We start from the raw sequence: 111,011 nt of genomic DNA, 5'->3' as shown, positions 1-111,011 counted from the left end.
TGTTTCCAGGCAAAGTTCCTTTTCTGCATGAAGCCTATGAAGACGCCACCCGAGAGCCTTACACTTACCTGTTCTTGGACTTGAAGTCCACCACGTTACAAGACCATCGCGTACGCGCCCGCCTGTTTTCGAGATCTGAATTCCCCCTCGTGTATGTGCCGATCCTATGAGATGGAGAGACTTTCATAAAAGCAGGCGAACCCCAAGACATTCCTTCAGTGGAGCCATGGTCATCATGAGACAAAGACGGTCTATGAATGCCATGGCATCCTCCCGAGATGTCCCCGATACCGAGTGGGTGTCTGAAAAGGCGAGAGCAGAAGCGAGAAAAGGCACACTCTTTATTGACGACACACTCTTTATGGATGACACAAGGCGACGCAGTGACATTTTTGAGGGACCTTTTCCTTCTTACACCTTGTGTCATCCTTCTCATCCTAACTATGATTCATTTCATAAACGCCTGAGGTCTTTTCAAACGTGGCCTAAACAGATGACCCAGACCCCTTATGACATGGCCATGGCTAGCTATTTCTATCAAGGACGAGGTGATCGTGTTACCTGTTATTGCTGCGGTGTGACACTCTGCCAATGGGAAGCCACAGACAAACCCTGGAAAGAACATCTGAAGCACGCCAAAGTCCCCTGCGAATACTTGTGTGTGTTTTGTCCTGATGGAGAAGTGTACGAAAAATACAGACGTTTGGTGTCCCAAGAAGCACGGAAGAGAAGAGTCGAGTGTCTTGTTCACCCCAAGTGACAAAATTTCAGAAAGTGTACAGACGTTCATACCCTCGTTGTCACCCTCGTGTTCACCCTCGTGTTCACAAAAATCACAGGGACGCCTCTAATCCTGTGACTTTTGTTTTTGTTGTGTTGGTTCATGTGAGCGGGGGATTAAAAAAAAGTTGAACAAATAGTAGTGTTATGTTGTCTTTTTAGGTTGGAAATCGTCATGCACACCCCAGAGAAAAACAAGAAACAAAACAAAACAAGATCGACATCTGACCGCTTCCTGCATTCCTACACCACATCCATGCCTGTGGATTCACCTTTAGAAATTCAGGCAACACCTTTAGAATACCACACCATGATCGTAGCGCTAAGGTGATCGCTACTCACCCACTTTTAACTTAGACGAAAGTTTACAATCACATCACTATACCCGATGACATGATTTGTGGAATGTTGTTGCAAGATCCTTTGCCGATATGACGTCAACCTAGCAACAAAGTGGCAGAGTCGTCGACTGTGTATGATAAGCTTGTCTCAGTGAGCTATCATCTCCACATGCCATCGCCACCCACCCAACAAAACAAAACAAAACAAAGAACCCGACTCCCCTCCCGCCTTCCTCCCTCCCTGAATCCCTCCTCCTCCTCCTCCTCCCTCTCCCTTCACCGCCACCATCACTTCTATTTTTAGAACAACAATGTCGATCTTGTACACCTTTTACGACCGCTTCTCTGGGTTTTTCCCCTCCCTCCTCCCCGGAAACGGATGCGACGCCCCCTTGGAGGTGCGCACGCCACCGGAAACGGATGCGCCGCCATCTTGGAGGCGGGACTGATTTTTGTTAGAAAGGGGATACTATACCTTTCCAACACATTCGGTCGTTTGTTTGTTGTTTAACGCCGCACTCAGCAATATTCCAGCTATATGACGGCGGTCTGTAAATAATCGAGCCTGGACCAGACAATCCAGTGATTGACATCGTGTGCATCGATCCACGCAATTGGGATCGATGACATGTATCAACCAAGTCAGCGGACCTGACCACCCGACCCCGTCAGTCGCAACGTGTCAAAATTTCAGTTATAGTTTCTTTATTTGACTTTTTGTTGATACAAATATTAATATTGCAATAAATGCCGATTATGATTATTTTTTATATTATTACCCGTTTCTCCAGATATTGACACGTCAATAGTAAACGGGGGGGGGGGGGGGGGGGGGGGGGGGGGGCACGGGTGCAGAGTTGCGTCCCTTGGGCACGCCAGAAACCTATGATTGTGGGTTCGAATCCCGGTTCGCCCCGATTATGTTTCTAGGTTTGTCAGCACCATACCCGTGCTCGTGGGTTTCACCGAAGTGGTAAACGTCTGAGACCTGCATCACTTCGGGCTTTCCTCCCACGCCGTGATATAACTGGAATACTGTTAAAAGCGGCGTTAAACCCAACTTACTCACTCACACAATGGTTAACGTACCCTATTTGGAAAATGCCAGACATGCCTTGTAGGGCGATCGGTTCTCCGTAGAACATTCTCGCACTTGACAAGCGATTTTTCTAGATAAACTTTCCGAATCCACTCTGAGATAAATGAATGAGTGGTCGAATCTATAATATCAACAATATTAACGCTAACCTGCCTTTGACTGAGGGACATGAGTGTGACGCTGCTTGGAACAGCCCCCTTGTTATATCACGGCGTTTCAGCTTAATCTCGGAAAAGAAATCATCCATGATACCGACTTGAAAGCCACCGGGAAGCAGCGGTATAATCTCTATAGAGTCCTGCTTTTCCCGTTGAACTGACACGATGCAGAACCCGTATCTCTCTACTGCTCCATGTAAACGATTTTGACATTGACTTTCGCTACCCAGAGCTACGGACAGAGCCATCGTGTTTACTGATAGATTCCTGATCCAAATCGTCGACCTTTGCTCCAGAAAAGTGCATGCGTCGTGATCAAAGGACAAATGCAACATGATTCACTTCCTACGACACATGCCCTACAGTACGAGTATTCATAGTTTTGATCGCGCCACAATATACAGTAAACTACGGTTGTAACGAACTCAAGGGACCACAAATTTTAGTTCGTTATATCCGTAGTTCGTTATAAGCATATATACAGCATATATACAACAAATAGCCGGGACCAAAAAACAGTTCGTTATATCCGTCAGTTCGTTATAAGCGTGTTCGTTATAAACGTAGTTAACTGTAGTTGAATATATTCTGTTGGATAGTGGGCCCATAAAGACCTATCCACCATTGCGCTCAGCCATGGCGGCCAAAATCCCGCAGCTTCTGGATGATTCCAGCCCAATAAGTACTTAGCAAGTTGCATCATCGAACAAATAACTACACACATTTGAAGGTAAGTGTTTCAGGAAGCGAATCGGGGCAAACCGGGATTCGAACCTACAATCATAGGTTTCTGGTGTACCCAAGGGACGCAACTCTGCACAGCGAATTGCGGCGGCTTCGACGACTGGGCCACGTGCCATCTAGTGCCATGTCATAGTGCATAGGGATGCGTGTTCTAGACTAGGATCTTGTTTCAAATGGCAGTTTCATATATCCACTTAGTACTGCTATACATCAGTCAGGAGTAATTCACTCGGTTGTCTGTCCAAACATGCACGAAGAAGAAGAGCGTGTTGTATATATCACATGGTGTTTTGTTAAACCACAGGAAATTAACAATCAGTCAAGGCTCGATCGCGCCTGTGGTAATGGGGTTTCAGCCCATATCCCCTTGAGTAGAACGAGTTTGCGCATAAATCGAAATAACCACGTGGCTGTGGTCGGCCCGATGATTGAGTCGACATTTAAAGGGGCACTGATCTAACGCAATTCCCCGGACTGGTTGTTGCCTTTGTTATTGTTTTTTCCCCCTTGAGTACCCGGATGATACGCAACGCAACTGAGCGTGACCAGAGACTGGGCTACCGTCTGCAAAGACAGCTAAATAAACTTGGAGGCTGGAGGCAATATTTGCTTTACGAATTTTTGCATAAACACTGATTGGTTAACTGTGATCTATAAAGATTTCGACAAAGGGCGCATGTTGATAAATTTCTTCAGCCTAAACAAACAGACAAAAAGAACGGCGGAGCTCATCGGATGTCGTCATTTGGAAATACCCCAGATGGTCATAGTTTAATACTAAAAAAAGTATCTATGCAGTGAAAGCAATTTCGGATTGCGTCGATAATACGATTACTACTCCCTTGTTGTCATCCACGTTTTCTCGTATAACCCTATACTTGTGTATTTGTCGTCATTCACTTGATGCTCAGTTAATGAATTTATTACAGGTACAATTAGTGGTAGCACCACTTGGATTACCTGACAAAGGTTCCCATTTTGCATTTATTGTGTCTGGGGTAATTATTCAATCTAAATCCAGGTTTGAAGTGAGGTGAAATGTGTCTTATGTAATATGCACGTGGCAGACCAGCAAGAGGTGAATGATCACTTGATTTACTTTTTTTGTAAATAAACGGATCGTTCCTAGTCATCAAAGGATTAACAGAAAATATGTTGATTGATTAATCACTGTTATCTTGCACAGTGGATATGTCAAAAGTGAGTGTTTACATGTCTAGGTTTACTAAAACAAAGGGAATACACTCATGTCATGGCGTGAAGTGCCGATGTAAAAACAACATACTTTGTTCAAAGGGTTAACTGATAATACGTTGATTGATTGATCATTGTTATCTATCACTCAATGGATTTTTTAGGAACCGTGGACGTTATGAAAATAGTTGTCACGTGGGCTTTCTCAGCCGACCCTTGAGACTTGACACCTATGTGAAACACCTGAAACAATCCAAGTGATCAGTTGAGAAACGAACACGGGTTATAATATCCCGAAACGATATAGATCTTTTAAAATATTTGATTGTTACAGAGACACGCGACATCGAATAAGTTTCTTTGTACAGCTGCAGACGAGTGGGATATTGTTCCTTTGTGTGGATATTCACGGATACATTCTTCGAACAAGGAAGCTCCTAAAATTTATACACAGAAATTTGGTAGGTTGCAATTATGGTATTTGCATTTTGATTTCCTTCATTTTAACCGATTCGTTCTTGTTTCTCTACGTCTTGGTTGAGAAATTCTTCAATGCGCGATAGACGTTGTTTTCACAGGTCTTTTCCTTTGTAAGCATGTATATATTACCGTCAATTTGTAAAATGTGATTCTCTCAGGCAATTTATAAAATGTGTAAATATTTCAGTCATATTGACTAAAAAATCTGTCCAGATTGATTAAGGTGATCAAAAGGGCCTACAAACATCACAACAGTTTATTATGTAGGATTAGAAGCCTAACAACATAGACATGTACTTTTCAACGTAACATTTTCAGTCTCTTGGTGATGACATTAAACATCAAAATGTTTGGAATTCGTTATCATAATAATACAGATGGAAATGTTTTTTTCAGTCACTTTGAAAAATAACTGAATATTTAGACTTTTAATAAATTTGAAAAAGTTACACATTTTGACAGTAAACAAATATACACACTTTAAAAAAAAGCAGTGCTCAGGTGAAATATTTACTTTGTGTTTCAAGTCAAAATAGTGTAAACGAAAATCGCAAAATTACCAAGCAAGTGACATATCAAAACTTCGTCACCAGTACCGGTGCTACCCACAAAGATACCTACATTTCCTTATTATCTCGAAAACTGTATTTCATTTTGTTGATCAATGTGACCATACGCCCTTATTACTACCAATAAAAGTGACTGATGCGCTTACGAATTGCGCAGCAGAGGTCGCGAACTAGTTTAGATTTCTGCTATACATCCGGGTACTCACTGGGATAAAACAATAACAAAGGCAACAACCAGTCCCGGGGAATTGCGTTAGATCAGTGCCCCTTTAAAGTAACTCACGCGTCGATAACGCATTGCGTGGTCCAGGAATAGGCATGACGTGAGCAGGATTGTAGGGCGCTTCTCTCAGTAAGGGTGTTCGTTCACACGAAAATATGGAATAGTCACATGTCAGTTTTAGACCAGTCAATTGATGAGAGATTACGTCCCGTTGCGTGAATCCTACCATCACACTGATGAATGTTTGATTTTATTGGTTAAAAAGAGGTTTTCCTTTTGCTACCTAAACCCTTTTTAAATATATTAAGCCTTTTATACCAAAAAGTCAGGTCTCTAATACACGCCGATTCAACGGCACTCCCGAAATTATTGGACCCGTGAAGATCCGGGGTAAAATAGGTCTGCAGCAACCCATGCTTGCCGTAAAAGGCGACTAACGGGATCGGGTAGTCAGATTCACTGACTTGGTTGATGCATGTCATCGTATCCCATTGCGTAAATCGATACTCATGATATCAATCATTGGATTGTCTTTCTCAGACTCGATCATTTACAGACCACTGTCGTATAGCTGGAATAGTGCTGAGTGTGGCCAACCAAACATCTCATGATCAGCACAGCGATCTGAAGATCTTCATTAGGCTTGGGTGCGCTCTCAAGTTCCATAGACGAAAGCTCGCCTTGATGTCTGTTCCCTACAGCCCTGACTTGTCTCTTCTTATCTCGATGGTCTAAAACCGGTGCCTCGAACCTTTCAATCACCTCCACCACTCCCGTCCTGCATCCTCTATCACTGCAGTGAAACTTGAGCTCTGGTGAAACTGACTTGTGTAGCTGATTAAGGGCTATAGCTTCATTTGCCCTGCTATCCAAGTCTATGTATGTCCTTTGGGTCATTTGTCCCAGGGCCTCAGCCAAAGCAGCAACTGACTCTGCATCCTATATCTGTCTGACTTCTCGCCTTAAAAGCCATAGACTCTGTTCTCCCTAACCCCCAAACCGATTATTGAGATTCAAAACGAGTATATGCAGCGATCTTTCCTCGCTCGGGGCTAGTCCTATGTAAAACGTCCTGGGTCACTTTAGTTGGCAGCGAGAACAAAGAGTTGCTGGTCCATAGGCCAGTCACTAAGTTCTGCACAATTCTTGAAGAGTGACCGGTTTTCCTCCAAGTCTGTCGTCCCATCATAGAAATCTGGTCTAATCGTGAAGTTTAAGTGAGTGAGTTTTGGTTTTACGCCGTTTTTAGCAATATTCCAGCAATATCACGGCGGGGGACACCAGAAATGGGCTTCACACATTGTACCCATGTCGGGAATCGAACCCGGGTCTTCGGCGTGACGAACGAACACTTTAACCACTAGGCTACCCTACCGCCCCTAATCGTGAAGAGTATATTTCTAGGTATGGTCATTGACTTCCTAGATGAAACATCATCTCTATGGTGTTCTCTGATGTCACCGTTGGATCTGCTTGGCTCCGCATCAAGTGATTAGCCTCTTCATACATTTAAAGTGTCGCCTCCTTGAACTATATGTCCCCTTGTCCTTCTTCTACCATGGTTTGATGACACTTGTCAAAAGAAACATTTGTGCGTGGAGATGCAATTGCAGCCATCTTGTCACTGGACCTAACTGCAAGCCCCTTGGTTAGTGTCACGGATGTTTAAATTTATAAACGTCCTACTTCTGACACCAGTTTGAAGCGGGCCGGACTCGAACTTCCGATAAACCTTGACGTCTGGGTATGACTGATAGCCAAACACTTCTCTGCAATGAATAAATAACTTTTGTATTCCTGTGTCTATAACAATATATCAACACAACGCCATTTCATAAGTAGATCCCTTTGAGGTTTAAATAGGGAGACTATATCAAGACTGTGTAGACTCGCTGGTTAAGGTTTATTATGCATATACGGCTTATTTATCTATATGATGTGACAGTTACTTAGATAGCTATTTGTTTCTTTTTTCACAAAATGCAGTCTATTTATAGATTCACTGTCAGTCCAAACATTTGATATGGAAAAACTTTGTTGTATCCCAAATAGTATTTGCAAAACCATTGCAAATGGAAATAAAATATAATGGGCTGGATCGCGCCAGTGGCACTGGGGTTCGAACCCCTTATCATCTGATAAAGAGTGTCTCATTGAAACGAAACGAATTAACCACATTGCTGTGGCCAGCCCGTTAGTCAAGAGTACATTCATAGTATGTGTAGTGTCAGCGTTGATAACGCATGCTTGTTGTAATAGGCTTATGAGTCATAGGGTTTGTAGTGAGTGAGTGAGTTGGGTTTAACGCCGCTTTTAACAGTATTCCAGTTATATGGCAGCGTGTCAGCTTAATGTGGGAGGAAAGCCCGAAGTGATGCAGGTCTCAGACGTTAACCATTTCGGTGAAACCCACGAGCACGGGTATGGTGCTGACAAACCTAGAAACATAATCAGGGCGAACCGGGATTCGAACCCACAATCATTGGTTTCTGGCGTGCCCAAGGGACGCAACTCTGCACAGCGAATCGCGGCGCCTTAGACGACTGGGCCACCCGTGCCCCCCAAAGGAATTGTAAGGCGCCTCACTTAGCAGGAGCTAGTGTCACAACACGGGGCAGCCAAACTGTCATATGAGCTTCAGGAAAGATTTGGAGCACATTTTGTTAATTCTAGACATGCAGTCAACATATGCATATAATTTCTCTCTCATTTTCCTTTTGTATGTTATGGGAGCCACATTGAGTGTGTGATAGGGTTGGTGTGTTGTGGATCAGTGGGACAGCGGATGGGCGAGTTGTGTGTGAGTGTGTGAGTGAGTGAGTTGTGTGTGAGTGAGTGAGTTGTGTGTGAGTGAGTTGTGTGTGAGTGAGTGAGTTGTCTGTGAGCGAGTGAGTTGTGTGTGAGTGAGTGAGTTGTGTGTGAGTGAGTGAGTGAGTTGTGTGTGAGTGAGTGAGTGAGTGAGTGAGTTGTGTGTGGGTGAGTTGTGTGTGAGTGAGCGAGTTGTGTGTGAGTGAGTGAGTGAGTTGTCTGTGATTGAGTGAGATGTGTGTGAGTGAGTTGTGTGTGAGTGAGTTGTGTGTGAGTGGATGGGCGAGTTGTGTGTGAGTGAATGAGTGAGTTGTCTGTGAGTAAGTGAGTGAGTTAGTTGTGTGTGAGTGAGTGAGAGAGTTGTGTGTGAGTTGTGTGTGAGTGGATAGGTGAGTTGTGTGTGAGTGGATGGGCGAGTTGTATGTGAGTGGATGGGTGGGTTGTGTGTGAATGAGTGAGTGAGTTGTGGTGAGTGGATGGTTGAGTTGTGTGTGAGTGAGTGAGATGTGGTGAGTGGATGAGTTATGTGGGAGTGGATGGGTGAGTTGTGTGGGAGTGAGTTGTGTGTGGGTGAGTTGTGCGTGAGTGAGTTGTGTGTGAGTCAGTTGTGTGTGGGTGAGTAGTTGATGAGTGGTTGAGTGAGTTATGGGTGGGTGGCTGAAAGGCCAAGTGGGCGGTGAGTTGTGCGTGAGTAGATGGGTGAGTAGTTGATGACTGGTTGAGTGAGTTGTGGGTGGGTGGCTGAAAGGCCAAGTGGGCGGTGAGTTGTGCGTGAGTAGATGGGTGAGTAGTTGATGACTGGTTGAGTGAGTTATGGGTGGGTGGCTGAAAGGCCAAGTGGGCGGTGAGTTGTGCGTGAGTAGATGGGTGAGTAGTTGATGTGTGGTTGAGTTAATTATGGTTGAGTGGCTGAGTGGTCAAGTGGGTGAGTGGGTGGGTGAGTTTTGTTAGTGGATGGGTGAGTTGTGTATTAGTGGGTGAGTGTGTGAGTGAATTGTGGTGAGTGGATGGGTGAGTGGGTGAGTTGTGAGTAAGTGAGTGAGTTGTGTGTGAGTGAGTGAGTGAGTTGTGTGTGAGTGGATGGGTGAGATGTGGGTGAGTGAGTGAGTGAGTTGTCTGTGAGTGAGTGAGTTGTGTGTGGGTGAGTTGTGTGTGAGTGGATGGGTGAGTTGTGTGTGAGTGAGTTGTGTGTGAGTGAGTGAGTTGTGTGTGAGTGAGTTGTGTGTGAGTGAGTTGTGTGTGAGTGGATGGGTGAGTTGTGTGTGAGTGAGTGAGAGAGTTGTGTGTGAGTTGTGTGTGAGTGAGTTGTGCGTGAGTGGATAGGTGAGTTGTGTGTGAGTGGATGGGCGAGTTGTGTGTGAGTGAGTGAGAGAGTTGTGTGTGAGTTGTGTGTGAGTGAGTTGTGCGTGAGTGGATAGGTGAGTTCTGTGTGAGTGGATGGGCGAGTTGTGTGTGAGTGGATGGGTGAGTTGTGTGTTTGAGTGAGTGAGTTGTGGTGAGTGGATGGGTGAGTTGTGTGTCAGTGGATGGGTGAGTTGTGTGTTAGTGAGTTATGTGTGAAAGGATGGGTGAGTTGTGAGTGAGTGAGTGAGTTGTGTGTGAGTGAGTGAGTTTTGTGTGTGTGTGAGTGAGTTGTGTGTGAGTGAGTGAGTTGTCTGTGAGCGAGTGAGTTGTGTGTGAGTGAGTTGTGTGAGTGGATGTGTGAGTTGTGTGTGAGTGAGCGAGTTGTGTGTGAGTGAGTGAGTTGTCTGTGAGTGAGTGAGTTGTGAGTGAGTGAGTTGTGTGTGAGTGAGTTGTGAGTGAGTGGATAGGTGAGTAGGACAAACTGCATACATAGATTTGGATAGCTGGACACAGGAAGCTATCGCCCTAAATCAACTATACAAGACAAGTTTCACCAGAGGATGCAGGACTCCTTAAGGAGCGGTGGATGTGATACAGTAATATCCTCACATGCTGGGAAGTTGCTAAGGCGTGTGTTACATTGATACCGTTCATACAGTAATACTCTCACATGCTGGGAAGTTGCTAAGGCGTGTGTTACATTGATACCGTTCATACAGTAATACTCTCACATGATAGCAAGGTGCTAAGGCGTGTGTTACATTGATACCGTTCATGCAGTAATACTCTCACATGATAGCAAGGTGCTAAGGCGTGTGTTACATTAATACCGTTCATGCAGTAATACTCTCACATGATAGCAAGGTGCTAAGGCGTGTGTTACATTGATACCGTTCATACAGTAATACTCTCTCATGATAGCAAGGTGCTAAGGCGTGTGTTACATTGATACCGTTCATACAGTAATACTCTCACATGCTGGGAAGTTGCTAAGGCGTGTGTTACATTGATACCGTTCATACAGTAATACTCTCACATGATAGCAAGGTGCTAAGGCGTGTGTTACATTGATACCGTTCATGCAGTAATACTCTCTCATGATAGCAAGGTCCTAAGGTGTGTGTTACATTGATACCGTGTGTTACATTGATACCGTTCATGCAGTAATACTCTCACATGATAACAAGGTGCTAAGGTGTGTGTTACATTGATACCGTGTGTTACATTGATACCGTTCATACAGTAATACTCTCACATGATAGCAAGGTGCTAAGACGTGTGTTACATTGATACCGTTCATGCAGTAATACTCTCACATGAAACAAGTTGCTAAGGTGTGTGTTACATTGATACCGTGTGTTACATTGATACCGTTCATGCAGTAATACTCTCACATGAAACAAGTTGCTAAGGTGTGTGTTACATTGATACCGTGTGTTACATTGATACCGTTCATGCAGTAATACTCTCACATGATAGCAAGGTGCTAAGGCGTGTGTTACATTGATACTGTGTGTTACATTGATACCGTTCATGCAGTAATACTCTCACATGATAGCAAGGTGCTAAGGTCGTCTGTTACATTGATACCGTTCATGCAGTAATACTCTCACATGATAGCAAGGTGCTAAGGCGTGTGTTACATTGATACCGTGTGTTACATTGATACCGTTCATGCAGTAATACTCTCACATGATAACAAGTTGCTAAGATGTGTGTTACATTGATACCGTGTGTTACATTGATACCGTTCATGCAGTAATACTCTCACATGATAACAAGTTGCTAAGGTGTGTGTTACATTGATACCGTGTGTTACATTGATACCGTTCATGCAGTAATACTCTCACATGATAACAAGTTGCTAAGGTGTGTGTTACATTGATACCGTGTGTTACATTGATACCGTTCATGCAGTAATACTCTCACATGATAACAAGTTGCTAAGGTGTGTGTTACATTGATACCATTCATGCAGTAATACTCTCACATGATAGTAAGGTGCTAAGACGTGTGTTACATTGATACCATTCATGCAGTTATACTCTCACATGATAGCAAGGTGCTAAGGCGTGTGTTACATTGATACCGTGTGTTACATTGATACCGTTCATGCAGTAATACTCTCACATGATAACAAGGTGCTAAGGCGTGTGTTACATTGATACCGTGTGTTACATTGATACCGTTCATGCAGTTATACTCTCACATGATAACAAGGTGCTAAGGCGTGTGTTACGTTGATACCGTGTGTTACATTGATACCGTTCATAAAGTAATACTCTCACATGATAACAAGGTGCTAAGGCGTGTGTTACATTGATACCGTGTGTTACATTGATACCGTTCATGCAGTAATACTCTCACATGATAACAAGGTGCTAAGGCGTGTGTTACATTGATACCGTGTGTTACATTGATACCGTTCATAAAGTAATACTCTCACATGATAACAAGGTGCTAAGTTGTGTGTTACATTGATACCGTTCATGCAGTAATACTCTCACATGATAGGAGGGTGCTAAGGCGTGTGTTACATTGATACCGTTCATACAGTAATACTCTCTCATGATAGCAAGGTGCTAAGGCGTGTGTTACATTGATACCGTGTGTAACATTGATACCGTTCATGCAGTAATACTCTCACATGAAACAAGTTGCTAAGGTGTGTGTTACATTGATGCCGTGTGTTACATTGATACCGTTCATGCAGTAATACTCTCACATGATAGCAAGGTGCATGATTGCTAAAAGCTGCGTATACCTCACTCGCGCACTCGCTATGACGCTACAACAAATGTGTTGATGTTGGACATTAAGCAATACTTAGACTTGATGTTAGGATACGACGAAAAGTCAGACATTCGTGCAAAAATCATCCATGTTAGTTAGATATAACATAAGACATCACAAGTGTTTATACAGCACTAAGATCATCAACACTACCAGGAATGTGCACACGATAGATTTGATTTGGTTACAGACATACGACGGCGGTCTATTAATAATCGAATCTGGTCCAGACAATCCATTGATTGACATCACGAGCAGTTATATAACCTATACTCTTACCCGGTGCACACCATAAATCTAGCATTGCTCACACATGATAGTGCTAGGGAATAACAACACATACCACCACTTCATGTGCTGACAGACCGCCTCCGTGGTCTAATGGTAGAGCGTCCGCCCGGAGAGCGGAATGTCCGGGGTTAGATCCCCGACCGCGTCATACCAAAAGACGTTAAAAGATGGTACTTGTTGTTACCCCGTCTGGCGCTCGGCATCAAGGGGCTAAAACAAGGACTGGTCGGCTCGGAGTCCGTATACTTTGTCTGAGTGGGGTATTCATGTTAAACTGCGGCATGGCATCCCAGTAAACCTAGCACTATATATCGGCATCAGTCCGGACTAGTCACAAGCAGCCACACACATACATACACGTGCATGCACGTCGCTTTATAAATGCAATAATCTTGGACGCAACGTAAACCCCATTTCACCTCAACACACCTCATGTGCTGACACGGCAGTGTCCGATATAGAGAGACATTATGAGCTTTAGCATAGTATAGCACATGAACGCGATTACGAGATAGGGAATGTTATTGTTCACATTCGGGATGTTTGGGGCCACAAAATAAGAAGTCAGGCACACTTCCACGGAGTTTTCGAATGATTTGTATCAGAACTGTTCACTTTTGGTGATTTGGTAGTGCAGTCGTGTACGTTCATTCATGAACAACACCTCCCGAAACAGCGCCACAAAATACGCTTCGAAGGGGACACTGATGGCACAACCGGATCATCCCAAATAAGTCTAAAAATCTGTACAGATAGTTCAAACATACTTCATTTCGCCACGCTTATCCCTTTACGTTAAATCAAATTGACTGCTTCGAACGAAGGGCAAGGTCACCACCGGAAAAAGAAAAGACAACCGTGATCTCCTCACAGCGTTTTACGCTAGAGATAGGGAATGTAATTTGACTTTTAACTTTTTCTCATAGGTGTCCTGCGTACTAACAAAATTGCGCTTGGATTACCATAAGTTGAAGAAATTCTTTCAAAAGGATCTTAAGCGTCGGTGCTGTTATGTTTGCAAACACAACAGCAAGTGCATGTTGGAAATGCGTATGCAGAGTATGTCAACAATGCCCTTATTTGGGCATATATCAATATGTATGCGCAACCAGATTTTGCAACCGGTTTCAGTTTGTTCTGTCAAACGAAAGTTGTTATGTATTTACACTTTGATATATATTTAACGTGGGTATTAAATAAAACAAATAACCACACTCATTCTCGTTAGATATCATTTTTACGCTTTTGCTCGGCCAGATACCATAGAAAGTCCACTTAGTGAAAATAGTATCTAACGTGAATGAGTGTACGTAGTATTCTCGATAACATACTGGGCGGTCGGGTAGCCTAGTGGTTAAAGCGTTCGCTCGTCACGCCGAAAACCCGGGTTCGATTCCCGACATGGGTACAATGTGTGAAGCCCATTTCTGTCCCCCGCCATGATATTGCTGGAATATTGCTAAAAGCGGCGTAAAACCAAACTCACTCACTCACTCACTCGATAACATACGAGATAACATTGGGCGTGCGTAATTGCTAAGTGTTTATAGACATATGTGATGTGTATCCTCGAAATGTTATTCCCTTTGGTTGTCAATAAAGTCCAAACAAAAGGCAAAGGCTGGAATAAATAGGATACAGTCAGATTCCAGCGTATTTATCTTTTCAAACGTTTCCATCAAAAAGAGGTGAAAGTACAACCACAAGAAGGAACCTATCCAAAAAATATTTGTTCTAACTGGAAGACTTGAGCTACCTGATTGATGATACCAGGTGTTAGGGAAGAAAAGTTAAACGCATCCTGTCCCACCGGTGGCACCCGTCACAAACACATGCAAGGGCAAGTGAATTCTTCAACTAAGAAAACGTACAACTCTATGGATAACAATTTCTGGTTAAAAGGCATTCCACAATTTTCTTAAACGAGCCAAGTATGTGGGGCATTATCTCAAACGAAGTGTTGATTTTGTTGATAGTTCTGTACTGATGGACGGTACAGAAATGAGTGTCAACCAAACGAAATCGGTCCAGACTCAGAATTTTTAAGGAGAGGCTTTCTGAACCACCACTGCATCTAGTATATGTGCAGTGTGTTGAGAAGGTCAGCAACACTTCGCTTCAGAGTCCTTCGCTTGGATAAAGTCGTCTGGCCTGAAAAGTGAAACAGATTTTCTGATTACTGCTCAGGACCAGTCACTTCCCACTTGAAACCTTCAATGTGTGATTTTGCATCAAAATGCAAATATGAAATGTAGATTATGCAATAAATGTACTGAGGCTGTCGAACACATTGTCAGTGGATGCCCAGCTTTAGCACAAATACAGTATCTTAAGCGACATGATGGTGCGTCTCGGTGATTTTACATCCGTCTTCGACATGCTTGTGGTTTTGACACAGAGGTCCATCCATGGTACGATCCAGAATACGTAGTGGGCGTCATGGAAATGATAAATACAAAATTCTTTGGAATAGGCCCGTTTACAGCCTCAGGCCTGTCAAGGCCAACAAATCTGATCTTGTCCTTTTTCATAAATCCAATGAAATCATTTATATTATTGAATTTTCTGTCCCTTTTGTTTGTTTGTTTGTTTGCTGTTTAAAACCGTACTCAGCAATATTCCAGCTATATGACGGCGGTCTGTAAATAATCAAGTCTGCACCAAACAATCCAGTGATTAACATCATGAGCATCGATCCACGTAATTGGGATCGATGGCATGCATCAACAAAGTCAGCGAGCCTGGCCACCCGATCCCGTTAGTCGCCTTTTACGACAAGCATAGTCGCCATTTACGACAAACATGGGTTGCTGAAGACCTATTCTACCCCGGATCTTCACGGGTCTTGGGATGAGTGGATCAGTGTAGTCCCTTTTGAAACTATTGTGATTGACAGGATTCGGGAAAAACATGGCAAATATGAGGACCTCGCTTTTGAAATGTCATCCTTGCATCCCAAAGTACCAAGTAGTCCGACTCCCCATTGTTCTTGGTGCCTTAGGTTTGATAGCTCCCAATCTGTTCACTCACATTGGGAGAGTACCTGGGTTTGCTTCCAGGAATACAGCCCTTCTGAAAATCTGGGTAATGCAGAAGGCTGCTGTGTCAGGGAGTCTTCCAATTCTTCGAAAAGTTCTGGGTGGGTTTGACAAGGCAGCGCTTCCTGGGAGAAGCCCTGAGCTGATGATGAGCCTAACCAGCCTGACTGTGCCAGGATCTCCCAAACCCTCTTTGTTGCATGTTTTTTATATTTTGATCTGTACATAATAATGAATTGGTAAAATTTGACATCATACTCAGGCGCATCATTATTACCCTGATCAATGGGTCAGTTTGCACTCGGTCTATTGTCTCAGCTCCCTTGAGAGTATACAACCCAAGCTGCCAGTGAGGCGTAGGAAAGTTAACATTCACATAACCATCTCCTCCTACCGGATGAACAGAGGCATATTGCCAATAAAGTCACTTGCCACAGGAGACAACACATGTGCCAAATGTGCTTCAGTGTGGGGCATTACCGAAGCTCTGGGCACTCTCAGAATTCAAGCTGCCGAACATGGTCACCCATCCTGATTTGTGACCTGCGCGTTGTGCACTGGCCAATGTTAAAGAATCAGCCCGATGCCTATGGCTGTTAAGCCAGCTTGGATGTGTCGTCTGTGACATGTCATGCAGAACAGGACCATTACATATAAAACGCCAGTCTATTCCATTGGTCATTTCTAAAATAACTTGCAAATTTTAAGGAGATTTATGACACATTTAACATGGTAAGGCAATATGGTAAAACAAAACTGCTTTTCATGATTATTAAATTCACTCACTTTATTAACTAACAGAAAAAAGTTACTCCATATAAAGTTCAATAAAAATGGCTTGGGCTTGCTCGAATGCTTTTGTAAATGTCAAGTCACAATCACTATCAAAGTCTGTTGTTGTGAGAGAGGGGTACTTACCTTTTGTTAGTAAAGGTTTCGTGTCAGCTAATGGTGACAGTTCCATTTGAGGGATACTGGTGCTCTTCAAACTCTGATTTTGGATGGTATTTTGCCATTTTCTGAGGTGAGGTGAAATTGGGTTTAACGTCGCGTCCAAGATTATTGCACTTATATAGCGACGTGCATGCACGTGTGTGTGTGTGGCTGCTTGTACTAGTCCGGACTGATGCCGATTTATAGTGCTAGCTCACTGAGATACCACGCCGCAGTTAACATGAATACCCCACACAGACACAGTATACTGACTCCGAGCCGACCAGTCCTTGTTTTAGCCCCTTAATGCCGAGCGCCAGACGGGGGTAACAACAAGTACATCTTTTAACGTCTTTTGGTATGACGCGGTCGGGGATCGAAACCCGGACATTCCGCTCTCCGGGCGGACGCTCTACCACTAGACCACGGAGGGGGCACCATTTTGTGAGGATTCATCAGCGAACTCTGAGGCTTTGTTAGAGGGTCTATGTGGTTGTACCAGTGCACATCTCGATTTTGTGATTTTGAAGACAGATGTGGTGGCTCGGTTGGTCAAGGTGGGGTAGAAACGCTACCTGTTAAAGGTGTAGACCTCAATGGGAATGGTCTGGCAAGGGGATGGTGTTTGGCTGATCCTGTTGGTTTTTTTTAACTTTGGAAAGTACTAAAAATATTGAAAAAGAAATTCCAGGTATGTTTCCCTCGTGTGTTGTTACTCGTGTTATGGCTAAGAAAGGTTCTTCTGAGAATGATTCAAATTCTCTTGACCCGCTAAACTTTCGAGGGAGAGTACCACAGCTTCTGACAGTTTGGCTGTTGTGGAACCAGCTCTGGGTAGGGAGTAGGTAGTTTATTTTCAAGGGGCAGACCGAGAACTCAAGGTTCTCGCCAACAGGGCACTCTCTTCTAACAAGGTTCAAGTTTGCTTTTATTTCAAAGTTGCGTTTCGATGAGGAAATATAAGCCGCCAAATGTACCTGCTGATAATGTATGGTTTTCCATCGTGAAGTGATTTCCATCAAATTGTTCTTCCAAATTCATATCGGAAGATTATTTTGAGTTTTGAAACACCTTTGGAAGGTCATTTGGGTGTGAACAAAAGTTGTGACAACAATTTGTCCCATTTCTTTTGGCGTAAGTTGCGTCGTGTTTTGGCTGAATGTTGCTAAACATGCCATGTGTATGAAATGGTTGGCAAACCTAATCAGGGAATTAGCCCATGCTTACTTTCATGTGTGCTTCCACAAGGTTTCCAGACGTTATCCCTTACGGAACATTACATCTCAGATTATTATCAAGGCATTGGTAAAGTTATTCACCATGGATGGTTTGCCTAAGACCATACAGTCAGATCAGGGCTCTAATTTCATGTCAGGTGTTTTCCAACAAGCTGTGCACCAGTTAGGCATAACTGAGGTTAAGTCAAATACATAATCATCCTGAATGTCAAGAAACTTTAGAGAGATTTCATCAGACTATATAATGAGGACTTACTGTTTTGAGATTGAGAAGGATTGGATGAAAGTCTTCATTTGTTGTTGCTTACTGTCAGTCTCTAGGTTTTAGTATGTTTTACCTTGTGTTTGGCCATACAGTTCATGGACCTTTAACGTACTTGAAGGAGCATTGGCTAAATGATATATCAGAAATGGGTTTGTTGGAGTATGTCTCATAATTTCGGGCTAGTCTTTCAAAAGCTTGTGAAGCTGCTTGGGATAACTTGATGAAATCCAAGGACAAAATGAAAGTACATTATGACAAAAAGTCGTCAGGAATGTTGTGCTATTTAATGTGATCAGTCGTCAGGAAGTTACTAGATTTAGATGCTAGTGTGCTGTGTAAACGTTATGTGTAAATGATATTACCTGTATCATTACTATTAACTGTATCATCACCATTAACTGTATCATTACTATTAACTGGTATCATTACTATCCCCTGGTGTCATTACTATTCACTGTATCATTTCTATTAACTGTATCATTACTATTACCTGGTATCTTTACTATTCTCTCTATCATTACTATTAACTGTATCATCACCATTAACTGTATCATTACTATTAACTGGTATCATTACTATTACCTGGTATCATTACTATTACCTGTATCATTACTATTCGCTGTATCATTACTATCCCCTGGTATCACTACTATTACCTGTATCATTACTATTAACTGTATCATCACCATTAACTGTATCATTACTATTACCTGATATCAGTACTATTACCTGTATCATTACTATTCCCTGTATCATTACTATTACCTGTATCATTACTATTCCCTGTATCATTACTATTAACTGTATCATCACCATTAACTGTATCATTACTATTAACTGGTATCATTACTATTACCTGGTATCATTACTATTAACTGTATCATTACTATTAACTGTATCATTACTATTGTCTGGTATCATTAATATTCCCTGGTACAATTTCTATTACCTGGTATCATTACTATTGCCTGGTATCATTACTATTCACTGGTATCATTACTATTAACTGGTATCATTACTATTCCCTGGTATCATTACTATTCACTGGTATCATTACTATTAACTGTATCATTACTATTCACTTGTAACATTACTATTAACTGTATCATTACTATTCACTGGTATTATTACTATTCACTGGTATCACTACTACTCCCTGGTATCACTTATATTGTCTGGTATCATTAATATTCCCTGGTACAATTTCTATTACCTGGTATCATTACTATTCTCTGGTATCATTACTATTCACTGTTATCATTACTATTTACTGTATCATTACTATTCACAGGTGTCATTACTATTCACTGGTATCACTATTATTCACTGGTATCATTACTATTCACTGGTATCATTAGTTTTATCTGTATCATTACTATTCACTGGTATCATTACTGTTACCTGGTATCACTACTACTCCCTGGTATCACTACTATTCCCTGGTATCATTACTATTAACTGTATCATTACTATTACCTGTGTCATTACTATTCACTGGTATCATTACTATTCACTTGTATCACTTCTACTCCCTGGTATCACTACTATTCCCTGGTATCATTAATATTGTCTGGTATCATTAATATTCCCTGGTATCATTACTATTCGCTGGTATCACTACTGCTACCCTGTATCACTACTATTACCTGGTATCTCTCCTATTTGACAGTGATTCATAAACACATGCTCATGATAAGTTGCAATCGTGCCGTCGTGTAAGGGTTGTGTCGCTTTATATATCTTATCTTGCAACCGGTTTGACACACAGAACAAAACAACTGTACCTCGGCATATGAGGTACAAAGGACTGCATAACATGTTGAGTGAAACAGCTAGTGTACAAGGATGTAGACCCGTATATCAGCAATGTGAACTATGATTGGCCATCTTTATACACGTGATCAGGGCGTGACTTGCAGCACACATCACAGCGGGTAGATTACCTGAGTCGGACTAACGTTGATCTTGAGGTACGTGGATATTGTATGTCAGATCATCAGCAGCCACATCTGTTAAATATTTTATAACACAGTTATCCTCAAGATTTATCAGCAGTCGTAACATGTGTCATGCGACCTAAAGCTTGTGGAGGGTGTTGTATATCTAACTGCTGGGGAGTAGTGCACTTTACCGGGCGCACTTTTTCAGATCCAATTAGCGCTGTGGGGGCTCGAACGGCTCACCAGGTCTGCGTTAATTAGCCGACGCTCTACCACTGGACCACAGGCGCTATCACATGCAATCAGTGCTCGTTTAACAGGTCATTAGAATCCCCATTGTAATATCTGGCCTCAGACCACAATTAATTTCCTTCTTTGCTATCTACAGTGACATGACAGCCCACCATAATTATTATCAGTCGTAGGCTGTTCTCCTGTTGCATGCTGACCAACCTGCCACTTGTCACTTAACATGCAAAGTTTCGGCCAGCATTCACCATCTCGCTTTCGCAGTAACCACTGTCAACAATGCTCACCGGAAGTTTCGAGCCGAAACACACACAACGGCCTTCAACTTGGGGTCAAATCATGGGAAGCTGGAATCAACACCTTCACAGATTGGGGCTAACAAAAAATTGACAGCAAACTACAATGTCTTATCTTTCATTTAAGCTATCACAAGTCACTCCAAAAAAATTGCCTCAGGCTGAACAGCCCATTTAAACAGGGTACTATATTCTCCTATTTTCCTTCCGGTTCATGGTAAAACTTAGGGGGGATAACTGTGGTCTGAGGCCTATCAGGACAGGAAAAAGTATGCAATTCAAATAAAACTTCATCAATACTAAGCCCATACACTGTTGAAGGCTCACAGAAAATTTGGAATCCCTAACTCATACACAGCTTGACTTATAGTCATTTGAAATCATGCTGCATCCATAGCACTTGAGAGTACATTTTTGGCATGAATTCATTTCAAATGCAATTCTAATTTGTCCATAACTCCATAACCAAAAGGAAATGGACAAAACAAGCAAGTGTTCCTGTCTCGTCATTACATATACTATCAACAGACATCAATTTCAGTCCGGTATATCAATTCCTTTTTTTTTGGCCTATTTTTAGGTACATGCATGCATTTTTTAACAAAAAAATTGAATTAAAGTTCATATTTTTCAAGAAAAATGAAAATTGAAACTGTTAAATTTTTATTCACATGAAAGCCCTGTCTTTACTCATTAAAATGATTGGTGGGACAGGTAGCTGTGTACAGCCAATCAAGTGCAGCGAGTCACCAGGTGTGACCACTCTCAGCTGACACTAGGCCAATACACGACAAGGTGTCAAACTGCGTGTACAGCTCAACTGCAATTTGGACTGCTGGCACAAGACATATGTATGTCTCGAGAGTTTCTAATACATTTACACGCTTGTCATTGCCATTGACATTACACAGTGATGGGGTATATAGGTACATCTTGTGCTCAGAGCACATTAGTTCTGTCCGAGACAATCACGATGAAAGGCGATCGCAAGAGAATCAAGTCACAGTTCAGCAAGGGCCACACTCCCTGGAACAAAGGTCTCACCCTTGAGTCTGAAGAGACAGAAAGTGACTCTACACCCCAGATACCCAGGACTGTCACTAGGATGAGTGCTGAAGACTTCTCACTGGTTACCAAGTCTAGGCTGGATGGCACTGGGCTGTCGACACCTGACTGTGAGGGCATCTCTACCTCTGTGAGGCTGTTGCGGCCTACTGCGGCCAGCATGCAAGACCTGAAACAAGAGTCAAGCAAAGATGACTTGGAGGGTATGCGACTAGTTGACAATGAAAAGGTGGCCGAAGCATGGAACACAGCTCTGCGACTGCATCGTTCGACATCCACTGACTGCGACGACCCTCAGCTGCAGATAGCCAAGGAGAGAAAATGGGGAGCATGCTGGAAAGTGACACTGAAATGTGTTGTATGTGACTTCACAGCACCTGAAATGAAGCTGTATAAAGAAATCAAGACAGGCAAACCTGGACCAAACCCAGCAGCCCCTAACGTAGGACTTGCCTTGGGTCTTCAAGACACCCCTATTGGAAACACAAGAGCCAGGTTACTGATGGCGAACATGGACATTCCGCCCCCATGCAGGAGCAGTATGCAGAGGACCTCTAACAAGGTGGCTATTGCTGTTACTGAACTGAATACACAGGATATGGCTGAAAAAGTTGAATTGGTAAAGGAAGTTAATCGGAAGAGGGGTACTGAGCCATGCGAGATGAATATTGCCATGGATGGCCGATACAACTCAACGACAATAGCAAGCAGGAAGAAGCCAGGGCAGAATGCATCACAAGCAATCGGCATAGCCTGCGAAACTGTTACCGATAAGAAGTTCATCATCGGCGCGTCATTCCAGAATAAGCTGTGCTGGACTGGTTCTTGGCTGAAAGGAAAAGGAATGGATGTGAAGTGTCCAGGGGGGCACCCAGACTGTACAGCAAACATGTCGGCCTTCGCTCCGTTCTCCGAGTTCAATATGGGAGAGGACATTGGAAATCAGCTTGCGCTACAGGGTGTGCTCATTAAGTATGCTACTACCGATGGGGATTCTAAGTCTGCAGAAGGAATAGACCAAGCTCTGAAAGTGTTAGACCCTATGTGGAAGGTGCAGAGGCTAGCTGATCCCACCCACTTGGCTCAAGGACAGTTTCGGCAATGCTACAGAGCTGATTTCAACCCAGATATGTTCCCCGGCACTACTCGAACACAGAAATTGGAGGCTAAGAAGGTGCTAAGTCAGGATGTAAAGGCACGGTGCAGCCTGATACTGAAAGAACTCATGAAGGATCATGCAGGCGACATGAAAGCACTTCGTAGTATCTTACCTAGAGTGCTCGAAGCAACCCTTAAGTGCTACAGCGGCGACTGCTCCAGGTGTGCCCGGTACTCTGTTGTGTGTCGAGGCGGTGTAACAAACAGCTGGTGGCAGCGGTCCATGTTCCTCGGCTGCAACAAAATCACTCATTTCAATATGGATGACAATGATAAACACTTGCTGAATGAAATTCTCAAGATGAAGCTGAGTGTTGAGGTTGTCGAACAAATGAAACTGTACACAGACACACAGAAATGTGAAGCCGTGAACCGATCAATGAGTATTTCTTTGCCAAAGAACGTGAACTTTTCAAGAAATATGATCCGGAGGGCTTCATCGACTATTCATAGGCTCAACAATGGCCCCGGGACATCAGCAATCGACAAGTGCCAAAACTCTGGTGTTGAACTATCAAGTCGAGCAGTGCGGTCACTTGAACAAGTGGACAAGGAAGCTGCCTATCACAAGGAATACCAGAAAAGCCCCAGTGTTGTGAAAAGAAAGCTTGTACAGCATGGGAGCAAAATTAGTGAACATTTAAAGTCAAAACTGAGTGACAAACAGAGGGGGGACTACAAAAAGGGTCAACTTGACCCTGTACCATGTTTTAGCAAACAAGCTGACCATTCATATTCAAAGAAATGAACATGTGCAGTAATACTGTAGCTAATGACTAGCTTATGACTGACTTTGTGTAAAAAATTGAGTTGAAATAGGTAACAGTTGCTGTACAGCTATGTTTTTTGTATATGCAATGCTACAATCAGCTGTCACTGTGATGAACATCAGTTAATGAATAAAATCTTAATCATTTACTTTGCTTGTTGTTGTCTCTTTTCACAGCTTCAAAGCCAAAAGGCAATCTGCATATGGCGCATGGCCTTTGCATGCACCCCTGTTGACACAGGCTACTCTGTCTGCATTAATGCTATGAGGCTCAGCAGAAAGATGTTCGACATAGGTGCATTTGGAATTATGGCACAAATGGCTGATGTCCAAATCACCTATGTCGAAATCTTCCCTATGCACGATGTAGCTGAGTCTATGTGCATTTATGGTGCGCCACTTGTTGGATATGGGGCAATAGTATCTCAAAACCCCATATCCACTGGGCTTACATGCCCTTGACCAGATGTGACATGGGCCGTTTTGACACATGCCATGTTGGTCACTTTTGGCTGAATGCCGAGCAAATATTTCTCTGTATTTCTTAAAAAAGGCTTCGATGTTGGCCATATTAATATTGTCCAAGTGCAAACGAGGCACGACAGGTGTAGTGATACATAATTCTACCATATTGGAACTCATGTGACTTATTATGATGCTAGCATTCACTCATTTCAACAACATGCATAAAATCGCACGTTCGAAAAAGTACACAAAATCGTTAAAAAAAATATAAAAATATTTCAACCTGAAAACACATGTACACAGGTTTCAACACTTACTATGAATATATGTGCCAAGTTTCAAGTCAATTTCTTGCATAATGATAGAGATATAGTGAATCAAACATATGCACTAGCCTCACCATATCAGGCCTCAGACCACAATTAATTTCCTTCTTTGCTATCTACAGTGACATGACAGCCCACCATAATTATTATCAGTCGTAGGCTGTTCTCCTGTTGCATGCTGACCAACCTGCCACTTGTCACTTAACATGCAAAGTTTCGGCCAGCATTCACCATCTCGCTTTCGCAGTAACCACTGTCAACAATGCTCACCGGAAGTTTCGAGCCGAAACACACACAACGGCCTTCAACTTGGGGTCAAATCATGGGAAGCTGGAATCAACACCTTCACAGATTGGGGCTAACAAAAAATTGACAGCAAACTACAATGTCTTATCTTTCATTTAAGCTATCACAAGTCACTCCAAAAAAATTGCCTCAGGCTGAACAGCCCATTTAAACAGGGTACTATATTCTCCTATTTTCCTTCCGGTTCATGGTAAAACTTAGGGGGGATAACTGTGGTCTGAGGCCTATCAGGACAGGAAAAAGTATGCAATTCAAATAAAACTTCATCAATACTAAGCCCATACACTGTTGAAGGCTCACAGAAAATTTGGAATCCCTAACTCATACACAGCTTGACTTATAGTCATTTGAAATCATGCTGCATCCATAGCACTTGAGAGTACATTTTTGGCATGAATTCATTTCAAATGCAATTCTAATTTGTCCATAACTCCATAACCAAAAGGAAATGGACAAAACAAGCAAGTGTTCCTGTCTCGTCATTACATATACTATCAACAGACATCAATTTCAGTCCGGTATATCAATTCCTTTTTTTTTGGCCTATTTTTAGGTACATGCATGCATTTTTTAACAAAAAAATTGAATTAAAGTTCATATTTTTCAAGAAAAATGAAAATTGAAACTGTTAAATTTTTATTCACATGAAAGCCCTGTCTTTACTCATTAAAATGATTGGTGGGACAGGTAGCTGTGTACAGCCAATCAAGTGCAGCGAGTCACCAGGTGTGACCACTCTCAGCTGACACTAGGCCAATACACGACAAGGTGTCAAACTGCGTGTACAGCTCAACTGCAATTTGGACTGCTGGCACAAGACATATGTATGTCTCGAGAGTTTCTAATACATTTACACGCTTGTCATTGCCATTGACATTACACAGTGATGGGGTATATAGGTACATCTTGTGCTCAGAGCACATTAGTTCTGTCCGAGACAATCACGATGAAAGGCGATCGCAAGAGAATCAAGTCACAGTTCAGCAAGGGCCACACTCCCTGGAACAAAGGTCTCACCCTTGAGTCTGAAGAGACAGAAAGTGACTCTACACCCCAGATACCCAGGACTGTCACTAGGATGAGTGCTGAAGACTTCTCACTGGTTACCAAGTCTAGGCTGGATGGCACTGGGCTGTCGACACCTGACTGTGAGGGCATCTCTACCTCTGTGAGGCTGTTGCGGCCTACTGCGGCCAGCATGCAAGACCTGAAACAAGAGTCAAGCAAAGATGACTTGGAGGGTATGCGACTAGTTGACAATGAAAAGGTGGCCGAAGCATGGAACACAGCTCTGCGACTGCATCGTTCGACATCCACTGACTGCGACGACCCTCAGCTGCAGATAGCCAAGGAGAGAAAATGGGGAGCATGCTGGAAAGTGACACTGAAATGTGTTGTATGTGACTTCACAGCACCTGAAATGAAGCTGTATAAAGAAATCAAGACAGGCAAACCTGGACCAAACCCAGCAGCCCCTAACGTAGGACTTGCCTTGGGTCTTCAAGACACCCCTATTGGAAACACAAGAGCCAGGTTACTGATGGCGAACATGGACATTCCGCCCCCATGCAGGAGCAGTATGCAGAGGACCTCTAACAAGGTGGCTATTGCTGTTACTGAACTGAATACACAGGATATGGCTGAAAAAGTTGAATTGGTAAAGGAAGTTAATCGGAAGAGGGGTACTGAGCCATGCGAGATGAATATTGCCATGGATGGCCGATACAACTCAACGACAATAGCAAGCAGGAAGAAGCCAGGGCAGAATGCATCACAAGCAATCGGCATAGCCTGCGAAACTGTTACCGATAAGAAGTTCATCATCGGCGCGTCATTCCAGAATAAGCTGTGCTGGACTGGTTCTTGGCTGAAAGGAAAAGGAATGGATGTGAAGTGTCCAGGGGGGCACCCAGACTGTACAGCAAACATGTCGGCCTTCGCTCCGTTCTCCGAGTTCAATATGGGAGAGGACATTGGAAATCAGCTTGCGCTACAGGGTGTGCTCATTAAGTATGCTACTACCGATGGGGATTCTAAGTCTGCAGAAGGAATAGACCAAGCTCTGAAAGTGTTAGACCCTATGTGGAAGGTGCAGAGGCTAGCTGATCCCACCCACTTGGCTCAAGGACAGTTTCGGCAATGCTACAGAGCTGATTTCAACCCAGATATGTTCCCCGGCACTACTCGAACACAGAAATTGGAGGCTAAGAAGGTGCTAAGTCAGGATGTAAAGGCACGGTGCAGCCTGATACTGAAAGAACTCATGAAGGATCATGCAGGCGACATGAAAGCACTTCGTAGTATCTTACCTAGAGTGCTCGAAGCAACCCTTAAGTGCTACAGCGGCGACTGCTCCAGGTGTGCCCGGTACTCTGTTGTGTGTCGAGGCGGTGTAACAAACAGCTGGTGGCAGCGGTCCATGTTCCTCGGCTGCAACAAAATCACTCATTTCAATATGGATGACAATGATAAACACTTGCTGAATGAAATTCTCAAGATGAAGCTGAGTGTTGAGGTTGTCGAACAAATGAAACTGTACACAGACACACAGAAATGTGAAGCCGTGAACCGATCAATGAGTATTTCTTTGCCAAAGAACGTGAACTTTTCAAGAAATATGATCCGGAGGGCTTCATCGACTATTCATAGGCTCAACAATGGCCCCGGGACATCAGCAATCGACAAGTGCCAAAACTCTGGTGTTGAACTATCAAGTCGAGCAGTGCGGTCACTTGAACAAGTGGACAAGGAAGCTGCCTATCACAAGGAATACCAGAAAAGCCCCAGTGTTGTGAAAAGAAAGCTTGTACAGCATGGGAGCAAAATTAGTGAACATTTAAAGTCAAAACTGAGTGACAAACAGAGGGGGGACTACAAAAAGGGTCAACTTGACCCTGTACCATGTTTTAGCAAACAAGCTGACCATTCATATTCAAAGAAATGAACATGTGCAGTAATACTGTAGCTAATGACTAGCTTATGACTGACTTTGTGTAAAAAATTGAGTTGAAATAGGTAACAGTTGCTGTACAGCTATGTTTTTTGTATATGCAATGCTACAATCAGCTGTCACTGTGATGAACATCAGTTAATGAATAAAATCTTAATCATTTACTTTGCTTGTTGTTGTCTCTTTTCACAGCTTCAAAGCCAAAAGGCAATCTGCATATGGCGCATGGCCTTTGCATGCACCCCTGTTGACACAGGCTACTCTGTCTGCATTAATGCTATGAGGCTCAGCAGAAAGATGTTCGACATAGGTGCATTTGGAATTATGGCACAAATGGCTGATGTCCAAATCACCTATGTCGAAATCTTCCCTATGCACGATGTAGCTGAGTCTATGTGCATTTATGGTGCGCCACTTGTTGGATATGGGGCAATAGTATCTCAAAACCCCATATCCACTGGGCTTACATGCCCTTGACCAGATGTGACATGGGCCGTTTTGACACATGCCATGTTGGTCACTTTTGGCTGAATGCCGAGCAAATATTTCTCTGTATTTCTTAAAAAAGGCTTCGATGTTGGCCATATTAATATTGTCCAAGTGCAAACGAGGCACGACAGGTGTAGTGATACATAATTCTACCATATTGGAACTCATGTGACTTATTATGATGCTAGCATTCACTCATTTCAACAACATGCATAAAATCGCACGTTCGAAAAAGTACACAAAATCGTTAAAAAAAATATAAAAATATTTCAACCTGAAAACACATGTACACAGGTTTCAACACTTACTATGAATATATGTGCCAAGTTTCAAGTCAATTTCTTGCATAATGATAGAGATATAGTGAATCAAACATATGCACTAGCCTCACCATATCAGGCCTCAGACCACAATTAATTTCCTTCTTTGCTATCTACAGTGACATGACAGCCCACCATAATTATTATCAGTCGTAGGCTGTTCTCCTGTTGCATGCTGACCAACCTGCCACTTGTCACTTAACATGCAAAGTTTCGGCCAGCATTCACCATCTCGCTTTCGCAGTAACCACTGTCAACAATGCTCACCGGAAGTTTCGAGCCGAAACACACACAACGGCCTTCAACTTGGGGTCAAATCATGGGAAGCTGGAATCAACACCTTCACAGATTGGGGCTAACAAAAAATTGACAGCAAACTACAATGTCTTATCTTTCATTTAAGCTATCACAAGTCACTCCAAAAAAATTGCCTCAGGCTGAACAGCCCATTTAAACAGGGTACTATATTCTCCTATTTTCCTTCCGGTTCATGGTAAAACTTAGGGGGGATAACTGTGGTCTGAGGCCTATCAGGACAGGAAAAAGTATGCAATTCAAATAAAACTTCATCAATACTAAGCCCATACACTGTTGAAGGCTCACAGAAAATTTGGAATCCCTAACTCATACACAGCTTGACTTATAGTCATTTGAAATCATGCTGCATCCATAGCACTTGAGAGTACATTTTTGGCATGAATTCATTTCAAATGCAATTCTAATTTGTCCATAACTCCATAACCAAAAGGAAATGGACAAAACAAGCAAGTGTTCCTGTCTCGTCATTACATATACTATCAACAGACATCAATTTCAGTCCGGTATATCAATTCCTTTTTTTTTGGCCTATTTTTAGGTACATGCATGCATTTTTTAACAAAAAAATTGAATTAAAGTTCATATTTTTCAAGAAAAATGAAAATTGAAACTGTTAAATTTTTATTCACATGAAAGCCCTGTCTTTACTCATTAAAATGATTGGTGGGACAGGTAGCTGTGTACAGCCAATCAAGTGCAGCGAGTCACCAGGTGTGACCACTCTCAGCTGACACTAGGCCAATACACGACAAGGTGTCAAACTGCGTGTACAGCTCAACTGCAATTTGGACTGCTGGCACAAGACATATGTATGTCTCGAGAGTTTCTAATACATTTACACGCTTGTCATTGCCATTGACATTACACAGTGATGGGGTATATAGGTACATCTTGTGCTCAGAGCACATTAGTTCTGTCCGAGACAATCACGATGAAAGGCGATCGCAAGAGAATCAAGTCACAGTTCAGCAAGGGCCACACTCCCTGGAACAAAGGTCTCACCCTTGAGTCTGAAGAGACAGAAAGTGACTCTACACCCCAGATACCCAGGACTGTCACTAGGATGAGTGCTGAAGACTTCTCACTGGTTACCAAGTCTAGGCTGGATGGCACTGGGCTGTCGACACCTGACTGTGAGGGCATCTCTACCTCTGTGAGGCTGTTGCGGCCTACTGCGGCCAGCATGCAAGACCTGAAACAAGAGTCAAGCAAAGATGACTTGGAGGGTATGCGACTAGTTGACAATGAAAAGGTGGCCGAAGCATGGAACACAGCTCTGCGACTGCATCGTTCGACATCCACTGACTGCGACGACCCTCAGCTGCAGATAGCCAAGGAGAGAAAATGGGGAGCATGCTGGAAAGTGACACTGAAATGTGTTGTATGTGACTTCACAGCACCTGAAATGAAGCTGTATAAAGAAATCAAGACAGGCAAACCTGGACCAAACCCAGCAGCCCCTAACGTAGGACTTGCCTTGGGTCTTCAAGACACCCCTATTGGAAACACAAGAGCCAGGTTACTGATGGCGAACATGGACATTCCGCCCCCATGCAGGAGCAGTATGCAGAGGACCTCTAACAAGGTGGCTATTGCTGTTACTGAACTGAATACACAGGATATGGCTGAAAAAGTTGAATTGGTAAAGGAAGTTAATCGGAAGAGGGGTACTGAGCCATGCGAGATGAATATTGCCATGGATGGCCGATACAACTCAACGACAATAGCAAGCAGGAAGAAGCCAGGGCAGAATGCATCACAAGCAATCGGCATAGCCTGCGAAACTGTTACCGATAAGAAGTTCATCATCGGCGCGTCATTCCAGAATAAGCTGTGCTGGACTGGTTCTTGGCTGAAAGGAAAAGGAATGGATGTGAAGTGTCCAGGGGGGCACCCAGACTGTACAGCAAACATGTCGGCCTTCGCTCCGTTCTCCGAGTTCAATATGGGAGAGGACATTGGAAATCAGCTTGCGCTACAGGGTGTGCTCATTAAGTATGCTACTACCGATGGGGATTCTAAGTCTGCAGAAGGAATAGACCAAGCTCTGAAAGTGTTAGACCCTATGTGGAAGGTGCAGAGGCTAGCTGATCCCACCCACTTGGCTCAAGGACAGTTTCGGCAATGCTACAGAGCTGATTTCAACCCAGATATGTTCCCCGGCACTACTCGAACACAGAAATTGGAGGCTAAGAAGGTGCTAAGTCAGGATGTAAAGGCACGGTGCAGCCTGATACTGAAAGAACTCATGAAGGATCATGCAGGCGACATGAAAGCACTTCGTAGTATCTTACCTAGAGTGCTCGAAGCAACCCTTAAGTGCTACAGCGGCGACTGCTCCAGGTGTGCCCGGTACTCTGTTGTGTGTCGAGGCGGTGTAACAAACAGCTGGTGGCAGCGGTCCATGTTCCTCGGCTGCAACAAAATCACTCATTTCAATATGGATGACAATGATAAACACTTGCTGAATGAAATTCTCAAGATGAAGCTGAGTGTTGAGGTTGTCGAACAAATGAAACTGTACACAGACACACAGAAATGTGAAGCCGTGAACCGATCAATGAGTATTTCTTTGCCAAAGAACGTGAACTTTTCAAGAAATATGATCCGGAGGGCTTCATCGACTATTCATAGGCTCAACAATGGCCCCGGGACATCAGCAATCGACAAGTGCCAAAACTCTGGTGTTGAACTATCAAGTCGAGCAGTGCGGTCACTTGAACAAGTGGACAAGGAAGCTGCCTATCACAAGGAATACCAGAAAAGCCCCAGTGTTGTGAAAAGAAAGCTTGTACAGCATGGGAGCAAAATTAGTGAACATTTAAAGTCAAAACTGAGTGACAAACAGAGGGGGGACTACAAAAAGGGTCAACTTGACCCTGTACCATGTTTTAGCAAACAAGCTGACCATTCATATTCAAAGAAATGAACATGTGCAGTAATACTGTAGCTAATGACTAGCTTATGACTGACTTTGTGTAAAAAATTGAGTTGAAATAGGTAACAGTTGCTGTACAGCTATGTTTTTTGTATATGCAATGCTACAATCAGCTGTCACTGTGATGAACATCAGTTAATGAATAAAATCTTAATCATTTACTTTGCTTGTTGTTGTCTCTTTTCACAGCTTCAAAGCCAAAAGGCAATCTGCATATGGCGCATGGCCTTTGCATGCACCCCTGTTGACACAGGCTACTCTGTCTGCATTAATGCTATGAGGCTCAGCAGAAAGATGTTCGACATAGGTGCATTTGGAATTATGGCACAAATGGCTGATGTCCAAATCACCTATGTCGAAATCTTCCCTATGCACGATGTAGCTGAGTCTATGTGCATTTATGGTGCGCCACTTGTTGGATATGGGGCAATAGTATCTCAAAACCCCATATCCACTGGGCTTACATGCCCTTGACCAGATGTGACATGGGCCGTTTTGACACATGCCATGTTGGTCACTTTTGGCTGAATGCCGAGCAAATATTTCTCTGTATTTCTTAAAAAAGGCTTCGATGTTGGCCATATTAATATTGTCCAAGTGCAAACGAGGCACGACAGGTGTAGTGATACATAATTCTACCATATTGGAACTCATGTGACTTATTATGATGCTAGCATTCACTCATTTCAACAACATGCATAAAATCGCACGTTCGAAAAAGTACACAAAATCGTTAAAAAAAATATAAAAATATTTCAACCTGAAAACACATGTACACAGGTTTCAACACTTACTATGAATATATGTGCCAAGTTTCAAGTCAATTTCTTGCATAATGATAGAGATATAGTGAATCAAACATATGCACTAGCCTCACCATATCAGGCCTCAGACCACAATTAATTTCCTTCTTTGCTATCTACAGTGACATGACAGCCCACCATAATTATTATCAGTCGTAGGCTGTTCTCCTGTTGCATGCTGACCAACCTGCCACTTGTCACTTAACATGCAAAGTTTCGGCCAGCATTCACCATCTCGCTTTCGCAGTAACCACTGTCAACAATGCTCACCGGAAGTTTCGAGCCGAAACACACACAACGGCCTTCAACTTGGGGTCAAATCATGGGAAGCTGGAATCAACACCTTCACAGATTGGGGCTAACAAAAAATTGACAGCAAACTACAATGTCTTATCTTTCATTTAAGCTATCACAAGTCACTCCAAAAAAATTGCCTCAGGCTGAACAGCCCATTTAAACAGGGTACTATATTCTCCTATTTTCCTTCCGGTTCATGGTAAAACTTAGGGGGGATAACTGTGGTCTGAGGCCTATCAGGACAGGAAAAAGTATGCAATTCAAATAAAACTTCATCAATACTAAGCCCATACACTGTTGAAGGCTCACAGAAAATTTGGAATCCCTAACTCATACACAGCTTGACTTATAGTCATTTGAAATCATGCTGCATCCATAGCACTTGAGAGTACATTTTTGGCATGAATTCATTTCAAATGCAATTCTAATTTGTCCATAACTCCATAACCAAAAGGAAATGGACAAAACAAGCAAGTGTTCCTGTCTCGTCATTACATATACTATCAACAGACATCAATTTCAGTCCGGTATATCAATTCCTTTTTTTTTGGCCTATTTTTAGGTACATGCATGCATTTTTTAACAAAAAAATTGAATTAAAGTTCATATTTTTCAAGAAAAATGAAAATTGAAACTGTTAAATTTTTATTCACATGAAAGCCCTGTCTTTACTCATTAAAATGATTGGTGGGACAGGTAGCTGTGTACAGCCAATCAAGTGCAGCGAGTCACCAGGTGTGACCACTCTCAGCTGACACTAGGCCAATACACGACAAGGTGTCAAACTGCGTGTACAGCTCAACTGCAATTTGGACTGCTGGCACAAGACATATGTATGTCTCGAGAGTTTCTAATACATTTACACGCTTGTCATTGCCATTGACATTACACAGTGATGGGGTATATAGGTACATCTTGTGCTCAGAGCACATTAGTTCTGTCCGAGACAATCACGATGAAAGGCGATCGCAAGAGAATCAAGTCACAGTTCAGCAAGGGCCACACTCCCTGGAACAAAGGTCTCACCCTTGAGTCTGAAGAGACAGAAAGTGACTCTACACCCCAGATACCCAGGACTGTCACTAGGATGAGTGCTGAAGACTTCTCACTGGTTACCAAGTCTAGGCTGGATGGCACTGGGCTGTCGACACCTGACTGTGAGGGCATCTCTACCTCTGTGAGGCTGTTGCGGCCTACTGCGGCCAGCATGCAAGACCTGAAACAAGAGTCAAGCAAAGATGACTTGGAGGGTATGCGACTAGTTGACAATGAAAAGGTGGCCGAAGCATGGAACACAGCTCTGCGACTGCATCGTTCGACATCCACTGACTGCGACGACCCTCAGCTGCAGATAGCCAAGGAGAGAAAATGGGGAGCATGCTGGAAAGTGACACTGAAATGTGTTGTATGTGACTTCACAGCACCTGAAATGAAGCTGTATAAAGAAATCAAGACAGGCAAACCTGGACCAAACCCAGCAGCCCCTAACGTAGGACTTGCCTTGGGTCTTCAAGACACCCCTATTGGAAACACAAGAGCCAGGTTACTGATGGCGAACATGGACATTCCGCCCCCATGCAGGAGCAGTATGCAGAGGACCTCTAACAAGGTGGCTATTGCTGTTACTGAACTGAATACACAGGATATGGCTGAAAAAGTTGAATTGGTAAAGGAAGTTAATCGGAAGAGGGGTACTGAGCCATGCGAGATGAATATTGCCATGGATGGCCGATACAACTCAACGACAATAGCAAGCAGGAAGAAGCCAGGGCAGAATGCATCACAAGCAATCGGCATAGCCTGCGAAACTGTTACCGATAAGAAGTTCATCATCGGCGCGTCATTCCAGAATAAGCTGTGCTGGACTGGTTCTTGGCTGAAAGGAAAAGGAATGGATGTGAAGTGTCCAGGGGGGCACCCAGACTGTACAGCAAACATGTCGGCCTTCGCTCCGTTCTCCGAGTTCAATATGGGAGAGGACATTGGAAATCAGCTTGCGCTACAGGGTGTGCTCATTAAGTATGCTACTACCGATGGGGATTCTAAGTCTGCAGAAGGAATAGACCAAGCTCTGAAAGTGTTAGACCCTATGTGGAAGGTGCAGAGGCTAGCTGATCCCACCCACTTGGCTCAAGGACAGTTTCGGCAATGCTACAGAGCTGATTTCAACCCAGATATGTTCCCCGGCACTACTCGAACACAGAAATTGGAGGCTAAGAAGGTGCTAAGTCAGGATGTAAAGGCACGGTGCAGCCTGATACTGAAAGAACTCATGAAGGATCATGCAGGCGACATGAAAGCACTTCGTAGTATCTTACCTAGAGTGCTCGAAGCAACCCTTAAGTGCTACAGCGGCGACTGCTCCAGGTGTGCCCGGTACTCTGTTGTGTGTCGAGGCGGTGTAACAAACAGCTGGTGGCAGCGGTCCATGTTCCTCGGCTGCAACAAAATCACTCATTTCAATATGGATGACAATGATAAACACTTGCTGAATGAAATTCTCAAGATGAAGCTGAGTGTTGAGGTTGTCGAACAAATGAAACTGTACACAGACACACAGAAATGTGAAGCCGTGAACCGATCAATGAGTATTTCTTTGCCAAAGAACGTGAACTTTTCAAGAAATATGATCCGGAGGGCTTCATCGACTATTCATAGGCTCAACAATGGCCCCGGGACATCAGCAATCGACAAGTGCCAAAACTCTGGTGTTGAACTATCAAGTCGAGCAGTGCGGTCACTTGAACAAGTGGACAAGGAAGCTGCCTATCACAAGGAATACCAGAAAAGCCCCAGTGTTGTGAAAAGAAAGCTTGTACAGCATGGGAGCAAAATTAGTGAACATTTAAAGTCAAAACTGAGTGACAAACAGAGGGGGGACTACAAAAAGGGTCAACTTGACCCTGTACCATGTTTTAGCAAACAAGCTGACCATTCATATTCAAAGAAATGAACATGTGCAGTAATACTGTAGCTAATGACTAGCTTATGACTGACTTTGTGTAAAAAATTGAGTTGAAATAGGTAACAGTTGCTGTACAGCTATGTTTTTTGTATATGCAATGCTACAATCAGCTGTCACTGTGATGAACATCAGTTAATGAATAAAATCTTAATCATTTACTTTGCTTGTTGTTGTCTCTTTTCACAGCTTCAAAGCCAAAAGGCAATCTGCATATGGCGCATGGCCTTTGCATGCACCCCTGTTGACACAGGCTACTCTGTCTGCATTAATGCTATGAGGCTCAGCAGAAAGATGTTCGACATAGGTGCATTTGGAATTATGGCACAAATGGCTGATGTCCAAATCACCTATGTCGAAATCTTCCCTATGCACGATGTAGCTGAGTCTATGTGCATTTATGGTGCGCCACTTGTTGGATATGGGGCAATAGTATCTCAAAACCCCATATCCACTGGGCTTACATGCCCTTGACCAGATGTGACATGGGCCGTTTTGACACATGCCATGTTGGTCACTTTTGGCTGAATGCCGAGCAAATATTTCTCTGTATTTCTTAAAAAAGGCTTCGATGTTGGCCATATTAATATTGTCCAAGTGCAAACGAGGCACGACAGGTGTAGTGATACATAATTCTACCATATTGGAACTCATGTGACTTATTATGATGCTAGCATTCACTCATTTCAACAACATGCATAAAATCGCACGTTCGAAAAAGTACACAAAATCGTTAAAAAAAATATAAAAATATTTCAACCTGAAAACACATGTACACAGGTTTCAACACTTACTATGAATATATGTGCCAAGTTTCAAGTCAATTTCTTGCATAATGATAGAGATATAGTGAATCAAACATATGCACTAGCCTCACCATATCAGGCCTCAGACCACAATTAATTTCCTTCTTTGCTATCTACAGTGACATGACAGCCCACCATAATTATTATCAGTCGTAGGCTGTTCTCCTGTTGCATGCTGACCAACCTGCCACTTGTCACTTAACATGCAAAGTTTCGGCCAGCATTCACCATCTCGCTTTCGCAGTAACCACTGTCAACAATGCTCACCGGAAGTTTCGAGCCGAAACACACACAACGGCCTTCAACTTGGGGTCAAATCATGGGAAGCTGGAATCAACACCTTCACAGATTGGGGCTAACAAAAAATTGACAGCAAACTACAATGTCTTATCTTTCATTTAAGCTATCACAAGTCACTCCAAAAAAATTGCCTCAGGCTGAACAGCCCATTTAAACAGGGTACTATATTCTCCTATTTTCCTTCCGGTTCATGGTAAAACTTAGGGGGGATAACTGTGGTCTGAGGCCAATTCAGTAGACAATGAATTGCGCATGCGTGTGACGTCACGGCCCGCTCTCCCATTCATCTTTTTTTGAAACCACACCCGCAATTGTTTATGTCAACATGACCGACCAATGGGATTAACTTGATTAACGTTTGAAAAGGTAAGAATATATGGCTAACCCTTGTCCAAAGCCAGCTAACCCTAATGACCGAAAAAGGGTTTTGGATCGTAAAGACGTGTAAGTTTCCCTAAGACCGAAAACGGGTGTTGGATCGTAAAGACGTGTAAGTTTCCCTAAGACCGAGAACGGGTGTTAGATTGTAAAGATGTGTAGCTCTACCATCCGCTCAATTACCGCGCTATAGTGCCAACGCTGTCTCGTTATACCGTTACCGTGCCTCACGCTCTGGTGACTCTCGCTTCACGACCCAACACCCGTTCTCGGTCTTAGGGAAACTTACACGTTTTTACAATCAAACACCCATTCTAGGTCTTAGGGAAACTTACACATCTTTACAATCAAACACCCGTTCTAGGTCTTAGGGAAACTTACACATCTTTACGATCCAACACCCGTTTTTCGGTCTAAGGGAAACTTACACATCTTTACGATCCAACACCCGTTTTTCGGTCTAAGGGAAACTTACACATCTTTACAATCAAACACCCGTTCTAGGTCTTAGGGAAACTTACACATCTTTACAATCAAACACCCGTTTTGCGGTCTTAGGGAAACTTACACATCTTTACGATCAAACACCCGTTCTCGGTCTTAGGGAAACTTACACATCTTTACAATCAAACACCCGTTTTCGGTCTTAGGGAAACTTACACATCTTTACAATCAAACACACGTTCTCGGTCTTAGGGAAACTTACACATCTTTACAATCAAACACACGTTCTCGGTCTTAGGGAAACTTACACATCTTTACAATCAAACACCCGTTCTTGGTCTTAGGGAAACTTACACATCTTTATAATCAAACACCCGTTTTTCGGTCTTAGGGAAACTTACACATCTTTACGATCAAACACCCGTTCTAGGTCTTAGGGAAACTTACACATCTTTACAATCAAACACCCGTTCTCGGTCTTAGGGAAACTTACACATCTTTACAATCAAACACCCGTTCTAGGTCTTAGGGAAACTTACACATCTTTACAATCAAACACCCGTTCTAGGTCTTAGGGAAACTTACACATCTTTACAATCAAACACCCGTTTTTCGGTCTTAGGGAAACTTACACATCTTTACGATCCAACACCCGTTCTAGGTCTTAGGGAAACTTACACATCTTTACAATCAAACACCCGTTCTCGGTCTTAGGGAAACGTACACATCTTTACGATCCAACACCCGTTTTTCGGTCTTAGGGAAACTTACACGTATTTACGATCCAAAACCCCTTTTCGGTCATTAGGGTTAGCTTGCTTTTGGGCAGAGGTTAGCCATAAATTCTTACCTTTTCAAGCGTTAATCCGGTTAATCCCATTGATCAGTCATGTTGACATAAACAATTGCGGGTGTGGTTTCAAGAAAAGATGAATGGGAGAGCGGACCGTGACGTCACACGCACGCGCAATTCATTGTTTACTGAATTACGCATGCATGTCAATGGGGACTCTAATGACGAGCACTGATTACATGTGATAGCGACTGTTGTCCAGTGGTAGAGCGTCGGCTAATGAGCCGGAGAAGCGCGTTTGAGCCCCCACAGCGCTAATTGTGTCTGAAAAAGTGCGCCCGGTAAAGTGCACTACTCCCTAATTAAAATTCGGCATTAAGACTATTTGGTAGTTTTAAATGACTGACATTTGATACAAAATAAGTCTGGCGTGGAGAAGGAATACACGATAGTGGATTAAGGGGTATTTCACATAATGTGGTTTCACTATTGAGATAAGACAAGATAAAGAATAGTATCCAACAAAACCATTGATAACACGTCATAACAGTCCAAAGGAATATAAGGCACCGACCATTTGATATTCTTTTTTTTATCCATATAAATATAAATAGTCTTCACTTTGTAAATACTGTGAAAGAAATATACTCATAAAAAAACAACCGCAATACGGATATTTTTGACAATAAAAGCATCCAGTGCATTTACAAAAGGGTCGGTATTAATATGCAGGGTTTTTGATTGCCTGGCATCTGCGTCAATCGATCAGAGACAGTTCAACAACATGCCAAGATTAACAGAAGTGCAAAGAAACAACGTCATAGGCCGCTTGCAGGCAGGGGAATCCCGATCAGCTGTAGCCAGGGTTTTCAATGTAGCAATGTGATCGACCAAGGTCGGGACGACCAAGAGTAACCACCTCCGCCCAAGATCACTACATCCGACTGCGCCACCTACGTGAAAGGACGATCACAGCCACCTCAACCGCATCCCAAATACCAGGACTGCGCAGAATCTCCGACCAGACCATGCGAAACCGTTTAAGAGCAGCAGGTCTACGAGCAGGACGTCCTGTTCGACGCGTCATATTGAGTCGACAGCATCGTCAACAAAGACTACATTGGTGTCGTCAACACAGGGTATGGCCTCAACTGCGATGGAGAGATGTCTGGTTCAGCGACGAATCAACATTTCTTCTCCGTCGAGGGGATGGAAGAGCACGGGTCTACATGCGTCAGGGCGAACGTTACGCCGGAAAATGCATACAGAAACTTGACAGGTTTGGTGGGGGTATCATTATGATGTGGGCGGATATCTATCATCATGGCAGGACAGGTTTGGTCCATATCCAGGGCAATCTTACGGCTCAACGCTACATCAACGAAATTCTCCTACCACACGTCCTTCCAATTGCAGCCAACGGCAACAGTGTATTCCACTACCCCAGACGTTGCAGCAGTTGGCGTTTGCGTTACAGGCCTAGTGGGCTACCATTCCCCAGGATATGTTTCGCATACTCGTCTCTTCCATGGGCAAGAGATATCAGGCCGCTATGTATTCCAACGGGGGACATACGCGTTATTGATGGCAGCTGACCTTCACCTTGAACTTGTCCTATGTACCGATAACTGAGATGACTACAATCACCAAGTGTTCTCTCCACAACATTCTGACTCAATACCCTGTACGGTTCCTCGAATAAATGCAGTTTCCTACCTCACACAAATCTGGCATTTCTTTTTTGGAAGAGTATAGTTGTCTTGTCTTTATCAAATATGATCGATTTTGTCTCTTTAATCATTACTTAGAAAGGCTGCATGTTCTTGAATTTGAAATTTGTCAATTCCCTTGGCAAACAAGGGGACATATTCTTTTGCAAACGGATGGACCATAGATATAGATACATATCTATCTTCAGAGGTTCAGGACAATTTTTCAAACATGAAAGCAAATGTCATTGGAAGTTTACCGAGAAAGCAAAATGTAAAATGTTGGACTTCTTCATTGATAACATATATGTAAAACTTGGGATAAACACATGTAGGCAAGAAGTAAACATCCCAATGGGCACCAAATGTGCCTTTGTGGATCTCTTTCTTTATGCATATGAAACGGAATTTCTACTCGGATTGGCAAAATCAAACAAGGTAATTTAGCCAAGAAGATTAACTTAAGGTTGATATATATTGATCTGATATCGTTCAGTAACCATCAAATAGCCAACTTCCTTCCATTGATTTACCAACGTCAACTAGAAATAAAGGAGACCAGTGAGACCGCCTCAACACTTTCTTTATCACTCGTGATTACTGTTACCAGGTCATTAATCTACCCGGTCATTAATTGTCACCGTTTAGTGACGGCTCCGCCCACTCGCTCTTTTACCGACACCGCTCGTCGTACGTCGTCGTGCAGTGTCATTACATTCTGTGTTAGAGAATTAGTGACCCTCATATTTTGCTCTCTTGTGATTAGATGACGCACTCTTTCCGTGTATTGACTCTCCTACATGTTAGCAACCTTATTCATGTGTTGAAACTGTTTCTGTAACTATGATTTTCAAACATTAGGGGAATTTATCCTACAATCAGATATGTCTCATGTATTTATGGTGATTTTTGCTTCTTCAATAATTGTACATAGTTTGTTGTAAATCATCAATGACGCCATTAGAAAGCGTATGTTCAACACTTCATTTTGATACTAATATATTCCGTATGGATACAGTAGTTAGTTCGCTATCAGTGTTTTCCCCAGGTCTAGAAACATACATTGGTTAACCAAATACAGTTTCTTAGCTGAGCCGCTTGTGTTTTTGCGCTGATTTAATTAATCGGTGGTCTTCGTCAGTGCAGATTGGGTTTATTTGGTCCTTTTTCTTCATCTATTGGAACGATGAGTAGTTAATAATAAAGCTGTTCTGTAAAGCCTCATTTCATTTTTCTGATTTTTTTTAGCTTCTCATTCTCTGTAATGTAAACAACAAGGATTCCCCATGAGATGTCACTATGTGGTTACTGTGGTGAAGATCTCCCACCAGGGACTAAAAGTGTAGCGGGAGAAGAGACGTATCATGAGGAATGTATCAAGTAAGTACAACTGCCTGTTCTATCCTACTTCTGCGTAGGCTTTCTATTCAGTTGTGCGTCTGTGTGACGTTCAATATTGAACCCTATTTTTTTAAATGCTTTCATGTATGAATCTTGCTAGAACGAATCTTGGAAAATAACTTAAATTTTGAACATACGAGAATAACAACTGTTAATCTGAAAATACAGGACGGGTGGTTATTGATATTCTTAAAACACAGTGAAACAACCGCCCAGGCACTGTAGCTCACCTGAATCGATTTTTTAACTATAGTTGTATCCAATATTTTCACCAAAAGTAGCTTCTGATGTCTTACAGCAAGGTAACCCGACATGATAACCAACATCTACATCGAGTATCTGAATATTTAAGTCTGCTGTAGCTGATTTAAAAAAAACGAAATGAGAAAAGTGTTGGCATAATATGCTAATAATAGCGACAATATATTTTTCATAATCATAAGACATTGTGGGGATCTGGGGTAGAATGGGTTCCCAACATCCCATTGCTGGTCGTAAGAGGCGACCGAAAAGGGGAACCGATGAAAATCCATGTCAGAATTGATCTTCATCAACCAATGCTTGTCGTAAGAAGGGACGGGATCGGGTTGTCAGCCACGGTGACGTCGTTTATGCATGTCATCGTATCCCTATGATGTCTGGCCCAGAATCGATGATTTACAGACCGCCGACATAAAGCTGAAATATCGCAGAGTGCGACGTTAAACAACAAACAAATATAAGAAATACCTGTACATTGTACAATTCCGACGTTATCATAGGCATGTGTGTATAAAGAATATGTAATGGACACGGGAGGACAATTGTCAATTAAAGTTCTAAGATATGATATGTATGTGATGGAGAAGGTTTTCAAATGAAAATTCAAACATTAACTGTATATCAGTCTGTTGGACCCATTTAAGAGAAAACACGTTGCATTTGCCATAGTCCATTTGTACTGAATGCATTACCCATTTAACGACTGCAGTGTCCTAATCGATACAGGGATCAGTCATAATGAAATGAGAGGGACAAAAACCCTTTTCAAAATCAAATCTTCTGAAACCAGAATCCTTTGTTTGACATTAAACATATAATAATTATGATTTTATGAGTCACAATCAAAAAGTGATGATACCAGGCCCCGGGATCATGAAACTAACTTAAGACCATATTTTGTCTTAAATCGAGGATCACGAAGCTCAATCTATGATAATATCTTAAGTCTAAGACAAAATTTGATCTTAAGTTCTGAGACTGACCCTTAGTAGACTATTGGACAAAACGTCTTGCAAGAAAGATGGCGGAGGTTGTTCGCCTCATGCGTCGCCTAGGGGCTAAAAAATACCAATTCCAAGGACATTTCGAGACCTCTTCAACCCTCTTGATATGTACAACGACGAAGAGCTCTATGAAAGACATAGATTTCGTCGTTCTACCATTGTTTTCATCGTTGGTTTAATCAGTGATGAACTGGCACATCCCACTCAGCATTCCCACAGTCTCCCACCTATTATTCAAGTTTTGATATTCTTCAGTTTGTTGTCACTAGGGCTTTTCACCTTTTAGTTGCTTACTCGTTTTGGGTCAGCCAAATTGGCTAGTGTTTACAAAATCGCGTTATACGTAAACCGGTAATGAGACGCCAGTAACATCACGTATATTTCAAAATCAGCTGCGATACCTACATCCTTGAATTCCCCATACATTTTAGAAGCGAATGACAAATTCAGCCATTCAGCTGTTCGTTGAATACATTGGCTCAACATTTTCAGAATATACATGGGAAGAGAATCGCAGGACGAATTAGGGAATTAAAAATAGATACATTGCAATGATTTGATATTTTCAATAGAAATTGTCGAAGTTTCCGTCCTGTGTGACGTGATGACTGACGCAAGATCATGCACAACGACAACTGTATTTATCGGAATTACTGCCTATTTCCGTTGGTTACAATGAAAAATATAACAACAAATAACAGTGCACAGAGTGTCAGAATGTTTCTGATTACTTACATGTCACATTTTTGTATGTACGAACCCTGAATCAACGAAAGTCCCCTCGTAAAATCCCGCGCACTGTTGACAGTCAACACGGCATTTTGTAAAATTGAGGCGAAGGTCCTTGAATGAAAGTACGGACGATCATTGAACCCTGCAATTTACTGTTTCATGATGTAGATCTTGCATATCTTTCGTACATTTTTTCACACATTGCATTTCAGTTTGGATGTTAATCAATGTTCAATATGATATCATACTTAGATATAGGCCACAACAGATATGAACCTTTGATAATTTCCTGTTTGTTTGAACAATGTTCACATATGAAATAATAAGTTTATAGTGTCGTATACGATATTTCTTTCTTTTGGACAAGTGTTACACGATGAAATGTAAATGTAACTGCAACATGTTTGTATTTCTAGGGCATGTAATAGTCAATATTATAAGTTCATATAAACAGTGTCCATGAATAGCTGTTTCATTTTATTTCTTCTAACTTGAACTGAAGATATAACTATAAACTTAAACTTGGTTTTGGAATTATTTTTTTATGCCGTTTGATATACAGAGCAGTGATATCTAAGGTTTCCCTAGTCACAAACGACTTATGAAATATTCCTCTCGTTTTTCATTATATAATCAATGGGCTTATTCTTTTTTAAATATTGTGACCACAGGATATTAAACTGTTGACTTTATTACTCCAAGAATTGAAAAAAGTTTTAAAATATTACCCTTGCCATGTACCCCGTTGCTGGACGATTGTCCTTATACGATTGATAATTCTATACCAATAGAGCTTTCATCGCACCTTTTATTGTATAATTTTGAGACAAGATGATGAGAAACAATTACATAATAATGAACATAAACATGTCCAATATTGAATATAATTTTGTTTGTTTTGAAATATTCTTTTGAGTACTTGATCACCTGAAATTGATGCCAAACAGGTGCGTGTCTTGTCCAATTAGGATACACTGTAAACTATCGAATTGTTTATCTATTCAAGACATTATTTACATGATAAACATGGTAAAATGGTCTTTTAATCTTGTGTCGAAAAAGTTTCAAATTTCGTTTTACACAACAACTTTTTCCATACCATAAACGAAAATTAGGGAAGATATATATTCATCAAAATATCAGTGTCGTCTTTCTCCGACGTTTCAAAGACATAAAAAAACAGCCATGACGTCAAATAGAATGGTGTCATTTTTTAGTAATTCATTACATTTGATGATACGGCTAGTGCTCCATTAATAATCGTGCAACATTAGTCAAAGTACACTTTCACAATCAGGAGAATGTTGGAATCTCAGGGCTAATTTATGGGTTAGATTTGGCCATCCAATTCGCTATTACTTATTTTTTAAGTACAATTTCATTATTTCTTATTGGTTTTTATGCCTAAACGTATACAGTTTCAATATCGATATTTGTGTTGGAATAGTTTTGTTCCTCGTGAACAAAACAACACGAAAATATATTGTCCTCACTCACAGCTAATTCTCACCAAGAGACCTTCGGCACAATAAATTAGAGCTAAGCACAGCGGAGTTATGCCCCCTTAATAAAAATATCGTCGGACAGTATTTTTATCGGTGTACGCTAAAAAGCGGAGAAATTTCTTGTTTTTCAATGCAGTATAAATTCTCGGACAAAACTTAGGAGTGTCTTTTTTTTAAACCTGTTTAATATTTACCGTTATATTTACACCATCTGATAGGAAGTTTAATATTTTACATCTCTGCCTAATTTTATAGCCGGAGGTAGATCCAGTGCCGAGTAAGCGCAATTCTCGCGAAAACCTTCACTTTTCCGATCTTAGGAAAATGTGCGTCAGAAAAAAAACCTCGGCATCCAATGATAACCGTAGTACGGTATAACGTGTGCGTGTCCCTATGACGACGGTCTTAGACTTAGACTTAGCTAATATTTTGCCAAGACCGTTTAAAGATCCAGTCTTAGACCGAATCTTAGCTAAGCAAAATCTTCAAAATTAAATTTAATTTATTAAAATTCGTGCTTAGCAAACTTTGAGCTAAGACCACTTTCATGATACCGGGGCGTCAAATTTGGAAATATCCTCCACACATCTACCATTTTTCAAAGCTTTACTGAGGCCTTGAATGTTGTAACCTTGATCAAACAACTTCTGAGCAAGGGTCGTATGACGCTCTTTGACATTTTGGTAGAAAGAGCATGCGCGATTGTTTGTATCTCAAAAGGCTGGAACTGCTGGAATATTGCTTGACATGAAGGGGAAGTCTTGGCTTGTCATACAGTCTTGTGGAGAGGGTTCTGTCACTCTGAATCTTTATGCATAGATCTTAATATCAATTATCCTGTATTTCTAATTCAAATGGGCAAATGAGTGGAAGGGAATTGGCAATTCGATGGTTAATGAACGATACCAGATCATCGATATAACTGAAGCTTAAGTTAAACTTTTTGGCCAAATTACCTTGTTTTGACGTTGCCAATCTGAACAGAAAGTCTGATTCATATGGATTAAGAAACAGATCCGCAAGAAGGGGAGCACAATCGGTGCCCCTGGGGATGCCTTCTTCTTGCCCAAATGTCTTGGCCCAAACAAATACGTTTTATAGATGTCATGGAGATGCTGAGGAGACCCTTGACAACTTTGATGGAGGTAGTGTTACGTTGTTGTCTGTTCCAGTTTTTCAATGGGTCAGGAGTGGATTTAAACAAGAGACAGCCGCATATGTCAGAACCGTAGGCTGCTATTGGAACCACCAAGGCATGATAGTCGTAGTTAGACCTCCACGGATGAATGGGTGTTTGTTGCCAAGCTGTACATGTGTTGAACCTTGAACCAGACAAGCACTGAATTTTCTTTCAAAATTGAGACTTAACACTTTAAAGAACCAATGTCATGAAATATAATTCCAGGGTAGGCGTAAGATTCATTTCAAGAGAAACTGTCCCAAAAGTAAAATGAAGTTTCTGGTCACTCTTGGAACAGCCAAATACAATAATTTTGTTTTTTATGTGTTTACTTTTAATTTCCAGTCCCTCTGTTAAACTGCATGAGTTATTAATGCTGGTCTGGATAATTTTTGCTGACTTTGACAGCAGTAGCAGGTCATCGGCAAATGGTATGTGTGTGAAACGAACGTTGTCTAACAATGGGCCAGCAGTATCATTAATTGACAGGTAGTCTATTAAGTCGTTGATGTAGATATTGAAGTGGTTCGGGCTACAAACACAGCCTTGCTTGACACCAATATGTTATTTGACAGGACTAGTGTTAACCTCCCGTGTCTTGATAATATATGAGACGTTTGAATACATGCGGTTTAAAACATTCAGAATTTCTTCTAATGTCATATTTTAACAGCTTACATTGAGCCCCTCTCGCCACTTGCCTTGCTGAAATCCACGAAACAACTATATAATTTCTTCTAAGACTGTTTCTTTGACTTCTGTCTGATTGTTCTAAGTAGAAACATATTGTCAGTTTGTTCTGTGATTGCTCCTGAATCCTGCCTGGCTGGTGTCAAAATATGTGTTCGAGTCCATATGCTTGGTAATCCTTCCACTAATTATTGATAGAAACAATTTGCAAGCTTCTAAAATTGGCGATCTTTTTTTCCAAAGGGCAATAACTGAAGTGATATAGGCGACGGTCCAACCTGTCACTTCCGATCTGGTTTTAGGATCATTGCGCGCTGCTACAACTTGTAACATGTAGAGATGGATGAAAGCTAAAGCGTTACCCTGTTGCACCTTCATTTAAAAACGGCCGATTACAACTGAAACTGTTTAACTAGCACACATTTTGTAATGATTATGAGTTTGTATTATCATCTTTTACTAAAAGACGAGTTGCCACGATGGAAGAAAGCTGGAAAACGACGTGAAAAACGGTAAAGTGCAATGGTAATTTCTACTTCAGAAATCACTGATGCATTCTGTCACTCTAGGCTAACATATCGCAGTAACAAAATAATGCAAACTCATTTTATTTATCAGCCTTTGTGTTATTTCCCAGTCATTCAAGCTTTCAAATCTTAATAAATAGTTCTCGTATAACATGGACTTCAACGTAATAAATTTGGAGATACGCCTTCATTTTCAGCACACAGACGTCTTTGACAGGCATTGAAAACGACTGAGCAATAGTTATTAAATATCCGTGCCTTTACAAATAGTTTAAGAAGAAATAACGTTCATAATTAAGCAATTGATTTACATCTCTTTATTACATTTTTATTCTTACATTATTTTTTTAAATATGCCAAATGAAAATGTATTAAGCACTCGGTTAGTCAGTTGCAATATACATACAAGGCATCCTACTTTGAAATAAGAGAATTACCCATATCATTCTGCCCCTTATAAAATGTGTCCCTCCATCACAGGGGATAATTCATTGATCCATCATTTCTAAAAGAATTCTGATACTCATGCTCTTAAAATTGTAGTAATTTACAGATATCCGAACAAACAACAACTCATACTGACTACCCAACAAATTGTGTATGATACATTATATATGTAAATCATTGTTTTACCTTCACATTTTAGTAACATAATATGTATTATTACATGTATGTTGACAAGTTATTTCCCTTACAAAAAAGACACTATCCTGCTGAATGTATGTGTCCCTATTTTCATTCAACAGTTCTTCAAGACACCTGAAGTATCAAGTCTATTTGATATATAGAGAATCTCACCCGAGTGTCTTTTGATATCAAATATATCAACACGAGTTGATAAAAGTGGAAAAATCCGAGGCTTGCCGAGGATTTTTGCCACTTTTATCAACGAGTGTTGATATATTTGATATCAAAAGACACTCGGGTGAGATTTTATTTATCATCCAACATCATTCTTTCAACTTTTTCAATTTGTAGACAGTAATTAGCAGTGTCTTCAGTGTAAAAAGTACTGCAAACAGCTTCAGTAGCAGAGCCATTAGTGATGTCATTTGATTGTGACGTCATGGTAACCAGTGATGTCACAATGGTCTGCAAAGCATTGTGATGTAATTTCATTGCAGCGATATCTACAGTGTAGATATTGCTTGATCTCATCCAAGCGATATCTCCTGTGGGAGCCAGTTTTGGATGATAAATATTATTATCATATATAGCAAATATGATTTTAGAAAAATATTCTGATGAAGATATAAATGCAAATTGACCCCCACATTCATTCCATATAAATAACTGCATTTATTTATGTTATTTCATTTTGCATATGACAGATTATACTTACATACGTTACGGTCAGAGTCTATAATCAGGCAATATATATATTGACATAAAATTTCAGTCAGTATGCATATTGTCAATGTATATGTTGACTTCAGTTTTCAGTTTCAGTTTCAGTAACAGTTACAGGTTACATACATATTGCGTGAAAAATGAGACTGAATTTTAGATTGATTGACTCCTTAATTTATTCTCCTCATTTTAATTTGGATCTTGGATTTCGATCTAATAACTTATATAAGTAATTAAAAATGTATCTACAATGAATTGATTGGTTCTTCAAACATGAAAGAGTCCTTTTTTGTTACTTACCTTTATTGACATAGCTTGCAGCCCAGTAACAGATAATGTCTGCTAAAAGTCATGCATGTGTAATCTACTACTAGTACACATGCACAAGTATACCAATATATCAAATAAAATAATAACAGTCATTTTGCAATGTAGATATCTGTTGGTGTGAAGAGAAAAAAGAATAACATTGCTATTTTGTTTATGTGGGATTTTGAGACATCAGTCTAGGCCTCATGAAACTAGAAATGACCTTTATCTGTATTGTAATCATCCGATGATTGTCAAAGGCAACTGGGTGAAGACACTGCAATGTTTATACAATGATCATAATAGAGACTGAAAATTATTATGAAAATGCTGTTTTAAGTTATAAGTTGATTAATTGTAGTTGGTATAAGTACTTTATATATAGGGTCTTCTGTGTCTAAAAACATATAATTTTCTAATTTGTAAAATAAAAGATATACTGTCCATACACTAGCGTGACAGTTGCCGATACAAGTGAATGCTACACTGGTTAACTGTCTATAGGTGTGATAGTAACATGTTCCGCTCGTATCGCGCATACCCAATGCCTCGTCAGTTTAAGGTTGGACCGTCCGGGTCAGCGCACCTAGTGGGTTAGTTATGGGCGATAACTTACAAAAGATCGCCCATTGTTAAAATAATTGAGGTCCCCTTTCTTGTGGACTGGTACAATGTTTGACGATCTCCATTGTGAGGGAAATATGCCAGCATCTAAAAATGGTGATACAATAGTCATCTATAAAATGGATTTTTGTGATCCACCCAGGCAGAATGTTCGGACTGTTTTGGCGTAGTACACCTTCAACATTTTATATGAATGTTCCATCATTCCTGGTTGGTCTATTCATGTCTTATATTCAAAAGCAAATTTTATATACTTCACTGAATCATGTATAGATGTACAAACAATCTGTATCATTTTACTACCATCCCAAGAGAAGATGTATTTTTGCAATCATTTACTTGTGGGCTTGCGTTTTGATCTGTTGTGTTTGTTGTGTGCACGGAAACTAATGTCCAAAAGAAAGGATACCAAGAGTTTGAAAGACTGTGAAAGGAACAACAGCATGTATATAATATATTTCATTAGAGTTGTGTTTTAACACATTCTGTAAAACTGTTCATTTTATCCAAACAAAAACTTAACGACTTTCAGAAACCAAAGACACATGGGGGTTTCACAATATCACGGTCACAACGAAGGTTCAACAGGACTTTAAAATTTCTGAAAGCCCATTCAAAACCAACCTTATACCGATTATGTCTACCTTGTGCATTAATGCACGCCGGTAGGATATGACTTGACCTCAAAGTTGGATGATGTTGATGGTAATCCGCTGCCAGTCCTCAAGGAGACATTATTCCAGTTCTTGACAGTTGACTGGTGCTGCTGGTCGTCTTCGGAACTGTCAGTCAAGGAAATCCTGTTTGTGTTCGATGTGGTTCATATTTGGAGAACATGCTTGGAAGGGTGAAACGTGAATGTTCGGGTTGATTGGAAAGTCCTGTGTGAGCCCTGCCATATACGGTATTGCATGGTCTTGCTGGAAGGCAATGCACGTGGCTCTTACTGAATATGAATGGTTGCACAACGGGTCTCAAAACGTTATGGCAATATCTCTGGACATTCAGGTTCCCAGAAATAATAACGAGTCTCGTATTAACATCACCGCAGATACCTCCCCAGACCATGCATCGCCTGAACATGAGGAACACAATTTGGTGCTAAACGTTCACCTACTCATCTATATACTCGCTGCCTTCTGTACAAGTAATATCTACTCTCATCCAACAACATGACGAATCCCCATTCTTGCACTTGCCAACGCCGAACTCGTCTGGCCCATGTCAATTTGTTAGGGTCGGTAGGGTCGACATGCTCTGATTCTCCTATACTCTGTCTGACGACTGACCTTCAGTCCCGTAGCTGCCGTTGCCTTTGCTGTAATGAAGTGGTTTTGGAGATGAAAGGTCCGGATGAGGGGGTCTTCAAAGGGCATGGTCCCCCATGTGGTCTCCCACTTTTACGCCTGTCTGATGTCTGTCCTGCCTGTTGAAAACGTTTCATCAATCTGGTAAATTGTCACACGGATGCATCCGAATGTTCTTGCAATGGCGGCGTGCGTGGCTCCTTGTTGCGCCATACCAACGGCTCTCTCCCTGTGTATAGCGGTTAAACGTGGCATAATTGCTTGGTCGTTTTGGCAAAATGCACACAAACATTTTCACAAACACTGTCAATTTGTCGCTGCTTTTTGTCACCGTTTACATTTGGTTGTATCCGTGCGACATGTTTAAATCTCAATTTCCATTGAGGTTTTAAGTTATCAAAATAGTGGAAAACATTTTAGTTGGTATACTTTCTTATGGATAGTAGTGTATATAGTGTCTGCTGCATATTCGAAACAGAGTGAGTGAGTTGGTTTGGGCGACATATGTAAATGGTCTCTATTTGAAAAGGCTACAGAGCTCCAGTTTCAAAAAGTGTGTTGTGATTAACGCCGCACACAACTCTTTAGTGACTCGGTATTGTACTCTGGTGTTTGAAGTTTGTAGTATTACATTTGTTGTTCGGTGGTTTCGTTGGCTTCATTTCTTATCAAATATACTTCACATGAATTCGTTTTACAAAGTAGGGTGGATAATTTGAGATCGCGAGAACCACAGTGATTCTATTTCTGTATACATTGTTTCAGGCTGAAGTCACACTTACATTGTGCGTAATTTCGAAAATGCACGAACGCAAAAATGTTCCTTGCACTGCATTCGATTTTTAACAAGAATTTATGCGTACATCTAGAAAATAATCAGATTGATACAGGACTAAACAGAAAACACTAAAATTGGTTTATCTGGTTATATGGTGGTAACACAGAATTGTTGCATACTATTAGTTGTGATATGGTTTGAGTTGACAAGAAAACAGTCTGATTTGCGTTGAGTAGATCTGTCATTATTGCTAATAATTGATTACAAAACTGAATGTACATTTAAAAAACAATCATGTAGTTCACGTTCACTCGACTATGAAACATTCACTAACCCTTGTCAAGTTCTACCACACGTTTCCTATTGCGGCCAGACAATGACAGCCTGATGGATATGAGTTCCACTCTGTAATTATTTATGAAGCACTTCACCACCAAATGTCATTGAATATACCAATGATCGAATATACCCGCACTAAAGAAATATTTAACGTCCAAATCGGAATAATCTGAAAAGCAAATTTGCTTAATAATTATAAAACCAAACTAAACATTAGATAATTAAAAACATTTGTAACTGTTACCTCGACAGTGTATGTATTTATTTTGTCATGTATACTATTGCCAATGTACCACAGTTGGTGGGTTTGTTGTATAAGAAATAAGTGCATCTTGAATCTTGAAACGTGTACTTTGTACCTTGTTAGCAAATAAGTTGGCTCTTAAGAGAACCTGAGCATCTAGAATAATGGCTAGTGGTCCAAACAGACATATACAGGCTTCCAAACATTAACTGAACACATGGCATGTAAATTGTATGAAATCATCTCACATGCATTCATAACATTTGTTAATAAGGTATTATTTGAAAATTCTGTTTTTGAATTTTCACTTCTTGTCATCTGTAATCAGTGCCCATTAAAAGACATGATGTTAAATCACACTGTTACACCTCCTGATTTCACAGCTCTTCATTAGAAGGATCATCATTAATGTGAAGGCGATGTGTTCAAATATATGTTCATGTCCAAACGCTCTGACCCATAAGCTAATAGTTGAAGCAATATGAGCAAATCATGCCTACTTGCATCAATTATTAGGTCTTTGAATGTCATTTAGAGGTGATACACATAAGAGAGAGAGTTTATGGATGCCAACTACTTTTTTATGAGGAACGCGACGTCTCCATACTGGAGACTCCGATAAACTGACTCTGAACTGACCAGTCTTTGTTTGAGCCCCTAATGTTACATCTTTTAACGGTTTTTGCTAGGCTCTCACTCATATTCACAAAGAGTGTACACAGTTCTCAACAATATTATTCCTATCATAGTTAAGGGTATATTTTTCAACGGATGAGGCTTAAATTAAGATGATATTTGCTTTATATCTTTTTATTGTTAGGGTATCCATGGTAAAACTTTATTTATCTTGCAGTGAATATATTCCAAGATGTGAACAAGCAGTTAGTAATACCGGGACGTACATCTTGTATTATCCACGCATCGTGTCATTTGGAATCAATGTGAGCTGTCTATAATGTTTGATTTCACCTTATACCCTATATAAATTTCTTTCTTTTTATCTTTCAGTGAATATATACCAAGACGTGAACAAGCAGTTGCTGAGTTCCTGAAATATGCTTCTTATGATGGCCACGCCCTGTCCATGGGAATTCATGTGAGCTACCTATATGGTTCAAAGCAAGAAACAGACACTAAAAAGAAAAGACAGAAGCGTGAACAAAAAGCTAATGAATTGTTAAATAAAGTTTCAGCTTTGCGCAACTCAAACTCTGGGTCGATATTGATTCATCTCGTTGGTTTAGCAAAAGAAGATCAGTTCACTGGTGCATTTGATGAGTTTGCAGATACCAAACTAAATTCCTTGATTCACGATGGAAAATTCTTCCCTGATGTTTATAGAAAACAAAGATTAAGCGATCTTGAAGAATGTTGTGAATTCCATGATTTTCTAGTACTGTTCGTGTCTGCAGCTTCAACTGTGACAACCTCCGACTTTAAAACCAAGGTCGCTCTTGATGACTGCATCCTAGACCCTACTGCTGAATCAGTCCGAACATTTCTGAAGGAAAGAAAAGTGTACAACAAGACATTCCATGCACTTCCTGGAGTTGCCTCTACTTCTGACTTAGCAAACTTACAAGAAAGTAGATCAGTCCAATTCAAAAGTCACTTCTCACAGAAAGTCAAAGAAGATGAAGTAGTTGATTGCATCTCTTACAAAGTCCGCCTCACGGAGTATGTAAGTGCGTTTTCCAAACTTGAAGGAGGGGGTTCTTTTTTGTATGGCATACATGAGAAGAAGGTGACCCATGGTAATTTCGGTTATGATTCTAAGGAACCGATTCCACAGCCAGTAACCATCACTGATGAAAACAATTTCAAGGATACACTAGCACAAAGGATACAGGAGAATACTCTTGTTTGTGACTATGATGGTGGGGCATCAACTGATGCTGATGTAGCACAGGTACGGTTAATCCCTTCAAGAACGAACGTGGACAAGAAAACTCAGAGACTCAATTGTCAGAGAGGAACTGCAGGTGCAAAAGAAGCGGTTGTTCAGGTATCCGTGAGGCCAGTGCCAGGGATAGTGTTCTATGATAAACAGGGACCATTGGCTTACAGGTATGATGCAAATACCGACGATGTCACGAGAATGAATGTCAAGGAATGGTTCCGTGCATTTACTAGAACTAATGCCTAGGATACATCAACACACACATGCACAGGAAACAACAACGAAGGTTAGTACATGTCTATCAATATCTGTATACCAGAAATAGTCAACTTCCTGATAGCTCTATCCCAGCTACGGTTTTAGTTGAATACCCTTAACAATGTATGGACTTAATGCATGAGGCTTCCAACTCAATATTATAATACTCACTGATAAACTAATTTTCGTTCAAAGATCTTTATTGATATGTGACCCGTTTTAATTCTGGAAAGCATTTCGTCCAGAAACTCTTCCCACTGTGACAAGTTTTTTTTATGGATGAACTAAACAAAGATGGACAATTGGTCCTCAATGTCACACACCCAGGATATATGTTGTAAAATTAAACATAGACCATTGGAAATCACAAGAGCTTTGAAATTCAAATAAACAAATAACAAATAACAAATTACAAATCGTAGTATTTGCACAAACAGGGGTATGTAAATTCCAATGGGTTTTTCCCATTTTGCCACTTCCTAATCTTGTGCATGGGGTTATACAACTTCATCAAGTGTCAAGTAGCATGGGCTCAATTTCGGGGTCAATATGTTGATGTCCGATGGGCAAAATGGGTAAACTCTGTGGGAATTATGTTAACATGTAACTCAAAATGAAGTCAAATACATGATTCTATAGCTTTATTTACATCTTTGTGTTAGTGAATTATGAATACATGTCTGAAGAGATAACCTGAATTTGAAATTCCGTGAGCATAATCGACTGATATGTTGTCCTGAAAAACAGCCACAATGTATGATTAACTTCGTACAGAACAACTGACTGATATATCTTTCTTTTAGTCCACAGCATAAACAGTACTGTCACTAAAATGTGGAAGTTGTTGGTATGTATTGCATGTTCTACAAACGTTGGTTAACTGAGAAGGTGGCCAAGTGTTTTAGTTGTTGTAAAACAATCTCATATGATGTCACGCTTATGGTCACTGTACTATGCCGACATGTTTACAGTTTTTGCAAACTTAGTGACAGTAGCCTGCATAAATATTTTAAGTATATATTGTTGATATTTTATGTTTAGAGTATTCTAATTAACAAGTAAAGGATGTTCGCTGGATATGAATTCCTAACTTGGATTCCCAGAATTGTACTGATATGAAAGTGATGTTGACGCTTTCATCCTAATGACCCCACAGTACAGCAGTGAAACTAAATTACTTTAGTTCTAAATCAAGTACCAACCTTGATCTTTTGGGCATGCTGGCACAGTAAGGCACAGTTGTGGAGGTTTACAGCAGACGTTCAATGCATAATTATCATATTGTGTTCTAAACATTCAAACGAGCCACATATCAGCGAATGTAAACATTTGTAACGCACCTCTGCGCCGGTAGCATAAGGTCACGCCCCCAAATGTGTTTGTTTTGGAAGTGGATTACGGAGGGTGTGATTTCAGCACTTCCACGTTGACATTTATACTTTCTATGATTTCAGGAATTTTCTCTCTAGGAAATAGATTATATGTACATGTACATGTAGGAAAAATGATATTCGCAACAGAAATTGAAATATATTTTTTGTTCAGTTTACTTGCCCTTTAAGGAAACATTTATATATGTTATCTATATTTGGGTGGTTACATTAGGCGGGCTTAGACCAGGCAAACAAGGGCCGATATTGTATCCAACAACCAGCATGCCTCTTATTGCTTATTATTTACTCCATTGTCACCATAAAATCTAATAAATTTTTAAGAAATCTACCCTGTAAGTAGAGTTTATGTCTGAATCAGTTTGTTCAAGACACATCTTATCATTTTTTTATTTAAGGTCCATCTAACACATTTAGCCAAATATACACTATGACTAACTCTGATTGGTAAGGGCAATTTGCAAGGTGACTCTCATAACATACCATGATTCCTTCTGTTTTCAAGAAACAAATCGTGAAAGAAGATGAGGGTAACTTCACTTTGGAATCTAATGACTTTTTTCGACCGAGCCTGAAGCAGATTGGAAACAGTGTCTTCGATATAAGGGATTACTACATCCCTCAAGGTATTAATTCAGAGTATCTGTATCAACTCTTTACACAAAGAATTCGTGACATCAGAAATAAATTTGACCATGACCAACAATCAAAGTTGTGTATATGCAGATATCTGCGCCACATTCAAACGTTAATGAAACACACATATACAAGTATTTCTTATCATGACACAACATATTGCAATTTTCTTCTTCCCCTGTATATCACAGAGCCCAAAAGTTTACTCTCCTGCGATAAACCTAGAAACTCTGCCACAGGCTACCGCAGCTTACACAGTCTAATCAACAACTTACAATATGTAAAAGGTCTCCACATTAAGATAAACATATATCATGAAATGATGACCCTTCATTACGAAAATATTCTAAAACAGCAGACATTGAAGCCCTATGGAGAGTTATCTGCCCTTGACTTTCCTTCTCATGGCACAAGAGGATACTCATGAGCTGGCGTTTTGGGAATTATTTCTTTCAACATCGGTCTCATAATGCGTTCTTGGCGAAGGGAACTTCACAATTACCTTCCTAGTAGGTTACTACATGACATACTCGCCACATGTTAAATTTGGCTGCACACAGTTTGTTTTTTTTCCACCAAAATTGTTCTGTCTCTATCTTGTTGTTTCATCACAGCTGCCGCGGTGACGACTAGCTTTATTTTTGTATGATGTTTCTTGGTTGATATAAACATACATTTAATGTTAACAGCACGGCAGATGGTTTGAATTTTCGAGAGGAAGGGAACAGTATCCACGAGGACGTGTGTACTTCTCCTGTGTATGCAGCGATTTGCTTTTCTTGTCGCTCGGGCAAGTCAAGAAGATTTCCCCACTGTCCTTATCGGAGGGAATCTGACTCTGAGTTACATTCCCTATGCACGGAATGTAATATATTGTATTTTACGAGCAAGCCGGATGACTATCTATGGAATATCAGGACTACTCAGCAGGCGTTGATGAGGGAGAAAGGTAGGCGAGAAATAGAATCTAACGTTATGAACTCCACTATTACGACATCTTCTACCTGGACTGCAGTGTCCAGGGTAGAGACAACCATGACGACTACATTGCTGTTTGGCAGCGTTCCATCAAGAAGGGTCGCTTCTCTTAGAACTGGCGTTCTTCTTTGGACTGGCATTTTCTGACACACAGTTAAATCCTGGGAATTCAATGGACGCCAGACTGGGATTAAGCGTCATGTTGTTCTCCAATCACCACAGTTTTTAACCCTGACTATTTGTGGTCATGACGACAACCTCGCTGATAGGCCCTGTTTCCTGCCTGTTGACTTGGCACCATGACCCTCCATGGAAAAAAAGAGCGCTATGTAGTTCACCTGACCAGAAAGAGGCTGAGCAGAAACTTATTTAATCATACATGACTTGTTGACAGTATAGGACAATTGGGGTCTGCAGTCGCCTGTTGTCACAGAAATAGTGTCTCCTGTTGGTCGCAGGCTAATGACTGGGTATCGCTAAGACATAATTCAGCAGCTTTCATTGACTACCTTTAGATCTCGAGATCAGCTCATGCCATTTAGCACTGAGGAGAAGGTGATTGTCTTGTTGCAACTTATCCTGGTTTCTTGAAGTTGATCATTCATCAAGTCAATAATGTTCTGCTTAAGCTGGTTATTTTACAGATGCTTCACTTCCGTGCAAGAGAGATAACAACTGTATGTCTCTCCAATCGTGGCGTGGTCATCATTTAGCGAGGTATACGAGACCCGTTACTGAATATATTACTCATTAGGAATGAGTTCCTAAGGACCTTATACTGCATGTACACACAAGATTGACCGATAAAAGGAGAATGTGAGACCTGGTTTCATTTCAGTCATTTCAGCTCATAGGAGATCTGTTGAACATCAGCCTAATGGTGCCAGTTGTCAGACGACCGAGATACAATCATTCTGCAGGTTCTCAGTCAGGACATATCGGTTCATCATTGTCAGTGAGTGTCTGCTTGGACTCTTGATGTCAGCGCACATTTGGCAGTACATTCCAGGTCTACAGGTTGATAGACAGCCCACCACTGGAGGCCAGGGCTCGCCACATACCAGGCATTACAAATGTCGTCGCTGACGTCCGATCAAGGCGAAACCAGTCCACTCCAACAGAAAATCAACTGCTTCGGTTGATATGTCAACACCTGGACATGCACATCAATCTGGGCGCTGCATGATAAAACCATCAGCTTCCAGTGTTTGTGTCTAAAATTCCAGATCCCAGATACACTAGTACTGGCCTGAGATCACAACGCGCTGGCCATATTTTGGGAAAAGCTCCATGCCTTTTCCACTGCCAGCGCTACTGCCTAGAGTACTGCTGAAGTTGATGGACATGAGATTTAAGAACTTTCGGTTGCGCCTCATTGGCCCAGGAAACTATGATTCCTGGAACTAAACAGATCACAGGAAAACGTCTTCCATGCTCGGAAAAGCAGTCTATGCACAATTCATTAGTGGAGGCAGGCACATTTAGATCAAGATCTTTGATTCACACGGGGAACATCCACAAAAGTGTTAACAGGGTGTGAGATTCTCTATCAGAGAAGCACAGGCCACTGTGTGGGCACAGAGGAATTCCACTTGAATGTCCCATGTCACCAAAGGAAATTCTTTCACTGACTACTGCAAGACAAGAGAGGTTGGGTCCCATGTAGGCGATGCCTAATTTTATGACACACCACTTGCCATTTCTACGAACATGGTGGCACTGTAGCGGCGTAAGCTGCAGCCATCAACCAAGTCCTAGCAGCTCCAAGGTCCAGCACAGTGTCAGTAATAACAGCCATGTTGTCGAGCAAGGTGTAGAAGCGGCACATTTTGGATTCTGTGTTATATGATTGAAGTGAAGAAATAAATTGCAACGTGTTGTGTCAGGATACAAATACTAATATCATGAATATCCAAATTCAGGTAATATTAGTATTTCACATCATTTGATAAAGTGATGATAAATAACATGTCTATATTTAATGTTTCACTTGATGTTCATGTAATACCACGATCTACATATGTTCGTGAACTGCATACATAAAGCATCCTATCAGGATTCCCTCAATAATATGAAATTAGTACATTGTACATGGAATACATGCTGATTACATAGTAAATGTTAATTCAATTAGGAAATCTATATCATGTTACGGGCACTCTTGTGTCGGCTATATGTGTCTTCATGTACATGTTAGCATATGAGGAACAAAATGAATTTCATTTTAAGGTAGCAGCTATTCTCACAAAATTATCAAAATAATTAAAAGCGACAAAACGGTTTCTTCTATCATAAGATGTATATGCTAAAAGCAGAGTACATTGTATGATTCCGTCTATATCTGTATCAATAACTACAACTGCAACGTGACTGTATGGTTTCAGAAGGAGTGAACATATTACCAAGCAACACTGAAACACCCCTGAAAGAAGTAAAGGAAAGACTTTTAGAACTTTTGGACAACCATGCTTTTGATTTTCTTTGCAACGATGAAGTTAACAAACGTACCAATCAAAATGATGCACAGGGAGGTGTTGTGTTCATGTCTCAATCGTTGGCTCCCGTCTTGGATATCCCTACATCGGCCCTGGCAGGTCATGTCATATGTGATGCGTTCATCGCTCTACCTGGACATTCTGTCCTGGTCCTCACCCTGGTTAACGGGAACTCCTTCTCAAAGGAAGTATTGGAGTATAACATGTCTGTGGCTAGAGGAGTGACAGTAACACTCAGTAGATTCATGGACGAATGTGTACACCCAGTACATGGAGTGCTACCTGTCTCGACATTAAACAACATTGTGTCCTTTAAAGTTCACATGGACAGACTTGTAACAAAGTCATCACACTTTGTCACACAGGACTCACTGGTTATGAATCCTACCAGGTATGGCAAAGTCCTGAACGCTTTCTGGGCAGGTGTTGCCCAGACAAAGTCTGTGATGACAGAGCACGGGGAAATAGATGATGACAGTCTGAGATTTCTTACAAGAGAACAATGTATTATATTAGTTGAGAACATCAACAGTAGAGACGTTCAGGTGATGTGTGGACCAGGTACTGGAGCCACGACGCTAATGCTGGAGGTGGCCAGGAGACTGAGCAGGCTGGGGGACACACTACTGGTCTGTAAGTCCCGGGAAGAGAGGGATAGACTCAGGTATATGTACAATTCGAATGAGCACCGCTTAAGTGGAAACATATACCAATTTAAATTGACAAATGAAATGGATAGAAAAGGTAACAAATTCTGACAAACAAAGCTGTTCATTTCACTTAATAATACCATGGTTGCACTAGAATTAAATCAAATTAATTAAATCACTTCTTCAGGAAAGCGTATCAGCCAGCTGTATCAGCCGATGAACTCGGTACGCTGGACATGTCATCATATACAGTCATCGTGGATGAAACCAACGCAACAAGAAACAACCCAGTACGTTCACGCTGGAGATTTACAAACAGTGAGTATATCTTACATGTCTGTAACTTAATATATATTTAAAAACTACCATTTTAGGTATGATTGCTGTCATCATCATTTAATTTCAAGTTCGTTTATCCTTCTCAAACTAAGAGCATACACATACCCACGGTTGCGCACAAATTTGAATCATTCGAATCAGATTATTCATAAAATAAATAGGAACACCATCAGTTTAAAAATGACAGTCCACGGTTAATCTGGCTGTTAAGTTGGCTTGGGCTCAAAAAGTGTTCATGTTTCATTCATATCCCAGTCTCTCTATTTTTAGATACTGTTACAGGGATACATTAATAGACAAAAGACATACTACCACTCTTGCATTTATGAAAGACTCACAGAGCTAGAAATGTAATATGTACCTATAAAACATCAAAACATTCGTTACTTTGATACATGGAAGGGGCCATAAACGAAGTAGGTTAGTAAACTGTACATCACCTTTAAAGATACTCAGCGCGGTCGTTGCCTTCAATGTCTATGGATTTTTTTGTCATCTGCAATCTGGACACTTTGTGAGGTAGAACAGGAAGACATACATTTATACCTAACCCATACCACTTTAGATTGTTTTAAAAAAACCTCCCAAGTATTTGCTTTCTGATACATTTAATAACAATCTTTCTCCATTGTAGTTCAAGAGGAATTGGCTAACCTGAAGATGCGTACTACGGCCGTGAAAAGAGTAAGTATATATACATGTAGATGTTTTGAATATGGTCTCTGGTGGTCTCACATCGATATGAATCTTGCAGCATGTAACTATTATACATTTAAAGATTTTTACCGTGAGGCTTTGGTTAAAATGGACGACAAAAATCATCATGACTTCGTTGATGACTGTCTTACACGTAGTTAGTTATTTACGTCAGACTGTATGTATATGTAGTGTATGAGGGTGTATTTAGGTCAACGAGATGAATAATGGAATAATTCTATTTTTCAGGATGTGGACACCGTGAAAGGACAGATAGATGCATTAGAGAGTGGTGAGTTCATGAAACATAAGATTGAAATATAGGTTTCATGTTAATAATATCGTATGGATCAGATATCAAATTAATTTGAAAATCCTTAGAACATATTCAACACGTTCCTCAAATACCTTCAAGTTTAATATACTTTAACATGAATGAATAATTTACATTATTCAGTACCTTTTGTTATATTTTCCAACATGTAAGGGTATCTATAACATCCATTCATGTTGAGGGATGAGATGGAAGTAACACGTGTATCAGGTTTGGTATGACAAGTATCACAGTATTACAGTTCTCAAAATGCAATAATAGTGTCTCACTTCAAGACATTGACAAGGGTGAGGGGTTTTGCTGCTTTGATCGTGATAGGGCAAAACATGCAGCCGGTGGGATGATGTTAAATTCCTTGGTTTGTTTGTTTCTATGTTGTTCAACGCCGCATTCAGCAACATTCCAGCTATATGACGGCGGTCTGTAAATAATTGAGTCTGGACCAGACAATCCAGTGATTGACATCATGAGCATCGATCCAAACAATTGGGATACTATGACATGCATCAACCAAGTCAGCGAGCCTGACCACCCGATCCCGTCAGTCGCCTCTTACGACAAGCATAGTCGCCTTTTACAGCAAGCATGGGTTGCTGAAGACCTATTCCACCCTGGATCTTCATGGGTCTAAATTCCTTGGTAAACAAAATGGTATTGGGTTGTGGTATGCTTTTGGCTTTATGGGATGTACTGTGTGTCTACACATTTCATTACTTTCCAGATGAATGTCAAAGACAGATAAACTTCCTTTTTGAAGAAATGGATGTGTTGCGGCTGCTTTCCGTGAAAATAAAGCGCTTCATGACTGTGAGTGATGCTGAATAGTTGTATAATATGTATTTATTGGATTGTCAAGGGCAAAGGCTGTATTCATCATCAACTGTGACATTTACGTAAACCCATTCAAAACATATCCCATTGACACTGCATAACTGGACCATTTCTTGCCCAATTACAACAGTGAGAATCCGCTCCATCCCTGGCTCAGTACTGTTTTTCACACTGGCTTCAGTAGGTACTGGTACAATACTGGTTCTTTTCAGACCTGATATCGTTAAGCCTACGGTCCCACATACTCTAACATTAACTTAAACCAAACTTTGTCAATATAGAATACATGATTGTAAAGATGGTATTCCGTTTGCTCAAACATCGACAGTTAATGACAGCAAGAAAATTTCAAATTCACAGATACACTTATTTCAGAATATTCACTGCTCAGTCCTGCTGGGCCTTTTAGAGCCATTTCCGTCACTCGAACTTCAAAAAATGGTTTATTACCAGTGATAACAGATTTCTATTTATAAACAAAACCTATGTCTTTCCTTTTCGGATATTAGCCTGGGTTTGGGGATTTAAAAACGCAAGGTAAACATCAGGCAAAGATCTTTAGTTCATCTGTAAGAATCGTATTCGTGGAGGACATATTATGCCATTAAAACTTAACATAATCAAGTAGTCGTTTTTAAATTATTATCAAACAGATTTTGGTCTGACATGTGTTTTATAGTCGTCAAACAAACAACATCCTCAGTCAAGATTCTCAAAAAATACACTAAAAATATATTACCTCTCTGTACTGGCTAAATACAGACAGGGTAAAGAAGCTATTATTAGGCCTGTATCAATAATGGCCCAGTTGCAGAGATCTGGCTTTGGGCCATCACCGAATCAATGAACTATCTATGGTGATAGTTATCCCTACCGGTGCAAGTGTCGCTAAACCGACATTATCCCGTTGTTGCTCAGCAAGCATTCGGCATGTAATGGTCAAATAGCATGCGGTATTCGGGGCCGGTACAAGTAAATCAGTATCGACACATTGCCATATAAGCTGCAAATGTTTCAGAGCAGTTATAGCTGTCGTTATATCGCTAGGGTTCGCTCGATTATGCCTTGTTAGCTAGTTTGTTGTTTAGAGATAGATTTGCCCCAAAGCACATTCACTGCGTTCATTGGAATGGTCAATCATTTCACTGACATGGATATAAACATCCATTGATATTAATAAGTACACTTTGACATTTGATGAGAAATAGTCTATTATACACATGAGAATTTGGCCATGTTATTCTGAAATGCAATGGTGAGAAGGCTTTGCGTTACTATCAGTTTTGTGCTTGTATTTATTTATTTTTGTTTGTCAATATTGTAGGAACATGATCGAAAGAAAAAGGCACTTCGACACCCTTCAGCTGACGACCTTTCACCAGGTGAGAATGAGGAGGTTAAACATATGGTGAAGCTATATGAACTAGTGTGTCATTCATGGTGAGGTACCAAGGTGTAAGAAGTATATGCTGTGCCTGGCTGCATTGTTCTTTAAGCTTGCTTACCATAAGAAATACCCTTCATTCATCCTTTGGAATACTGTTCTCACAAGTAAACGGGTGTTTTCTGTTACAGTGTGTGACGGTCGGGACCTCCTGGCGATTAGGATGAAACCTCAACTCATGGAGTTTAAACAGAGAATATTGGGACAGGAAGATGTTCTGGACAGCATAAAAGAGGTGAGAATATGAGACAGACAGGGGCATACACGAAAAATAAATATCTGGTAAGAAACAAGATAAAACAAAACAGCATACAAATATGTATTCATGACTGTATGCAACTAATATTGATCTCGTTTCTCTAGTTTCTAGTTGGAGACAAGATCCTCATTGGTTATCTCCAGACTACAATAGGTAAGTACAAAGAATGCCCATGAAAAGATCATTCATGCTTATAGCCACCACTTCAACTCTAGACATTAGACGTAATTTAAGCACCAGTTAATTAGCTGACCTATTAGAAGTCAACCCTTCGTTTATATGTTATGCACTATGAGGTCATCTTCGTGTATGGTTTGCCAGGGACTTTGCAAACGTTATTGAATCAAACTGAAGTCGTCGTGTCGAGCAAAGTTAAGCGAATGACAGAACAGGAAAGCAGTTATAATTCTTACGAAATCTATACTTCTAATACATCTTTGCCATAAATCCTGTATTTTGGCTTCAGTCACACTAACTAAAATTGTCAGATTTTCAACAGACGTCCTCTTCACTGTCAATCACACACACATAGCATCGTAACCATCCAATCGATGACGTATGCAGTGGCGGGAACCTCACTTTTTTCCTGTGTGTGCTTGAGTCAACACCTATTCTAATAGTGTAACAATCTAGCACTTGGTTGTAAGTCATATTAATCTAAGATTATTATAGCGTTCCGTCCGTCCTTCCATCCGAGCTTTTGTACGGCCCATTTTAACCATGCACCCTAGCTTCACCAACCTTTCTACACACATTAACCACAATGAGTACGTGTGCCTTTTGCTAGTTTGAAGATTCTGATTTTTTTAATTTTTGCCGTTTCCATGGAAACATTAGAAACTTAAAAGTTTAGGGTGGGTGTTTTGTACGCCTTTATCATTTTAACCATGCACCCTAGCTTCACCAAACTTTCGACACACATTAACCACAATGAGTACTTGTGCCTTTTGCTAGTTTGAAGATTCTGATTTTTAAAATTTTTGCCGTTTCCATGGAATCATGGTGAAACATTAATTTTGGTTGACCAGCGGGGTCACGCACGTGAGTATTAACTGGTGTGATTGTGAGGTCGTAATGAAGTCTCCTCTACTCCCGGTTGCAAGAAGTGTGGTTGATTCATGATCAAGGGAGATTCTCATGTTAACTGCATGAAGTGCTGAGAAACGTCTTGCACAGAAGAGAACAGATGTGAACAGTGCGCCAATACACCTAAGAAAGCCTTCCTTAAGTTAGCTGAGGCTATTTCTCAGACTAAGAGGCGTGAAGCGGCCAAGAAGAAGGTGGAAGTCATCACAGCCGACACTGTTCAGACACCTGCTTCCACCCCAGCTCCTCCCATTGCAGCTGAACAATCAACTCCTGCGCTCTCCATGAGTCTGTTTCATCAACTTTTCAGCCAACAGCAGGAGATGATGAAGACCATGTTTGAGGCTCGATTCTCAGCCCTAAACGAAGAGATGGGGAATATGGAGACTAATCATATACCTCTGGCTAAGAAAAGTCCCCCGGTAAAGTGCCATCTGTCTCTACAGCACACACAGGTGAAGGGCCTACCCCAGCCGACCGTACCGATCAACCATCCATCCTGACAGCCAGAGTGCCAGCTGTTCAGCCAACTGATAAGCCGTACGGCTCACAAAACAAACTGCACTTCAAGAAACATCCTATCTTGAAGACTCAAGCTGTCGGATTCAGATTTCATCCAGTCGGAGCCAAGCTAGTGGCAGCACATCTGGCCGTCAGGAAGCTCTAATTGACCTAAAGAACCTCAACAAGAAATTCCTCGTACCCCCGCAAAATCTCCAGATGGAATCCAGGAGACAGGAGACTGGTTTATCAGCCTCGATTTAAAAGATGTCTGTCTTCACGTCGCGATACACCAATCGTCATGCAAATATCTATGCTTCGTGATCAATGGTCAACATAACGAGTTCCAGGTCTTGTCATTCAGGATATCAATAGCCCCTTGCCTATTGACCATGATTACAGAGCCAGTCATCAGGTTTGCCCACCTCCACCTGGTTTGAATCCATGGATACCTGGACGATTTCCTGGCTCCAGACCAAAAGGAAGCTTAGTTACACCAGAACATGATATTCTTGGTCCAACTAATGACCTACTTTGTACCTGGAAACTGAACATCCCTGCTGACAGCCTTTCTGCCAGGGGAAAAAAGTAGCAACAGAACAGGGTTTACATCCCCAGATCTTTGCTTAGATAACCACGCTATGGGACACACCACACCTAGATAAACTTGCCACCTGCCAGAACCATCAACTTATGTCAGTCCAGTTCCCGATCCAAGAGCTCACCAGATTGACGCACTATCGATGGACTGGACGGGTCTATTTGTATAAGCATTCCCGCCATGGTCTCTCCTAGACAACGTCATCCACAAGGTGGAGGAGACGGATCGCATAATAATCCTGATAGCACCAATATGGCCCAGCAGAGCGTGGTTATCCAGATTACTAAGACTACTAATGGAAGAACCTATCCAGTTACCTCTCAATCGAGATCTGTTACGACAACCCAAGTCCAGCATTTTCCATGACATCTATAAAAAAATTAACTACATCTAACTGCTTGGAAATTATCACGCAGCAAATGCAGACACCCGGATACTCTGAGCTTGCCTCAGAAGCTGTGGCAAGATAATGGAGACCTTCATTATCCCTTATGAATAACAACTGATGGTACAGTGGAGAAGACGACAGGGGATTATAACTAATGCTATGTCTATACCAGTGGTAGCGGATTTTCTACTACATCTACGTCAGGACAATACATTCCGACATGGAACCTTACGAGCCCCTGGCTTAGGCTACCTTACTAAAAAAATCCAGGAATGCTTCCTTCCTCCTTGCCATGGCGACAGCAGCAAGTGTTTCAGAATTCCATGCTATGGACTTTTCTAGTCTCACCAATGATCAACATTGGACCTCAATAACTCAAAGATCACTCCCAGAGTTTGTAGCCAAGAATCAATCTACCACGATGGGTTCGTTCGGCCATAGACCCTATACCATTCCTGCTTTGGAACCAACAGTGGATCACCCGGACTTTTATGTCCCTTCAGAGCTCCGGCTAAGTTTTCTGGGCTATAGACCCATATAGACGCCATCGAAGGAGACTCTTTATATCATGCAAGACTCATTCCAACAAGGACATAACCAAGGCCACACGCTACCGTTGCAGCAAGTTATACACAGGCTCAGAATTCCACACCAGTCTCGGATCCGGCTCAGCTCATAAAAAGTGACGACATCACGAGAAGTGAGACAATAACCGGAAGTGACGCCAGCACTGGAAATGATAGTGTAAGGTCCATCTAATGAGGAAATGACGTCTTTGGTAGAAATAGACCTGGAGAGACATCATTACCCAATAAAAGGGCTTGAGAGACGTCATTACTCAATAAAAGTGACGTCAGCACCGGAAGTGACGTCCGCAATGGTATTAGTTTTACATCCAAATTTAACAAGACATGACATCATTGAGTAGGAATAGACCAGAAATGACATCAATATTACAAACAAGATCAGCAAATATAACTGTTATTCTAGTGAAGGTATCACATTTTCAGAGACATTATCAGAATTTCTGAGGAAATCATCCATTATGGTTTCCAGGAGAGGATTACTGTCAATTACACAGGGAGTTGCTAAAGGCAGGTCCCACCGGGTCCCTCTGATATATTCTGGCAAAGATGTAATAGAGGTAGAGATTTCGTAAGAATTATCGATCAATAGTTATCATTGTTAATAATTCATAGAAAACTACCTCTATTACATCAGAAGTACTCCAAAACACCTCCCCAATTCACCTACCTCTAGCACCAGTGGTAGTTAGATGTGGGGGAAAAGTGAGGTTCCCGCCATTGCATACGTCATAGCTTGGGTGGTTACGATGCTATTTGGGAACAACTAATTGTGTGTGATTGACAGTGAAGAGGATGTCTGTTGAAAATCTGAAAACTTTAGTTGGTGTGACTGAAGCCAAAATACAGGATTTATGGCAAAGATGTAATAGAGGTAGTATTCTTAGAATTATTAACAATGATAACTATTGTTTGCTTTCGCTGTTTATCTGAAAGAAAAGTAAGAGCTCCGTGTCAATTTGCCATTGTGGTATGATGCTAAATAACACACGTTTTAGTTATCCCTCTTCCTAACGAGAGATTCGTCTAGTTACCACAAGGTTTGACTTGATCTTTGATTGTCAGGTGTATAGTTCTAGTGTGGGTGAAGTAACTGACTTGTATCATGCTTCATGCACTGCACTACACTAACTGTGTACGTAACAGGTTACACCACAGCCTACATTGCACTACACTATACTACACTAGACTATACTACACTACACTAACTGAGTGTGTAACAGGTTACACTACGGTCTACACTGCACTACACTACACTACACTAACTGAGTATGTTACAGGTTACACTACGGTCTACACTGCACTACACTACACTAACTGAGTATGTTACAGGTTACACTACAGTCTACACTACACTACACTACACTACACTAACTGAGTGTGTAACAGGTTACACAACGGTCTACACTGCACTATACTATACTACACTAACTGAGTATGTTACAGGTTACACCACGGTCTACACTACACTACACTATACTACACTAACTGAGTGTGTAACAGGTTACACCACGGTCTACACTATACTACACTACACTACACTAACTGAGTGTGTAACAGATTACACCACGGTCTACACTACACTACACTATACTACACTAACTGAGTATGTTACAGGTTACACCACTGTCTACACTACACTACACTACACTAACTGAGTATGTTACAGGTTACACCACGGTCTACACTACACTACACTACACTAACTGAGTGTGTAACAGGTTACACCACGGTCTACACTACACTACACTAACTGAGTGTGTAACACGTTACACCACAGTCTACACTGCACTATACTATACTACACTACACTAACTGAGTGTGTAACAGGTTACACCAAAATCTACACTGCACTATACTATACTACACTACACTAACTGAGTGTGTAACAGGTTACACCAAAGTCTACACCGCACTATACTATACTACACTACACTAACTGAGTGTGTAACAGGTTACACCAAAGTCTACACTGCACTATACTACACTACACTAACTGAGTGTGTAACAGGTTACACCAAAGTCTACACTGCACTATTCTACACTACACTAACTGAGTGTGTAACACGTTACACTAAAGTCTACACTGCACTATACTACACTACCCTAACTGAGTGTGTAACAGGTTACACCACAGTCTACACTGCACTATACTATACTACACTACACTAACTGAGTGTGTAACAGGTTACACCAAAGTCTACACTGCACTATACTATACTACACTAACTGAGTGTGTAACAGGTTACACCAAAGTCTACACTGCACTATGCTATACTACACTACACTAACTGAGTGTGTAACACGTTACGCCACAGTCTACACTGCACTATACTATACTACACTACACTAACTGAGTGTGTAACAGGTTACACCAAAATCTACACTGCACTATACTATACTACACTACACTAACTGAGTGTGTAACAGGTTACACCAAAGTCTACACCGCACTATACTATACTACACTACACTAACTGAGTGTGTAACAGGTTACACCAAAGTCTACACTGCACTATACTACACTACACTAACTGAGTGTGTAACAGGTTACACCAAAGTCTACACTGCACTATTCTACACTACACTAACTGAGTGTGTAACACGTTACACCAAAGTCTACACTGCACTATACTACACTACCCTAACTGAGTGTGTAACAGGTTACACCACAGTCTACACTGCACTATACTATACTACACTACACTAACTGAGTGTGTAACAGGTTACACCAAAGTCTACACTGCACTATACTATACTACACTAACTGAGTGTGTAACAGGTTACACCAAAGTCTACACTGCACTATACTATACTACACTACACTAACTGAGTGTGTAACAGGTTACACCAAAATCTACACTGCACTATACTATACTACACTACACTAACTGAGTGTGTAACAGGTTACACCAAAGTCTACACCGCACTATACTATACTACACTACACTAACTGAGTGTGTAACAGGTTACACCAAAGTCTACACTGCACTATACTACACTGCACTAACTGAGTGTGTAACAGGTTACACCAAAGTCTACACTGCACTATTCTACACTACACTAACTGAGTGTGTAACACGTTACACCAAAGTCTACACTGCACTATACTACACTACCCTAACTGAGTGTGTAACAGGTTACACCACAGTCTACACTGCACTATACTATACTACACTACACTAACTGAGTGTGTAACAGGTTACACCAAAGTCTACACTGCACTATACTATACTACACTACACTAACTGAGTGTGTAACAGGTTACACCAAAATCTACACTGCACTATACTATACTACACTACACTAACTGAGTGTGTAACAGGTTACACCAAAGTCTACACCGCACTATACTATACTACACTACACTAACTGAGTGTGTAACAGGTTACACCAAAGTCTACACTGCACTATACTACACTACACTAACTGAGTGTGTAACAGGTTACACCAAAGTCTACACTGCACTATTCTACACTACACTAACTGAGTGTGTAACACGTTACACCAAAGTCTACACTGCACTATACTACACTACCCTAACTGAGTGTGTAACAGGTTACACCACAGTCTACACTGCACTATACTATACTACACTACACTAACTGAGTGTGTAACAGGTTACACCAAAGTCTACACTGCACTATACTATACTACACTAACTGAGTGTGTAACAGGTTACACCAAAGTCTACACTGCACTATACTATACTACACTACACTAACTGAGTGTGTAACACGTTACGCCACAGTCTACACTGCACTATACTACACTACACTACACTATACTAACTGAGTGTGTAACAGGTTACACCACGGTATACACTATACTACACTACACTTCACTAACTGAGTGTGTAACAGGTTACACCAAATTCTACACTGCACTATACTACACTACACTAACTGAGTGTGTAACACGTTACGCCACAGTCTACACTGCACTATACTACACTACACTACACTATACTAACATAGTGTGTAACAGGTTACACCACGGTATACACTACACTATACTACACTACACTAACTGAGTGTGTAACAGGTTACACCACGGTATACACTATACTACACTACACTACACTAACTGAGTGTGTAACAGGTTACACCACAGTCTACACTGCACTATACTACACTACACTAACTGAGTGTGTAACAGGTTACACCAAAGTCTACACTGCACTATACTATACTACACTAACTGAGTGTGTAACAGGTTACACCAAAGTCTACACTGCACTATACTATACTACACTACACTAACTGAGTGTGTAACAGGTTACACCAAATTCTACACTGCACTATACTACACTACACTAACTGAGTGTGTAACAGGTTACACAAAAGTCTACACTGCACTATACTACACTACCCTAACTGAGTGTGTAACACGTTACACCAAAGTCTACACTACACTACACTATACTACACTACACTACGCTAACTGTGTATGTAACAGGTTACACCACGGTCTACACTGCACTACACTGCACTACACTACACTACACTACACTACACTACACTACACTACACTACACTACACTACACTACACTACACTACACTACACTACTAAAATAAAGAGCCAAAAGTTGAGCTGTATGAGCTCAAAACCACAAAACGTTTTTTCAAAAGAGTTTTTTTTATCCCCCCGGCATAAAATGTGGGGGGAAATAGCGATCAGCCAGTCTGTCCGTCTGTCCGTCTGTCCGTCCTTAATCATTTCCTTTTCCGGGGCAGAATTCGAAACCATTCAGTGTATTTGATTGAAACTTGGCAAATCTATCAGGCACATACTGAAGTGGTGCCTTTTGATATTTTGGGATTTTTCTAATTTTTAGTTTTTTAAAATTTTTATGGAATGAAGTTGGACATAGACTCAATTGGAGATGGAGTTCGTTTCCGGGGCAGTATTAAAAAAAACATTTAGTGCATTTGATCGAAACTTGGCAAGACCATCAGGCACATACTGAAGTGGTGCCTTTGATATTTTGGGATTTTTCTAATTTATATTTTTTTTAAATTTTTATTGAATGAAGTTGACATAGACTCAGTTGGGGATGGGGTTCGTTTCTGGGGCAGAATTCGAAAACCATTCAGTGTATTTGATTGAAACTTGGCAAATCTATCAGCACATACTGAAGTGGTGCCTTTTGATATTTTGGGATTTTTCTAATTTATGTTTTTTTTAAAATTATTATGGAATGAAGGTGGACATAGACTCAATTGGGGGATGGGGTTTGTTTCCGGGCAGAATTCGAAAACCATTCAGTGTATTTGATCGAAACTTGGTAAATCTATCAGGCGAACACTGAAGTGGTGCCTTTTGATATTTGTTTTTACGAATTTTTATTATTTACAATTTTTATGGAAGTTGGACCTAGACTCCATTGGGGAACGGGTTCATTTCCGGGCCAGAATTCGAAAAACAATGTATTCTTCTTAAAGAACATTCAACTGCTGACTCATTACATGCAGAATTGCATATTTCCTGGTGGTTACTTTACAGACAGCTGCCGGGTGTGTGTGTGTGTGTGGGGGGGGGGGGGGGGGGACTCTTGTTTAGAATCTACTTGTTTTGTTGCATATGTCAACATTTTGTAACACTAAATACAAAGACATCTGATTGACAAGCGTCCAGTTGAATAACTATGAAATCTTTAATATGGTCTCAATGTAATAGTGTCCTTTCACTGGAATAGAGCATGGCATGAATGTAAATTAGTTTAGTAAGGAAGAACATTTAGTAATCATATGATATTGTTTCACTGCATTCTGAAACATCTGGAATGATTGCATAGTTGTGTTGAGCTTAATTCTAAAAATCAAGTCTGTGAAAGTAATAATGATGTTCACTGGGTCGTTGTTTCTACTTGGATAACCAAGCAGAGTATGAATGAAGTTGAGTTTGATTTTGAGTGTTCTAGGTGTTTCCTTGTGTGTACAGAATACATGAACAGTGTTATTGTGTTTCTACAACTACTGCTGTCTATATAGTCTACTTTCGACAAAAACGTGTTGGCTTGAAATGTATGATGTAATAAAGTTAATAAAAATACGTCTGTACAGCACCTTTATTTTTTCAGATTCTTGGATGATGAAACAGCGGCGGCCAGGTAGAGTAATTACCTACCTTCAAATAGTAATCTGGCATGTCAAACGGCGTTCATTTCTGATACTTCGTGAACGTCTTGAAGTCTAGTTCATTTTCAGTTAAATACACGTCCTTCTATTTTAGGGATTTTTGGAGAACATTTTCATAATTCCGCAGCCATAAACCTTGAAAGGGAACTGGAACGCGTCACCAAGCAGGTACGTTGTTATACATACGATGTAGGAATGATCTCATACATTTTAGCACACCTGACTGTTTGTCCGGCGTCCAACTATGTATTCATAAAGCAGGACGAGGTACAGTTGTTGAAACCTGACTATTTATGAGTTGCGGTTAACATTTTTGTTACATTTTTGGGGAAAAGGTTTGGACAATGTGTGCTTAGGATCGTTGATTCTTTTCCATGATAAAATGTTAATAGGCAGTTAACTTCACTCAGTTGCAGGTAAAGATGGAGAGAAACAGTGAAAGAGGTAAGTTTATGTTGTATGGTCAAAACAGGATGTTCTAAAACTGTGGTAAACAGTGGTTAAATAATCATTACAATTATTAAATTGGTATTGACATTTTTCTGTACTTAGAAAACTGAAATAAAGGATTAATTAGCAGATTAATCTACCATAGCAGAGTGACAGGAAAGGGGGTTTGGTTTAACGCCACTTTTTCAATTATTCTCAATCATGTCACGACATGTCAGTATAATTTGTGAGGAAAAGCAGAAGCGAGAATTTACCACATTGATTTGAAAGACCTAGCATTGGTATGGTCGTAACCAACCAAGTATCACAAACAGGGTGAATCGTGTTCGATATTTTGAAGAAGTTTGGTTTTTTGGAATGAACAGGATGTAGCAACACACAAAGTGTTTCTATTAGTTACTTACGATTGTAAGAAACTGATATAATGTACATAAATCCTAAGTAATGTTACACATGTAAGATATTCCTCATTCTGGATGTACGAATCACTGCTACTGAATTGTCGAACGCAGTACCACCCAGAAACAAGGTTATTTTACCTCATGTGACCAACTGTTACTTCGTCCATGAAAGTGCAAAGTGTCACTTTTGTCAGTCTTTGATTTATGTGTCTCTCGTGTGGTACTGACGTCATTAATCATGATAAATTTATAATTATATCGTCAACAATGAAAATCGTAGGTTGGATATTTAGGGATAGGAGACATACAGATGAGTTTTGTATCCCACGAAAAGATGCATATTTAACATCGTTGAAGTTTTGATACAGTTCAGTAAAGTTAACTACATGTTGTTCATATAACGAGGTTATCACGCGAGTGTGTTTAGGGATGGTTAATATCCTGTATTAGGAATAAACATTGTGTTTATCCAGCCTTGGCGAGCTAAATACAAAATGTCTATTCCTAATACATGATATTTACAATTCCCAGACAGACAAGCGTGATACATGTAACCTCTTCATCAAAAATGTCATTCTTTAATTCTGTGCTCGAAAATCTCTTCCATCTCTCACAAACATTACCTATACATCCTGGAATGTGCGCATTAATATATATTACGTCAGAGGGTAAGTGATGTGTCAGTCGGACAGTGACAGTAGCCAATATAGTTCCAACAGAAACCTGTTTCTTACACAGTGGCGTAACCACATATATGCATAAAAAACAATTGCCGACAAAAATTGTTTTTACTTGCCTTTCGCGGCAATACAGTGGTCTGTCCGATACAGTAACTGCCCATTAGATTTCTCGGCAGGATAAATTATCATTATCCCAGTAGTTTCTCCAGATTCCTGATGGTTAATTCTGACTCGATCGCCATGTTTGCTTATAAACAGTGAAAGTAGTCCCTACTTGACCTTTGATATTTGCATCTCTATCCGCATATGACACCAACGGATATCGTTTTTATCCGTTGGCTTTATCCTGCCCACCTATTATATGATAAATTAGTGTATCAAGATATATTAGATATCAATGAATAAACAATAAAATATATTGAAACACATATATTTAGGCTTACGATCAACAAGGCAATACAAGTGGCAACAAAAAACAGAAGCAGATCCTAGAATTAATGTAACAGAATATTTTCACTGTTGAATGTCTTAAAACAAGTCTGTCTGCGTTCTTGAACCCAGAACAGTGTTAGAAGCTCGAAGCTGTTTCCAAATAGGTATCCAATCCTCAATTGGCAAGTAGATTAGAAACAAGTCAGGCCGAGAAGACCTCGAATCGCTCTATTGTCGCTTATATAGGTATAGCCAGCCTTTTAGAAATTGTCCCTTCGGGAAACCTCTCAAACGACCAAGACTGTCATGATCATGTATACAACATCTTATCATATAGCTTTGTATCAATGCGTGTTATGTATGTTATGAAATGACAAAATCGTCTGTATTGATCAGATGACGAGGAGATTCCTGCAAATCTGGTGGACGTGGATAAAGGGGATGACTCAGTGGTAAGGAGGATATAGTTACTGTTCTTCCCAAGGTCGGGGATTTCAGTGGGAGGCAGGGTATGGTAATCATGTGTTTTTCATTAATCTTCATAGAATTAGTGATTCAGTGACACGCACATGCAACAGAAATCTAGAAATGGTCTCACTTTGACCTCATGCTTTCAGTCCTGGTTTGTCTGGTCAAGGCTAAAAAAGTAAATAAAGCAACAGAACCCTTTCTATGTACAATAGAAATCTCTGCATAAAGCAGAGTTGATTGTACGTTTCTGACTATATCATGAACATGTGTTTATGAATCACTGTCAAATAGCAATGACACTAGGTTTACGCCTAAAGGTGAGCATATCCTGCCCCACCTTTGGCACCTGTCACAAACACATGACAAGTAAAGTCAATTGTTCACCTGACAAAAAAACATTAACATATGGTACAGGTCCAAGTACGGAATTGCATAATATTTTCATCTGATGTGTCAAATTTGGAAATGTCCTTCACATGTCTACTATAAAACATTGCTTAACTTACATTGCTGGCTTAGCTGGAGTTTTGCTGATTGCCTCATTCACTTGGAAACATGGAATTTTGTGTTTTGTCCCAAATGTGACAAACCCACTTATGACAAATCCTTGAATATGTTGGTTTATCTTGCATGCAATTACAGATGAAACCACACGTGGACGTCCCACAAGCAGCTCCCAGCGCCCCTACGCCACGAAGTGTGTCACCGCTGCTATCACAACAGGTAGTAACAATGAAGTCACATTCCACCTCTCGCATATAAACTGGCAAATTATAGAAACACAATGTTAACATTCACATTTCATTTATACAAAACGCTTCTTCTGTTTTAGAATATATCTGAAGGCAGGGTGCGATCAATCTTTCCCCAGTCAAACCAATGCAAGGATTCGGGTACGTTACTTACATACAGTGTTTACAATGTAGTATCAAATGTCCCGATTTAGGTATATAGGATTCTCGGATCTTGTCATCGTATCCCAATTGCGTAGCTCGATGCTCATGATGTCAGCCATTGGATTGTTTGGTCCAGACTCGATTATTTACAGTCCGCCGTACAGCTGGAATGCGGCGTTAAACAACAATGAATAACAACAATTAATTAGTAAAGAAATTAATTACAAATTTATTACAATTAATATTTGGTGTTACGAAATATTGTTTTTGGCATAAGGCACATTTCTTTTTCCTGTGAAATATATACATCTAAATATTTTATGAAATTCATCGCTGATATCATCTATGTTACATAATTTCTATGTTTTTTTTAATAAATATAAGGTTGGTCTGGCGAGGAGAAACAGCAAGGCGGACATCTTTGATTGACCTAATCAATTCTTAAATATAAAGAAGTGATATCAAGTGATTATCAACACATCGATAATCGTCATTGATTAGGAGTGTCTGAATTTTAAAAACACAGATATTACTGCTGACAGACAGGCATTGTTTTAAAAAGAACTTTAGACTAAAATATGCAGTATCCTTACAACAAAACACTCCTTCTGACATCTGTATCATGTGTCATTCAAAAGAATATTGACAAAACGTGGCTGATTATAGGTATATGCCATCGTCTTGCCTGATCTGTAAGATGCAGCTGACGTGTAGGGTATACTCGCATGGGCTAGATGGAGTCTGCAGCTGACACCTCAAGGTCATGTACGTCGGCTGAATGTAGGATGCAGATGGGTCCTAGCGGATATTGACATATCAGGGTTAGAGTACAGTGTAGGTATTATTAATGTGGCCTATGTAAGATGTAGCTGCCATGAAGAAGGTATTAGTTTGAGCCAGGTGTGGAATGTAACAGGATTATTGACATGGGTCAGGTGGGTGGTGTAGCTAACGTGTTGGCCATGGGGTTATTGGCCATGGCTGTGCTCAAAAATCTACTATAATTAATCGTATTAAGTTAGAGACGCATTAATTTCAAGATTTACAGTATTAGTTAAAAATCAAATTAACCTTTGCCGCCGTGGTGACACAGGTGACAATTTTAAATCATTTTGCAACTTATAAACATCTATTGATGATAAACCTACAACATTATATAAGCAACTATTATTAAACAAATCAACATATGTTTAACTGAAACTTAATGGACTCAAAACATGAAACTTGGCTCTATTTCTTTAAACATTTTATCTGTGATGATTGCAAATTCTCTTAAAGATTCCGGAGACAAAGAAAAAGACGTGACGAAGACAGGGGACGTGGGGCCGATGTCAATACAGGTAACCATATAGTGGTTTAATATTCTGTTCTTCGAATCTCATCCGACAGCTCTCACTGTACAGAATCAGCCAATTATACCAAGGTTGCATTTGCAACTTAATAACCCTATATACTTAACAGTTATATCTTACAGTTATTAATGAATGGACTTATTATCATTTTACTACAATACTAACGAACACTTTTCTCTCAGTTCCAGGATATGATGAAAAGGGCCGAAGGTGAGTCTGGTTGTTCTCATTCTTGCTGATGTAATATTCCCCGCCACAGTGGGAGGGGACACAGGATTGAGTGTTGTTCGTCCCGCCATCCGTCCGTCACGTTTTGTTTCCGGACGAAAACTCAAATATCATTCAATATTTCTGTACCAAACTTTTCACAGATATCACAGAAAAGTTTGAAGTTTATATTTTATTCGGCTTTCGTGAGCACAAATTGCACAGATATCAGTCAAGACTTGAAGTGGTGTCCTTTGCTATTCTGGAATGTTTTTAAGGGAAAATCTTTCAAATTCCAATTTAATGAAGGCTTCATTTCCATAGCAGAACTCATGAACCATTTGTACTTCCTCACTTATCAATCAAGAGGTCAACTGATTTTTAAGTTTGGAGAATTTTTCAACTGTGATATTGTTTTAAACAAATGGAAACCCCATGCCATGTATCCAATAATAGGCACTGCTCCCTGTGGTGTTCTCGTAGTAACACCACCCTATTAAGATGGTTAAAAGTATCAGTCAGCTAGCAGCGTATCAATCAGTTTGGGACTCAGGGGCATTGACTGTATAGAACAGGTCCAAGTGCACGCATTTCATAATGGGGCATAATAGAGGTAAATATTTTCGCATTATGTTTCAAAAACGGAATATGAAACGTTGATGATATAACGAAAAGTACACAAGTGAAATATTTACAGCAAGAGTTCTTTAGCGACAACGTTTTAATTTCAAGGCGTGTTTTTTTATATCGGTACAATTTATCCAGAGCAAGTCATAGCCTGTTTGCCTGGTTATTCAAATTAAGAAATGATCTTAGTCTGTTTAAAGCATCATGATCATCTTTCAACTTAGTTCATGTAGACATCGATGCAAAACATGACACTATGTTATATATTTATGTTTATGTGTATACAATAACTGTCATATGTTTGACAACAACAAAGTATTCATTTTCCTCAGATATGGACGAGTCTCATAGCAGTCAAGTTGAAGTGCCATCTATATCAAAGGTAGGATCAGTGTCACGTTTGGTCAATTGATAGCAGTAAATTCCCTGACAAGTCGATATTGTTAAATGGACAACTTGCAGACTTGTAAATCACATATCATTCCAGGGGACGTTGAGTGATGACTACACTGCAAGTCAGGAACAGGACATGAAAGCTGCAGAGACACAAATATGTAAGTGTTCAGCTTGACATGTGTAGACAACGTTCCTGGCTTGAAAGAGATCAATGATCTAATATCCACATTGACATGGTATATGACACTAAGCCTGAACTAAAAGTGTGCAGCTTGACATGTATAGACAACGTTCCTGGCTAGAAAGAGATCAATGCTCTAATATCCACAGTGACATGGTATATAACACTAAGCCTGAACTAAAAGTGTGCAGCTTGACATGTGTAGACAACGTTCCTGGCTTGAAAGAGATCAATGATCTAATATCCGCAGTGACATGGTATATAACACTAAGCCTGAACTAAAAGTGTTGAGAATCAATGAATGTACCAGGGGTTAAACAGCATATTACATAGCATTAATTACAATATCCGTTCCTGTTTCGAACCGAGCATGTATTGTGACTGTGTGTCAGTTTTCCATAATGGTAACTTGGGCTTTTCCACAAGGTATTGGGAGGGGAAATTCCATGAGGTATCTAAGCCCCACAAACCGTGACATAAGGTGTCAAACAGTTTGACCTAGTGCAGTCACACGCCCTATTGTCCCTCCCCATTGTCAGTGGATGTGTTTGTGTTATGAACGTATAGAATGTGTGTGGTTGTGTCCATGGAATCTCAGACACACCAATGTAGCAGACATCAGTATCGATGTAGCAGACATCAGTATCAATGTAGCAAACATCAGTATCAATGTAGCAGACATCAGTATCAATGTAGCAGACATCAGTATCGATGTAGCAGACATCAGTATCAATGTAGCAGACATCAGTATCAATGTAGCAGACATCAGTATCAATGTAGCAGACATCAGTATCGATGTAGCAGACATCAGTATCAATGTAGCAGACATCAGTATCAATGTAGCAGACATCAGTATCGATGTAGCAGACATCAGTATCAATGTAGCAGACATCAGTATCAGCGCTTCTCACTCTGACCCTGTTTATATGTGGACTTCTCCTTCAGGTATTGTAGAGATCGCCGAACAAGAGAAGAGGTTGCTGACCTTAGAGCAGGTACAATTTTCTATACCACAGTTGATAAATTCAAAGTATATCCGTATCAAGTTCCAATGGTTCATAAACAATATCTATATATTTGTCACATTATTTTTTACATAATCTAATAGTATAACCAACGACTAAATAAAGACAGTTTGATAAAGAACAATATGTCACTATCGACGTTTATGAATATGAATGGTTTGAATGATTTTTCCGTATATTTTAAGGAACATGACCTCCAAAAACGACACCTTGATTCGCTGTACTGTGGTAAGTATCACGATAGTACACGGTTTATACTTCTCTTTAACATGTTGCCACTAACGGCTGGAATCTGTAGATAAACATAACTACACCTGAAGTTGCAGGGTTGACCAAACAAATGTCCAAATGAACTTGAGGAAATTGTGAATTGAGAACCAATACCTTGCATTGAAATAATTACATTGATGTGCACAGTAATATAATCATATCGTTAGAACAACATCAACAATACAAGTGAAAATGAAGCGTTTACAGGTATGCACACAGATATAGTATTAACTCATATCACACAATCAGGAGTCTCTCGTATCATTTGATCCTTTGTGATTCGTATGACATATTTCATAGTGGCTCGCATCACATGATTCATAGTGGGTCTCATTACATGATTCATAGTGGCTCTCATTACATGATTCATAGAGGTTCGCATCACATGATTCATAGTGGCTCGCATCACATGATTCATAGAGGCTCGCATTACATGATTCATAGAGGCTCGCATTTACATGATTCATAGTGGTTCGCATTACATGATTCATAGAGGCTCGCATTACATGATTCATAGTGGCTCTCATTACATGATTCATAGTGATACGTATGCCATGATTCATAGTTGCTCGCATTACATGATTCATAGTGGCTCGCATTACATGATTCATAGTAGATCGCATCACACGATTCATAGTGGATCGCATTACATGATCAGTACTTGTGGTGTTTCTGATGTTGTTTTGCCATCTCAAATCACTTTGACAACTTGCATTGTACAAACCCCCTTGCATTGTACAGACAAATAGCTCTGAAATGGCACATGCAGGCCACTTCCGTCTCTAACCTAAACCACAATTATCAAGAACATGTCATGTGATTTATTTTGTACCTACAGACCTTCCAGATGAGTGGCTCATCAAAGTGCACTACCTACAGCGACACCAGGTTGTCTTATCCCTGTACAACGTTAAGCTGCCGGAAGTCATCAGTGTGAGTCGGCATTCCTATTTATTAATCAAGATCAGAGAGGCACTCCTCTCCTCTACCAATGAACCCCAGCAAGAAATCTTTCTTCTAAATAAAGCAACAAAACACTATAATCATAAGAAATCTGTCCAAAAAGCTGTGTCTGTATCATAAGCATGAGTAAATGAATCACTATCAATTAGTGATGATACATACAAAGTGTTCGAAATTGCTGAGCACAGGTATAACCTGATGAACCTACTGCTGACAGTGAACCTGTAACACGTGTGTATTGTGTATGTGTTTCATACACAAGAAGGCTCTCGTTTTTTTCAAGTTACATATAGAACTCACCACTCTGATTCATATGAATATGTTTTTTAAAGTAATGTGTATAAAAGGTGAAAATGTAAATATGGCTTACAATAGCTATAATGGCATAATATCACACAGTAAACGAATTTAAGGCACACAAAACATCACACAATTCTGATAACTTCAATATCTCGCACAATAGTGCCTATGTGTACATACATTCTCACACTGAACTGATTGTTGACATTGCGAGCGATTCTCATTAATAAGTATGTGCATATATTTATATCTTTATCTGAAATAATTGCAGGAGATGGTCAGACCCGGACCTTCCCACATCCAGACATCCAAGTTGGAGATTTCTCCAGGTAAGACTCCTCATACTCAATGTTCATCCTACCCGTGAGTGAATTTTAACACTACTTCGAGCAGTATTTCAGTTATATCAGGTCGTGTCAGCCTGATGTGGGAGGAGGTGAGGCAGATGTAAGCACATTTACCACTTTGGCGGAACCAACAAGAACAAGCCAAGAATCATTTTTCATTATTATTTAGATGACTGGTCCGCTCGGTGCGATTATCCATCAAACAAGACATTCAGGCCTGTTGTCAAAATCTGAAAACAACTGCATCGAGTGTTCCGAGTCGCGGAGACAGGTGTCAGTAATGTGTGTTTGTGTGTGACCACTTTGATCTGATTGATCGCTGCCTCATGCTTCCCAATAGCATCTGAATTTTAGCTAAATGAGGAACTGTCCGATCATGACAGTCCAAGAACCTGTATATATCGGGGAACTGCATGATGTGATGTAAAGGCAGCACTAGGCAGGACCTGTATATATCAGGAAACAGCTGGGTGTGTTGTAATGGCAACACTAAGCAGGACCTATATATATCGGGAAACTGCAGGATGTGCTGTAATGTCAACACAAAGCAGGACCTGTATATATCAGGAAACAGCTGGATGTAGTGTAAATGACAACACTAAGCAGGACCTGTATATATCGGGAAACTGCAGGATGTGGTGTAATGGCAACACTAAGCAGGACCTGTATATATCGGGAAACTGCAGGATGTGGTGTAATGACAACACTAAGCAGGACCTGTATATTTCGGGGAAACTGCAGGATGTGGTGTAATGTCAACACTAAGCAGGACCTGTATATATCGGTGAAACTGCAGGATGTGGTGTAATGACAACACTAAGCAGGACCTGTATATATCGAGGAAACTGCAGGATGTGGTGTAATGGCAACACTAAGCAGGACCTGTATATATCGGGGAAACTGCAGGATGTGGTGTAAATGACAACACTAAGCAGGACCTGTATATATCGGGGAACTGCAGGATGTGGTGTTATGGCAACACTAAGCAGGACCTGTATATATCGGGGAACTGCAGGATGTGGTGTATTGGCAACACAAAGCAGGACCTGTATATATCGGGGAACTGCAGGATGTGTTGTAATGGCAACACCAAGCAGGACCTGTATATATCGGGGAAACTGCAGGATGTGGTGTATTGACAACACTAAGCAGGACCTGTATATATCGGGGAAACTGCAGGATGTGGTGTAATGTCAACACCAAGCAGGACCTGTATATATCGGGGAACTGCAGGATGTGGTGTTATGGCAACACTAAGCAGGACCTGTATATATCGGGGAACTGCAGGATGTGGTGTTATGGCAACACCAAGCAGGACCTGTATATATCGGGGAAACTGCAGGATGTGGTGTATTGGCAACACTAAGCAGGACCTGTATATATCGGGGAAACTGCAGGATGTGCTGTAATGGCAACACCAAGCAGGACCTGTATATATCGGGAAAACTGCAGGATGTGGTGTAATGACAACACTAAGCAGGACCTGTATATATCGAGGAAACTGCAGGATGTGGTGTAATGGCAACACTAAGCAGGACCTGTATATATCGGGGAAACTGCAGGATGTGGTGTAAATGACAACACTAAGCAGGACCTGTATATATCGGGGAACTGCAGGATGTGGTGTTATGGCAACACTAAGCAGGACCTGTATATATCGGGTAACTGCCGGATGTGGTGTAATGGCAACACCAAGCAGGACCTGTATATATCGGGGAAACTGCAGGATGTGGTGTATTGGCAACACAAAGCAGGACCTGTATATATCGGGGAACTGCAGGATGTGTTGTAATGGCAACACCAAGCAGGACCTGTATATATCGGGGAACTGCAGGATGTGGTGTATTGGCAACACAAAGCAGGACCTGTATATATCGGGGAACTGCAGGATGTGTTGTAATGGCAACACCAAGCAGGACCTGTATATATCGGGGAACTGCAGGATGTGTTGTAATGGCAACACCAAGCAGGACCTGTATATATCGGGGAAACTGCAGGATGTGGTGTATTGACAACACTAAGCAGGACCTGTATATATCGGGGAAACTGCAGGATGTGCTGTAATGTCAACACCAAGCAGGACCTGTATATATCGGGGAACTGCAGGATGTGGTGTTATGGCAACACTAAGCAGGACCTGTATATATCGGGGAACTGCAGGATGTGGTGTTATGGCAACACCAAGCAGGACCTGTATATATCGGGGAAACTGCAGGATGTGGTGTATTGGCAACACTAAGCAGGACCTGTATATATCGGGGAAACTGCAGGATGTGCTGTAATGGCAACACCAAGCAGGACCTGTATATATCGGGGAAACTGCAGGATTTGGTGTATTGGCAACACAAAGCAGGACCTGTATATATTATGAAACTACAGGATGTGGCGTTATGGCAACACTAAGCAGGGCCTCTATATATCAGGAACTGCCGGATGTGGTGTAATGTCAACACCAAGCAGGACCTGTCTATATCGGGGAACTACAGGATATGGTGTAATGGACGTCCCAAACATGTACTCATGGGTGTACTCGGGTCAGGTGATCAAGCTGGCCACACAATACGGTCGATTCTGTCATCATTTAAGTACTGGTCAATAATGCTGACATGATGAGGATTTGCGTAGTCACCAATGATAATGAATGTACATATCGCAAATGTCATTCTTTGAAGGGAACAGCTGACCCACTTAGCAACGTTAGCCTCCTGATACCATTGCGCAACACCCGACCACGAGGTTCTGTGAAGTTGGTTTGTTGGTTGATTTTTTACGGCGCACTCAGCAATATTCTAGCTTTATGACGGTGGTCTGTAAAAAATTGAGTCTGGACCAGACAGTCCAGTGATTAATATCATTAGCATCAATCCACGAAATTGAAATCGATGACGTGCATTAACCAAGTCAGTGAGCCCGACCATCTGATCCCGTTTGTCGCCTCTTACGATAAACATAGTCGCCTTTTACAGCAAGCATGGGCTGCTGAAGACCTATTATACCCCGGATCTTCACGGGTCGGATCTGTGAACTCAACTAGAGAAGAAAAAAGGGGACCAGTCAAGCACCGTCCAGTTGGTGTTATCTTAACACCAGGCAAAACGGGCCCGTGTATGCCAATCAATGGAATGGGATACTTGATCTGGAGGAACGAAGATTTCCTTGAAAACACATTGCTTGTCTTGACATGTTTACTAGTGTGCCTTACGGGACTGTTTGCCGGCATGAACGGATGTCTTCAGCAGCCTGTCCTCCCGCTGCGTTGAGGACTGCATTGGTTGGAAACGATTCCATGCTCTGCAGCACGTACAGCATTAAGTTGTGATATCACACTGTCAAGCATACTAATATAGCAAGCATTGTTGATGTAGAATATTTGTATACACATTGATTTCCCTTCACGCACAGTGCGTGAAAGCCAAAATTGATGCGTGATGGGTTACCAAAACATGGTCAAGTTAAAGTTTGATAATCATGTTGTTGACCAATATATGTGTTGTCCTAAGCAAACATTTGAGTGCCACATCCCAAAGATAATAATTGCCATACAATGTATTTGTATAAGGATTCTATCTATGTGATTCAGCTTCTTCTTTTTCTACCCACAATGCCATTCTATATTTTATCAGAAGATGAAAGCCACCAGAGGCCTGTGAAGAGAAGTCAAATTGCCAAACTGAGGCGGTTTCAACAGGGGTTGCTGAAGGAGAGTGACCTGTTTGACATCATAGGAAACGTAAGAAGACATTATCTTATATCTATTTATATCCAGTGGGGCCCATTTCTGATCTTTCGCCTTGGGTTAAGTAATTCAGCAATGCAGTGTGGCTCATACCTTAGGATTACTCCATGTCTTTCTTCAGGGGTTAAGTAATACAGCAATGCAGTGTACCTCAGCCCTTAGAATAACTCCATGTCTTTCTTCAGGGGTTAAGTACTACAGAAATGTGGTATGGTTCACCCCTTTGGATTACTTCATGTTTTACTTCAGCAATACAGTGTGGTTCACCCATTAGGATTACTCCATGTCTTATTTCAGGGTTTTAAGGAATACAGCAATACAGTGTGGTTCACCCCTTAGGATTACTCCATGTCTTTCTTCAGGGGTTAAGTAATACAGCAATGAAATGTGGTTCACCCCTTAGGATTACTCCATGTCTTTCTTCAGGGGTTAAGTAATACAGCAATGCAGTGTGGGTCATCCGTTAGAATTACTCAATGTCTTACTTCAGGGGTTAAGTTATACAGCAATGAAATGTGGTTCACCCATTAGGATTACTCCATGTCTTTCTTCAGGGGTTAAGTTATACAGCAATGTAGTGTGGTTCACCCCTTAGGATTACTCCATGTCTTTCTTCAGGGGTTAAGTAATACAGCAATGTAGTGTGGTTCACCCCTTAGGATTACTCCATGTCTTTCTTCAGGGGTTAAGTAATACAGCAATGCAGTGTGGTTCACCCCTTAGGATTACTCCATGTCTTTCTACAGGGGTTAAGTAATACAGCAATGTAGTGTGGTTCACCCCTTAGGATTACTCCATGTCTTTCTTGAGGGGTTAAGTAATACAGCAATGTAGTGTGGTTCACCCCTTAGGATTACTCCATGTCTTTCTTCAGGGGTTAAGTAATACAGCAATGCAGTGTGGTTCACACCTTAGGATTACTCCATGTCTTTCTTCAGGGGTTAAGTAATACAGCAATGTAGTGTGGTTCGTCCCTTAGGATTACTCCATGTCTTTCTTGAGGGGTTAAGTAATACAGCAATGCAGTGTGGTTCACACCTTAGGATTACTCCATGTCTTTCTTCAGGGGTTAAGTAATACAGCAATGTAGTGTGGTTCACACCTTAGGATTACTCCATGTCTTACTTCAGGGGTTAAGTAATACAGCAATGTAGTGTGGTTCACCCCTTAGGATTACTCCATGTTTTACTTCAGGGGTTAAGTAATACAGCAATGCAGTGTTTGTCACCCCTTATGATTACTCCATGTCTTTCTTCAGGGGTTAAGTAATACCGAAGTGCAGTGCAGTTCACCCCTTAGGATTACTCCATGTCTTTCTTGAGGGGTTAAGTAATACAGCAATGCAGTGTGGTTCACACCTTAGGATTACTCCATGTCTTTCTTGAGGGGTTAAGTAATACAGCAATGCAGTGTGGTTCACCCCTTAGGATTACTCCATGTCTTACTTCAGGGGTTAAGTAATACAGCAATGCAGTGTTTGTCACCCCTTATGATTACTCCATGTCTTTCTTCAGGGGTTAAGTAATACCGAAGTGCAGTGTGGTTCACCCCTTAGGATTACTCCATGTCTTACTTCAGGGGTTAAGTAATACAGCAATGCAGTGTGGTTCACCCCTTAGGATTACTCCATGTCTTCCTTCAGGGGTTAAGTAATACAGCAATGGGGTATGGTTCACCCCTTAGGATTACTCCATGTCTTTCTTCAGGGGTTAAGTAATACAGCAATGCAGTGTGGTTCACCCCTTAGGATTACTCCGTGTCTTACTTCTGGGGTTAAGTAATACATCAATGCAGTGTGGTTCACCCCTTAGGATTACTCCGCGTCTTACTTCAGGGGTTAAGTAATACAGCAATACAGTGTGGGTCATCCCTTAGGATTACTCCATGTCTTACTTCTGGGGTTAAGTAATACATCAATGCAGTGTGGTTCACTCCTTATGATTACTCCATGTCTTTCTTGAGGGGTTAAGTAATACAGCAATACAGTGTAGTTCCCCCCTTCGGATTACTCCATGTCTTTCTTCAGGGGTTAAGTAATACAGCAATGTGGTGTGGTTCACCCCTTAGGATTACTCCATGTCTTACTTCTGGGGTTAAGTAATACATCAATGCAGTGTGGTTCACTCCTTATGATTACTCCATGTCTTTCGTCAGGGGCTAAGTAATACAGCAGTGCAATGTTATCTCTGTATGCGATGTGGTTTGTATTTGGCTGTTTGATTGAGAGGGGTTTATATCCTCTATCTTCAACTATCTATCATCTGCCTGTGTGAGTTGTCTTGTATTCACTATCTATATTCTCCTGTGTGAGATGTGTTGTATTCACTATTTATCTTCTGCCTGTGTGAGTTGTGTTGTATTCACTATTTATCTTCTGCCTGTGTGAGATGTGTTGTATTCACTATCTATATTCTGTCTGTGTGAGATGTGTTGTATTCACTATTTACCTTCTGCCTGTGTGAGTTGTGTTGTATTCACTATCTATATTCTGCCTGTGTGAGATGTGTTGTATTCACTATCTATATTCTGCCTGCGTGAGATGTGTTGTATTCACTATTTATCTTCTGCCTGTGTGAGTTGTGTTGTATTCACTATCTATATTCTGTCTGTGTGAGATGTGCTGTGATCTATATCTATATTCTTCCTGTGTGAGAGGTGTTTATTTCACTATCTATATTCTGCCTATTTGAAATGTGTTGTATTCACTATCAATATTCTTCCTGTGTGAGATGTGTTGTATTCACTATCAATATTCTTCCTGTGTGAGATGTGTTGCATTCACTATCTATATTCTGCCTGTGTGAGATATGTTGTGTTCACTATCTATATTCTGCCTGTGTGAGATATGTTATGTTCACTATCTATATTCTCCCTGTATGAGACGTGTTGTGTTCACTATCTTTATTCTGCCTGTGTGAGATGTGTAATGTTCACCGTCATTGATTTGCGGGTTTGAGTGAGGGACGAGTTGTAATGACTATCTGTTCCTACCCATGCCTTGTGTGTCTTCACTCTGTCTGTGAGAGAAGTGTTTAGTGTGACACGTGTTATCTTCAACCTGTGTCATGTGTGTCTTCACTCTGCCTTATGTGCGAAGTGTTTAGTGGGACATGTGTTAGCTTCAACCTGTGTCATGTGTGTCTTCACTCTGCCTGTGTGGGAAGTGTTTAGTGTGACATGTGTTATCTTCAACCTGTGTCATGTGTGTCTTCACTCTGCCTGTGTGGGAAGTGTTTAGTGTGACATGTGTTATCTTCAACCTGTGTCATGTGTGTCTTCACTCTGCCTGTGTGGGAAGTGTTTAGTGTGACATGTGTTATCTTCAACCTGTGTCATGTGTGTCTTCACTCTGCCTGTGTGGGAAGTGTTTAGTGTGACATGTGTTATCTTCAACCTGTGTCATGTGTGTCTTCACTCTGCCTGTGTGGGAAGTGTTTAGTGGGACATGTGTTATCTTCAACCTGTGTCATGTGTGTCTTCACTCTGCCTGTGTGGGAAGTGTGTAGTGTTTTCTTTTTAGTGTTTCCTGGGTGAAATGTGTATCGGACTCACTGTTTTCAAACTGTCTGTGTGTTATTGCCACTCCCTGCACATTTATATACTCCTATATATAACTCACATATATTATAATAAGACTATGATGATGTGTTTGGTGCTGACAAATCAATGGATCATTCCTGGCAAAGAGTAACCGAACTGGTGTTATCTTCGACCTTCTGGAAACCCATGCTTCAGTGGAGAACATGAAATTGTTTTAAAACAATTCAGGTCAACGAGTATGTCAAGATTAGTTAGCCAAAGAACATCAAATTCAGGATACTCCATTATGTGAGACCACGTTGCACAGATACATTATACAATGATATTATTTGTGTGTATCCTTGTACATAAGACACTAAACTCAACTCTTCTACTTTCCCTGTTCAGATGATTGTCGATGATGAAGACCACCTCGCCTCTTTACAAGGTGAGTCCTCCTTGTTTACAATGTTCGTGAATGTCAGCTACTGCTAATGCGTGTTGACCTCATTGCGTGGATATTGAATCTGTAACGATTCGCCTGTTAATATACTGTCTTAATTTATTAATTACATTAAGTAATACGTTACCACTTGTTATACCAAGGCTGTTGTCTCCCACAACTGCTCTTATAGCGAAATCTACTATAGAGATCTCAATTACCTCATGCAGCACGTGCGTAGCCACCTCAGTTGCCATGTGACACCCTTCACTCTTGTCTCTTCGCTTGCTCCAGCAAGACGTATAGTGACTGCTCTGAAGCGTTCCTGTTTCTCCAACCTTTGGTGTATTTATTACTGTTTATTGACTCATATAAACTGTGCTTTTTTGTGGGCGTTTGCTGTAACTACGCTTGGAACCCGCCAAAAGGAACATTTTTCCTCCCTTTTTTCTATATACTTGCGGGGTGTCTCCTATGCATGTTGCGTCTTACGTTCCCCTGTTATAGTATGTCTTGGGGGTTTACATCACTTATTTCTCTATATGCTATATGTGTATGTTCTATATTCGCAATGCTCGTTTATTTTCTTGTGAAAATGTTCGTTTGTGAATATTTGTGGTGCGTGTGTTGTAACCATGTTTTACTTTTTGTTCATAGTAACAATGTCGGACAATGTCGGACATGGACATGTCGCCATCCTCAACCCCCTCTACCCCCTCTAATTTCTCTCTTCTCGGGATCCCCACGATCGTTGCCCGCGGTGCAGGGTTCCTTGCGGGGACACCCGGTGCGCCCTGTGCGAGGGTCTGGGGCCTGAGGCGTTGAGCGCTACAGTCTGTACTGCATTCTGTTTCCACCCCTGTGGTTGCCGGCTCGTCCGGTCGGGGTCCCCTTGCGGGTACCACCTCCACGGCTGCAGGGGATCCCTTGGCGGCCCTTGGGCTGTCCGGGGATTCTGTCACAGCATTACTTTCTCAACTTGTGGACTCCAAGCTGGCGGCCTTATCTCGGGATAGGCCGCTGGCTGTTCCGTCCCCCGATTCTTCAGTGGCCGCGGGGTCCACCGGTCTAGGGGTCGGGTCCTTCTTCCAGGAAGAAGCCCCGCTCTGAGGGCTCCGGTAAGGGCAATCAGCCGCCCTTTTGCGTGAAGAAGGGGAACTGGGGAAGTCCACAAGCTGTCTAGGGACGGCAAGGGCTCCTCCAGGTGACTTTCACTGGAGGGGTTCGTATGCCGACAGCGCCAACTTCACTTGGCCCGTAGGCGAACCCGAGTCACTCAGCCCTGGACAGTTGCGCCTGCCGCAGCCTGTCAGGCCCCCCTCTCCTTCCCCGGTGGTAGTCAGACTCCAGACTTACTGGGAGAATAGGGAACAAGTGTTCGACGACCCGTGGGTGGTCAACACGATCCGGTACGGCTATCGGCTAGATATCAAAGCGGATCCGCCACTCACCGTTGCCCCGTTGTTGGAAGGTTTCTATTCGGAAACCGATCTTCCCATCCTGGCCGATGCCATCGGCAGGCTGGTGGAGAAGAGGGCGGTACGGGAGTTAGCCCTACCAGAAATAACACCGGGGTTTTACTCCAGGATATTTCTCGTTCCTAAGAAGGACAGTGCCGAACTCAGAATGATTCACAATCTGAAGTCATTCAACGAATTTTACATGCACAACCCGCCCAAGTTCAGAATGTTGACCTTGGCGGACCTGAAAGCTCTGATCATGCCCGCTGACTGGCTCGCATCGATCGACCTGAAGGATGCTTATCTGCATGTTCCGATCCATCCAGACCATCACAAGTATCTCAGGTTTGTCTTTCAAGGCAGGCATTACAAGTGGGTAGCACTCCCATTCGGCCTATCGTCCGCTCCCTGGCTGTTCACCCGGTTAACCACCCCCATAGTGGGGTTCCTCCACAGGAGGGGTGTCAGGTACTTTGCATACCTGGACGACTCGCAAGTGGCGAATCGGATGACGGACGTGCTGTCTTGTCAACTCGATTTCGCCCTTCGGCTCTTGGAGCAATTGGGATGGATTGTCAATCTCCCCAAGAGCGAGTTAACCCCCTCACAGAACTTGAAGTTCATTGGAGGTCGGTTTCGACACGGTGACCCATCGCCTCTTTGTCCCCCCAGACCAGTGGCACAAGATTCAGGTGATGATTGACAAAGTCTTAGCTGTGCAACAGACGGTTCACTTTTGGGAACAGCTTTTAGGGCTACTTGTGTCAGCCCAGGACTGCACCAAACAGGGTCGTCTCCAACTCCGCCCGCTGCAACGGTTTCTTATCCAGTTGTTAGCACAGGAGGAGAACAGTGCATCCATCGCCCTCCCAGATCGGCTCCGACCGCATCTGGAGTGGTGGACGGTCCCTTGCAACGTCTTATCAGGAGTCACATTCCTGGTGTGCGGAACGTACTGGCAGACGCGCTGTGGAGGCCTCGGGATCCGAGCCCCACGAAATGGATACTCAGTGTCTGTGCGAACGTCTGGGTCGTCCGATGGTCGACCTGTTCGCAACCAGGTACAACAATCAACTCCCGTTGTTTGTACCACCAGTCCCGGACCCGAGGGCCATCGATCACGATGCTCTCGCGTTAGACTGGAAGGGTATGGAAGCTAATGCTTACCAAAGACAGTGTTAATACCACTCATTCTAAGCCGGCTCCGAGGAGTTCGCTGTCGAATGTTGCTGATCGCGCCCATATGGCCGAACAGATCGTGGTACCCCGACTTGCTGGCCCAGGTCAGGCAGTCGCCAATTCCACTGCCTGTGAGACCGGATCTACTGATCCACCCTCACACCCGTCAACTTCATCCTAACGCAGGGCATTTCAATCTGCACGCGTGGATGTTGTCACCGAGCGACCGAGGAGTAAAGGTTTTTCTCGTCAGTCTTCTCAGGCATACATTAGTATGCATTGTGATTCAACCCAAAAGGTGTATAATGCACGCTGGGCTATTTTCACGAAGTGGTGTTGCAAACATCACATTCATTCGCCAGATAAGGTATCTGTGCAGGACGTTGATCGTTTCATGTCTCACTTACAAGAGACCTGGAAACTCTCCGGGGGTTCTATCGCCAACTGTGTCTCTTCTGTTGCTACGGTACGGGACGTTGCTATGGGTACCAGTCTCTCAAAAGAGCCGGTGATTCGGGGTATTATCAAGAGTTTCAAACAGCAAGATCTTAAGAAAGGCCGCCTTCGGGCTACGGCCTGGGATCTTTCCTTAGTGTTGAAATCACTTATGGAAGCTCCGTATGAACCCTTGAGTAGTGCTTCGTTTTGGCATGTGACTTGGAAAACAGCATTTCTCCTCTCCTTTGCCACGGCGGCACGAGTGTCTGAGATTCATGCACTCGATGTCACTAAAGTACGATTCGATAGGGGCGATGAAGGAGCGGTCCGCCTGGGCCTGCTCATGGGCTTCGTCGCTAAGAATAAAAAACCTGGCCAAACGGAGAGAAAATTCACTATAAGATCACTCAAGGAAATTTTGCATTCTGCTGATACTGAGGACATATCACTGTGTCCGGTTAGGGCCCTTAAGTATTATCTAAAGGCTTCAAATGAACGCAGACAAGGGCGTGACCGTCTGTTCATATCGTGTAACTCTAATCGGACTGCTGACATAACTCGCAACTCGATTGCGTTACTGGCGTTCTGACTAGGTTTTTGCCAATCATTACCTCAGAAAGGTTTCTGATGAAGACGTGGAGGGTGTGCACCGTCTTGGGCCGCTGATCGCGGCGCAAGCGGTCATCTAAGGGGTGTGCCCAGCGCAATTCCGAACTCCTCAGGCGTCAGACCTTGCACGGTGGTCAATCTGGGTCGACTCCAATGTTCCCACTGCCGTGGGTACAGGAGTGAGGGTCCCGCAAACCAGCGCACTCACACCACAGGTGAGGGCGGCTTTTAGTGTGTTTTGTCCTTATTTGTATTTTGACAATTATGTATTTTTATTGTCTGTCGTGTATTCCAACCTTGTAATGCATGCTTACAAATACTGGAATTAGGTCACGCGCCTAATGCATACTTGAAGTAGGCTTGCTCTGGGATATACGGTCCGAATGAAATTAATTTCCCTCTTCCCGACTGTTTAACCTGATCTAAGATTTAGCTCACACGGATACTGTGTTCTCATCCGCTGCGGCGATGAAATCCAGTGGGGCCGTTTGGAGTCACCAATCGTTTGGCAATGACGATTGAGCCTTACGGTATGCGCTTGACAGTGCTTTGGTATTCCTACAGGGTAACGCCAAGCTAGGAGCATGCGCATCGAGTGCTTCCGCCTTGTTCTTTACATCCGCTGGTCGGAAGGAACACGAGCAGTCAGGTTCGGGTTGTAGGTGCTGCCCACCACCTACTGTGGTATAACTTATTGTAATTTGTGGAATTTTCCTATTCGGAATATTCTATAGTAATACGTTACCACTTTGAGACAGAGACAAGAGTGAAGGGTGTCACATGGCAGCTGAGGTGGCTACGCATGTGCTGCATGAGGTAATTGAGATCTCTGTGGTAGATTTCGCTATAAAACCAGTTGTCGGAGACAACAACCTTGGTATAACAAGTGGTAACGCATTACTATAGAATATTCCGAATGAGGTAATTATACAAAATATTAATGATACCATTACACAATATAGAATCAGCCATGTCAAGTTGTACAATGTTATGTATTCTGTTTGTGTCAGCTCTAAATGAGACTAAGTGTTCAGCGGAACCATCCCCTCGACAGGCTGTGTGTAGGTCAGTAATATATTCTGATTGTTTCAGCTCTGAATGGGCCTGTGTATGTGGTAGAGTCATCCTCTCTACAGGTTGTGTGTAGGCAGTAATATATTCTGATTGTTTCAGCTCTGAATGGGCCTGTGTATGTGGTAGAGTCATCCTCTCTACAGGTTGTGTGTAGGCAGTAATATATTCTGATTGTTTCAGCACTGAACGTGCCTGTGTATTTGGTGGGGCCATCCTCTCTTCAGGTTGTGTGTAGGCAGTAATATAGTCTGATTGTTTCAGCACTGAATGGGTCTGTGTATTTGGTGGGGTCATCCTCTCTACAGATTGTGTGTAGGACCGTTATATATTCTGATTGTTTCAGCACTGAATGGGCCTGTGTATTTGGTGGGGTCATCCTCTCTACAGATTGTGTGTAGGACAGTTATATATTCTGATTGTTTCAGCACTGAATGGGCCTGTGTATTTGGTGGGGTCATCCTCTCTACAGATTGTGTGTAGGACAGTTATATATTCTGATTGTTTCAGCACTGAATGGGCCTGTGTATTTGGTGGGGCCATCCTCTCTTCAGGTTGTGTGTAGGCAGTAATATATTCTGATTGTTTCAGCACTGAATGGGCCTGTGTATTTGGTGGGGTCATCCCCTCTACAGATTGTGTGTAGGACAGTTATATATTCTGATTGTTTCAGCACTGAAGGGGTCTGTGTATTTGGTGGGGCCATCCTCTCTTCAGGTTGTGTGTAGGCAGTAATATATTCTGATTGTTTCAGCACTGAATGGACCTGTGTATTTGGTGGGGTCATCCTCTCTACAGATTGTGTGTAGGACAGTTATATATTCTGATTGTTTCAGCACTGAAGGGGCCTGTGTATTTGGTGGGGCCATCCTCTCTTCAGGTTGTGTGTAGGCAGTAATATATTCTGATTGTTTCAGCTCTGAAGGGGCCTGTGTATTTGGTGGGGCCATCCTCTCTTCAGGTTGTATGTAAGTAGTAACACCTGATAGCAACCAACCAGTTTTGTCGGTCATATCAAAGTTTTCAATGAATAACTATTTATAAAAACTATAAACTATATCTTCCCAAAACCCTTAACTCGGTTTACTATCACTACACATTGCATGGTATGCAGAACCATTAACTTGATGTTCAGTACATGTTCCACCATCTTATTCATTTTAACTTAAAATTATGTTCCAAAGAAGTTACAAGAACTTATCCAAATATGAGTTCAATATATGGAGTCAATCAAATACTGTCCTAATACCGGCTTGCAGATATGTGAATCGGATACCTGCCAGATATGTTTTAACAGTGTCATGTGTGAGTTTGAGGACGTCGTGGCAATGAGCATGGGGTACTGAAGGTAAGCTTCATTAACTGGTGGCAGGGCACTGCTAGCACCCAGTGGGTAAACAACCTGAACTTTAACATAAACTTGATATAGCACTGGAAACCTGTAGGGTAGGCTGTTCTTGTGTGTTGACTGATAGCTGCTGACCACAGGGTATCCAAATGTCTGTTCAGGACCACATCACTTGTGAGCTCGTGTGGCCCCAGAGCTCGGAATTTCCTGAACTGCAAACGGGAAAGTGCATCTGCAATGTTATTTTGCACACCTGGAACATGTTCGGCTCACACGATCAAGTTAATTGTAGCTGCTTGCCATGTGAGGGTCCGCATTAGAGCCATGATGTTCATACATTTTGATCTACCCTTTTTGATAATACACACAGTAGCTATGTTGTCACAAGGTTAGGATTGCTTCCACAGTTCTACCAGCTTCACAACAGGAGGATCAATAGTCAGGAAGTCATCTAACAGATGCAGAATATTTTCCACGCCATCGGAGACCAAAGAAAGGAAAGTACTTGGGGTGCAGCGGAATCTGTTTAAATGCGTCAGTAATGTACACTTTACACATCTGTGCACCATGCCCCAATTGTTTAATAACTGCAATAGCATTTTCTATGGTCAAGTGGGAAAGTGAAGCAGATTCCTTATTAATGAGATCGTTGATACCTGTGTCGTATCGCCTGTGTCATGTGGGGCTGACAGATCAGTTTATATTCGTCCAACTGTTTATGTTTTGCATCATTTGTGTCACTGTAAATGTTCTTACATATGCCAAAGGCCTGGGTGAATTCGGCAAGGGCCAGTGCACGATTTAACCTAACATCCTCTTCCAATTGGTAGACATTGTCATCATATTCGGTCATTCTTGCGCCTAAGGTGTCTTGGTTGCGTAATAATAGCAAAGCAAGGTTGCAATTCTTGCCGTTTTTGATCTTCATCTTACGAGCTGGAGCGACAGAGTGAATGTGTGGCAGAGAATCAGAAGGCGCTTCATGGTTGTGTTGATTTGGTAATCCCACAGCCGCGTGATCAGTTGACACTGTGTGTTTTTTAACTGTGCTAGTCCACGTTGTAGATTTGTAACACTTACAGTGACAGAAGGCACGGAGTTGGTCACATTTTCCACATTGTCCAACACAACGCTGTCTGGTAGATCTAGATCTAGATCTCCGCTGTGAGATAGTCCAGCCTCAACATTCACCGTAAGTGTAGCTGCCGGTGTCGAATTAGCACTGAGACCGTCAGACAAGGTCACTGTCGCTGATACTGGCTATCAGTGTTGATCCTCTTGCACCAACTGCAGCAAGTTTTTCCTTGGCCAGTTATTCGACACCCTCACGACATTTTCCGCCAGTTGTATGCGTAATGTACAGTCGTCGATGTTACAGGTGGTTACACCATTTACAATTCCATACAATCATCGATGTTCCAGGTGATAACTCACAAATGCATTGCATACAATCGTCCATGTTCCAGGTGGTTACTCACAAATGCATTGCATTCAATCGTCGATATTGCAGGTGGTTACTCACAAATGCATTGCATTCAATCGTCGATATTGCAGGTGGTTACTCATAAATGCATTGCATACAACTGTCGATGTTTCAGGTGGTTGCTCAATAATGCATTGCATACGATCGTCGATGTTGCAGGTGGTTACACAATTAAACATTTAATACAATAATCGACGTTGCTACTGGTTACTCACAAATGCATCGCATCCACTCATCGATGTTCCTTGTGGTTACTCACAAATGCATCGGATACAATCATCGATGTTGTAGGTGATCACATACACACACAGTGAATACAGTCATCGATATTGCAGGTGATTACTCACAAATGCATCGTATTCAATCGTCGATATTTGCTGGTGATACTCACAAATGTATCGCGTACAATCATCGTTGTTGCTGGTGGTTACAAACACACACAATCAATACAGTCATAGATATTGCAGGTGACTACTCACGAATGCATTGCATACAATTGTCGATGTTGAAGGTGGATACGCCATTACACATTCCATACAATCATCGATGATCCTAGCAATTTCTCAAAAATGTTTCGCATATAATCATTGATATTGTAGATGGATACCCTCAAATGAATTGAATACATTCGTCGATGTTCCAGGTGATTACTCACAAATAAATCACATACAATCGTCGATGTTCCAGGTGATTACTCACAAATAAATCACATACAATCGTCGATGTTCCAGGTGATTACTCACAAATAAATCACATACAATCGTCGATGTTCCAGGTGATTACTCACAAATGCATCATTCTTCGCATACAATCATCGATGTTGCAGATGGATACTCAAAAATGCATCCCATACAATCCATGTTGCTGCTGGTTACTCACAAATGCAGAGCATACAATCGTCCATGTTGCAAGTGGTTACATACACACACATTTCATACAATCGACGATGTTGCTAGTGGTTACATACACACACATTCCATACAATCGTCGATGTTGCTAGTGGTTACACACACACACATTCCATACAATCGTCGATGTTGCTAGTGGTTACATACACACATTCCATACAATCGTCAATGTTGCTAGTGGTTACATACACACACATTCCATACAATTGTCGATGTTGCAGGTGGTTACATACACACACATTTCATGCAATCGTCCATGTTGCTAGTGGTTACATACACACACATTTCATACAATCGTCGATGTTGCTAGTGGTTACATACACACACATTCCATACAATCGTCGATATTGCAAATGGTTACATAAACACACATTCCATACAATCGTCAATGTTGCTAGTGGTTCCATACACACACATTCCATACAATCGTCGATGTTGCTAGTGGTTACATACACACACATTCCATACAATCGTCAATGTTTCTAGTGGTTCCATACACACACATTCCATACAATCGTCCATCTTGCTAGTGGTTACATACACACACATTTCATACAATCGTCCATGTTGCTAGTGGTTACATACACACACACACATTCCATACAATCGTCGATGTTGCAAGTGGTTAAACACAAACACACACATTCCATAAAATCGTCGATGTTGCTAGTGGTTACATACACACACATTCCATACAATCATTGATGTTGCTAGTGGTTACATACACACACATTCCATACAATCGTCAATGTTGCTAGTGGTTACATATACACATATTCCATACAATCGTCCATGTTCCTAGTGGTTACATATACACACATTCCATACAATCGTCCTTGTTGCTAGTGGTTACACACAAACACACACACATTCCATACAATTGTCGATGTTGCAAGTGGTTCAACACAAACACACACATTCCATACAATCGTCCATGTTGCTTGCGGTTACATACACACACATTCCATACAATCGTCCATGTTGCTAGTGGTTAAACACAAACACACACACATTCCATACAATTGTCGATGTTGCAAGTGGTTCAACACAAACACACACATTCCATACAATCGACTATGTTGCTAGTGGTTACATACACACACATTCCATACAATCGTCGATGTTGCAAGTGGTTACATACACACACATTCCATACAATCGTCAATGTTGCTAGTGGTTTTATACACACACATTCCATACAATCGTCGATGTTGCTAGTGGTTACATACACACACATTCCATACAATCGTCGATGTTGCTAGTGGTTACATACACACACATTCCATACAATCGTTGATGTTGCAAGTGGTTACATACACACACATTCCATACAATCGTCGATGTTGCTAGTGGTTATATACACACACATTCCATACAATCGTCGATGTTGCTAGTGGTTACATACACACACATTCCATACAATTGTCGATGTTGCAAGTGGTTACATACACACACATTCCATACAATCGTCGATGTTGCTAGTGGTTATATACACACACATTCCATACAATCGTCCATGTTGCTAGTGGTTATATACATACACATTCCATACAATCGTCGATTTTTCTAGTGGTTCCATACACACACTTTCCTTACAGTCTTCGATGTTGCTAGTGGTTACATACACACACATTCCATACAATCGTTGATGTCGCTAGCGGTTACATACACACACATTTCATACAATCGTCGATATTGCTAGCGGTTATATACACACACATTCCATACAATCGTCGATGTTGCTAGTGGTTGTATACACACACATTCCATACAATCGTCGATGTTGCTAGTGGTTACATACACACACATTCCATACAATCGTCGATGTTGCTAGTGGTTGTATACACACACATTCCATTGAATCGTCGATGTTGCTAGTGGTTACATACACACACATTCCATACAATCGTCGATGTTGCTAGTGGTTACATATACACATATTCCATTCAATCGTCCACATTGCTAGTGGTTACATACACACACATTTGATGCAATAGTCCATGTTCCTAGTGGTTAAACACAAACACACACATTCCATACAATCGTCGATCTTGGTAGTGGTTACATACAAACACACATTCCATACAATCGTCGATGTTGCTAGTGGTTACATACACACACATTCCATACAATCGTCGATGTTGCTAGTGGTTACATACACACACATTCCATACAATCGTCGATGTTGCAAGTGGTTACATACACACACATTCCATACAATCGTCGATGTTGCTAGTGGTTATATACACACACATTCCATACAATCGTCGATGTTGCTAGTGGTTACATACACACACATTCCATGCAATCTTTGATGTTGCTAGTGGTTACATACACACACATTCCATACAATCTTCGATGTTGCTAGTGGTTAAACACAAACACACACATTCCATACAATCGTCGATGTTTCTAGTGGTTACATACACACACATTCCATACAATCTTCGATGTTGCTAGTGGTTACATACACACACATTCCATACAATCTTCGATGTTGCTAGTGGTTAAACACAAACACACACATTCCATACAATCATCGATTTTGCTAGTGGTTACACACACACACACATTCCATACAATTTTCGATGTTGCTAGTGGTTACATACACACACATTCCATACAATCTTCCATGTTGCTAGTGGTTACATACACACACATTCCATACAATATTCGATGTTGCTAGTGGTTAAACACAAACACACACATTCCGTACAATCGTCGATTTTGCTAGTGGTTACACACACACATACAGTCAATACAATTTTCGATGTTGCTAGTGGTTACATACACACACAATCCATACAATCGTCCATGTTGCTAGTGGTTACATACACACACATTCCATACAATCGTCCATGTTGCTAGTGGTTACATACACACACATTCCATACAGTCGGCGATGTTGCAGGTGGTTACACACACATACATTCCATACAGTCGTCGATGTTGCAGGTGGTTACACATACATGCATTCCATACAGTCGGCGATGTTGCATGTGATTTCACACACGTACATTCCATACAGTCGGCGATGTTGCTAGTGGTTACATACACACACATTCCATACAATCTTTGATGTTGCTAGTGGTTAAACACAAACACACACATTCCATACAATCGTCGATGTTGCAAGTGGTTACACACACACACACATTCCATACAATTTTCGATGTTGCTAGTGGTTACATACACACACATTCCATACAATCTTCGATGTTGCTAGTGGTTACATACACACACATTCCATACAATCTTCGATGTTGCTAGTGGTTACACACACACACACATTCCATACAATTTTTGATGTTGCTAGTGGTTACATACACACACAATCCATACAATCGTCCATGTTGCTAGTGGTTACATACACAAACATTCCATACAATCGTCGATGTTCCTAGTGGTTACATACACACACATTCCATACAGTCGGCGATGTTGCAGGTGGTTACACACACATACATTCCATAAAATCGTCGATGTTGCAGGTGGTTACACACACATACATTCCATACACTCGGCGATGTTGCATGTGATTACACACACGTACATTCCATACAGTCGGCGATGTTGCAGGCGGTTACACACACATACATTCCATACAGTCGTCGATGTTGCAGGCGGTTACACACACGTACATTCCATACAGTCGGCGATGTTGCAGGCGGTTACACACACGTACATTCCATACAGTCGGCGATGTTGCAGGCGGTTACACACACGTACATTCAGTACAGTCAGCGATGTTGCAGGTGGTTACACACACATACATTTCATACAGTCGGCGATGTTGTAGTATCTTACACACACATGCATTTCATACAGTCGGCGATGTTGCAGGTGGTTACAAACAGACACATTCCATACAGTCGGCGATGTTGCAGGCGGTTACACACACATACATTCCATACTGTCGGCGATGTTGCAGGCGGTTACACACACATACATTTCATACAGTCGGCGATGTTGTAGTTCCTTACACACACATGCATTTCATACAGTCGGCGATGTTGCAGGTGGTTACAAACAGACACATTCCATACAGTCGGCGATGTTGCAGGCGGTTACACACACATACATTCCATACAGTCGGCGATGTTGCAGGTTGTTACACACACATACATTCCATACAGTCGGCGATGTTGTAGTTCCTTACACACACATGCATTTCATACAGTCGTCGATGTTGCAGGTGGTTACACACACATACATTCCATACAGTCGGCGATGTTGCAGGCGGTTACACACACATACATTTCTATACAGTCGACAAACACATTTTTTACAGTCGGCGATGTTCCAGGTGGTTACACACACGTACATTCCATACAGTCGGCGATGTTGCAGTTGGTTTCACACACATACATTCCATACAGTCGGCGATGTTCCAGGTGGTTACACACAAATACATTCCATACAGTCGGCGATGTTGCACGTTGTTATACACACATACATTCCATACAGTCGGCGATGTTGCAGGTGGTTACAAACAGACACATTCCATACAGTCGGCGATGTTGCAGGCGGTTACACACACATACATTCCATACTGTCGGCGATGTTGTAGTTCCTTACACACACATGCATTTCATACAGTCGGCGATGTTGCAGGTGGTTACAAACAGACACATTCCATACAGTCGGCGATGTTGCAGGCGGTTACACACACATACATTCCATACAGTCGGCGATGTTGCAGGTTGTTACACACACATACATTCCATACAGTCGGCGATGTTGTAGTTCCTTACACACACATACATTCCATACAGTCGGCGATGTTGCAGGCGGTTACACACACATACATTTCTATACAGTCGACAAACACATTTTTTACAGTCGGCGATGTTCCAGGTGGTTACACACACGTACATTCCATACAGTCGGCGATGTTGCAGTTGGTTTCACACACATACATTCCATACAGTCGGCGATGTTGCAGTTGGTTACACACACACACATTCCATACAGTCGGCGATGTTGCAGTTGGTTACGCACACATACCTTCCATACACTCGGCGATGTTGCAGGTGGTTACACACACATACATTCCATACAGTCGGCGATGTTTTAGTGGGTTACACACACATACATTCCATACATTTGGCCATGTTGCAGGTGGTTACACACACATACATTCCATACAGTCGGGGATGTTTTAGTGGGTTACACACACATACATTCCATACAGTTGGCGATGTTTTAGTGGGTTACACACACATACATTCCATACATTTGGCCATGTTGCAGGTGGTTACACACACGTACATTCCATACAGTCGGCGATGTTGCAGGTGGTTACGCACACATACCTTCCATACAGTCGGCGATGTTGCAGTTGGTTACGCACACATACCTTCCATACAGTCGGCGATGTTGCAGGTGGTTACACACACATACATTTCATACAGTCGGCGATGTTGCAGTTCGTTACACACACATATATTTCATACAGTCGGCGATGTTGCAGGTGGTTACACACATATACATTCCATACAGTCGGCGATGTTGCAGGTCGTTCAGGTGTTCAAACTAACTGTAGAAACGTGCTTGTTTCTTGCAAGATTTCCTGCCTTGTGTTTACTGTCATGTTTTCCGTCGCAAATGTCTGACAGGATATGACAACTCTGGTTTTAATATCTGAACAAACATGCCTTTCTGACAAACAACAACCCCACCCCTGCGATCACGGTTTTGGTTTTACACTATGAGTTGATCGTTGAGTGCATACCTAGTGTCCACAACTGCATGCACTGCAGGCTCTTGTTATTTGTTATTTTGAATCCACAAAGACAATCGGGTATTTGTTTACGTCGCGTATTTCCATTTGGCCTCAAAACGGATCTATGTACATTCCACTATGTTGTTGATCTCTGAATGCCGTCACAGTGTAAGATATCTCAGTGTCCCTATCAACTGTTGATAAATACCCTCAACCTATGAACTGCCAATATTGCGTTCAGGAAGTGACGTCACCATCTTCATCTGTTATCAGTAACTGGGAACGGAATTCTTCTCGCTCATGAGAGCAATTTGATCTTTCACCTGCTTTATATTTGCATGTATAAGAATATATAGGTCTGCAACAAACTACACTGTGAAGGTAATGACATTTTAAACTCATGGCTATAATAATTGTCACCCCTAGATATAAGCGTCTATGTATAGGGATGACAACAATTATTGCTACCCCCAGATATATGCGTCTTTGTATGGGGGTGACAACAATTATTGCTACCCCCAGATATATGCGTCTTTGTATAGTGGGCACTATAATAATTGTCACCCCCAGATATAAGCGTCTTTTTATAGGGATGACAACAACTATTGCTACCCCCAGATATATGCCACTTTGTATAGTTGGCACTATAATAAATTGTCTCCTCCCCAGATATATGAGTCTTTGTATAGGGGACACTATCAATATTAACACCGTTCCCCCTCCATCCCCCGATATAAACGTCTTTGTATAGTTGGCACTATAATAAATTGTCTCCTCCCCAGATATAAGCGTCTTAGTATAGGAGTGACTATAATTATTGTCTCCTCCCCAGATATATGCGTCTTTGTATAGGGGTGACTATAAATGTGAACATGAGTTTATTAAACGTTTATGTAAATACATATGTTGTGTTAATAAGCAACTCTTAAAACACATAATTTGATATTATTATTGTTATGTGTGTAAACATATATGAAGAGGTGAAACGTGAAACACATCAGAAGAGAGTAACAAAAAATACATTCGCGATGGTACAAAACAAATGAACTTTTTTGCAATAGTTAATATGTATGACCTGTCACAGTCGCTACTTCCTTTACAAACACATTAGTACAAACAAATATCTTCTCAGAGATAGGTTAAATAAGGCGATATGAATGTGATGTATTATTTTACAATCAAACTGTCTGTTTTATAACACATCAATGTAGATAGATTGACAAAACAACGTTGATAAAACAAATGTAGAAATATATAGGTTTGGTGTTTATTCATTTATCAGTCAATGTAGTTATGTGTAACAATCATTTAGAATCCCCAAACGTGTAGTTATAACGGCACATCCCGCCATTCCCCGCCAGGACACAGCACAGCCTCCCCGCCCCGTGTGACTAGCTGACTGTTAAAGTGACTGAAGCGGACATAGAAGTTATCTGTTCATGTGTTGTCTGTTGTCTGGACAAATGTCAAAATGTCTTCACTTGGCTTAGTGTTCTGTTTCATTGTATTCTATATTGTACAAGGAGAGTTTAGAATTCACACAGTGGTAGTTTAAACACGAAATTGTGTAAATATTTCTGCAAAGAGCCTTGACGTCTGACTTCCATATCACAGCAACAGGGCGGAACAAAAGTTTGTCAAAAATTGTTTTATTTGATGTTTATTTGTTTATCAAACCATGTAACTTTGCATAAAATTCATTTAGAATTCACATACATATAGTTTTACAGTATATTTATTCCGCTATGAGTCACACAAAAGACCGAATTGACAAACTGGTGAAACTCACAGTCGAACATTCAGCGCGCTGTTTACAGATAACCTCCCGAGATTCACAACAAATGTTCGACTTTGTCATCTACAGTAAATAAACTCGTCACACAACAAACACCATCTATATTTCCAGGTCCTAAACTACATCTGGACGCCGCTCGAGCCAACACAAGACACTGCCATGTAACTACAGACGGTGAGCTGGTCAACTGGGAGCCCGACACAGAGCGCCACGTAACTAAAGACGGTGAACTGGTCAACTCGCCGCCCGACACATGGTCACGTGACATGCACAGGCTACAGTTGTATTGGGGGACCTGTGCCTCCACCCCCATCCCTCTTTCTCCACCACACCCCACTCTCACCCCGGTATACAACACACCCAGATACTGGGAGACACGCACTAGGGTGCGGGTGGTGGGGGGAAGGTCGTGGTATGTCCTGGAGATGGGGGTGTGCGAGGCAGGACAGGTGGACAGTGAGTGGTGTGTTTCTCTACAGCGTCGCTCCTGGTGTGTCCGTGTAGCGAGCTGTGACAGACACAGGGAGAGTATCTGTACCATGGTGTATCGGGAGGAAGAGCAGGGCGAGTGTCACCACAACACCATGTCTCGCACTCCCGGCACACAGGCCACCCTCCACTATGGCGTGGTGCTGGATGTGGGGAGGGGCAGAATCGCCTTCATCGATTTCAACAGAGGGATTGTTTTAGCGAAGTATAATGAGAGGTTCGGGGAAAACCTGTACCCCATGTTTAGTGCTGGGTCGCTGTCAGATGACTGCACTGTCAACATGGAGCTGATCAGCGGGGACAACATCGCCATCACTGACACCAAGATGTCACTGATCCATGACGCGCTGACATAGGAAATAAACAAGACATGAGACTCTGCGAAATTATCAGTGTAACCTGAGACCATATAACAGATTATTATATGGTACCTGGTGTAACTGAGAGATTTATATCAGGTGTTTCAATGACGTGTACGAACTGAGAGAAGCTGACATATAAGTGTCTGGTTTCTATGTTATTTCATGTTCACAAAAAGTAACGAAGTTTGCTGAATGTGATGTTTTGCTGCACGAGAGGGTTGTACAGTGTATACAAAGTATTTAGAATTCTCACATGACCATCTTTATGTTGAAATTATTGCTGTAGTGACTTCCAACATGAGACACTGTGTGATGTTTTGAGATTGATGTGATATGAAAATGAGTGAAGTGAAGTTTTACAAAAAATGTTTCAAATAGCAATTTTCTTCATTTCGCATCACTTGCCTGTGAATTTTAACTGTTTTGAATCCAAACATTAATAGTTTCATCATTAGAATGTTTTTGTAGCAGCTTAAACTATGACACAGTGTGTGGTTCTCTGATCATGACATGCGTGCGAGAGCACAAGATTGACAACAGATTTCGTTATTTCACCTCACTTGCCTGTAGATTATACATGTATTTAAGAATTGAAGATCAGTTTGGATGGGTTCATTGAAGTGTGAACGATTTAAAAGCGCTGGTTAAACTGTGTTTAAGTTTCACCAGCTCCTTGTGGAATGTGAACTGGTGGGGATTGAACGGGGTGCCCTGAAACTCGCGTGTTTTGTGGTAATTTTCAAGGTCAAGGTGTGTTATATTTGGAGTTTGGGATTTGTCGTGTGTGCTGTAATACTTTGCTTACCTGATGCTGGCTTCGTTTCTGTGCCCCGTCCTTCCTCATGTGGCGCCGCTTCTCGGCCTAGAATACGCACACGAAGAAGGTCGACCAACTCAGAAACCGGACTAGTAGTTCCGTCAACGGGCATTTTCTCGTCTCCGATGACAAGGCGACTATGCTTGACGTAAGAGGCGACTAACGGGATTGGCTGGACAGGCTCGCTGACTTGGTTGATGCATGTCGTCGTATCCCAATTGCGTGGATCGGTGCTCATGATAGTAATTACTGGATTGTCTGGTCCAAACTCGATTATTTACAGACTGACGTCATATAGCTGGAATTTTGCTGAGTGCGGCGTCAAACAAACAAACCAACCGTCTCCGATGACCAATCGGTAAAACGGGTAGATCTGTAGATCGAAGCAAGTTTGTTATTATTATTTTTTATTTCAAGTTTCTTTCCTTACCTTTTTTATGTCTTATATTTTTAAAAGCTAGATTGATTTTATTTGGCTTACCATTGAACACTTTCAGAGCCTATTAATTTAGTGTTTTTCATTGTAGATTTGCTGTGTCTTGGTTTCTCAAAATCTTGTAGGGTTTTTTTCTGATACGAATGTGAATCAGGTTTTAGTTTGGGATTGATCAGGAGCAGACGCTTTGATCTGTGTCGACGGCCACATCTGAGCAGGGTACAACATTGGTGTCATTTGCAATTGCCTTGGTGCTAAATGCCTGTCATTTCCGAAAACAAGGCATCAAAGTCAATATCCGTCAAAAAAAATCAATTTCGCTCACCTCAGTAAGTTTACAGAATTCTTTTTCTTCACTTGCGTTATTAGTATTGATAAATAGCCATTCCATTCCAAATCACCGTAGGGACAATCAGTTTTGTTTCATGCAGCAGACGAAAAATACTAAATTAATTATATTTCTGATAAATGCAGTGATTAAAAAGAAAAAAGAAAAACACCGATCGAAAATTCGGGGAAACCTTGGAAAGAAGTTCTGGCAAAAGTTCACAGGATCAATTTCACAAAAAAATGTTCACATCATGAGAGCTTTTCTGTCCGTTCACAGGTGTGTGAACTCCAAATATCTGATCACGTGACTACCAAATATTTTCAATCCAGCATAGACAGTTTTACGGCTACTTTTTGAACAGCACACAGTATTTCACATGGTGTTTACCGGACTTAGTTTGGCGTCAACACGTGTCTGTGAATATCCAAAGAATAACCTGTGTGAGCTGCGACGAATTATCTGCCGTGTGTGAATGAAACATTATAACAACGCGCTGTGTGTTTGGGTCTGAGGAGCTGGCGACCCTGATAATGATTATATTAACATGGGGGAAATGAACAAAGTTTGACAGATATTTCATCACGTTAAATGCCACATATTAAGAACTGGAAATTGTGAAATAAGGGAATATTACAACTAACAACCACGTTCCATTATCTTTAGACTTAGAATGTAAGACGTTAATATCTGTATCTGTATCTACAGCTGTTTATCATCCACCCTTATCAAATCACTCGTACCACGTATACATTCGTTGCATACTAGCATCTGGTCAACTATTATTCTTATTAAACTTCACTCAGAAACATCTTTATCATCAATGCCTCGGTCAAACTAAATTATATAATTCTGTCTAGATAGCGCCGCTAAATTTCGCAATAACAACTTTATCGTCAGTTTAATCAGTAAATGAGATTATTTGTTATAGCTAGAATAGGTATAAATACGGACGACGGACAGTCAGAAATCATTCTGTGGCTGTCTAATAAACTGACTGTTTATTCACTCAGGTAAGAAACTTTACTATCGTGTACAATGTTAATTCTTAACTATATGCCATTACCCTTGGCAATACCTGTATGTTTAATTGGTAACTGAAAATGTCATACTTGTGTGTATATCTTAGCTATTCCCATTGTACTACTTCTGTGTACAGATTATGCCAATCATGTTAATTTACCGTTTGGAATATGTATTGTGGCTGAACTGAATGTATCTTGTGTGAATACCCACTCGGGTAATGTATAAGTTAGAGTGTGTCGGGTATATTATATTCAATCACATGTAAACTGTTGTATTACGTTGTGTACCTTGGAAATATGTATCGTGACTAATGCAGTATGTATCTTGTGTAATGATTATACATCATGTTCATCTGATGTTCTTCACATATATGTACTTCTATTACTGATTGTAAACATTCTCTAATAATTGATTGTAAACATTTCTAATTGACTGATTATATATAAGATTCTGTGGCTGTCTAATAAACTGACTGTCTATTCACTCAGGTCTTGTGTTGTTGTGTGGGTTGGTCGTGTACAGTGGTACCTCTGCCAAGCGAGCTGATTCCCCAACTCTCGTTTTAATGATTACCTGCATATTCCTGTATGCAAGGGATCGGGGTACGGTCCTGCGGTGGAGGTGGATGGCTTGAGGTATATACAAGTTTAATCTAGACCATCTATATGTGACACACAGTATGTCTTTTGATTCTAAAATG

At 41.4% G+C, this 111,011-nt stretch overlaps 3 protein-coding genes and 2 pseudogenes across 3 annotated transcripts; 2 read left to right on the top strand and 3 right to left on the bottom strand.

Annotated features, from left to right (window-relative positions):
* Positions 1-20,202: 20,202 nt before the first annotated feature.
* On the top strand, positions 20,203-109,450 carry LOC139447272 (uncharacterized; annotated as a pseudogene).
* On the bottom strand, positions 21,133-23,274 carry LOC139447603 (uncharacterized). The gene is made up of 2 exons (XM_071229008.1): positions 23,120-23,274; positions 21,133-22,017 (listed from the first exon to the last, which is right to left on the bottom strand). Exons 1-2 carry the CDS (start codon positions 23,257-23,259, stop codon positions 21,723-21,725), a joined length of 435 nt encoding a protein of 144 aa, XP_071085109.1. The 5' UTR covers positions 23,260-23,274; the 3' UTR covers positions 21,133-21,722.
* LOC139447602 (uncharacterized) lies at positions 25,195-27,336 on the bottom strand. The gene is made up of 2 exons (XM_071229007.1): positions 27,182-27,336; positions 25,195-26,079 (listed from the first exon to the last, which is right to left on the bottom strand). The coding sequence occupies exons 1-2, from the start codon at positions 27,319-27,321 to the stop codon at positions 25,785-25,787; spliced, it is 435 nt and encodes a 144-aa protein (XP_071085108.1). The 5' UTR covers positions 27,322-27,336; the 3' UTR covers positions 25,195-25,784.
* On the bottom strand, positions 31,272-35,500 carry LOC139448669 (uncharacterized). The gene is made up of 3 exons (XM_071230223.1): positions 35,306-35,500; positions 34,014-34,203; positions 31,272-31,364 (listed from the first exon to the last, which is right to left on the bottom strand). The coding sequence occupies exons 1-3, from the start codon at positions 35,443-35,445 to the stop codon at positions 31,272-31,274; spliced, it is 423 nt and encodes a 140-aa protein (XP_071086324.1). The 5' UTR covers positions 35,446-35,500.
* LOC139447789 (uncharacterized) lies at positions 91,510-95,677 on the top strand (annotated as a pseudogene).
* Positions 109,451-111,011: the final 1,561 nt, after the last annotated feature.

Source organism: Haliotis cracherodii, unplaced genomic scaffold, assembly GCF_022045235.1.
Source record: "Haliotis cracherodii isolate W230 unplaced genomic scaffold, xgHalCrac1.p SCAF_7, whole genome shotgun sequence".
NCBI classification, from domain to species: Eukaryota; Metazoa; Mollusca; class Gastropoda; order Lepetellida; family Haliotidae; genus Haliotis; species Haliotis cracherodii.
Note: the sequence above shows the minus strand (reverse complement) of the source record. Positions and strands in the feature narration are given on the sequence as shown.

Coding starts and splice junctions, on each gene's coding strand:
- LOC139447603 (XM_071229008.1), bottom strand. CDS start 23,259: ATGAGTGATTTTGTTGCAGCCGAGGAACATGGACCGCTGCCACCAGCT. Junction 22,018..23,119: donor GGTTGCTTCGAGCACTCTAG/GTAAGATACTAC, acceptor CTCTTGTTTCAG/GTCTTGCATGCTGGCCGCAG.
- LOC139447602 (XM_071229007.1), bottom strand. CDS start 27,321: ATGAGTGATTTTGTTGCAGCCGAGGAACATGGACCGCTGCCACCAGCT. Junction 26,080..27,181: donor GGTTGCTTCGAGCACTCTAG/GTAAGATACTAC, acceptor CTCTTGTTTCAG/GTCTTGCATGCTGGCCGCAG.
- LOC139448669 (XM_071230223.1), bottom strand. CDS start 35,445: ATGAGTGATTTTGTTGCAGCCGAGGAACATGGACCGCTGCCACCAGCT. Junction 34,204..35,305: donor GGTTGCTTCGAGCACTCTAG/GTAAGATACTAC, acceptor CTCTTGTTTCAG/GTCTTGCATGCTGGCCGCAG. Junction 31,365..34,013: donor CTGTCTCTTCAGACTCAAGG/GTGAGACCTTTG, acceptor ATTTTGTTGCAG/CCGAGGAACATGGACCGCTG.